Genomic DNA, 144,179 nt, shown 5'->3' with positions numbered 1-144,179 from the left:
GCGGGGAGAATGAATTTCACACTCCCGGTTCTACCCCCTTCCCGGTCTAAGTCAAACTCAGTGAGGGATTGGGGAGAGGGGAGGGAAGAGAGCAGAGAGCGCACACGCCATCCTGGGTGGGTCCGCTAGAGTCTTCCCTGAGTTTACAGGAGGACCATTAAAGGGCCAAGGAATACATGTAAATAAACAACTTGGAAGATTTATGGGAAAGACTTCAATTTTATAGGACCGTCTTATAAAGCTATAAGAGCTTTAAGTCTATAAGAGCTCCGCTGGCTCAGTTATAACTAGATTAATGGGAAGCTAAAATTAATGGACTTGTGCGCTGCACGTTTAATTTTTGAGTCTTCAACAAGGCAGACAACAACGCAGCTAGGGTGTGTCTGGGAGCCGTGAAGTGCCTTCTGGAAAGGTGTGGACCCCCCAGGCCCATCAACAACCCGCTGGTTCCAAGTGATGGACACGGGGCCAATTGTTATCAAATAAAGAAAAGAAATGCGTTTTAATTTTCTAAACCTTTAAACTTTCACCTTACTCACGACCTTAAGCCAGTGGTGGGTTGTGGGAGAGAGTGTAAGTTTTGTAGCTGCTCTGGTGAGTTCCAGGCAGAGAGACTGGGCAATGACTCCATCTCTGGGGACACTTGTGATCCCTTTGCAAGTCAAAGCCTAAGAGCTCTTGCCTGTACTTCTTTTCTTACTGCCTTTATAATCTTTTGTACGGTGGTGATGGTTTCAGCTTCTAACCATTCCTTCGCAGCATCCTCCCTCTTTTCTTTCTCCACATTTATGGTGTCTCTAGATCTGGAATTTTGCTTGCACAGGTCACTGACTTCTTACTAGAAGCTGGTGGGACAGTCATGGCAGTGGTCCAGAGTTTACCTGTGGATAATCGGTTAGTTTTCTGTTGCCCCAGGGCTGCTATTCTCTGGCTGTAGGAAACTTGTCATAGGGTATGAAAATTACAACTCTAGGTAAGCCCAGTGCTAACCAGACCCACATTCTGTAAAGCAAATGAAAAGGAAATCCAATGTTAACACAACTGGCCAAGAGACTAAAGCACTTTCACACAATTTCTTTTAAGCCATATAGATCACACACACTTTCGTAATAAAATTTCCTGTGGGATTTCTATTTTAGGTTTGTGGGGTTGTTTGTTTGTTTGTTTGTTTGCATTCTTTCTTTTTTTTTTTAAATTGCTTACAGTTCTAGCCATGAAAACCCTCCTCCCTTTGAATTAATAAATAATACTAGAACTAAAAAGCCTCACATAAAACTGGCTGCACCATCTCTTCTGTTTTTCTCTATAGGCAAATCCAAGTGGAAAAGACTGATCTGAAAAATGGAAAATTTATAAAAGGAATACTATTAATTACTTGAGCACCAACTATATGTTAAGCATTCTTATGTAATCTGAGCCCAAGATGTACCATTCCTGAATGATGCACCCATTGCTGTTTCTGCTTTTTATGGTTACGTTAGTCAATGATGGTATAGGAAAGGACAGATAGAGCCTGTGATGCACCCCCCTCCAAAGAGGCAGTACAAATTGTAGAATATTTTGAATGACGTTGCTTTCCTAGCCTCCAGGAAGATATCCCTCACCTTAGGATAAAAATACAGATTGAGATGTCTGGTCCCTGAAGCATATGGGACTAAGCCAAAGTCCAATAACTCAAGTGAGAAGAGCTGGCTGCTTCTAGGCAACCTCAGAACCCAAGATAAGAAACAGCTTCCTAAGCTTTGTACAACTCTCTTGGCCAAGGGAGTTTTTTCATCATGTATTTGCAGAGGCCCTTACTGATGAAGTGAGCAAGAGATATCATTGTGAAATGGACCACTTAACCCCTCCAAGAATCCATGTCTCCAAGTGTAGGAGCCAACACCCAGTTTTGCAGTATGTACCAACACCACCTGGGAACACCTAGTTCATCCACCACCCATTTTAGCGTCTTTGACTTGGAATCAGAATCTTTTAGTCACCCAGGAAGTAAATATAACACTCCTTTTTCTTTTAAGGGTAAAATAAACAATAAGATGCAGTTAATATGAACTTTTATTACAAATAAGGTTGGACTAGCATCCATTTGAAAATTTAAAAGTAAAAAAAAAAGCACCTCCTACTGGAAACAAAAGTGTTCATTTTTTTTCTGATAAGCAAAATTTATTGTATTTCTGTTGTAACAAAAACACTGTATGTACTTCAGGGGGAACAAAAAGAGAAATTTTTTGCTATATCTCTTTTCTGTTTGTAGAATGAAACAATATCCATGTTTAAGAAACTGAAGATGAGAACACAACAAAAACACAACAATCTTTTTATTTATGTAAATAAGATTAACACTGGACAATAAACCAATTTCTACCCAATACCATAACAGCTTGTCTATAAAGAACAGAAAAATTCAGATAGTATTCTACCTTACCTAGGGTCAAGCGGTTTTTTTTTTTTTCAAACCACCCATTCACAGAGGTATAGATTCACAGATAAATAATCCCAAACTACTTGCTCATCATATTTACACATTCCCATTAAATTAAGCATAAATAAATATATACAAACTTAACATGGACACCCTCCAGAGTGCTCTTGACTGGGTGGTAAAAAGAACATTAGTGAATTAGAGACCAACTCAAAGGAGAATCAATTTTGGCATTTAAAGAAGAAATAGCATTCATTCTGTGTTTTTCTTTTTCTTTTCTTTTTTTCTCTTCTTAAAGAAACCAAACAAATTTCAATACTTCTCTTTCCTTTCACCAATAATTTAATACACATCAGTAAAGGAGGGGTAGCTTGAGAGGCAGTATCAGATGGTTTGAGGTTATTTCCTTTCCACATAATCTATTACAAGCACAGGTTATCATGTACGGTGACAAATTTTCTAACAGTACTCTAACTGGAGATGGATCTTGTACCCATGAAGGAAGTGTGTAGATAAGCTGGGGGTTGGGGTTTTCCACTAGACCAGTTTTCATAGGATATGAAATAATTGCTTAAAAGAAAGTTGTTTCCTTGGTCAATGACAACAAAAGTCGCATCTTTGAAAGTCTATCGAGCTCTTTATAAGGGGGCGGAGAAAACTAAGGGTGAAGAGGTGGGGTAAATGAAAGAAAACGCAATATGCTTTGGGGAAAAGGGAGAAAAGAAAGTCACTTCCTAGTTGAGATGGAAGTTAAAGGTCCCTGGAGAGGGAATCCTCACTTAGAAACAAACTCCATGGGATCTAAAATACAAGGAGGCGAATGCTCCATTCGCTCAGAAGCAGTTGGAAGACTCTCCCGGGAACTCCAGCTGCCGCGGGCTTACTCTCCAGCCTTTAGTTATTTTGGTTTAGAACCCCAGCATTTAGAAAGTGGCACTCTGGACCCCGGATAAAACGTCTACAAAACTCAGGGCAGGGCGGAGAGGATAGGACTGTAACTCACCTGTTTGGTTTGAAAACAAAATTCAAAGGGTCTGGTCTTAAACGGTTTCCTTGACTTGAAAGGCAAACTCTTGTGTTAATCCTACTGTTTATTGATATGTAAGCCCAAGGAAACCAAATCTTTTAATAACTCAATTATCAGATAAATGTAAATGGCCTGGCTAAAGAAGGCATGGGAGAGGCCCCCCCCCCCCGCCACGTGAAAGAGGAATAGAGAAAAGGACAGAAACGTAGGACTCACCCCGGAGTTGGGGCATGAGGCTCAAACCAGGGCTACCTATCTGCGCTTTTGCTGACATTTGGCTAAGGGAGCCTACCTACCCAAGTATGACAGTTCTTATTTCATGCCCACACATCAGGAGAATGAGGGTGGGGACAATTTCCTTCCTGGCACAAAAGAACACGCGGAAGTTTCAAATTTCTTGAACTTTTCCGTGTTACAATGCTTCTCCGAGTAGAGCCTGGAGTGACCGCCAGTGGCAAAAGGGCTTTGTAGAGCTCTGGGACCCCTCCCCCCCACTCCAGCAGCCAGTGGGGCGCCTCCCTTTTACCTACTCTGGAACCAGCCTTTCTTGATAGCCTTAGCCCTTGGGGTGAGGCTCAGAGCAGGAAGGGCCCTTGCGGTTCGAGACCCCAGCAGCTGCTGATTCTATGTCCTCAACACCACTGGGCTCCAGAGGCCCACGTGTTCCCAGGACTTGCACAGTAAGAGCAAGGCGCATCCATCGCGTCTCTCGGTGTCACACGCGTGGGGCGCGTTGCCCTGCAAGGAAAGGAGACGATGTTTTTCAGTGTGTTTTCTGCTGGCCTTGTGCAATCAGAATTCAATTAATGCAAGCGCCCCGGCCCACGGACAAAGAGGGCTGCTTTCTAAACTGGGAAAGATGCTGTGAGTCTCTAGATCTCACTGTGTCTTTTTCCTGACCTTTGTACTCCTGTCAGCTTGTCTAGGGCTGGGTCTTGCAAACCCACAGAACTCAGCATCAGCTAGAGATGGGAGATGAGATGTTGCCTGACTTCAGTTGTTGCTTACAACCTTCGGTAACCTAAAATCCACTCTGTGACTTTCCTTTCCCTCAAATAAAACCCTCTGAACAAAGCCCTTAGAGGGCCCCTAAAACTTCACGCCACTTCCCTTGCCTTAAGGTGGGTTGGAAAAGAATGGAAAAACAGAGTCCAGGCTCCTAGGGGGAAAAGGGCTATTTGTAAATCACAGAAAACATTTGAATTTTTATCTCAATAGATTTTTGCAAAGATCCCAACTAAGTTCTTGAAAAGACACAGGAGCACCCACACCAAAAGAGTGTACCTATCTCACCAACCAAACACTCTGCTCCAAGGCCCTCATTGCTTTTTCTAAAGGTGTAGGGTTTATTGCATGGCACTGTTAAGATAGAATATGGGTTAAAAAGTTGGGCTGAGAGAAGTGAAATATGTTAAATGCATTAAAACCTATCCATTGGGAATAGTCCCAATATATACACACAGGAAGCCAACGCTGAATTACACGCTCTTACACTTTGCTTTGTAGTGTGTGTGTGTGTGTGTGTGTGTGTGTGTGTGTGTGTACCATTTCATGTCAAAACAAGGGTATATCTGAGAAGGATAACTATTTCATTCATAAAGTGTCACAGTAGTGTGTAGGCTGCCTTCCCCAATTACATCAGCAAAGCTGCTTCTTTCCCCAATAGAACAACAGTCCCCCAGGATTCCAAGGAAATGGAATTCATTTTTTCAGTGAAGACAATACTGTTAGAATATAGGTTCCCAAGATGCCTTACTCGACCCCCCCCCTTAAAATGCGTTTTGCAGTGCCCCACCCCTGCAAGAATTCCCCTGTCGAGGTGTGTTAGCAAGAAGATTCAAAGCTACTCCCCAACACTGGCCACTTCCTAAAGGATTCCTTTTGAGCTTCTTTAAAGAAGTGAACCTGCCCGAATCTGACACACAGGCTTTGACTTTCAACGGATCGGATTTCTTTTTCTCAGTACCTTCTAGATTGTGTAGGAAGCCCAAGTCTTCTTTGAAGAAGCTCATAAACCATGCGGGTAAAGCTTTGGGAAACAGAAGAGAATGAAATGGTACATACCCCTCCGAAGAAATTACATACTAATCAAAGTATTCATGGTTTCTTTTTCTTTTTTTTAAACTATACTTCTAGATGACACAAGTATAACAAATGCAATATTCTCTGTGAACAGGTGCTGGCAAGTCTGGGAACTAGTAACATGTTCTGAAAGTAACTAGGATGAATCAACTTATCGGTTTCCTCTGCCAGGGGAGCCTCGGCTCTCAAGCCTGGATCAAAAAGCTAGAGCCTCCGCCAGTCTCCCCACCCCCACCCTTGGCCTCCCTAATTAAACACACCCGGGCGGGGCGGGGGAGGGGTGGGCACAGGGGAGTTAGGAGCGCGGGGCGAGGTCTGGATACCAAAGGGGCTAACGCAACCCCAGAGTGCCAACCGCACTCCAGATCACCCAGCAGGTTCCCGGAGAGGTGTGAAGAAGGGAAAGAGGAAAGCAGCGGTGAGAAGAGTGGGGAGAAATGGAGGGCGCAGACTGCGAGAGTTTCCTTTTAAAAATTAAATTAAAAACTTTAAAGTTCGTGCGTCTCAGTCAACCAGCTCTCAAAGCATTGACACCAACGTTTCTCCAATTTTCTTCCAATAAGTTAGCGTGTTCTCATGTTTAGTCTCATGTTTATTTTCCAAAGGGGGGAATTCATAGTTTTCTTTTATTATCTGTATTACTAAACTCGAAAGAACCGAAGTGGAAAATCCGGACGGTTGTCTCCACGTGTATCTTGAAATAGACACGAGAGCCGGTTTGTTGCTCCGTTGTACGCCTCAGTTTATTTTTTTAAGTTATTTAGCCTTCTTTTTAAATTTTTTGATTGTATGTGTATTCTACCTAATATAATTCTTCCAAAGCCAATCCAATATGTTAAAGCTAAAATTATTTTTTCTGTTTTCCTTTTGTATTTAAAACATTTTCCTTCTCTTTATTTATTTTATTTTATTTTATTCATTTCCTGTGTTTCTCCTCCTTGTCGCCAGTTTTACTACCTGGGCCTTCCCCAGACGTGTGCCTGTTAGTGTTGTTGTTCAAAAACATCTTGTCCATGCCTTTGAGCGCCTCGGTGAGATAGTTCTGCAGGGCAGTGAGCGCGGCGCAAATGGCTGGGGCACCGAAGCCGTGTGTGATGAGACTGAAGTGCGTGAGGCAGCTTTGAATGCCTGGCTCCAGGATGGGGCTGGGCCGGCTGTTCCCGATCGGTGTCCGGTCCTGCGCCAGCAGATCCGTAAATTCTTTACAAAGTTGCCTGCGGAGGGGTGATGGAGGAAGACAAAAGCACCCTCAGAGTCTTGGTCACTAGCCCGGCCTCAAAAAACACACACTCACACAAGCCCAGAGGCTTTGGGTCTGAGGAGAGGGATACTAAGTTAGGCAACTCGGCTCAATTTCTTTCCCCAGGGGGCTCCCTCACGTAGCAGCTGGGAGTGAAAGAAACCTTTCACTCTCGACACCTTTCGTTTTCCACTTTCCATTCCAGGACCACCTGTATTCTGCTTTAAGAAATTTGCTAGGCATTTTAGCTTTTGATTTTGAATAGTCAGTAGTTTTTAGCTGTTACCTGACACTTTTCTTCAATCATTTTCCTTTCTTCCTGCTTGCCTTTCCAACCTTTAAATCTCTCTCTCTCTCTCTCTCTCTCTCTCTCTCTCTCTCTCTCTCTCTCTCTCTCTCTCTCTCTCACACACACACACACACACACACACACACACACACACACACACAACCTGAATGATTTAAACCCCCTAGCCACAAGCCTGTCTCTGGCATAAAAGCAGATTGCTGGAGCCTTGCATGGCCCAGAGCAAAAACCTGTTTATTCTAGGGGAGAATGCTGATTTCATTCAAAGCAAAACCCATCTAACTACAGCAATTTGGAAGAGAAATATCTCATCCCTTCTTTAAAAAAAAAAAAAAAAAAAAGTGTCCCATCCCCAATTTTTGCCTATGTGAGCTACTAAAAATCTTTGTGTAACAGTATTGTTGTCAATATAAAATGATTTCTGAATGGTTTTAAAAAAAACCTAATGGTAGATGGGTTGAAACACTGGGGAGAATAGATTTTTATTTGTTGAAGGTTTTTTATTTCCTCAAGGTGCCTACAATTTAGAGAGCTCTCCTAGCCTTAGGAACCCCGGGTGCCTAACTATGGATTGAGCTTATTTGAAAGATTTTTAATATAGGAAATGAATGGGAGGGGTTTAGCCCTGAAGGTCAAATGGGTTGGCTTTGCTGGCACTGCTGAGGCATGGCACCCCAGAGGCCACAGCCTTTCTCAGCTTGGCAGGCTACTCTTGACCACCTGCCATCATCTCCCAGCTTCTGGTTCTGTGGGATGCAGATTGAGAAAAGAACTCCTATTCAGGGTACTGGATCTAGACAGCCAAGGCACGGCTGAAAGGGCACTTAGCAGCTAACACCTGGCCTGACTCTAAGGTAAACAGGGCAGATTTCTGGTTTTGAAAGACCCTTGCGGCACCCTTCCCCTGGATCCCGCTCCATGGCCCAAGCCTAGTAATAAATCAAGTGGGAGAACTGTTTCTCCACCCACTGATATTTCCAAGGACTGTAGACAAAAATGGAGACTTTTCTTACTTCCTCTAGTCTCCATTCAGCATATATCCATAGATCTCCACAAGGGACTGGGCTCATCCAATAGGGCCTGCCTCAGTGAGGTTCGCTACACACTCCCAGGCTCTGACTCATCTCCCTTGCATCACTCCTACATGATGGGCGTGGGGATGGGTCCAGACATGAATATAGTGGGAAAGCTCCTAAGATGATTCTGATACCCTAGGCTAAAATGTAGTGGCCTTAAAAGTCATAAGGTTTCTCTCTCTCTCTCTCTCTCTCTCTCTCTCTCTCTCTCTCTCTCTCTCTCTCTCTCTCTGTGTGTGTGTGTGTGTGTGTGTGTGTAATCATCTCTTTAAGAAGAAATAATCATCCCTTTAAGAAATAAGAAAAATTGATCTTGTTATTTGCCGTAGATATGTAAGGCTTTTCTAAAAAAATTATTTTATCTTCCCTAAAGTTCCCTGCTTCATTTATAAAGTGCAACTGGTTGCTACTGGCATACAGCAATCCAATGGTAAGAGGGCAGCCTACCAACAAAAATATATCAACCTGCTAGATGGTATGGTTGGAGGAAAGTACGGTGTCAAGTGTTGATCATTAGTAAAGATGGTTAAAGGTTTTTCTTAACTTTGTCTTCATTTCCAAAGTACAAAAAAAAAAAAAAAAAAAACACGAAATTTTGTAGTGCAGAGAACAATTGCTTAAGAGTCAAGCATTTAAAATCTGCACAGCCCAAACCAGGCTCTGTAAGCAATTAAAGTTCTGGGACATTAATATTTTTTGACCCTGCGGAAAGGGGCAATCAAATTCCAATCACGTTTCAAAAACATCTGGACAAATTTGAGCAAATGATTTTTCAGCCTTCCATATATTTCTTTAAATTACGCTGTCAACGGAACAAACCGCGTCCTGGAACGCTAAATAAATGAGTGTTGCTGTTTAGGCCACCGCGCCTGCGAGAGAGAATCGTGCTGGTGCACGCAGCGCCGCCCACTGCAGACCGGAGCTGGTCATAAAACATCAACAATATGACACCGAAGCCAAAGACAGGAGTAAATCAAATAAATAGAAAACCCACTGTAAATGTTCAAATGAGCTCTAGACCTAAATTTAGCCAGAGATTTACTGTTTTCCCCTCTGGAGTTGTAGTAAATTTTACAAGTCCGAGGAAGATGGCAAACAGCAACGTTGGAAATGGAGTAATTAGAGCTGTGGGTGACATATAGACACCCTGAGCAAACACACATGGCTGTACCCCTGATGGCAAGGAAGACCAATACCAAGCCCAGACAGAAATGTTCACCTGGGGATATTGGAAGAGACATAGGGAAAATCTGCCTGACACCCCAGAACTGCAGAGGGGAACTGATACAAACCTGCATTCTCTTTGTAAGCAGAAAAGGGAACTGGGACATGCCCATAGCCCCTCAAGTCTACTTCATACCTCACCCGTTAGAAGCAGATGGCTTCTTAGCTTGCTGTTTCAGGCCAAGGTGCTTTCTGCACACCAGATAGGCTGAACCAAACCCCCTCCAGTTTCCTAAGTCAGGGAGGAAGTCCTGGGCCCGGGCCCAGGGACTTGGAAACTCACTTGGTGGCCAGCAGCATATTCTTTCTGGAGTGCAGGTCACTGGGGTCCGTGTGCTGTCTGTTCAAATACTCAGACACTGCTTTAGCGGGAAACTCTGTTTCACAAATATACCCAAAGTCCCGAGCTAAGTGAACAGCTTCCCCTGTAAGGAGAGCAGCAGAGAATCAACGCCTAGGCAAGGAACACCTGAAGCCAGGCACACAACCAGCTCAAACCTGACGCAGATACTCAACGTAAAGATGAGCTTCACAATTAAAACGAACAGGACAAAACTTATTCTACCAGGCTCTAGATAGACACTGTCCCCTCCCAAGAGGGGGGAGGAGCTCCTGCAAGTCACTCACTTTGGCTTAGAGGGAAGTGACTATAGATTCAAAAGCCACCTTATGACTGAATCTAGACATTTAGAGGAATATGCTAGCTAGACTCCTCTCTTCTACTCAAAGCACCAGTTACACCTGCTTGAAATACAATTTAAAAGCCACCATCTTCCTACAATTCCATTAGGCAAATAGTCTTATATTTATAATGAAAATGCATAAGAAATCTACATATGTAAATGGACTAATAACTATATTGATGTGTATGAAAAGAGTATTCCTATTCAACAGCAAAATAATTATTTAACCTAGACTTTTCTTGCTGTGTTCAGGTTTCTCTCTTTCAGAGATTACTCTCATCGTCCTACTTAAAAACTTTCTACTGGAGGAATCAAATCTGTAACTGCAGACATCAGGGCACACTAGGCATTCCAGACCTCACAAAGAAGAAGACCCTGCTGCATAAAGTATTATTACCTTTTTGAAACACAGCATTGGGGTTTGAGGAAAGATCAGAAACAGGAAAATATGTATGTTCGATTATGCCATAAACGCATTATTTTGAGAGAAGGTGAGTTACTTTTAATGGTATTGTAATATCAAAAGACTTCAAACATAGTGCTTACAAAGCTTCATTTTGCCAAAACCACCCACCAAATATTGCCATTTTGGTATGATTTCTAGTTCCTTCCATTCATACCACAATTTTTACCTTATGCTAAGTCTAGACTGACTATTTTCAAAATGAGGTTTGTGCTGATAAATGATTCCCTAAAAGGCAAAATGGAATGCTCACATGCTAAGAAAAGTCAACTGCTACCAAGTGGAATTCGACAGTGTGATGACTAAAAAGCCTCTGATGAGAGAATATTAGCCAAACAAAACAAACAAATAAACACACAAAACCTTTGCCTTAAGATGGCAAACTGCAAGACCAGTTATTCTTTTATCTCTTTGTGATCATCATTCAGATGACATAAAATGCTGTCCTGCAAGAGTCAGCTCCCTACAAGAGTCAAAGCACCATATCTGCTAAAATCTGGAGGAGAAACAAATGAACAAACACAGGACACACAAGGAGGATTCCAGAGAAAACTCTCTGTCATCTTCCCTGTGTACCAACCACCTGTGCTTCCAGTCTGTCTCCTTGCCTACCTGTTCATCTGCAGACATTCTTCTCCTAAACCATACAGACTATCTTCCTTACCACAGGCCACAGGTTTCATCTCAAAAACCCACACTGACAAGAAAATGACAAGTTTCTTAGTACAATTACAGCCATTTAATTCGCAACAAATTAATTTGCCTTGAAGATTCAGTTTACCTCCCCACACATTTCCCTAGCTCCCTCCACAGTTTTCTTCCAAGCCTTGATGGACTTTCTAAGATGTCAAGGCCCAAGGATGCAAGAGGCAGGACTCATGGACAGTCATGAGTTTTAAAGTAACCATTATGATTCATTATCACTATACGCTTTAAAAAAAAAAAAAACACCTTTTAAATGTTATTACATTTATTGGTGGATGAACATGTAGAGGTGGAAAGAAAACCAGGAAGGCTCCCTCCTTCCACCTTGTGGGACCTGGAAATGGATGTCAGGTGGTCAGGGTTGGAAGCAGGTGTCTTTAGAGGTAAAGTTAGGGGAGGGCAAAGAGTTTTGATAGCAGCGTACAGAAATGTTATTGTAGGAGTTCAAGCGGAGGATGCCTCAACCCCTGTGACAAGGGAAGTGATCCCTGCTTTGACTTGGAATCTGGACCTCACTACTGTTCAGAGGATGAGAACATTGCTATACCTTGTGCTCTCTTATCAGCTGCTGCTGGCACCCTCTAAGTAAAAAAGACCTTTGAACTTCTCTCCTGCCGTCCCTTGACATCGGACTCATAAGGGCACAGTAATCGCAGTGATTCCCAATTAATCATGAAACATGTAAAATGTCGACAGTTAAGCTCTGCCACTTCTCGAAATGGCCACGAGTCTTGCTTACCTTCCACCAAGGAGGTGAGTAACGTGACATTTGCTGCTTTGCGTCTGCCCGCGGGTAAATTCAAACCGATTTTTTCTAGCCTTTCTCTCAAGGATCTCCCCCCATTTTTCGATTTGGCTCTGCAATTGCAAGAATTAACATTCTGATTAACCTCAGAGTGTTCCTGAAACAAAGTTTAGACTTAGCAATCTAGAGCCCAGTGGAGCTTGAAGAGGGTTTAACTTGAGGCTGGCACTTCCCCCGCACCCCTTGCTTTCAGTTATTTGCTGATAGTTTGCTGAGGTTTGCTTAATTTCTACAACACAGAGCATTAAAAAGTTAAGTCTTTTTTTTATTGTGAGGAGTGAAAAATAATAACAGATAGGAATAATTAGGATGTAGGATAGTGGGTCCAGAAAAGGTAAATATTGCTCATCCCATGTACATGAAGAGGTTCACTCCCTGCCCTGGAGTCAGTAAGGACAGCAGAATCCAGGCAAGATTTTTAAAAAGAGGAGAAAAGAAGAGGACTAGGTTCCAAAAACAGATAGGCTTCTAAAGGAGGGTACAAAAACAAAAACAAACAAACAATAACCCTACATAATAGAGTTTTGGGGGGAGAGAGAAGATTAGCATTTATAATCAAATAATGTTTGTCATTATGATAAGAACAATACTAATACTTTTGAGCTTGTAAATACAGTAAGCTCTTTGCATTCACTATCTCAATCCATAAATTTTATACACTCATGTTCAGGAATTGAATGAAAACAACCCTACTCTGGAAACCAAGGTATGATGATGCACAGCTTTAATCCCAGCATTTGGGAGGCAGAGTCAGGCAGATCTCTGAGTTAAGGTCAGTCTGGTCTACAAAATAGTTCCAGAACCGTCAAAGCTACGCAGAGAAACTTTATCTCAAAATGTAATAGTAGTAGTAGTAGTAGTAATAGTAATAATAATGATAATAATAATAATAATAATAATAATAATAATAATAATAATAATAATAATAATATAGCCAGACTCTGAAGCTCAAAAGACTCACTTAAAAACTAAACCAAACAAGGGCAGTGGAAGATAATTCAAACTAAGAACATTCCTGGGTTACAACAACACCTAGTTTCCCTCAAGGCTCCCCATGTCCTCTGAAGGCTGGACAAAAATGAAAGGAAACTGGTTATCACGCAAGAACCCTGTTGCTGTACTATTCAACCAGCCACTTTGAGGAAAGAATGGGTGTTAATTTTAGAAAGTTTTATCTTATACAAAATCACTTAGTAAGGACAGTGCCAAGGGTCCCGATATGGGCAAAAACTTTTGCAGAGAAAAAAAAATTTAGCCATTTCTTCTTCCATTTTTACCAGGAGTCTTTCTGAGCTGTAATATTGGAGAGCAACTAGGCAGCCCCGGGAAACGACTACTGATAGTTATAAAGTAGTATTACTGTTGTGAGGTGTGATCGTGTTGAAGGGAGATCACAGACCTAGAAAAGAATTTTTCAAAATGGAAAGCACAACGTACTAGTGCATTAGTCTGTATTTGAAAACTAGTAAAATGAAGATTATACGGACAGCAAAACGGAAACTGACTTTGCTGTTTCAAATGAGCTTGTGTGGTATGCAGACTAGGTCCTGGCTTGAACTCAGGCTAATGTCCCCAGATATGCGTTCACTTAGTTGAGAGCCTTGTACAGGCAAGAAAGTGAAAGGTTCCCTTCCAATCCCGAATTATCTAGGAGGTTTGCACACGTACAGTGCGGTCTAGAAGGCCAGATAACCAGCCACAGCCATCCTGTGGAATCACTCACAGGTGCCAGCTATACTTAGACTCCGGGTTGCTAGGCAACCGAGTCAGGCTTACCCCCTCTGTCTCCACACCATCCTCCTCCACTAACAGAATGAAGCGTCTGTGTGTGTGTGTGTGTGTGTGTGTGTGTGTGTGTGTGTGTGTAGTTTTTGTTGTTGTTTGTTTTATTTTGTTTTACCTTCTGAGGACGCCGCCAAGGAGAGACGCATTGAGGCATTCAGGGGGCGAGAGCCGTCTCTGAACTTCTCCCACAGTGACTTTGTATTTTGAAGTTGAACTGAGTAGAGATAAACGGCCTGGGACTGAGCAAAATACCTCGCCGGTGTTGACTGACATTCCTCCCAAGAAGCCATCTTTATTCATCATTAGAGAAGTCACAGATTTGGGAGGGACAGGAACTAGGGAGAGATGGAGAGAAGGAGAAAAAAAAATGTTTCCATAAAGGTGACCGGGCTTCAACCCAGCTGACTGATGGTTGATAGGACAGGACGTGTCATCTGGTAAAGCCACGGGGCAGCCACCAAGTGGAAAGTGAAGGAGGAAGGGGCTAGGCCAGTGGTTTGCAGCTGGGTTGCTGTTCCCAGCGCTGTGAACCGACCCAAAAGTCACGATTCCTCTGGAAACTTACCCCAGATGGGAGGGGCTTTGAGTGTTGCTTGCGATGGCCCAGCACAAATCGGGGAAACACCAGAGTTAGCCCTTGAACCCTGGATCACGCTTTGAGTCTAAGGTAAAGCCTATTTGCTCACGTGCTTCTTGTGTGACCTTGGGCACCTCGCTGAGATCCGGACCTCAGTTTTCTTATCCGACCTCCCCAGAATAACACTGTCTCCTTGGGTACTTGAGGGTGAAGAGAACTATTACCATGCTCTGAAAGAACATGGTAATGCCAAATGATCGCTGTAGAAATTCCGTCTGTCTGACTGGGCCCAAATTTGTGGTCGTCACTAAAGATGGGATGCGCTCCCGGGGTGTGTGGGGGAGGGAAAAGCTCTGTTTCTTGCCTTATAATGAGCCCTGTTTTCCCTGGCATAAAAATAACAGCAGGATTCATTTAGAAATGTACCCAAATGCTCATCTCCAGCGAGAGCAATTCAGCAGTGACACGAATTTTGTTTACAAATTAAGGCACCGGCTGGTGATTGTTTGGAACAGTTATGATTTACAACAGGTGCCCTGATCAATCAACCAATCACTGTAATTCACATGAGCGGTGGCGTTCTTGCCTTGCCCCAGTTGTTTCATTTCAGCAAGTAATTGGTAACAAACCACACTCAAGGTATGTTTTATGCAGAAGTTAATAAGAGGTGACAGCTGGTTGCCACTGCTACCAGGGTGCACTCAGCCTCTCCAGCCTGTATTCCTGTTAATTGTGTTTTGGTGTCATCTGACAGGATGAGGCTGAGCTAGGTGGAAGACTGGAGTGAGCAGCGATCTGAAAGTCTCGCCCTTTGAACTTTTCCTATATGTTAACGTCTTCCATGGATAAATCATTAAAATATATATATTGAAATATGTATATATTGAAATATTATATATATACTTAGTGTGTGTACATATATACACACACACATATATATTAAGGGTTGGGGAGGGGAGAAACTTCCACTTTCTTTCTAACAACGTCCATGCCTCCTCCTATAAATCTACAGGGAAAGATGTACTCACTACTGCGGGATGGGCTTTAGAATTTTATGATGTACCCTCTTTTCTACAGGATAGATAAGACAGCACAGCGTTTCTCTTGCAGTTTACTCTTTACAGCACAGATTTCAGCATTCAGACTCTGTGGCTGTCGAGAGGTTTCCAAAAGTTAGGGGTTTATTAATTTGATTTCGTGTTTTACAAAACTTTGTGAAAAGAGCTTTTTCCTTAAGGGAGTGAGTGGATTTAGACACTGAAACATTCCTTTTGACCACTTCTTGATAGATAGAACAAAATTTCAGGATCTGCTGTTGATGCCCAATATCTATTCTAGTTGGAGGGATTGTAGTGGAAAACATTTTCTACATTGTCTTGTTGTGGGGTAAGGACAAGGGACAAAGGGGATTTTGATTGTCTGGACACCCATATTCTAATCAGGGACTACTTCCCATTTCAGAGTAAGGCAGCAAAATGACAAATTGCTTTCGTGAAACATGACTGATCCATGGAGTTTATAAGGATGACTTTAAACCCCTTTGGAAATGGGTGATTAGGATGGAGACATTTAATTATTTTACAAAGTATCCACATGTATTTTAATCTATTTTCTTTTTTAAAATATATTTTATTAATTTATTCATATTACATCTCAATTGTTATCCCATTCTCCCCTCCCTCCGGCTTTCCTTCTACTCCCCTCCCCTATGACTGTGACTGAGGGGGACCTCCTCCCCCTGTATATGCTCATAGGGTATCAAGTCTCTTCTTGGTAGCCTGCTATTTACTCTCATAGCATTCTTGATATTTATATTTCAGATTCATATTCAAGTCTTTATATACAACTTATCCTATCAGGCAATGTCATAGTATCAGATTGGGGAAGATTGCCCCTAAATATAGATAGCCCTTTGCAGTTTTAACAAGAGAACTATAAAATAAATTATATAAAAGTTCTAATCTTTGATACTCGGCTACATTCTCATATTTAGCATTGCCTGGAATAATTTAATAACAAGCCCAGTAAACTGACAGTTACTGCTATGTGTAGTAAGCCAGTATTTCTTAAACAGTAGTAGTTCTGGTTTTCTGATTCTCAGGTGAAAACTTAGGCCTTCAGGGAGACTTTATACCCTGTTCTTCAACTGTCCTACTGTTGCGTGCCTGACTCAGCTGGTAGGAGCCGGTTCCTTTAGGGAGATATGTTACTCCTCCCCTGGGCTGTATTTCTTTGCATATAGATATGCCAATGCATATGCCTACATATGTAGCACACTTCAATCTTAGGAAATGACTTTTCCTCCCCCCAAAACATCTCACAAGGTGAATAGAAGTGTTTTCAATTATATTTCCATTTTCTATCAAAATCACATTCTTACAATGTATCCTTCATCTTCGGGTTCTAGCACCAACTCACATTCCTTACCCCTGGCCCAGCATGGAGCCCCTAGACCAGACCCTACACATTTCTCTTCCCAGTTTTCCTTTTAGTCTATAGTTCCCTATCATCCAACCTTCCCCTTCCCCTCACACCTGCTTAGCTCAGCCGGTTAACCACGTATTTTATTCTCTTCATCTTTTCCCTTCTGCTTTCCTCCAGCTTATCAATAAACCCAGAGAGCAACAGGGCCCAGTTGATTTGTTAGTAATTATAAGCACACTGTTCCTGTTCATGGAACCTAGAGATGACTGAGATAGGTTTAAAGCGACAGCAGGAAATGCTGAGGAAATGGAGCATAGCAAGGCTCAGCACGAAGCTTTTTGGTTCTTTACATGTTTACAATTTTCTGTGCATATATTAAAAAGTGGCTTTCCTCCCTCTTCAGTTCTCAGTTGGATGGTAGTAAAGCCAACTTTTAGATTTAACATGAACACACCCAGGAAAGGGAGGGAGGGAGGGAGGGAGGGAGGGAGAGAGAGAGAGAGAGAGAGAGAGAGAGAGAGAGAGAGAGAGAGAGACTCACCCCTTTCCTTTTCCCATGAATTATTCCAATAAGGAAAAAAAAAACACAAATAGATTACTATTTCCTGGCAGTGAGTGGAGTTTTAAGAAAAAGGGAGGAAAAGTAAAGGAAATGGTATTCAGTAGTAAACTATGTAGGAATTAATGGGCCAATGTTTCATTTCCCTTTTTAAAAACAACTTCATGGTAAAGCTACAAATTTGAGAAACTGTGTTTGACAAGACTTGTGTAAAAAAGAGGAGGAGGGAGAAATGAACCTGCCTCAGACATTAAAGGGGTAAGTTGCCCTGGAAGAAACTGACAATTGTGAGAGAGCTGCATTGGCAAACAAGCAAGAGAGTTAGCACCTAAAAGGGTGAGGGAAGGCATCCTTTTAAGTCTACCTCATCTCTAAGTTTTATTCCACACATATGCATTTAGGCACTGAAATGTGTAGGAACACACAGACTGTGTGCCAATACCCAATGTTGGTGTTCTGTAATGACAGAATTTGAGAACCTCAAACTTGAATGTTTTTACTGTGTCATCTGACCTTGAGAAAGTCATTTATCTTCTCCTGTCTATGCATTTGCAGGTTCCCACACTTGGAGCAATGGAAAGGAATGTCTGACCAGTCCAGTTTTGAAATTGTATGGTTTCTGAATATCCTTAGTGGATATTTCCCTCTGTTTTTCTTTGTCTGTCTCTGTGTCTATCTCTGTGTCTATCTCTGTGTCTGTCTCTGTGTCTGTCTCTGTGTCTGTCTCTGTCTCTCTGTCTCTGTGTCTGTCTCTGTCTCTCTGTCTCTCTGTCTCTCTCTCTCTCTCTCTCTCTCTCTCTCTCTCTCTCTCTCTCTCTCTCTCTGCCTCTCTCTCTGTCTTTCTCTCTCTGGAAAGGCAAAGTTCTTGAGAGGAAACACACACCTTTATGGGACTCTGACTCAGATTCTTGGTGCAAAATTCCTTCTAGGCAAGAAGGAAGAATCTCAAAAGAACCCGCTAGAATTGAGTGTTTTTTTTTTTTTTCTCCCCTCCAAGAAAACCCACACCAAAGTGTTTGTGTGGGGAAGGGGCCAGAACTAACAGGGAAAACATGGAAGAGAATGGAAACTAACCAAACAGGATATCCCTAAGACCAATATGAAATGCCCCACAGACACAGCATTTGAACCTTGGACTCCGGCCTCAATAACCTTTCCAAGAAATTCTGACATATTTTCCGCTGTCTAATGTGTCAAACAGATTGCATATTGGTCTCTGATTGTTTCAACCCCCGTTTCTTTAAGCCTAGCTAACCCTTTTAAGTTAGGCTATAGGAAAATGGCAATGATCATTTATGTTAGCTGGGCACCCCCCCCCGCCACCCCACCCCACCCCACCCAGATTCGTAATCTTAATGGAACTGAGACTTAAGAATGATTTTTTAATGTCTCGTTGGATTTTTAGACTGTTAATGTACCGAATCCTTCTCATTATTACTTTATTGATTGCTCATTGACCAGCCCCCTTCAAATCGTATTAACCACCCTCTGCCGGTTTAGATTAGGAGAGTTTAAAAAGCACCTTTCATTACTCCCCCCTCCCCAACTCCTGCCATAGAGTTGAGACTAGGCAGCTTAATGGGAGCTCTAATGGGGCAGCTAAGAAGAGAGGGGCCACGGTCCCTGCCGATTGCATTAATAGCTCAAAGGGGGCCAATACAGAAAATTAGCCGTAAACGAGCTCTGGAGATCTTCAAATGAAAGAGCCATTTATCACGCTGGCTACCTTCACTCCACTCGTTTGCTCTCTCTACTGGGAACAACTCATTTCCTCTTAACTAAATTACTTCAGAAATGTCAGCTAAGCCTACATAGTAAACATAACAAGAGAGGGAGTCTATAATATATTGGGTGATATCAATAAGGAAGAAAAATGACCTGGGTTAAGTTTTAGGAGTGGCCACAACACAACTGGACAGATAACTCTGTTATAAACAGGTAATTAGGTTTCCTAACATAGGAGAGGAGACGTATAAATGTGGGCTAGTTGCTGGCTTTTTACTAATAAAGCATAATTTTCTAAAAAACAAAACAAAACATCTAAACGCCCATTAGAGAACAAATTAAGCAACCATGTCCCCTTCCAGTTGCTGAGATTTAGAATATTCAGTTCAGGAAACTTTTCACCTCTCTATAGAATTAAGCTCATAGAAGCATCCCTCATGGGATGCGAATATGCAAAGATGAGAGAAGACAGGCAGGGAAGGAGCTAATGAACCCATAACTTTATTTTAAGTGGTTCCTGGTGAGTTAGAAAAATAAATCAAACATTTATTCATTTTTTTTGGCCTGTGGCCTTTAAAAGATAAAAATATGATATTAGGGTCTCTTCCTTATGTAATAAAACAAACATTCCAGGTATTAAATAATGGAATTGACCTAACATTCATATTTATACTACTCACGCCAAATCAATTAATGATTAGGGGTTTACTTTAGTGTTTTAAGCTGTGCGCGTGCTTTTAAAAAGCTTTTGGGGAAATCATGTGGCAGTTGCAGAAAACAGAACAAGCAACTTTAGTCAACACTGTTTTTTATCCCTGGAAATAACCTTGTGCATAAATATTCATGTTTCTCTGGCAAACACATTGAAACTCTGCAACCAGTGCTTCCCACATCTAAGAAAACCATGAACCCCATTTTTTTAGGCAAGCTAAGTCCCAAATATTTTTATTGGCCTGACTGTTAATAACATTTCTGATTGGTCATCTGCTGGGCATGTCCCTCTGCCAGCCAATTGATGTTGCTAGGCTACCAATCCTGAGCGAAGCTGTTCTAGCTTTCCACAGAAAGGGAGGGGGGGATTAAAACAACAATGACAAAAGGCATCAAGAAAGGCTCCTCCCTCACCCCACCCCAATCAGCCAGCAATTAACCAAAAGAGAAGACTCCACAAGAGAAGCCAGTGAAAGTGAGCAGTCAGCACAGTTTGCCAGCTTAAGCACCACACCATGAGCATACCAGCCAAAGATAGTATTATCTAAAGAAGAGGGGCAGAAATCCTCAGTAACATTGTAAAACCTATTTTTAAAAAATCATTCCAAAATCAAAAGGCACCATCCACTCCCCTGTCTACCTCTCAAAGTTACATATTCATGACGTTTTAAAAGGAGAAAATTTAGCATGCTTTTAACCCCTTAGGAATCCTTATTTCACAAACTGCCTACTACTACCCCAATTTGAATCTGGATGGATTACTTTCTAAATTATCCTTTTCTTTAATTATTTCTGTGAATGTTAAGCGGCTCAAGTGAATCTCAAATGACTGAAGCTGGGGACTGTTGACTTCTCTAGCCCAAGAATAGACTATGGCAGTTAAAGCTATGTTTCCCAATACCAGTCTGCATGATAATTAAAGATTGCACTGTGCACACATTCGAACTCTTAAGTTTGTGGCATGTGACTGACATTCAGGCCTTGAAGCAGCTACTCTAATCGCCAGACATTCTCTTAGTGACTGTCAGAGAAGAGGAGAGAAAAAAAAAAAATTAAGCAGCTGCAATACGCCTGAAATGAGTTATTGTAATTACATTTTAATTAGTTTAATTAGTTAATTATTTTGCTTACAGCTGTACAAGAGACTGCAAACATTTGTTAATATCACATGCCCTTTAACAGTATGGGGTGATTCCACAGTCATAGTAAATCATGAGGGCATATGCAGGAAGATTTAGATGCATCGTAGTCTCTGCCTCAGCCTCTCAAGATGAGCATATTTAGCAAAGCATTTGGCACAATTAAAAAAAAAATAATAAAAGGAAACAACTCATAAAACACAGAGAAGAAACTGGTAACAAAATTACCACCACGGCCAAAAAAAAAAAAAAAAAAAAATCAAATCAAAAACAAGGGGTGTGGGGGGCTGGGGGAGCTGGGGGGGGAGCTATCTCCATGACACAGCCTTTACCACAGCTAAATCCAGTTATGAACAAAATAATAATAGCACATTTTTGAAACCAGTACTTCTCAGCCATTTCTACACATCATGATAGCTCAGTCATGTAAGATGCATTTAGAATGGATACCTTATGCATTATGACAAAATTGGCAATTGCCACTGCCTCTCTGATTCTCAATTCTGGTGTCTGACTGACTTTCCATTCTACTTGGTCCCATTTCCTTTTTCCCAGCATGCCCTTTTTTCCTAATCTGACACCACTGACTGATTACAACAAACATTCTTTGTGATATAAAATAATGAACTCACCCAAAGTGAGCGCTTATCATAAAGACATTGAAATCTTTGCTTACTCTTGGAAGGAACAATCCATACCTTTTTTAATGACTGACTGGTCCAATAGGTTCATGCCGCTGTTATTGGCATCTTCAACTGACTGTGAATATAAAAACATCACCATTCAAATTGACTGGATATTAAAGGATAGCGTACATAAATCATGTCATTCTAAACAGAGTTTCTATTATTTCCATTTATATTAATTCGCAAAGGGAGGTTTTATTATTATCCTTATTATCTCCAAATTGACATGGAAATGCAATTCACTAAAATGGTAAATTCTCCCAATAGAAGAAAAAGAAAACAGAACCTATGAGAGAAATCTGAGATGCAGTATTGGTTTTTGTTATTTTCTGAAACATAAATATTGCACAGACATATAAACTTTTAAATTATTTGTGCAAAGGAGTTGTGAAAAGTTGGCAACAGCTAACAGATTTTTTTCACCAATATTAGCTAAGAACAATTTCAGTTTTTCCTTCTGTCCCAGTGCATTTAACCCCAGAGCCTTTTTTTTTTTTTTAACAAATATATAGTAGTTTATATTATGGGATTTTAATTAAAGTCTGAGCATTTGGAATGGAACGCAAACAGCAATACAAAAGCCTCCAGGACCTCACACCCACTGCAATCCACACACATTCCTGTGAGCTATGAGCTTCTTGCTCCACAGTGACAGTCCCTGCAGGAACCTGTACAATGTCCACACACCTCCTCCAGCCATGCTGGTGCTGCTGCCCAGCAAGGAACACACCTGTTAGGAAGGCAGGAAGGACAGGTATTGGTGCGTGAACACACAAAGGACAGGATCCTCCCAGTCAGCACCTTGCTAATCAGAAGGAATATCCATCTTCAGTTTCATCCCAGAGAGGGGAAGTTTCAACTCAGAATTGGCAGCACTTCTGAGAGAATAGTTGTTGGAGCGAGTTCCTTGCTGTCATGACACACACGGAACTGGCTTTCTGGCTGTGCATTGCAGGGTGTCAAGAAAGCAAATTCTCTTACACCTTCCCCACTCCCAAAGAAAATATCCACAGTCTTTCTGAATCCCACAACTGCTTCTCTTCATCCGTTGGAACTTAAGTTTGAACCTATTTGTCTCCCACTCTACAAATAAGTATTAAAAGAAGGGCTTGAAAGCTAAATGTTTCCCCAGTACTTCCTACCCACTAAGGATGCATCCTTAGACAGGGTGTGTGTCCGTTACAGGAAAAGGAAAAGACTCTCACAAACAAGCAAGTCTAGCTTAAGAAATAAGAAGTTCTAACCATCAGGGTGTGTGTGCTCTGCTTATGTGTTTCTCTTTATTCGTCCTAGTCACTCTTCCGCTCTGAGAAAGCTGAGGGTGGGGTGTTTCTCCATCTGAACTGTTGAATTGTTACAGACTGCCATACACATCATAATAGAAAAGGTGTCTTAAAAATCTTTCACGAAACTTTTAAGTTTTCAGGGGACCCTGTCACATACACAGGCACGCTCACACTCAATTCACCTTTTTCTAAACTTGTGTGTCTGTGGCTATGGTTCCATCCAGGACAGAAATATTTGCCTGTGTTTGTGGAAGCAAAACCCATCACATACATACAGGACCTGGACCCATGAGCCCCCCGAACCTCACGCTCATGTTGGCGCGCAAATATGTATCTACGCCTCATCAGCAACGTGGGGTAGTTGTGGTAGTTAATGAGAAGGCTCTTGTCTGATTTTCTATCTAATTACGGCCGCCTGCTGGGTTTTTGTACAGGATATTCACGCAGCATGCTGGCGCTTAATCGTCACAGGGAGGATCGTAAAGATTTAATTAGGACTGCATGCGGAAGCGCAGAAAAACAACTCAGACTCATAATTACTAGACTTCTTTAGTTAAAAGTGATACCAGGGGTTGCTTTAAGACACAAGGGTGTGTTTGAATGGTGTGTGTGTGTGTGTGTGTGTGTGTGTGTGTGTGTGTGTGTAGGGTTCACCAAGCAGCTATATATGTTGGTACTCATGGGTGGTAGAGGTGATGAGAGGCTAGAGAGTCAAGCTGTGAAGAACAAGATGCCTACACAGCAACTAAACAAATCCACAACTAGGTGTCCCCTCGTTTTCTTTTTCTGTAACCATTTCCCCCTGAGTTTTTAACATTGCCCCCCCTCCCCAATGGGTGAAATGTAGCATACCCGGAACCCAGACAGCGATCTGCTAGTTTAATAGCCCCTGTGAGTAAATTGAAATAGAAATTGACAGGGTTTTATAGTTTCATTTAAAAAAATATTAGAAGCATTTGGTTAATTAGCTCTCCTTCTTTTCTCTCACAGGGCGGCAGCCTCATGAGTGTGCCTCTAGGTCATGTGAAATCCCCACCCCCCACCCCCAATCCTGGACCCACAGGGCCTAGGCAGCACCTCTGGCTGTCTGATCCCTGGCTTCCAGTGTCCTGTATGAACAGAGCCTAGACCTTTGAGATAGGACAAGTGACTCTGAGGTCCAGGCCAAACTACTCTGTTGTCATTTCCAGAGACCAGAAGTGTGCAATTTCCCTCTTGGGTCTGTTGCTGCATTGTGTCTGGAGACCAGAGAGCTTCCATAACTTAGGTTCTGGTTCTCTAGATTCAGAACTTGGTATTGGACCCTTCTGGGGGAGCTGATCAGTTACACTTCTGGATCCCAGGTACATTCCTTCTCCTTCCTTTCCCTGTGCCATATCAGCCCTGCCCTAACCTCAGGAGGCCTATCACTGAGGCCACACAGAGCCCAGCCTTACACAGTTGTTTCACTGTTGGGGCTGATATAGGCTGTACTCCTGGAATTCTCACACTTAGAGCTGTTGGTGAAGGTCCCACAGGCCTCACAACATTGACAGGCTATCAGCTGAGGAAGAAGAAGCAAGCAGGGTGCCCTTTCTGCCCCCACAGCCTCTGAGCAAACTGCATCAGCTCAGGCATGATGCTGGTTTTCTAAATCTTAAATGCTCAAAATCCATCAGCTTGCTTTGACTATTATATTCTTTCCCTTTGCATTTTGCTAAATACTCAAAACACCTTAGAGTTTTGACTTCAGGAAACCATTCTAAAAGCAAAGACAATTTCTGTCTATTTTTGAGAGTCATTCCAGGGCCCAGTTGCCTGAGTCCCTTGGCCTGCAGGATAGTGGTGGAGGAAGTGGGTGATGTTAATATCCCCCCTGGCAACTAGGGTGTGTAGACATAGTGGTTGATGTTAGACCCTCAGGGTAATGGGGCTGTGTTGTTGATCTACCTTCATTATTCAGTACTTTGAACCGTACTCAGAAAGGTTAATTTAAAAACTCCCTCCCCCCAGACGCATATTACTCCATTGCATTAAAAAAAAAAAAAAAACCCTCAGTCTTTCTTTTCTTATATAGTATTCTGAAATGAGCAATACCTCCAAACAGGCACAACTCAGTCAAATCAACAAAACAATCACTCTTGGTGCTGTGTGTGAAGCCAGGCATAGATCAGGTATTTTTTCCCTTTTAAAACAAGGTTCCTCCAAAACAATGAACGAGCACAGACCGCACAATGTTGTTTGACGTTGTCACCACATTTTGACTGATCTTAATTTGTTTTGTTTTGTTTTCTCTTTTTCCTAGGGAAGAGGAAGGGCTTGGCTACCTTCTCCTTTCCATTACGTTTGTTCTTTACTTCAGAGGTAAGTCTACACTGATGCATAACTAATTCAACTATGCCAATGAGATCCAAGTGTCAGTTAAATGCTTTACAACAATATTTATCTTTTCTGGAGACTCTTTAAATTTGGGTCGGTTAGGTGAAGCAGAGCTGTTCAGAATCACCCTGACAAGTATTTAGGAATCATTTCTTTGATGTTTCTTTGTTTAGTTTAACCAAATACTCTTATCCAAGTCATCCTCTATTGTGTAGGTTGCAAATGGGATACTAGATGGGTCCGGGGTGTGTTTTAAACCTTTTGTTTTGAAAAATAAACATGTGATACCTCCTCAGAGGGGAATAGTAATATTGGGGAGGAGTGACAACTGTCTGAGGAAAGGGCTGAAGGGGGAAGGTGGAGAACAGTGCTTTATAGTCAATTCAGTGGCCCTCAAAGAGACGAAATTTCCAAAAACGCTGTCTGTTCTCAAGGGCCCCAGAACTCAATTTCTTCTCTCTCTCTCTCTCTCTCTGTCTCTCTCTCTCTCTCTCTCTCTCTCTCTCTCTCTCTCCCCTCTCTCTCTCTCTCTCTCTCTCTCTCTCTCTCTCTCTCTCTCTCTCTCTCTCTCTCTCTCTCTCTCTCTCTCTCTCTCTCTCTCTCTCTGTCCCCAGCAAAAATTACGTAGCCAGGTGATGATGGCTCTAGAATTCTGCTTGGAAAAAGAACTCTGCAGCAGCTTTTGGAAATTCAAAGCAAAGGGGTCTTAAACAAACAGAGCTAACGACTCTCTCCCAGAGTGCATTGTCATTCTTAGCACAGCTTTGCAAACCAGAGAAAACACCTGGAGCCTTCTGGGGCCCGTTTGCCTTCTTGCTTAGCGCTCTATTATCTAGACAGCCAGCGCTTTGCCTACCAAGCTAGAGGGGCCGGCTCACTCTGGGGCTTCTGTTGCCAACTTCAGCACACAAAGCAATTGAGAACGCACAAGTCCAATACCTGAGTCAGAATAAAAACATTAAGCCTTGACGGCAATGGCTGTGAACTATCACGAAACTTACGTCCTCTTTCACGATTTTATTTCCAGCCGTCCTGACATTCACAAATGGATCTGTAAAAACCGCCACCTTCTAGCCGCACACTCAAACACACACTTTTGTCTTGTGCAGTCCGTCTGCTTCTAAAGATGACAACTCCCCCGCCACTAAGCAAAACCAAGCCGTCCCTCCCCCTCTCCTCCTCTCTCTCTCTCTCTCTCTCTCTCTCTCTCTCTCTCTCTCTCTCTCTCTCTCTCTCTCTCACCGGCATTCCTCTTTTTACTGTCTTTCATGTTTATTTTTGTTTGTTTGGAATTACCTGCACGTCTTCCATTCCCGGATGCCCCAGGCCGTGTAACGAGAGGCTGTCGCCCATGCCGGCGTCCAGGCCGTGATGTGCGGAATGTAGCAACACATCAGGCCGTCGGACAGAGTGGTAGTCCCTCCGTGGGTCAAGGCCAGAGAGCTGGGGCAAGGCTGCCCGGGGCTGGGGCAGGAGAGAGCCGGCTTCTGAACCCACTTCTTGTCGCTGCCGTTGCCCCCAGGGGTGCTGTTGGGGCTGATGCAGAGGGTTCAGGGAATAAGGGTCATTAACGTGGGAGTAGGGGTCTTGACTCTGGTGGTAGGGTAGCGGCTGGTAGGGAGGCGGAAAGTAGGGTGGTTGGAAGTCCGATGATGGTGTGTGGGACAGCGGCGGGGCGCTCGAGTAGGGTCCTTGGGACACAGAGCCCAGCTGAGACAGTCTCGAGCTATGGCTTGGGACGCCATCGTGCCGGTCCTGGGAGGAGAGAGAGAGAGAGAGAGAGAGAGAGAGAGAGAGAGAGAGAGAGAGAGAGAGAGAGAGAGAGAGAGAGAGAGAGGGAGAGACTTATTTGGTTCGGTTTCTGTACAACTTTACCAACATTAAGAAAGCAGCAAAGAGGCTAACCCTTAGACCCCCAAGGTGACTGACTCAGCGCCACATGGTAAAATGTCAACTGTTCCACAAGGGAGGCTTCGGGAGACTTAATAACAGCAGAAATAGGTACCTCACTCACACCCGGGCCTAAGAGCCAGCCTTTGAGAGTGCAAAGCAGGCAAAAGAAAGAGGAGAAGGAATTGTGTGTGTGAACAGAGATAGCTCAAAGCCTTAATTTAAAAAAGAAAAGAAAAGAAAAGAAGAAAAGAAAAAGTAGGACTCAAGGATGGTGTTTGATTTTCTGAGTGTTTCTTGCCCCAGTCTCTTCTAGAGATCCAAAGTACACCAAGATGAAAGTTCCTTATAGCTGTGGTGCTGCGGGTGGTTGAAAAAAAAAAAAAAAAAAAAAAAAAAAAAAAAAAAAAAAAAAAAACCAACCGAACTTCTGCCTTCACTGGCAGGTAGCTGGCAGGCCCCGGGGCAAGCAGGAGATTCCCAGAGCTGGGAGGAATCTTCCTGATCTGGGCTTCTAGCCACCCCTCCCTCCCCAAGAGGAATTAAATAACTTAGTGTTTGATTGAAACGGATCTCCTCTGAAATCACACCCTAAGCCCATGTTAAATTGAGTTGTGGTTTGCAGGAGTTATTTCTAAGCTTGCCTTCCATATCTCATGCTATTACACCCAGGGTGTTAAAATTAAAAGTTGAAGTTGGGAGGGGAGAGATACCCCCCCCCCACACACACACACGGTCTCCTCACTCCTCTCTGGAGTGTAAGGCAAGTGAAAGGAGAAGGGGGGGGGTCGAGACACCTTAAGTTTCTCCCCATCCGTTTGTGAAAATGGCAAGTGTTAAGGTCCCCCATGGTTCCTCCGGTAGAAATGGCCGCCTAAATTTCCAAACTGCATTGACAAAAAAAAGTTTTTCGGTTCAGCCTCACTCCCTCCCAGCTGACTCGTGGAGCACAGACAGGGAACAGACAATGCATAGAGAAGCAGCTGCAGCCTCGTCCAATTATGGTGCTAAATTACCAAGCCAAAGGCACTCAAAGGAAGACAGAGAGACAGAGGGGGGACACACACACACACAGAGAAACGCAGACACGGAGAGACTGTGAGAGGGGAAGGCATGCACTTCTGGTACAACAGGAATCTGAACTCACCATGGATGAATAGGTGTGGACTAACATCTGGAAAAAAAAGCCTGGTTACTGCTCAAAATCAAACAATGAATTTTCAAAAAAAAAAAAAAAAATCAAGGAGTCCAGTAGAGAAGCGAGCTGGACACAGGAGCTGAGCTTGAGGTGTCTCCAGGACAAGCCATCAAAAAAAAAAAAAAAAAAAAAAAAATCCCCCTCCAAGAAGATTGGAGGTGCCTGTCATAGACAGGCAGGACTGTTCATCTGTCTCTCACTGTCTTTTTTTTTTTTTTTTTTTTTTTGGCCTCTTCTCTTCTGCGGGTTCTTTTGGGGGCTCCAGAAACAGTCCTCTTCTACCCGAAGCTGGGCTCAGACTGCTCGGGCGCCCCTTCCTCCCTCCGCTTGCCTACACCGCCTCATAATAATTGATATTCATGACTATTAATATTACACGAGTACTTTAAAGGGAGAATGGAGGACAAATGGAGCGTGAAGCAGCAGCGAGCTCAGAGCTCCTCCACTATTGTAAATGACGTTCATTCAGTGGAGAATTACTAGATGTAATCAGACGAGGGGGCTGGCGGAGGCAGACTGGGGGAAAAGTTTAGCAGGAAAGAGGCAGCAGAACTTCAATTAACTGAGCTGGGACGCTTGCTCGCTCTCACAAGGCAGCTTCTGCGCTCTGGTTTCGGCAGTGTCGGGGAAAGCAGTGCTGGGGGGAATCCCAGAGATTGTAGGTGTTTTTGTATAGAGAGGGAGACTTTCCCAACCGGGAGGTGGTGGTTGCTCTAGGAGCTTGGTGTGCAGCTGAAAAACCAAGCTAGAAAGACAGTGCCTGGTCATCTGGAGGGGGAGAGGAAAGCAAATGGGTGGGCCATTTTGTTTGTGTTCCTCTACTGGGAGCTACACTGCCTTTTTCTAAATGCAAAAGGTCAAGTTTCTTTCTTTCTTTCTTTCTTTCTTTCTTTCTTTCTTTCTTTCTTTCTTTCTTTCTTTCTTTCTCTCTCTCTCTCTCTCTTTTTAGAAGGACCTAGGAGAGATGGGGGCTTTTGAACAAAGTGCTTACAGCCTGCATTTCCCCCCTAGATTTAAAATATATGTGATGGGTCTTCAAGCACACTAAATGTATCCTTTCCAGGCAAAGCCAGGGGCAACAGAAAATCTTTCGGGATGTTTCCGGAACCCGTTCAACTGGCCTGACTGCCATTTCGGTTAAACTTCAACCGTAGTCCAGACTGAAATAAACTCCTTCCACCAAAGCTGTGCGCGGTTGTTCCTGGCTTTGCGGCTGAAAACTTAGGCAGCCAGGAGTAATTTGTTCTCTCCCCTCCCTCCTCTCAGTCTTCTCTCCTCTCCTCCCTCTCCTACCCCTGTGTTTGCCCTTCTCTCACCCTCCCTCCTTTTCTCTCCCTCTCTACCCCCTCCTTTCTCCTCTCCCTCCCCCCTTCTCTTCTCCCTTCCCACTTTTACTCCACCCGACTCCTCAACCTCCCTCCAGTCCCACTTAGTCGTTTATTTTTCATAAGCAAAGAACTCTGATTACTTTAATCCCTCTACATATATAGCTAGAGTTACTTCCACCGCGGCCCCAACTCCGCCAGTGTCACGTTTACAATGGGTGATGTATTGTTTAGGATAGTTTAACGCCCTGGACTTGAACATAATCCCGCCTGTTAGGGGAAAAAAAAAAAAAAAAAAAAAAAAAAAAGGAGGTCGAATTGAAACGGACCCCACCAGGCAGGAAGGCGCGGCCCCCCATTACACTACGATAGCTACGATAGAGATGAAGGCAAAACCTGGAGTCACCCCAGAAAGAAGCTCTCTCTCTCTCTCTCTCTCTCTCTCTCTCTCTCTCTCTCTCTCTCTCTCTCTCCTTGACTTCCTTTTCTTCTTCTTTCCACCTTCTTTCTCACTTTCTCATTTACCTCCAAATGAACTCTTAGGGGTGGCGGACACTAGCCACAGGCTCTAGGAGCTCTTGCCACGCGCGCCCCAAGGAGAGACAGTCTACTCAGCGGACTTGGCCAGCACAGTGGCGACAAAGCTGACCACTGCCCCCAGACTCCCTTAGGTGGGCGTTGCGAATGCAGGCGGAGCTGTCACCCGGAGTCCCCTCTAAGTCTTGGGTCCCAGGTTTCTTTCCAGACCCATTCGCGTGCCTAGGCTGTCCACCTCCACCCCGTGGTCCAGCCGAATGCTGCCTGTGCCCTGTGCCGGTCTCGCGGGTCTCATTTCCTCTGCCTCCTGCTCTCCCTCCAACTTTTCCTCCTCGCTTCTCGCTTCGTCTCCCGGCTTTGTTAACTCCCTTTCGCTTTCTGTTCTTTTTCTGATCCTCTGATTTTTTTGAAACTTCAAAGCCTTTCTTCCCTCTCCCGATGTCCCCTATGAGCCTTAATTTCCTTTCCTCTCGAGCTCAACTGGGAGTCTCCCCATCTCCCCGGCTGTGGCGCAGGATCCAGCATCTGTCCCCGGCCGGGGCCGCTTCGCCTTGCCACCAACCGGCGGAGGTACCAAGCAATGCTACAGTCTCGCTCGACGCGGACTCCGGAAGCGACCGGTGGAGTCCAGGGAGGCTGAGGGCAAAGCCCAGGAGGGATTCGCTCGCCTGGGGACCGGTAACTAGGCGCACGAAGTGTGGGCAGACTTTGTTAAAAATGACCGCACGCTGGCGGCTGCGTTCTCTGCTTGGATCCACTGACCCGCAAAGATACAAAACACAAGAATACAAAAAATAATAAACCGCGCGTTCTCTTCATACTGTACTCTATTTGTGCATACACCCATCCTTTCCCCTGTCTCGCCCTAGAAGTCGACCCTCTACCTGCGTACGTTTGCTACCGATTTCAAAAATTTATTAAAAAAAAAAAAAAAAACCAACAACAAACAAATCCGAAGTCCGAGTCGGAGTGAAGCTTGAAAACCCGATTCTTTCCCTCCCGTGCTCAAAATTGAGGGAGATTGTGTTTCCCTGACTGTCTGCCTAAATTCTGTTGGCTCTGCGTTACCCACCAGAGCCTACAAGGGGGAGGAGAGAGCCGGAAAGGGAGAGAAAGAGAAAGAAAAAGAAAAAGAAAAAGAAAAAGAAAAAGAAAAAGAGGTCCTAAATTAAGCTTACTAGAGTCCATCCTTAAAAGTTCCCTTGTAGGAGAGCAAAGTCTCCTAGAGCCAGCCTGAGAAAACTTAAAGAAACCGACCGGAAATGTACGAGTAAATAGCTTAAAATATATCAGCTGGGGTGTCAAGAAGCTCCAGTTTTCTATCTACAAAGCTCTAAAATGCATCTGGGGGTGTCTGCTCACCTCATAGATGTCTTCGTACTTGACATTCTCCACGAGTTTCCAGAGCATGATGGCAGCCTGGTCTCTAGGAGGTGAGTGCATTCATGTGAGGAGCAGATGTCTGGTTTCTCAGGACTCCGCTGTCTGTAATGATCCATCTATAATTGGAAATGGGGGATACACACCAAATCCGACGACGCTCCTCTCCCATCGCAACTTATATCTGTTGTCTCAAACAATAGGCTGGAGAAGTAAGCCTCAGCAGACAGAAAAAACATTATTGCACACAGGACATAGATACAACGCGCACGCACACACACACTCACACACACATGCACACACACACACATGCACACATATATTATAAAAAATCATAAACACGAATTTACACGCAAATACTCACATTAGTTACATAAACACCTCTGGGTCACAAAATGCACAGCCTAAACGTGCATTTAAAGGAAAGATAGTTGTTTAAAACGAGTAACATAAATAGATACATTAAACCCTCTATTTTGAAAATGATGAATCATTGCAGCTACTAACTAAACTATTTTAGCAATTGATAATGAGGAACCAGGGACATCAGTCCCCCCATTTTTCTACAGTTATTTTTAAAGCAGACCATTACTGAGATTTTAAAACACAATTTTCTCTTTTTCTGTGTGTGAGTTCAGATAATATTTTTTAAAAATCATTTGAGTTTAAGAGATTTTTTTTCTGTATTGATAGCTACTCAACTTTTTAAAAGTATCATTTTAGAAACTATTTACCACAATGATTTCTGATATTTTTGTTCATTTTGCTTAACATATTTGGAAACTTGAGTATCTTGGCTCCTGCAGTCTAAATTGCTTGTTGCTTTAGGGATTTTCTGTAGATGCCTTGTGTCTTTCTGTTTGCTTGGAGTCTCCATTTTATTAAGTGCCTCCCCCCATTTGGAAACAACAAAGCACGAAATGTTAATTTAGAGACCTTTAACAGAGGTGTATGACATTTTATATTCGTGTTTGTTGTCTGTAATTTGTCATTTTTAACCTAGTAAATTTGTGAAACACCCAAATCTCTGAGAAGGTTTAAGCTTTATACTGTTGTAGGAGATAACGGGAAATGATTTAGGATAAGCATGAGTTAATTTTGTTTGGTCAGTTTGGTTTGGAATAGATTTTTCTATTGGATATGTGAATTGTGTAGTTTAGCTTGTTTTTTTTTTTTTTAATTATTATTTTGAAAGCATAAGCAACAGCAAGTGCAAAGTTAACCTAACCTCAAATGGGCGCCTTATAAGACACAGGCATTTTGAATTTCACAAGGAATTCTGTATTCACTAACTCTATCATTTCTCCACCTTCCGGTTCCCTCTGTTGTTTTCCTCCTCTCTGGGTGCGGAAGGTTCCCTGGAGTCAGTAGGGAGGCGCTGAAGAAGATCTTGGCCCCTGGGGCAGAAAATAAATGACAGGAGGGAATGAAGAGGGTTGAGGTAATTTGGGGTGGAAGTTATTAAACCTGATGAGAGTGGATCTGTAAAGGGCGGTTGTCTTTAAGCCCAGGACTCTAGGGTTCCAGCAAGGTCTGAGGCTCCGGGAGCAGTGGGCTCCGGATAGACTAGGAAGATGCGACTTCCTAAGAGGCAAGCTGAGGACTCCTACCTTGCACAACAAGAACAATTCTGCAGATCTATTATTGTTGTTGTTATTATTATCATCATCATTATTAATTAGCCGTAAGTGAAATGAAGGAAATATAGGGTGATTTAGACAGAACTAGAGAAACACATCCTTCCTTTATTTCCTGTTGGATTTATTTTCGCCTTTTCTGCCTTTCTTCCTTCATCCCACCCTTCCCTTCCTTTCCCCTTCCTTTCATCCTTCCCCTTTTATTCTTCCCAACTTTCTCCTTCTCCTTTCCTCCCCCTTTTTCCTCTGTTTTTTTTAAAAAATGAACATCTTAAACTAGGCTAGTCTTCCAGCGTCAGCAGAGATGCCTCCCACCCCGTTTGTCACCAGAGTCAGTTAGAAGACAGGAAGTCATTCTTCTTAATGTCATCCTGTGGAAGGCCTTAGCGTGGGGTCCACACCCGTTTCCTCACTAAAGTCAACCTCTTGTTGATTCTTTGAAAGATAGGTCTAATAGATTTGGAAATTAAAATTCTCCAGACACAAACTCATTAATAAAAACAGTTCTCATCTCTTTTTCAAATCTTTAACTGTTAGCTTTTAATTATCTAAAGAAAACTTCAAACAAAAATACATTTGGACAAAATGTGTTTTTTTTCTCTCTCTCTCTCAAAATGTATTTCTTTATGTTTTAAATCGCTTTTGGGCATTTCATAGATTAATCTGAAATAAACTCGAAGGTTTAATAAAACCAAATCAAACTGAAGATATAATTTTACACATGAAACTATTTAAATAGGTGATATAGTGTGTTAGCATGACTGTTTTGCAGCCTCATTTATGCAGAATTTAAAATTTTTAGTTGTGTTTTATATTATCTTAATATTAGATATTTTCAAAAGTAGGAATGCACTTGGATTTTTTTAAAATTAAGTTCTTTACAGAACATTAAAAATAAGTCCGGTTTTATTAAGAACAAAAGAAACTTAAAATATGTGCACACATACATATATAACTACCCAAAGCAATGCATAACTATAATAGAAATCCTTGTTAATTCTGTGATGAGGCATTTTGTGAAAAATGCCAGCTATTTTACCACAAACCTTTCCCAGGGAACGTTCCCTCTTTCATTGAACGGGCAACAGCGCCCTCTGTAGGAATTTTGAAGACCCAAACTCCCAATAGGCGCTCACTTTCCTTCTTTTTTCTTTTCTTTTCTTTTTTAAAAGCAATTCTCCCCATGCCCCTTTCTTGGTCCTTGAAAGCATACTGTGCCTGAGAGCATTTTGAAAATCCAATTCGTGACACATCTACTAACTTTAGAAATACTTTTAAAAGTTTAAGCGCTTCAAAAATGTATAAATTAAAAACAACGTCTGAGGGGGAAAAAAAAAAAAGGATTCGTAAGTGGAGACTTTTCTCTTTTCCACATTCTATTACATTTCACGTTAACGCCTATTCATACCTCCCAGGAAAAAAAATCTCTCTCGAATTTAGGCAAACACAGATGCATAGGTGAGACAGGATTTTGAATTTCTAAGGAAAACTGAGTAAAACAAGCATTTTCATCACTATGTTTCTGGGCACACATGCTCCGTTGAGTAGGAGTGCTCAGCCGGGATCGGCACACCCACACGTCCCCTCTTACGCACAGTTAGTGCAGTTCAGTGCTGCAGAGGTGAGTTACTAACCCCACCCCTTTTCAGACACAGATAAAGGGAACGTTGTCTAAGACACGTTAAGAACCAGGGCTGCGAAGCAAACTCACCTAGCATGGTGACCTCTGCTGGCAGTTTCTAGAATAGCTTTGTGACTTTAAAAAAATGAGTGTTAAATCTCGATATCAACTTTAGCACTCTTTTCTTTCTTTATCTTTCTTTCTTTCTTTCTTTCTTTCTTTCTTTCTTTCTTTCTTTCTTTCTTTCTTTCTTTCTTTCTTTCTTTCTTTCTTTCTTTCTTTCTTGCCAAAATCTAATCACTACGTATCTGAATCTCTTTAACTCCAACCCTTGCTCACTTTGGCACCCTTGTAGGATGCCTCCTGGACACCCTCCGCCCTGCCCCGCGAATTGCATTATCTCCTTGGGTTTCTCTTTTTCATCTTCCTGAAGTACAAAAACAATATTAAGAAAGAAAGAAAGAAAGAAAAATCTAACCTTAAAACTAGGATAATTGTGTAGAGATTAAGCCCTGACAACTCCCATTCTAGAATGAAACATATTTAACATCCCAAACCCCTATGCATTAAGCTATATCTTAGGGATGGTTGTAGTTCAATTAATGCTTATTGAAGAATAATGACGTAATTTACCTCTAGACAATGTTGCACATGATTTAATTTCTTGTTGGAGTCTCAAAACATTGAGGATGTTCTTAACCATGGTTTTCCATCGTGTGTTTGCCACACTCCCCACAGTCTCGTGGTGCTTCATTCCTTCTGAAATTAGAAACAGAGTAACTTTGAATGCTTTAAGTTTTCTAGGCTTATTTTTGCCCTGGATTTACACATAAATAAAGGTTGAAAATTAAAAACAAAAAAAGGAAAGACAGGGAGGAAGGAAGGAAGGAAGAGCCAGATGTGGTGGCACACACCTTTAATCCCAGCACACAGGAAGGAGACAGAGGCAGGCAGATGTTGGTGAGTTTGAATCCAGTCTGGTCTACATAGTGAGTTCAAGGATAATTGGAGGTGATACACAGAGAGACCCTCTCTTGAGGAGAGAGAGAGAGAGAGAGAGAGAGAGAGAGAGAGAGAGAGAGAGAGAGAGAGAGACAGACAGAGAGAGAGAGACAGAGAGAGAGAGACAGAGAGAGAGAGACAGAGAGAGAGAGAGACAGAGACAGAGAGAGAGACAGAGACAGAGAGAGAGACAGAGAGAGAGAGAAAGAGAGAGAGAGAGAGAGACAGAGAGAGATTTGCATGGGTCAGCTTGTACTATTTACCCATCCAAGGTTTATTGTTCATGAATATAAGACAGGATGATGCCTTGTCCTGCTAAGATAACATAACTCTGTACTCTTCTATCTATCATGATTCTATTAAGAAAAGTTTAATACTCATGTTTTTCTAAAGATTTATTTATTATTAAGTATACAGTGCTCTGCTTGCATATACACTTGCAGGCCAGAAGAGGGCATCAGATCACATTACAGATGGTTGTGAGCCACCCTGTGGTTGCTGGGAACTGAACTCAGGACCTTCGGAAGAGCAGTCGGTGCACTTAACCTCTGAGCTATCTCTCCAGCCCTTGGATGGTCTTTATTGCATATTTTAAAAATTAGAAATCAATTGAAAATTATCTTTGAGTGAGAGAAAATACAATTAAAACAATTCAAACACTTGCTCTACAGGGCTTTGAAATTACTTATGTTTTCTGTGATTTGGGTATAAAGATTCAAAATGGGAGGAAATATTTGTACAAGATTGTTTCTAAAAAGTTAAATTTTGTTCACAATGAGACTGAGGAAACTAGGCTTATATGATGCAACCTTTTCTCAATAAAAAAGATATAAAATGAAAACTGGGTGAAATTATCTCTAGATTGATATTTTATGGCTATACAGATAGAGGCAAACATTGTAGTTAGTCAATACTTCCTTTGTGCACTTTATGCTTGCCTTGAAGTTGAATTCCTACTACCTCAGCCTTCTGAGATCCCCAGGTGTATGCCATCAGTCCTAGCACATTTGTAAAGTTTTAAATAAATATTTCTAGAAATCATTTGTAAATTTAAAAATTAGTGTAACTAAAATTGTATACCCTCACATATGCTCAACCATGTTCATAGCAGGCTTATTCATAATAGCCAGAACCTAAAAACAGTCTAAATGTCCCTCAGTTGAAGAATGGATAAAGAAACTATGGTACATTTACACTATTGATGCTACTCAGCTATACAAAAAAAAGGAAATTCCAAAATTTGTGGACAAATGGGTGGCACTAGAAATGATCATACTGAGTGAGTTAACCCAGAAGCAGGAAGAATCACATGGTATATACTCACTTATAATTGGGCACTAGCCCAAAAGGCATGACCCATGAAAGTCTTCACTGACCAGGAGATTGGCACAGATGTGAGGACATCACACTGGGACTCTTGGTAAGAGAAATATAGGAGATGGGGAAATAGAAGGATCCAGTGGATCTTAGAAACCTACAAGAACATTGTAATGGGTGGATCAGGGCCCAGGGGTGTCTGTTCAAACTATTGCACTAACCAAGGACATTACAAGTAGTAAACATCGAACCCCTACTTGGATCTAGCCAATGACTAGGACATTTTCCACAGCTGGGTGGAGAGCAGGGACTGACTCTGACATGAACTCTGGTGCCTCATGTTTGGTGACCTCCCCTTGGTGGGGAGTCCTGGTGGCACTCAAAGAAAGAATAAGCATGCTACCAAGATGAGACTTGATAGCCTATGACCGTATAGTGGGGGAGGAGATCCCCCTCAGTCATAGACCTATGGAAGGGAATAGGGTGAAAATGGGAGGGAGGGAGGAATGAGAGAATACAAGTGATGGGATAACAATTGAGTTGTACCCTGAATAAATTAGTAAAAATATACCCCGTGTGTGTGTGGGGGGGGGGGACAAAATAAAACAAAAACATTTATACCCTCTTTGGACCTTCAAGGAACAATGGAGACTTTATTAGACATTTTAGATTTAGAATTTTCTGGTTAACTGCAGTGTCTGAAAACTGGTCAATGATATGGTTTTCAAGTATCTGTGTCTAGAGATATAGGGCCTATGGAATATAAGTGGGAGGTTGGAATAAGTGATGCAAACAAACATAGAGCTACGGTGCACAGTGCAGTAATATTTCACATAAAATGTGAGTAGGTGTCTTTCTGCCATCACTAATACATAAGGACAGGTGCTTCTGCCATCATGGATATTTTAATATTATTGCTTTAAAAGGCACTGTCTTCAAGGATAAAAACACTAAACAATTTTGTTTCAAAATGTAACCAGTAGACCAATACATATCTATGAGGGAAAATTTGCAAATGAAGACGAGGAAAGATGTAGAGCAGAAATATAACCTTTAAAGCATGGATAAACACATACAATGAATAACATCAAGGCTGAAGTATCTCATAAGTACAAGAGACATTTGGGAGAAATTAATGTTACATAGGAAGCATGCTCTAAAATTCCCATTGATGAATTTTCACTTAAAAAAACAGGATGGATGTTTATGTTCTGACTTTTATTTTTTATTGAAAATAATTTTATACAATATGTTCTGATCAAAGTTTCCCCTTCCCATTTCTTCCCACTTCCCACCCTTCCAACTCCACTCTTTTTCTCTCTCTTTCTCTCTTTAGAAAATAGACAAGTAGAAAACAAACCGAGCAGAATAAAACAAAACAAACAAAATCAAATACATGGAGAGACACACACAAACAAAACACACACACACACAAAAACCCCACAACCATAACATACAAGCAAAAGACCAGTAAGGTTAAAACAAACAAACAAACAAACAAAAGAAATATGTAATAAAAAAAATCTCCAGCAATATCTTTGAATTATTTTTTATTGTTGATCATCTACTTCCGGGTATGGGGTCTGCTTTTAAATGTGGTTGCATACCCAGTAAAACTACATTGGAGAAAACTAATTTTTCCTTTGTTAGCAGTTGTCAACTGGTCACAGGCTCTTGGTAAGGGATTGGGACTTGGGCTCACTTCCCATTTCAGCACTGGGATCCCAGCTGACTTGGATCTGTGTAGGCCCTGTGCAAGTGTCCCAGTCTCTGTGAGTTGCCATGTGTGTCCTATGAGTTCCCTGTTGTGTCTGGAAGACATTGTTTCCTTGGTGTCTTCCACCCCCTGAGCCTTTTGTGCAGTTCTTTGGACCCTGAGGGAAAAGGTTTGCTAAAAAGATCCCATGGGTCAAATTCATGCCTGACACCACTCTGGTGGCTGAGCACCCTAACCTAAATAGACCATGGACGTAGGACCTACTATTGTTTTGCTAACAGATGCGGCAATAAAATATCTGTTAATAACATTCTGCTATACGCATATATCAGTGTCTAGCTCAGCCATCATCAGAGAAGTTTCCTCTTCCTACAGGTAGGAATAAATATAGAGACCCACAGATGGACAATATGCAGAGAGCAAGAGACCTTGGACCATTCAGTATTAAATGGGATGAGTTTTATATTTTAGCATCAACAGGCTTTTCTTATCTTTCTGCATCTTTCTCACTTATGAGCTGTGTTCCCTTGGGTATGTCTTTTGACCTTTCTGGGTATCTGCTTTCTTGTATACAAGATGAGGATTTACTGGGTAGTTTCCAAGCTTCTTCCTTAGAAAATAAACGTTCATGGGTGTTTTATAAATGACACTTGGGAAAGTTTCAAATCAGGAAAGTGGATCAGAGGGGAGGACATCCTATTGAGACTTTAGGTGTGAGAAGCCTGGGAGAATGAGGAAATAGAAGGATCCAGAGGGTCCTGGAAAACTTCAGGTGGGTCTGGGCCCTATGGCACAAGCCAAGGAAAATATAGGCAGTAAACTTCAAACCCCTACCCAGACTAACCGATGGACAGGACATTCTCCACCGTTAAGTGGAGAAGGAGATCTGACTTTCATACAAATTCTGGTGCCCCATATTTGACCATGTCCCTTGGATGGGGACGCCTGGTGGCACTCAGAGGAAGGATAATAGGTCATCAAGAAGAGACTCAATACCCTATGAGCATATACAGGGGGAGGAGGTCCCCCTCAGTCACAGACACAGGGGAGGGGAATAGGGGGGGAAGTAGGAGGGAGGGAGGAATGGGAGGATACAAGGGATGGGCTAACAACTGAGATGTAATTTTAATAAATTAATAATTAAAAAGGAAAAAAACCAAAAAAATTATAAATGTAAGTGTTTCTTTTTAGGTATATGGTAGTAAAATCTCAACTCTTTGAGACCCTGGCATGGAGGAGGAGTATGGAAGATCCAGCCCCAAGATCAATTAAACAAGTCACAGCTCATGCTGGCTGCATAAGAAGTGGAGTAAGGGGAACACTCATCCATTGCTGGTGGGAGAACAAACTTGTACTGCCACTATGGAAATCAGTGTGGCAATTTCTCAGGAAGATGAGAATTAACCTACACCAAGATCCAGCCATGCAACTCTCAGGCATCTACCCAAAAGATGTTTAATTCTAACCATGGTCATTGCTGTTCTACTTATAATAATAGCCAGAAATTGGAAAAAACTTCCTATGTCCCTCAACAGAAGAATGAATAAAGCAAATGTGGTACACTTACACAATGGAGTATTTCTCAGCCGTTAAGAATGACATCATGAAATTTGCAGGTAAATCGATAAAAATAGAAAAATCCTCTTGAATGAAGTAACCAGGACATAGAAAGACAAATATGGTACATATTCACTTATATAGGGATATTAGCTGGTAAGTCAATGATAACCAAGCTACAATCTGTAGAACCACAGAAGTTAAGTGTAGAGTAAAACATTGGAGAGACACTTAGATTTCCCCAGGAAAGGGAAATAGAGTAGATAGTTATGGGTAGATAGGGGGGCTGGAATGAAAGCATCAAGTGGAAATGGAGAGGTAAGAGTGGGGTGAGGAAGAAAATATGGGGAGCTATATGTTAAATATACTAAAGTTAAGGACCATTTGAGGGGTAACATGGAAACCTAATACAGTAGAAGCTTCCTAAAATACGTACATACTTAAAGATGATCTAAATAAAATCACCAAACAATGGGGAAGACAGAGTCCCATCTGGCCATCTCTTGACACCAAATGAAGTTTCCAAACTACACAAAGACCCAAAAGCCCAGGCTAAGGGACAAAAAGTGGACAAAAATTGAATGTACACTTGGTGATATAAATGCTGTCTTCTAAATGCTGAAGATAGGAAGATAGATGGAAAATGTTTGCATTGGTCTTGCTTACTGTCACATTGCGAGCATACAGTGGAGTGGACTGCATGAATATATTGAAATCATTTTTTTGACTAAACAATTATCTTTTTATTTAAAATCAAACGCTAAGATCAAGACAGAGAGGTCTCCAAGGAGGCAAATTCAACTCACTGTGAGAAAACTAATGTAAAAAATCTAAAATTCTAGAAAAGCAGACTCGGTTTTGACAAACTCTGAGTCCTTAGAAGATGCAAGCAAACCACATGTAGTTTCCAGTGATGGAGGGGCAGCCCTGAGAAAGAAGTCTACCTACAGAACACCTGGCAGGCGGTCTTTTACTACCCTGAGGCCTTGGGATTCCACTTCGAGAGCTCAGTGTAGTTTTACAGATGAATTCATCAGATTGAGATTGGCACTGAGAGACACATGGGGAAGACCACTACGATCATAGTTGTATTTGTAAGTGTACCGGATTAGGAAATGGTACACACTCACTACATCCATGTTTCCATGCAATGCATATGTTATCTGATCTTTTTTAGTGGCAACATCATAGTAATTACACTCAACAGCTTTGGTGGTCTGTTATTCTCTGATTATTTTGCTTCTATTATTACTACTTTTTTGCATACTTAATTTCCTTGAGTATATGTTAACTTATAGAGTATCAAAAGGGGGCATTTATTTGATTGGACTAAAGATGAAGAGGCTTCAAGGTTTTCACGTGCAGCCATTCTTGAGGAACACTTGTTTCATCTCTGGAGGAAAAGGTGAATCTTTTACAGAAGATTTATCCAACAATTATGCTCCTGAATCAGACTTCTTTAGAGTTTCAATAATCTTTTTTTCAATAATCTTTTTAAAACAATAATTTATTCCGATTGTTATCCCCTCACTTGTATCTTCCTGTTTCCCTTGCCCCGATCTTCTTTGGTCCTATAGGACCAGTAAAGACACACCTAATAGAGAAGCAATTTGTGATGATTTAAATGGAAATGTCCTCCATACGCTTATAGTGAGTAGCACTATTAGGAAGTGTGGCTATGTTGGAGGTGGTGTGGCCTTGTTGGAGTAGAAGTGGCCTTGTTGGAGAAAGTTTGTCACTGGGGCGCGTGGAGGGTGGCTTTGAGGTTTCAGAAGCTCAGGGCAGGCCCAGTGGCTCACTGTCTCTGCTGCCTGCTGATTTGGACGTAGAACTCAGCTCTTCTCCAGTGCCATGGCTGCCTGTAAGCTGCCATGTTTCCCACCATGATAATAATGGACTAAACCTCTGTCCCTGTAAACCAGCCCCAATGAAATGTTTTCCTTAATAAGCACTGACATGGTCACAGTGTCTCTTCACAGCAATAGAAACCCTAACTAAGAATCTTTTCTGGGTCTTCTTTCACTGTAGAGGGATGTAAATATTTCTTACACAACTTTCAGTAATATCTATAAAGAAACCATGAAGAATGTTGTTTTCCTCTTGTGTTGAAATATTTTGCTAATCTTATCATCATGGCATAAACAAGAAGTCTAAGACACTGTAGGGCCCAACTAAGAAGAGGTAGCTTTTCCTGTCTTCTTTCTGCAATTTTTGAGACTCTTTGAGGCTGGAAATAAAAAAATGAAGCCTTCAGGAAGCAAGCTATCATAGAGCAAAATGATGACATTTCGTACAGTGTGAATTGGGTCTTACTTCTAGCTTCTGGTGCCCAATTGAGATCAACTCTTCAAATAAGTATTTCTCAAGTGCTTACTTTTTCATTTTGCCATGAATGATACATCATGGAAAGACAAATTAGAGAAAAATTGCTCAAAATATCCCCAAGTATCAGAATACAGCATTCATATGTTCATATTTGTGGGCATTCATCCTGCCATTCTCTACATGCTTTCTTGACATAACTCCCAGAAGTGTGTGTGTGTGTGTGTGTGTGTGTGTGTGTGTGTGTGTGTGTGTGTGTGTGGTGTGTTTGTGTGTGTGTTGGAGTGGTGTGTGTATGTGTGTGCATACTGGAGGTGTGTGTATGTGTGTTGGAGGTGTGTGTGTGTGTTGGAGGTGTGAGTGTGCTGGTGCCACCACCAGTGTGCTAGAGTGTGGTTGCCAGAAAACAATTTTAGAGTCCTGCTCTATCACTTTCAGCCATATTCCCTTGAGGCAGAGTCTCCCACTGAACCTGCTAGGCTGGGACTCACTGTTTCTGTCTCCATCACATACTGTGCTAGAGTTTCAGGTGCAAGCAGTCATTCTCACCTTTTATGTGGATGCTGAGGATTTTAAGTCAGGTCCTCCTGTTTGCTCAGCATACACTATTACCTAGTGAGCCATCACACCAAAACTGAGATGTTCTTTAATTTGATTATTTTCTCTTGGGGAATCTTTGGTTTTCTTGTTTGTTTGTTTGTTTGTTTATTTTTCAATACATACTTTAACCAGGACTTCCTGAGTGATTAAAAACAAAAAGAGTATAAGTGGTAAATGATATGAAGCATCTTACAGTGAGAAGAATGTTTGCTTTACAGGACATTATTGCACTTTTTGTTATGAGCCTAGCTTTAAATGTAGTTTTCTCTCTAACCTTTAAGTGGCATTCTGTGTGGGGCTTAGATATTTTAACTCTGAAAATTTGTCTTTTTTTTCCCTTCACTTATGACTTGCTGTTTTGTTTTATTTTTATTTGTGTGGTTGGTTGGTTTTTCTCATAGACAGGGTTTCTCTTTGTAGCCTTGGCTGTCCTGGACTCACTTTGTAGACCAGGCTGGCCTCAAATTCACAGAGATCTGCCTGCCTCTGCCTCCCATACTGCTGGGATTACAGGCATGTACCACTGCACCTGGCTTAAATTGCTGTTTTCTTTAATAACAATTCACATTACTAATTAGTAAGTTACTAATTTATTAGGCATTCACTAGTGCAACATTATAATTTATTTGTCATTTTATTAGGAAATTGTCAAGAACTACGCATTTGTCCCTGCAGCATTTCATTTACTCTAGGTTAAGCTCAAGCACTGCAAATTCTGCATCTTCAAGCAGATTCGTATAAGTCTGCTATTCATATCTTCCATGAAGTCTTACCTTGATTGTGTTTAAGTCTTGACGTACGCTTTTACTACTTATGCTTTGACTCACCTCTCTGAGCCAATAGTTCTTGTATCAACCTGTTTTCATATGCCATTTTTTCTTGTGTGTTGTGTCATTGTAGACACAGGAATCAATTGAATGACAGGCCCACCTTTGTTTTTCATGTGTGTTTGTGTCTCTGTAGACACAGATGAGAGGCCCACCTTACCTTACCTTGATGTTATCTTAACTAATTGCATATATAACTACTCTATTTTCAAGTATGGTCATATTCTGAGGTATGGAAATTATGACTTCAAGACACCTATTTGGAAGAATACAATATAAATCATAGCAATAACTAATCACTATTGGATGACTAACTCATGAAACATGGTGCAGATGTGAACATCAGGTTGAAAAAAAAAGAGGGAATAAAGAGGCAATGGACTGAGTCAGACAAAAAACACTATTTCAGGGCAGATGTATTTGAACACCTGATCACCAGCCGGTGGCACTGTTTTGGGAGGCTGGAGAACGGTTAGGACAAGTAGTTTTGTTGGAGGTGGTGGGTCGTTGGGCTTTGACTTTCACTACAGCTCCATTTCTTATTTTATTTCTGCTCCTTGATTTGTAGGCACAGCATGACCAGTCACTTTATTCTCCTGTCCCCAAGCAGTTCATATCACAAAGTGCTGAATCCCCATGTACTGTTTGTTTAAAAAAAATTTCCCTTTAAGTTGCTTTTTTGCCAGGCGTTTGGTCGTAGCAACAGTAAAGTAAGCAGTGGAGTGGTGCATGCACAGCTTCAGGGCCACAGCCCTTGCCACCTTCTTAGCTTTGGGATATTGGTCTAAAGAAAGCAAAACACATTGGATTTCAAACTGATGAGAAGGCCAAGAATTGCCCGGATTCAAATGTGCAGTTATTTTAGCATCTTGGATGCTGAATTCCTTCCTTCCTTCTTTCCTCCTTGAAATAACTTGTGTGTTAACACACTCCAATACCACCAGCTTACATTTGAGAATACATACATTTGGTCCCATGTGAGATGGTTATATTGTGGCACTTTAATTAAAGCAGCAGTGTGCGAATTGAAATGGGCAGAATGATGTGAAGACCTGCTGTCACCAGCTCTGTCTTTTATTCCTTGTTCACTGTCTTTAAAAACATTTTTGTATTATTTTTGAGAATTTCATACACTGTACTACATTTATATCGTTACTACCTCTGCTCTTAAACCCTGCATCTCATCTCATGTTTCCCCTATTCCCTGTCAACTTCATGACATCTTTCTTCTTCTTCTTCTTCTTCTTCTTCTTCTTCTTCTTCTTCTTCTTCTTCTTCTTCTTCTTCTCCTCCTCCTCCTCCTCCTCCTCCTCCTCCTCCTCCTCCTTCTTCTTCTTCTTCTTCTTTCCTCCCTCCCCTCTCTCTCTACACACACACACACACACACACACAGAGAACCTGCTACATCCATTTAGATCTACTCATATGAATATATGTGTTGAGTGCTGATAGGAATGGATAACCTAACAAGATAACCGTCCCTGGTGAAGATTGATTCTCAGTCTCTTAGCGGCCACTAATAGTCTATACCTCTTCCTGTAGGCATGGAGCTTTGTAATATTTTTCCCAGCCACATTGGCATGCTAACTGATGTTATCATATTTACTTTCTTTATAAGAAATTAGACCACCTTCTTTATGTATTCGAGAGTGACTTTGAACCTTCGGTTTGTCTGTCTGCACTTCTGGAGTGCTGGGATTCTAAGGCATGTTTGACCACTTCCGGTTTGTGTGGTACCACGGATCAATCCGAATACATCCCCAGTTAATCAACCTGCTTCAATAAATACGGATGAAAACACTTTCAAAGGAGAGCATTTACTTCTTTGTGGCATAAAACTTCATAGGTCAGCATTGCAGGGATTGGGTGATGACTCTGTCCCACGGGGTGTTAAAATGCCTGGTTATGCCAGATAGTCATCACTCTGCCCCCACGTTGTCCAGGATTGAAGCTGCATCTCTAGCTATCACCGCCACATTCAGGCAACAGGACAGGAAAGGTGGATGATGAAAGAAAGACATATAAGGTATGCCAATGTACTTTAAGCCAGGTTTCATCACTGTATTTAGCTTCTCCAATTAATAATATAATTTCATTCTTATAATTTTGAGAAATTGAGAAAATGAAAAAATTTTCATTTTTACTTTTTGTGCACATTTGTGTTTAGTCTGTATGTATGTCTGTGTGAGGGTTTAGGATCCCCTGGAACTGGAGTTACAGGCAGTTAATAAGCTGTCATGTGGGTGCTGGAAATTGAACCGGGGTCCTCTGGAAGAGAAGCCAGTGCTTTTAACCTCTGAGCCATCTCTCCAGCCCCCAAAGGAATATTTCTTGAAGTCATGTGATAAGCTCTTTTACTTCCAACTTCTAACACTGAAAAGCTGTGTCACACGTTGGGACAAGAATGATTTTCCAGTCTCATCAATATTTTGATGTTAAGCACAGACTCATCTGCTCTTAAGACCTCTTTATTGTGATTACATTATTAATTGGAGAAGCTAAATATAGGCACAAAGTCTAGTTGCACATGGTAATACCAGATCTAGTCTTAAACAGGATAAGAGAAAATGCCAGAACTCATTAGAGTGTGTTTACAGAATGGCTGTGCAACCAAGACACATCCCAAGGCATATCCAGGGAACCTGGAGCTGAAGTCTGAAGGCAAGGAATAGAAGGCCAAGCATTCTGGAAATAGTAAATTAGAAGGCTTAGTTTCTGGACTCTGGCTCTTCCTTGCCACAAAGCTCTAGGTAGCTGGAAAGCAGAGATCTTCACAGCCACCCCAGCAGTCTTTGGAGCTCTTGCTTCTGCCCACATGTGATTCTCTCTCCTTTCATGTTGAGTTCTGCGCTCCCTCTCTTTGCGATCAGGTGAGATCTGTTGGAGTATCTGTGAATCCTACAACCTACTCCACTGGTGCCCAGGTCACCTGCGTTGGGCCTCCCCCGCAAGAGTGCTCTCTTGCTCAGGAACTGCTACAGCCCACTGTGTCCTAGCAACTGTTTCTAGGAATCTTATTCAGAGATTGCTTCTAGAAGAAAATAGATTTAAAAGTGAAAAGAAACAGAGGAATCACAGGAGAGGCAGAGGGTAAAGTTGGGTGTTAGGTGATAAGAGTACTAAAAACACCTTTCAGGCTGCAACAGGGAGATCACTATACAGCTATTACAATGTGTGTTTGACTAATGAATGCTTCCCCATAGTTATATTTAGCTGCAAAACTCTAAAAAATAATTAAAGGATTCAAGGTGAAACTGAATGTAATTTGACTTGAGCACAAAACTTTGAAGCCTTTAAATGCAGACTTTGGATCTTTGTGAATGTTGAAATAAATGTGACTTCCCCTTCCAGTGTTACTCCAAGGAGTGAGCCTATACCACTGATGTATACCTAGCAAATATTTTTCTTCTGCCCACCAAGGGTCTCATTCACTGTGCAGTTAAAACCTCAAAAATGTAGCAAACAGCATTGGTTATTTTTTTCTGGTTGCTTTGGCTCATTGAGTGGGAGGCAGTTGGCCGCTTCCCATGATAAGGAAGCAGAGAGAGGTGAATGACACTGCTCAATTGTCTTTTCTCTTTTACTTTCACCTGAGACCCCAGCTCATAGAATGAATCTTCAGTCCTCAGACACAGAGAGGCCCAGAAATGTGACTTCTCTGTGATTATGAATCCAATTACGTCTATAGTCCATCTCTCTCTCTCTCTCTCTCTCTCTCTCTCTCTCTCTCTCTCTCTCTCTTTCTCTCTCTCTATTTATCTATCTATTTTTATTAGATTTATTTTTAAAAATTTATTCATTTTACATCCCGATGATAGCTCCTGTGCCATCTCCTCCTGGTCCCAACCTCCTTCCCTCTTGTCCCCATCCGTTCCCCTAGTCCTCAGAAACTGAGAGTTCTCTTCCCTTGCCAACTGGCCCCAGCTTATCAAGTTTCATCAGGACTGCCTGTATCCTTTTCCTCTGGGGCCTGGCAAGGCCACAACGCCAGGGGGAAGAGATTGAAAGGCAGGCAACAGGGTCCATGGCCAAAGAAGCTCCTGCTCCCCTTACTAGGGGACCTATATGGAGACTGACCTGCCTACTGGCTACATCTGAGCTGGGAGCCTAGGTCCTGCCAATGCATGGTCCTTGGCTGATGCTTCAGTTTCCACAAGCCCCCTGGACCCAGATTATTTATATTATAGACGTTTGGAAATGCATACTAGAAGAATTAACTTTCTGACTGACAAAGTCAAATATTTTGTCTTGTACATGTAAGTTAATAATTCAGCATAGAGATGATGAAAATCCAGCAATAGCATCATTTTAGATTTAACATTAAAGTGGTATTTTAGAGGAATCAACATAAAACTGTAATAATTACCTTTAGGGGAATACACATAAGTGAATGAATGTATGAAAGGCCTGGCTCTTCCCATCCTCTCTCTCAGAAGTTGGTCTGAGGCATCCTACAGCAAGTGTTGTACAAACTGAATTACATGCCCCAGCCCTTGCTATGCTGTTCAGTCTGACATTGAACTCGTGAGCCTATTGCTTTTGCCTCTAGAGCAGCTGGCAATCCACATGTTCACCACTAACAGGTGTGGCTAACATCTTCAAATAGAGAAAAAGAGTGCTATGTTAAGAGACTATCTTAGGTTTGAGCAGTAAGGGAGGGACATTACCAACTGTGTTATCTGGGGGAACCTACTGGTTCAATCTATATGGTGAGAGCCTACATTTAAAAAAATATTTTTTGTGTTTCTTTTTTAACATATATCTTTATATTATTACACATGAATATGATAAACTACATACAGCAGGAAGAACCAGGAGACAGTCATGAGTTATATGAATGTTACATTCATAGTGATTTGGCTATTTGTATTTGTCAAGCTTGAAGTAAACATCTTTCCTACTTTGTGGGGTCTAAACTTCCGATTGAAAATCAATATCTATCATATCTAATCTCTATTAACTTAAATCATCTATCTTGATCTAAAAAGATCTTATCCCCTAACCAACTAAACTTTATTGAAAGACTAAACTATCTGGTCTTCAACCCCATCAGAGACTTGAGAAGGAATAAAACTTAAATGCCTTAGTGAACCGGAAGCACAGGTTAGCAGCTTCCAAACTGAAAAAAAATGGCTAAGACAGTTTACTGCCTGAACAGTCACCCAACACTCTGTATAACATTGGAGCATCATCTTCAGCCTTCCAGCCCGTTACCTCTGCCAGACATATTTGATAGGCAGGAACTATTGAGGACTTTGCTTACCCTGTCTTGGCAGAGTTAGGCTGTTGACTCTGCCTGCATCTAAGCTGACCATTTTTAGGCACAATTCTGTCTGTGGCAGGAATGAGGACATTTTGCCCAGTGGCTTGTTTGCCACATATGAAGCCAACTCCATTACTCACAAAGAAGGTTATTTTTAATTCATTGGTATAAAACTTTGTACACTGATGCAAATCATGGTCATGTCACATAATGGTCTAATTTTATCACAAGGATATATATCCAAGGTCTAACAGATAGATAAGATTCAATAGATACATAAGGTAAAATAGTTAAATATAGTCTTCAAAAGCCTCAGAGACCTACAGAATATGACATTTAAAGATGTTTTCATTATTCTAAAGATTCTTTGACAACAAGACAAGTTAACTCCTAGCAACATCCAGCCTACCTCAAAGATGATCAACACTTATGTTTTTTAAAGGAAAAAGAAAAAGACTAAGCACAGTGTTTTTGTCTTTCTGAACTTCAAATGGTCATAGAGTTCTATAAATTATGACTTATAAATGTGTGGTTTCTGGAAGTATGTTCAGTGAGAGTATACAAAGGAAAGAGTCATTGCCTCTTTGTTTTCCTTCATTTCTGTTTTCTACATGGTGGGTATCTGCTCCCTGTAACAATTAAACACTGTACTAACCCTCAAGTCTCTGATGGGAAGCTAAAGGACAGATTCTAAAGGATAGGCACCATTGATGATTGGTGTCACCACACCAACTCTTGAATATCTTTGGATTTATTTTATATAATAGAGATAATTTTTTTTTCTCATGTAAAACATTGATGTTTGAGATTTTAGTAGAGATTTCCTAAACAAGGGATAATATTACCCTGAGAGCTGAGGTAACATAGTTTCCCCAGAAGTTTACTATTTTATTATGAATCTAGTCTTTCAACTTTGGCACTCTTGATGCCAGTTACATGATAGACATAGGTATCCTGAGAGAGGAAAGTTGAATTAATAGTGTTGTTTCAGCCAGGTAGTGGTGGTGCAGGCACTTAGAGGCCAGCTTGGTCTACAGAACGAGTTCCAGGACAGCCAAAGCTACATGGAGAAACTCTGTCTTGAGAAAACCAAATCCAAATAAAACTGTGAGAGTGTTACTTCCTTTTTGTACTCTCCTAGATAGGAACTGACAGACGATTCAGATGATGTGAAGTTTATTCTGGCACATAGCGGTATGTAGAGTTCTCTTCTTTCTTCCAAGACATAACCAATTAACTAGGCCTGACAAGGTAAGGCTGCTAAGTTTTTGAAGGTAAGCAATGACAACACATGTTCATTCTGAAGAGAAATGTATAGTAAAAATTGGCATCACATACTCACTCAGTGCTAACCCTGTCAGCAGTTCTGCTCCCAGCTGTTTCATCAAACACATGTCTGGAAGTCTGTTTTTCCATGTGCATTACTTATCTGATACTTTTTGCCATTCTTATTAAACAATTCTCATCATTGTGTCATTTTTCTCGATTTCCATCTCTAGGTGTTTCTTGCTCTGTCATGTTTTTTCTCTTGCAGTAGTGGAGATTAGACATTCCAGGACTGAGCTACATTCCAACCTTATTTAGTTATTCACTTATATATTTGTTTAACTCTTCATCTCTATTTACTTCATGTGTGCTTGTGTGTCAGTATGTGCACCATGTGCATGCAGTACCTATAGAGGGCAGAAGAGGGTGTTGGATCCACTAGAACGAGTAGTTGTGAGCCACCTGATGTAGGTGAGTGGAAGCCAACAAAGGCCCTCTGCAAGAGCAGTGGATATTATTAACTGCTTAACCATCTCTTCAGTCTTTGTTATTACCCTGAAGATTGCCCATAAGGCCTTGTGCTTACTAGGCAAACACACTAAGCTGTATCCTTAACCCTTTACTCATTCTCTTTTGAGACAAGACTGTTTTTCCTTGCCTTCTGTAGCCCAAGCATGCCTTCAGTTGGATTGCCTTGCCTCAGGAGGTGGGTTTTTAGGACTGAACAACCCTAATCTTGGCAATACTTCTCCACTGATTGTCCCCTGGTTCGCTAAGAACTGCTCATTGGTTTCTCTGACTGTAGTGAACGATTCTTGCTTAGGAGCCAGTCATCGCTGCATGTTTCTCAACCCAGCCATCTCCTGAATGATTAACTCATTTCTGGGGCTTATCCCTCAATATATACCTCAAATTGTGTCTTAACTTTATTTGGGGGTATAGCAATTTCTAAGTCCATGCTATTTTATCGAACTTCAAAACATTCAAATTAGGTAGATGAAAGCACACAAAATTTGCAAAATGGACTCCTATTCTATACAGCCAACACAGATGAAACAGGAGTAGAGAACAGGTTGGAAAATGAAGAGTAGAATCTGAGGCATGCTTCCTACATCTTCCCCTTGCTTGGTAGTACAAGTTAGAATGGCTGCTTAGTGTGGGCATTTTAAATTAGAAAACAAATATCCATCTATGCTCAGTCGTGGAATGTCTAATCTCTACTACTGCAAGAGAAAAAACATGACAGAGTGTAAGAAACACCTAGAGATGGGAATGATATCTGTGCACCATGTGCATGCCTTATTTCTGAAGAGGCCAGAAGAGCGCATCAGAGCCCTTGGTACTGGAGCTACCAAGTGGGTGCTGGAAACTGAATCCAGGTCCTCTGGAAGAGTAGCCAATATTCTTAACTACTGACCCATCTTTCCAGCCACTTTGAACATATGTTTTTGTTTTTTAATTTAATTGCTAATTAATTTTCAATTAATAGCTGTTGAGTAAGTGAATGAGAGTTTTTGGCACTGTAAAATAGTTTTGAACCTAGACAACTACTTATTGCTGCTGATTAAAGAAGTTATATGTAATACATTTTGTATAACATATATGCATTGTATAAGTATATATAATTTTCTCATTCCTTCAAAGTTTCAGGAGGAATTACAATGGGAAACTCATAAAAAGGTGCTTCTGGTGTTGGAGAGGGGACTCAGAAGTTAAGAGCTCATGTTGCTCTTGCAGACCATCTGAGCTGGATCTTCAACATCCATGTCTGACAGCTCAGAGTCTCTTTTAACTCCAGCTCTAGAGGATCTGATGCCCTGTTCCATGGGCATCTATACTCACAGCACACACCCATACACATACATATGAAATTAAACATAAAATAAAATCTTTAAAATATTTTTGCAACATGTAAAAATGTATAAATAAATAAATAAGCATTTAATTTATTTAAAGCATTATTTTGTCTTCAGTCAATGTACACAGTAAGAGTTTTCACTATGGTATTTTCTTTTTTTTTTTTTTTTTTTTTTTTTTTCCTTTTTCTTTCTTTCTTTTTTTCCAAGCAAACTGATTCACTTAGCTTGTATTGGATGGAACCAATTCTACACACACTTATTTACACCATTTGCTGTGATCAGATTTTTAAATGTCTTCCTTAGGAAAAGTCATATGACAAAGAACATCTCAGGGTAAAGAATGGAAAACTCTGAGAATTTTCATGCAAGCTTTTTCCTTGTTGATCATCCTCCCCCTTCCTTCTTTCTTACCCACCTGATTGTCTGTTTTCTCTTTCCAGTGGTCCCCTTCTATTTTCATGTCCCGTGCATTGTATTACTCACTTTATTTTCCTTCCCCTCCTTGCTTAAGACCTTTTTCCTCCCCCCATCTCATGGTTTCCTTTCTAGTTTCATTCTCTACACCCCTTACACACATACATGAACATTTAAAAACTGCATTCCAGTGAGGGCATGCAGTTGCTATGTCTTTGTGGGTTACCTTACTTAATGAAATACTTTCCAGATCTATTCATTTTTCTGCAGGTTTATGGTTGAATAATATTCTGTCATATATATTATACATATACATATATACCATTTGTTTTATATATATGTATATATCTCACATTTTCATTATCTATTGATCTGCTGATGGATCACTAGGTTGGTTCTGTTTCTTTCATAATTTTAATACTGCAATAAAAATGTGGCTATGCATGGATTTCTATGATAGGATGCAGAGGGGTTTTTTGGGGGTGAGGGTAGAGGGCATATGCCCAACAGTGGTGTAGCTGTGTCATATAATAGTTCAATTTTTGACTTTTAACAGAAACATCTTTGCTGATTTCCACAGTGGTTGTACCAGTTTACAGTCCCACCATCAGTAAAGAGTGTTCTTTTTTCCCCAGTCCTTACCAGCATTTGTGGTCATTTGTTTTTGTGATAATAGTCACTCTGCCTGGATGATTTCTTCATGTTCTTAGTAGTCAGAGTGATGATTCAAGAAGTTAGTTAATGAAGTTGCTATTTTTCTTATACAATAATGCTTAATACACTAAAAAACTTCATTTTAAAAGGAGGACTAATTATCTTGAGAAATAAAGAATTTTTTAAATAATGTAACTCTACATTTTCATCCGGACATGGCTGCGTTAAAAAATTATCAGAGTTTGAGGACAGATTCTTTGACCTTTGAGTGTTCTGTAATCACTTTCCCCATATTAATAATTCATCATGATTGGCAAGTTGTGAAACTCCTATCTGGAGATGTTTATAGGGATAAGAATTCAATGTTCTTAAGACAACAAATTAAGATATCCAATGTAGGTTGGCAAGCACCATGACATCTGACCCAAACTGGTAATCCCCTCAAAATTTCCAGGTGAGAGTCACAAAGCCCTATTGCATCAGAGTTCACAATGAGGCATACAGTTCAGTGAACTGCCTTACAACAAATGTGCAGAGGACTGTTTCCCACACACAGGGTGCAGCGTTGGACACAATGTGAAGCACTGGACTTATAAGAACTGGCTGGAGGCCAGTTCTACAGAGCTAGTTCCAGGACTGCCAGGGCTACACAAAAAAGCACTGCCTCAAAAAAACTCCACCACCACCACCACTACCACCACCACCACCAACAACACAACCACCACCACCACCACCGACAACAACAAGAGTGGCTGGAGAAAAGCAATTGACCCTGTAAAAGGACTATGTCAAGTGGCTGAGACAGACAGGATGTGCAAATGCTTTAAACAGGAAGGGGCATTATGGACAGGCCAGTCTAATGGAGGCAGTTCCTCAATGCTCAACTGATTCCCTCTCCCTTCCCAGTAATGATTACATTTGTGCCAAGTTGAGAGAAAGTACTCGGCACCGAGAGGGGTGAGTAAGGAGAGAGAGAGAGGTGGCTGCAGGGGTGGGGTGGGTAGAGGGGCTGGGGCGGGAGAGAGAGCATTGGATGAGGGAATGGGAAGAGAAAAAAGCAGTTAAAATAGACAAGAAAGTCAAGGAAGCAAAGCAGACAAGTGCAGACCTGGAAACGCAGGCTTTCAAATTGGGAAATACTTCAATAGCAAATATTACTGTAGCACAAATTCTCGTCTTTACCTCCATAAACTCTAATGTAGTTAATATGCTAAAGAAGAAATGGTTGCCCGGGGAACTGGAAATTGAATCTAGGTAAATTTTATACTATTGAAGCTACATCCTAGGCACTGTCTGTCTGTCTGTCTAGCAACCAAAATATTCTTCTGCATCATTTTTTATCTTAGGTGGTATGTGCCAGAGATCGTACTATCTATCGGTTGAATTGTATTGAGTGAAGCCGTCTCTTCCACTTTAGCAATCAGCGTGAAAAGCGTACATTCACCGAATCTTCCAGCAGAGGGCAGTATAATACACACTGTAGCTTAATCAGACATTGAGAACTGGTGTAGCTCTTTGGAAGCAACTGGCTATTTCCAGATATGTTTGAAGGCAGTAACTTGAGAGTTTCTTGTGGAGGCAAAAAGTTTAAGGAAAAAGACTAGCTACATTTATTCTAGTTATGAATCAGGACAGAAATTATTTTCAATTATCACCTTTTTTCCTTTTGCAGAAAACTGATACTTTGTGTGACACATCCTATAACTTTTAATTGCCTTTTGCAAGTAAATACTGTATGTTCTTCACTCCTTTGTGGAATGGGCTTCAGGGAATACACCCATCCCCCTAAACTTATCAGCTTATTTTGCGAGGTAAATTTGTACCTTCTCATTATTAAAAATTGCAGTAGTACACAACCATTCATCTTACCCTTACTAGTTCATTTATTTGGGATTGAGTGACTGTTGAAAATGAAAATCAAAGGATTATCCTTATGGGTGAAATTCTTTCTCCAAACTCTAATGCCACGATAGTATTTTCTAAAACGTGTTTGCTGCTCATGCAAACCTAAAAACATTCACGATGTACAGAATTTTCTCTTAGCATTTCACCTTTGGTCCCTTCACCTGTTTGGTTACAGTCATTCTCAGTCCATCAGATATTCACCACCTCTCTACCCATAAATACTCAAGCTGGTCCTGCTCCTCTTCCCAGGGCTTGCCTCCCTCACTAATTTTTAATTCAGAAGATGGGAGTAGAGGAAGTAAAAGAGTCCCTATGTCCCTCTCGGTCACAAGCCCTGAGAGAATGCCAGCCTTGTAGTTGGGCAAGAAGGGACGAGGGCCCCAGGCAGTGGGGAGACTTCAGATATTTATGTCAAATAACCAAGATGCCTCTCAGCCATGGCGAGACTGAAACTGGAATTGGAGGAAGCAGTGAATGGAAGAACAATGGACGAAGAGAGATGATAGGAAATGTTTACTGAGCAAAGCTTGCAAAGACAGCCCTTTGGGTAGCTCTCCCGTGTGAGCCTTCAAGCAGTATCACATCCATTGCTGCTATTTTTTGTCTAAGAGGTGAGCATGTGTTGCGTCTATGGTCTCTTTAACTGCAGTGTCTCGGAAGAACTCTCGTTGCTAGTGTCTGGCTGTCTAGTTCACTGTAACACACTCCACCAATATGCCCTTGAAGTTTTAGGCTCTTGCAAGAACTGTAAAAATAGGAAAGACAATTCTCTGTTCTCATGATTTTTCATTCTGCTAGGACTCAAAAGTGAACGGAGAACCACTATAAAGAATTGCATTGCTGGGCATGACGGCAACTTTATTATTTGGCTAATATCTATTAATATTCTAATCCATGTTCCACTATCATACAAATAGAAAAATCACTAAAATGTAAAAAAATAAATAATAATTTCAGGGAGAGAGAGTTAAAAGAGAAGATGGCTATTGCAAGGATGGAAATACAGAGGCTTGTGGGAAGGGCCAATAAGAGCAAAATATATGTGAAAATATCGTAATGAAACCCATTAATTTGTGCACCAACTTTAGAAAGACAAAACAAACAATTTTAGAGAGTGAGCATTGCTGCGGAATATGTCAGCAGAACAGCAGCACTTAGAAGTGAAGACTGTGTTCAGCCACAGGTCAGTCTCGATGTAAGCTGTACTTGTGGAGTGATGAGATGTATCCAGGGATCCCTCTTAAGGGATCCTAACATGGTATGGGCTGGCGTTCATTAGGCCATGCTCAGAAATGTCTAACCTAGCTTAGTCTTCCGATTACTATGCTTTCCCGAACCTATGTTCACAGCAAAAAGCAACAGGGAAGCCTCCTTTTCCTTGTGCTTGGCCTGGAAATGACTTGTACCATAAAGCAGACAGCCTTTCCTTATGATTTAGGCTCACCACATGACAAGGCCACATGTACATCTTTTGTTCCCCGGCCACTGTTTCATAAATGATTAATAACCTGTTTTTACATACAGGCTACTCTGAATAGAAATTCTAATTGGACCACATTTCTGCAGGGCCTTGGGTTTGGACCCATTCTCTCCTTGAGTCAGGAGCCTCCTCCCCATGCCAGGAGCCCCTCTTCTCATCTTTCCCTGATGTAGTTAAGTAACTCAGGTTAGTTTTTTATTAACACATTTGGTGTCTCATATGACTCCTTTTTTTTTTTTTTTTTTTTTTTAACCACTGGAAAGATATGTTATAAATCTCATCGATACAGAAAACAAATCAGTTTAGGTATGCTCAGTACACTTGGCTGTGTTTCCACATATTCTTTTTATTTATTTATTTATTTTTTTTTTCATCTTTTTTTTTTTTACATACTCTTTAAATACAATCAGAAGGCTAAGTTTAGTTTCTAAGGAATCTACAGAAGAAACATGAAGTAGCGAATGCCTGTAACTTACTGGCTTTTTAAAAAAAATCTATGATAAATACGTGGCCTTTCAATGAGTGTGGAAGCCGTGGCTTCATGGCTCCGCGCTGCTCTTTGGCAGTATTGTCTTCACTGAGGTCACATCAGCTTTGCTTTTTAAATATGAGGATCATAGTTTCCATGGTCAAGTGTCTAAGGATCAAGGTGAAGTCTGGGGACTGAACAGTCCCACATTGTCTACTTAGTCTCCCCAAAACATCTTTCTAATAATGTCTTAAGATGTTTATTTCCTAGTTCCCCCAACAACTCACTACCTTTCAAATATGTATGAGGGTAGGAGAAAAAGAAATGGCACAAGTGTGCCAAAATGTGAAAGGTTAAGAGGCTTCCAGATGTGGCAAATATATTAGACTTTATCACTTCTGGATTCTAATGCTTTCTGTGGTTATCAACACATATAGGATGCTCAGGTAGGGCCTTAGAACTCTGACCCCTTCTGTAGTCTCATCTCTACTTCTGTTCCTAGCTCCCTTACTTGCTTCTGGCTCACCGAGGGCTCTATACACATGAAGCTTTCCAGCTTCTGTGGAGATCTCATGATACTCCTCCAGTGGCATTGCTTCCTCATCCCTGGGCTGGCTGACTCCTACTCGTCCTTCAGTTCCTTGTTCCATCCATCAGAAGAGTTTGTCCTTGTCCTCCAATGCGGTTGTTTCTCATGCTTCAGCAGTCACCTCCCTGGATGGCTGGAAGCTTGTTCTACAAAAGCCCATCTCTTCCATCTTAAAATCCCAGGTATGTCCCCGGTGGTGGGCTATATGGGTAGGAGAATGAATGAATAAGGCCTTCACTGAATTGCTTCCTGTGGAATGTGGCTAAGTACATGTTAATATGGAAATGCGTAATAAAGTCACTGCAATGAAAAAGGCAGCATGAAATAGCAACTTACTTGCAGCCTAGTATTTATTTATTCAAAGTTTAGCCAAATGAGGGACAGTGTCCCTAAAGTCTTCACTGGTGAGTTTCAGTTAGGTACTGTAACTGTGGAGTGGGCCAAGCCAGTAGAGAATGAAAAAAACATTTATTATTGGTCTTACAAAAATGGGTCTTTTGTCACTAAACTACTTTGATGTGGTGTCATTTGTCTCAGATACTGTCTTTTTGTTTAATTAAAAGAATATATGTTTATGGGTGTTTAGCCTGCATCTATGTCTGTATATCTTGTGTGTTCAGTGCCCAATGATGCCATAAGAGGACACCTGATACTCTGGAACTGGAGTTACAGACTGTTCTGATGCTGGGAATTGAACCTTGCTTATCTAGGAAGAGAGGCCAGTATTCTTAACTGCTGAGCCCCTTAACTGTCTCTCTAGCCTCAAAAGGCAGCCTCTTTGTTAATTTACTGCAAGGTGTGAAGATACAGGGACATAGATTGTTTTCCACTGGACAACTGAAACAGAACATTTAGTTGCCATAGTTGGAGGAGTGCTACAGTCAGTCATCATTCAGTGGAAGCTGAAGATCTTACATAGTACACTGAGTGTACTGTTCAGCCCTACATAGCAGAATTATTATGTCAAGGTACCAGTGGCACTGTGGCTGAGAAATGCTACTATAATGAAAGGATGTTAGGCTCAAGGACAGATATGTCAGAAATAGTTGCATTTTGGAGCAAATATTTTGGGTTATCCTTAAGACAATATGGCAGGGCTGGAGAGATGGCTCAGCGGTTAAGAGCACTGACTGCTCTTCCAGAGATCGTGAATTCAATTCCCAGCAACCACATGGTGGCTCACAACCATCTATGATATAATCTGATGCCCTCTTCTGGCCTGCCGGTATACATGCAGACTGAGCATTGTATACAGAATATTAAATCTTAAAAAATAAAGACAATATAGCAAATCAAATAAATTATCAAAGTTTGCAATGGTTCTTGGCAATCTCAGAGTCATATTTGTAGCAGGGTCACCTATAACAAATACAGTCTATGATTTTTTTATTTATGGTTTCATTTTGTAACTCACCATCAACTGGCATTTGTATTTTTCAGCTATTTCTAGTTTATGATATTTTGTTCTTTTATAACTTCCTAAAAAGTGTTCTGAAATCTTAAACATCTGAGGGTCCAAATAAATATGTAAATGTATAAAATGAAACATTTCTAATTTAAGAGCTAGGGCTTACTCAAAAAAATAAGCATATAATGAAAATTCCTTGTTAGGTGTGGTGGTACATGTTTGTAACCTAGCATTTGGGAGACAGAGTCAGGGTTTAAGACTCCAAGGCCTACTCAACTATTAAAAACAAGAAAATCCTGAAATTTGTGGGTAAATTAATGGAACTAGAAATGACCATCCTGAGTGAGTTAATCCAGACCCAGAAAGATTCACATGCTATATACTCACTTATAATTGGACACTAGCCCAAAAGGGGTGTCCCATGAAAGCCTTCACTTACCAGAAGATTCGGATAGATGTGGGGAGTTCCTACTGGAACTCTAGGTAAGAAAAGTATGCGAGAATGGGGAAATAGAAGGATCCACAGGGTCCTAGACACCTACAAGAAGAACATCATGATGGATGGATCTGGACCCAGGGATGTCTACTCAAACTGCTATACCAATCAAGGAAAATACATGCAGTAAACATCTCACCCCTAGTCAAGTCTAGCCAATGGACAGGACATTCTCTATAGTTGTGTGGAGAGTGGGAACTGACTCTGACATGAACTCTGGTGCCCCATATTTGACCACTTCCTCTTGGTGGAGAGGGCTGGTGGCACTTAGAGAAAGAAAAGCAGGCTACAAGGAGGAGACTTGATAGGCTGTGACCATATGGTGTGGGAGGAGGTCCCCTCTGATACAGACCTAGGGGAGGAGAATAGGGTGAAAGAGGGAGGGAGAGAGTACTGGGAGGATACAAGTGAGGGGATAACAATTGAGATGTAATCTGAATAAATTAGTTAAATAATTAAAAAAAAGAGTCCGAGGACAACAACCTAAAAGCACAAAAGGAGTTTCAATAGCTAGTCAGACTGGACTCAGAATATGAAATTAACTTCAGTTTTTTTCTTTTTACTTATTCTTCTCTCATGTGATACATCCCTAAAAACAAGTCAAATGAAACAAAAGATTGAAAATGTAATGTTTTAGTGCTAAACATCTTCAGAACTTCTACTACATGTGTCACAGTAAACAGACTGCATTGAGTTATCAATAAACATAAATAAGTGTAATCTATTTCCATTTTAATAATGGCAAGAGGATTTCTAACCTTAGGTTTTTGTTTTATTATGTATGCTGTGTTCTGCATGCAGGCCAGAAGAGGGCACCAGATCTCATTATAGATGCTTGTGAGCTACCATGTGTTTGCTGGGAATTGAACTCAGGACCTTTAGAAGATCAACCAGTGCTGTTAACCTCCGAGCTTTTTCCCCAGCCGTGGCAAGAGGAGTTTTTTTTCAAAGCTTCTAGATTTAAGAAAGTCATTATTGGGCTGGAAAGATGGTTTGGTAGATAAGAGCACTTGTTGCTCACTGGGCACATGCTGAGAAGACAGTCAGAGGCAAGAGATACTAGATTTCCTCTTCAAAAGCACTAAAGATATTTATACAGAGATCTTGTCACTAAAACAAACAAACAAACAAACAAACAAATATATCTAAAACCCTCTAAAGATATTCAATATTAACAATTATAACACTTTCAAACATGTTAAGATCTAGCATCATCTGGGACCCTTATTATATATGAAATGCTACTATTATCTTAGAATATTCATTTAACACCTAAGACAACACAATGATATAAATATCATATTTTCATTTCGCTACTGTAGAACTGAAAATCATATAAAAGGAGAGATAGCCTAATGATGATAAGGATATCTTTATTAAATGACATGACAAAGACCACATGGTAGTATGAGAGGATAAAGGAAGATTGGCGTGTGAAAGGAGACAAAGAGGATGGATGTCTATGGTAGTAGGCATAATTCTAAAGATGAGTTGTCAAGATTTCCCATCCTATTCTCTGGGATTGAGACTACACTGTGATATTACATTCAATATTATGTCACACTGCACAATAAAAGAATTTTACAGATGCAGTTGGTACTTTTAATGAGTTGATTTCCTGTTGACTGAAAGAGAGATCATCAAAGTGAGTACAATCTAACCATATAATCCCATTAAAAGCAGAGCCATGTCTTGGTTCAATGCACTGCTTTTGGCTTTGAAGGTGAAAGTCTCCAAGACCAGAGTTAGCATCTGGGAGCTTCTGCAGATGCCTGCTGCCGGTCAGCAAGAACACAGGTACCTTATTTCTACAGCTCAAGGATGTACATTTTCCCTTGAATTGGAAGTAGACTTTCCTGGGAGTCTCCAGAAAAAAGCAAGACTTTTTGATAATTACTAGCCTTACAAATATGTAAGCAGAGAATCCAGTCCATTTTTTAAACACAGGGTTTCACTGTCTATCCTTGGCTAGACAGAAACTTGTTGTGTAGACCAGGCTGGACTCAAAGAGCTCAGACCCACAGAGCTCTGCCTGTGTCTACCTCCAGAGTACTAGGATTAAAAGTGTGCATCACCACACCCTGTCCTCCAATAAATATTTGCTGGACTTGTAACCTATAAAAATGTGCAATCTTAACTTGATGCTGGTTTATGCCACGAAGCTTGCAACACAGCATGAAGCAATTTAAAATAAAGGTCGAGTTATTTATATTATTTTGGATATATGCCCTTTGTCGGAGGTAGGGTTGGTGAGGATCTTTTCCCAGTCTGTAGGCTGTTGTTTTGTTCTGTTGACAGAGTCCTTTGCCTTACAGAAGCAGTTTCATGAGATTCCATTTATTAATTGTTGATCTTAGAGTCTGAGCTCTTGGTATGCTGTTCAGGAAGTTGTCTCTGGCACCAATGAGTTCAAGTCTCTTCTCCACTTTTTCTCCTAACAGATTTAGTGTGTCTGGTTTTATGTTGAGGTCTTTGATCCACTTGGACTTGAGTTTTGTGCGGGGAGATAAATATGGATCTATTTTCATTTTTCTACATGTAGACATCCAGTTAGACCAGCACCACTTATTGAAGATACTATCTTTTTTCCATTGTATGGATTTGGCTTTTTTGTTGACAAGCAAATGTCCACAGGCGACTGGATTTATTTCTGGGTCTATGATTCTATTATATTGATCAACCAGTCTATTTTTATACCAGTACAATGCCATTTTTATTACTGTTGTTCTATAGTACAGCTTGAGATCGGGGATGGAGATTCCTCCAGAAGATATTTTGTTGTACAGGATTTTGTTGTACAGGTTTTTGGCTATTTTGGGTTTTTTGTTTTTCCCATATGAAGTTGAGAATTGATCTTTCAAGGTCTGTTAAAATTTGTGCAGATATTTTGCTAGGAATTGCATTAAATCTGGAGATTGCTTTTGGTAAGATGGTCATTTTTACTATGTTAATTCGCCTGATCCATGAGCATGGGAGATCTTTCCATTAGAAATTAAACACCACCAAACCACATAACCCAATTAAAGATGGGGTTCTCTGAGGGGGACTTCCTCCCCCTTTATATGCTCATAGGGTATCAAGTCTCTTCTTGGTAGCCTGCTATCCTTCCTCTGAGTGCCCAGGTCTCCCCATCCAGGGGACGTGGTCAAATATGAGGCACCAGAGTATGTGTGAAAGTCATACCCCACTCTCCACTCAACTGTGGAAAATGTCCTGACCATTGGCTAGATCTCAACAGAGGAATATGACATGGTTGAGAAACACTTAAAGAAATGTTCAATGTCCTTGGTGATCAGGGAAATGCAAATCAAAGTGACTTTGAGATTACATATTACATCTATCAGAATGGCTAAAAAACAAACAAACAAACAACAACAACAACAACAACAACAACAAAAACCAACCAAACAAGCACAAAAACCCCTCAATCAACAGCACATGCTGTCAAGGATGTGGAGAAAAGGGAACATTCCTTTATTGCTGGTGGGAGTGTAAATTTATACAAACACTTTGGAAATCAATCTGGTGTTTCCCCCGAAAACTGGGAATAGCGTTACCTCAAGACCCAGCTATACCACTCCTGGGCATATACCCAAAAGATGCTCCACCATACAACAAGGACACTTGTTCAACTATTTTCATAGTATCTTTATTCAAAATAGCCAGAATCTGGAAACAACCTAAATGTCCCTCAACAAAAGAATAGATTAAGAAACTGTGGTACATTTACACAATGGAATACTATTTAGCTATTAAAAACAAGGAAATCTTGAAAATTTCAGGCAAAGGGATGGAACTAAAAACAATCGTCCTGAGTGAGGTAATCCAGACCCAGAAATAGAAGTATGCCATATGCTCACTTATAAGTGGATATTCACCCAACATAGACGTTTTCTGAGAGACTCCCCCCATTGGGGGATCTGGACAGATACTAGAAGCTGAGCTGGCCTCTGGGCAGAACACTGAGAGTTGTAGAGAAGAGTTGGGGGAATGGAAGGACCAGGAAGAGTCAGGAGCTTCACAGGGAGACCATCAAAGCTGGTGGATCTGGACACATGGAGGAGGGTCTGCATAAACTAATGTACCAACCAAGCACAATACATGCAGAGAATCTAGACCCCCTGCTCAGATGTAGCTAATGCACAGCTGACTCTCCAAGGGTGGAGGGGGAGGAGGGGCACTGCAACTGATCCTCTGACATGTACTCTGGTGCCCATGATTTGATCACTTCCCTTTGGCAGGATGGCCTTGTGGGCACACACAGGAAAGCGATGCATGCTATCCTGATGAGACCTAAAATGTTGTGGCCAGACAGTGAAGTAGGAGCCTCCACCTCTCCCCCCTGCCTGCCCCAATCCAGCAGAGATCTAGGGGAAAGGGAATAGGGCAGAAGAGGGAGGGAGGGCGGGGATGGGAAGATAAAAATGAGGGGATAACAATTGGGATGTAATGTATGAATAAATTATAATAAATAAAAGTTTTAAAAGTTATAATAAAAATGAGTTGACTGGGTGCAAAGAAGGAGCTGGAAGGTGAGAAGGACTACAAAGTACATAGTGGTCTAGGCTAAGAGACTTATACTATAAAGTTATAGAAATTTTAAAAAGCCTTGTATGGCTTGAGCATAGAGTGTGTCCATGCATTTGCATATGGGGAGTACATAGCACAGAAGAAGCAGGCATGCAAAAAGTCTAGAGGAAATTGTGAGAGAGAGCAAATGCCAAGACCAAAGCACACTGGAAATCATGTAGAAGCGATGGACTTTATCACAAGCGTGTAGCCATGAAGAGTATTATAGGATGGGCAAATCAAATTTCCTTTTCAGAATGATGCCCTCCAGTATGCAGAATAAAATAAAAAAGTGAACAGTTGGAGAAAGGAAACCTGTTAGGAGGCTAATGTAGTCATGAATTGCAGGCATCTTCAACTGACAGGTTGAACTACCTCCTCACACAGTAGGATCTAAACATTAACTTATCAGAGTATTAAGGTACTAATTTTTCATCATGTAGAGATTAATTATAGGATAAAATAGAGTGAGAAAGACATTTAAAATGGCTAACAGGTTTCTACTCTGGGCAATGAAATGAAGGTACATTTAGCCGAGACAGAAGAAAATTCAAGAGGAGGAACTGGTGAGAGACTGGATGGGTAGAAAAATAGATTCTAATGTGTTCAGAGTTTGATGCTGTAAACGGATGGTACGGATTTCAAATGTAGGACATACAATAATCTAGAACTCATTGGCATTGTGTTAAGCTAAGCTAAACTACAGTGAAAAAAATCCCTGCTCTTTCCACAATAAACTTCAATGGTTTAACATAATAGAATTTAAGGTCACCGTAAGGTGTAATTTCCCTCCACGTGGCCATCCAGAGAACCAGTTCATATTCAAGCTACCTCTAAGACAGTAGGCTTTAAAAAAAAAAAACATGCAATGATTTCATAATATCTGGAAATAATTTTTGTTGTCACAGGTGGCATAGATATTAATGGCACCTATTGCATCCAAGCAAGGAAAGTATGACACACCTCATAATTTAAAAGGAGCTTCCACAATAAAGAACTACTAGGGTCAAAATACCAGTTGTGCAATGGCTGAAAGTCCTTGTCCCTGTACTGGACATCAGTCACTTCACGCTGAAGAGGTAACAATTCCTGTAAGGTCGTTATTTCATCAAAATTGAAATATTCCCTTGTGGACCAAGTAGGGAGACTCACAAGGTGCAGAAAGCTGATGTAACTTCCCAAATCGATAAGGTCTGTCCTCAGTGTTATAGAAGCAGGAACAATTACCTGGGAGGGGTGAGTTTCTACTTAGCCAAGTTGCTGCAAGTTTACAGGGACCCCAGGGATGTATATTTTTAACAGTTAATGCCCATTCTAAGGGAAGCTTTTAAATGATGCAGCTACCTTTGAGTCACCCATGTTGCTGTAGGCAAACCCTTGATGCATGACTCGGTAAGACACCCCATAAACTCCACAAACTTAGTGAACCAACTGACTCACTAAGCTATACATGGATGAAATCAGTTTTTATGTTCTGTAGTCTTATGTCTTATGCAGTTGCCTTATGTGTGGTTGAATAGACATCTCCTCAGGTCTCCCTAGGAATATATGCAACAGAACCTATTTTGGGCCATTTGTTCACATATTGTAAACATCTCTTTTCATGAACTCCTTTCATGTTGTACAGCAGTAGATGTGATAGAGACCTTACAACCTGTGAAATCTTTTATAGAAAGAATTTTCACACTGACATATGGGGATATAGCCAGTGCAAAGGCAAAATAATTACAGTAGATGGCTATCAATCTCTAACATGAAAACATGATTGAATTATAATAAGAGATAATATCATTTAGAGAAAATGTGCCTGTCGTGAGATGAAAAAGAATCAAGTATTTAGGCCTATACTAACTTAACTGACAGCAATAACACTGGGCTTGAAACAGTAAACATATTTTTGTCATACCCCAGTACCCTTTTCCAAGTAGCTCTTGATAAGAAAGATGTAATTAAGGATACACAGTATTAAAGAGAAGAATATTTGAAAACTCAGAAACCAGATGGCAATAATTATGTTGCACATATTTATTTTTTAAAAATTTCTTCTCCCTTTACTGTAAAGATATTTAATTACTTCAAATTCCTTGAAGTGTATTAATATTTTTGAGCCGGTTATTGTGCAAATAGGTGTGGTTGAAATAGTAGGCATAAATAGCTGTCTGTCAATTTGGATATATAAGAAATGTCAATTTATTTTCTATGACATAATTTTTTTAAAATGATTTATTTTATGTATATGAGTACTCTAGCTTATATACACTTGCAAACAGAAAAGAGCATCAGAGTACATTGTAGATGGTTGTGAGTAACTATGTCGTTGCTGGTAATTGAACTCAGGATCTCTGGAAAAGCAGACTTAAGTATACTCTTAACTGCTGAGCCATCTCTCCAGCCCTGCTGATGTACTTTTTCCCTTTAAAATACATATTTTTTTTGTAATTTTTTAATTTGTTTAATCACTTTATAGCCTGGTTGTAGCACCATTCCTCTTTCCCTCCCAGTTCCAACCTCCTTTCCTCTACCCCATTCCATTTCCCTTATTCCTCAGAAAAGGGGAGCCCCCCCTTTCCCATTCCCCACAGCTCATCCAGTCTCATCAGGACCGAGCATCTCCTCTTCCCTTGCAGCCTGAAAGGCAGTCCCACCAGGGGGACATGATCAAAAAGCAACAGAGTCATGTCAGAGACAGCCCCTGCTCCCATTACTAGAAGACCCACATGACGTCTAAGATGCTCATCAGCTACATATGTGTAGGGATCCTAGATCCAGTCCATGCATGGTCCTTGGTTGGGGCTTCAGTTTCAGCAAGCCTCTCTGGTCCCTGGTTAGTTGGCTCTGTTGGTCTTCTTATGGAGCTACTGTCATCCCTAGTTCTTTTTCTCCTCCCCACCCTCCCACCGCTCACTTTTCCATAAGACTCCCTATGCATTATCCAATGTTTGTCTGTGAGTCTCAGTATTGGTTTCAAAATGCTACTGGGTGGAGCCTCTCAGAGGCTCTGCTAGGCTCCTGGCTGCAAGTAAAACAGAGAATTGTTAATAGTTTCAGGGGTTGGCTCCCTCCCATGGGTGCTTTTTGGATTGCGCCAGGCAATGGACATTCCCTCAATCTCTGTTCCATATGCTCTATCTTTATACCTGCACATCTTGTAGGCAGGCCAAACTTAAGAGATGAAGTTTTTGTGGGTGAGTTGGTGTTCCCCTGCCTCTACTAGTCTTGATAGTTATTGTAAGTCTTCTTCATTGTCTGTGGCCCCTGCTAGTAGGAATCTCTGCTAGAGTCTCCTTCATATCTTCCCAGGAGTTTACCCTGACTTAGATCTCCAACTTGTCACAGAGATGCCCCACCCACAGTTTCTCTTTTCTCTACAGGCCTCTGTCTTCCCACCCCTGATCTTCCAAGGTCTGAATTTCACCCTCACATCACTTTGCACACCCTCTCTTACCTTGTTCCCTCTGTTCGATAGCTACCTCTGTCTAACGTATTTCCCCTTATGAGAGAGATTTAAGCTTCTTCTCTTGGATTCATTTTGTTATTTATCTTCTTTGAGTCTATGTATTATAGTATGTTAATCTTGTACTATATGGCTAAAATCCACTTATAAGTGAGTACAAACCATGTGTGTCTTTCTGGGATTGTGTAACCTCACTCAGGATGACATTTTCTAGTTCCATATATTTGCTTGGAGATTTTATGATCTCTTTGTTTTTAATAGCTAAGTAGTATTACATTGTGTAAATGTACCACAGTTTCTTTATCTGTTTTTCTGTTGAGGGTCATTTGGCTTGTTCACAGATTCTGGTTATTACAAATAAAACTGCTACGAACACAGCATGTGAATTTATGTATGGGTTTTCATGTTGATTCCACTGATAAACATTTTGTTTTCGTTTTGTGCACCTTGACCCCTCCCTTAGGGGTAAGGAGCTCCCCCTCTCACAAGCTGCAAAATGGGAGCTCACTCCTAGTATGTGGCACCATACCAAAGTTGCAGTGATAGCTAGCTGTTTAAATTTCCCTTTTCCCTCTTTCCCAAACCACTCGGCGATTTTCTGGGTTTCTGTGTGTGTGTGTGTGTGTGTGTGTGTGTGTGTGTGTGTGTATTTCTGTGTCTCCATTTGTGTACAGTATAACAGTCTTTAATGATAAACTTGAAAACCATAAGTTCCTGAAAGCCTAAGATTTTATTGTTTGGGGTTCAAGAGATTAAATTCAATTCGGAGATGGCAGGCAAGCATCCTAACATTGAACCATATCTCAGCTCTTTAGGGTGGGGAGGCATTTCAGTTTTGAAACTAAAAACTTGTATAGACATTTACCTCTCATTGCCTACATTCTTTGTGGCTGGGTCACACTTCCTTTCTGAGATAGTATGGCCAAAATCTTTGTCACTGCCAAATAGAGGAAACTGATAGGGATAGCCCCAAATAGAAAGTGAATCTTCTGACTTTTGCACAGCATCCTTCTGCATGTGCTTTAAGCTCTCCCACAGCCAGCATTTCTCTTTTGTCCTGAACTTCAGACCACCGCTCCCCATATCAACCCTCCTCCTTGGTTTTGCTCCCTGGTCCCAGCTCCTCTACTTTAGATGCTAGTCAGCTTCGTACTGTAGGATTCTATGTTCATTTGTGCCATGGGAATTTCCATGTTTTAAAGACTGGTATCAGTCATATGAACTGGGATAAAATTTTATTTTCCTTTGTATTACTAGTCTTTAGGAAATAATTGGGCATAGAAGAAGTTCCATAGATGAACAAGAAACTGATATCTGAGTAAAGTTCAGTTGTCCAAATCTGAAGTAGTAAAAACAACTTTCACATAGCACTAGTCTTTTCTTGTTCAGAGATAAGCAATTCTGATAGTAATTATGTGAGTAGGTAACTATTATTATCTTCATTTTACAAAGGGAAGGGGCAAAGGCACAGAAAAGTCCAACCATTCATTCAAGGTCACACAACACCAACGAATGAATCATTGTTTGATCCCAGACAGTTTGCCTCCAGAGTGGTGCCATCAGCCATTAGGCCTTGCTGTCTCTTCCATTGGCTTGCCACTTGAAGCTCACCCATCTAACATGCTTTCAAAAAAAAAAGCACCAAAGGAAGAAAATATGAGAAAATGGATTCTATTTTTCATTCCTTATTATGAAGGATAATTTATTGACTCACTTATTTTAAAGGCATCAGATGGCAAAATGTCAGTTCTTATCACTGTCACCATTAGAATAAGATGCTAACAGCTCCTCTTAGTCAAGCCCAGCCTCATGTGTTACATACCCCTCCATAAAGAGTAAGCAGAGAACTGCAAGGCCAAGGAGGAAGTGTTCTTAGTGATAAGGAATCTACCACGAAGACTGAGGAAGAGGGGGTCAGGTCAATGTCTTTCCTTGGCCTGCTCTTTCCAGAGAAGAGAGTAATCCAGAGTTTTTGTTTAGTTTTCTGGAGCCATCAAACTTATGTACCATGATAATTCTAATGAAAGAGCCATGGCAGTGGCAACTAAACAGCTGTAAAGCAAGCATGTTTTAACTATTCCCACCAAGTTTAAAGGTTTGTTGTTGTTCTTGTTAGTTTTGGTTGTTTGTTTTATTTTTGATTTTTTCAAGGGTTTCCCTGTGTAACTTCGGCTGTCCTGGACTTGCTTCATAGACCAGGCTCTCTCCTTGAACTCATAGAGATCTGCCTGCCTCTGCCTCCCCGAGGGCTGGATTACAGGTATGCGACACCACACCTGTATTAGGTTTGTACAATTGTTTTTGTCTGAGGAATAGATAATCTGAACAGGCTCACTTAGCACTTATAGCGTGGAAAAACTTATTATTGTTAACAATCTTCCTTCGCTATAAACTATGATAATATTCTAACTTGATTTTTATTATAATTTTGATATCTAAATAGATTTCCATATATTCCATATCCAATAAAATTTAACCACAAATTACCACTGAAGCAAGCTCAATCGAAACATTGAGCATAGAAAGAAAACATAAAATATTAGAAGGTCCTTTGGCCCATTTGGACAAGGAACAAACACACATTCGTTTACTCTTTTATTAAAAGTGGTGAGTACCTATTATATACAAGGCAAAATCTGGTATTAACAACATGTATTATAATATGATACTAAATGATGGTTCTAAACAAGACCAGTCCATCAACTCATTTATTTTCTAATGGCTGGTTAAGTGAAATGATGGGTGTTATCCATTAAGGCTCTTAAAACACCCACAACTCTGGTAAATAATATGCACTGTAGTTATAGTTACACTTTGCTTCAAGGCTAATAAGTAATAACACCCCATGTGAGTTGTTTAGAATCGAAACTAGTTACAATTAAGGATGAAGAAGTAGCCAGGTCTAGTGTTCCTTCAGACTATTGGTGAACATTTGACATGGTTATAACTACACCAAGTACCTAGCAGTATGCATCTCAAATTCCTGCATTAAATACAAATGTATCATTAATAATAAATGTAATAAAGAACAACTAATGTGGAAATTTCGTTGAGGAAATAATAGTCCACATTACCTAGATGAGACTTTCCTACCACTTACGAAACTCAAATATTTATCATTTTTGTTTGTGTGCATATTTTACAATATGGGAAACTTGCAACATGGCATCACTTAATTTCTGATGATATTTTGAACTGTGGAAGAATGTTGGCTTTGCTTTATTTTATTTAGGAAATTAAAGCCATAGATAATGGTAAAATTTGACAAATGGAACTAAACACAGGAAGTAATAATTCTTTACTTTTATTTTTTATTTTAAGCTCCTCTACTGTATTACTATAATATCCCATTGTTATGGAATTTCTCAGACATGTCTCCTGTTGAATAAACTTAATCTAAAAACTTTAGGTTTTCAGTGGTTATGGTTCTTCTCTGTACAAGACTCAAGATAATGGTTTTAAGAATTATTGACAGGTAAAAATAATTTCTTTGATTCATACATGAAAATTCCAGATACTTCCTCTCATTAGCTATAATGCTAATGTTTTCCATAAAGTTATAATATGGCAGAGATCTTTAAAATAATTGAAATATATTAGAGAGAGGATAGAGAGGATAATATTTTCATGCTAAACTGAGTGTTGAGTATCCACACATGAAAATAATTCCTTTATTACATAATGAGCTATGTTTTTATTTGCCTATATAGAAGTTTCATTGTTGACAGTAGAAAAGCTCGTACAATGTGGTGGCAACTAACTTTATGGACATGTACAGGCTTATGTAGATCAAGCATTTTTTTCTATCAGCCCTGCCCTTTGTAATCAGAAACTTCTTGTTTGTGGTGTCTTAACTGAAAGGCAAGGAGGCTATAAAAACAAGCTATTGAAAAGAAGAAGAAGAAGAAGAAGAAGAAGAAGAAGAAGAAGAAGAAGAAGAAGAAGAAGAAGAAGAAGAAAAGAGAACATCTTAAAAGCAAAGATCTTGTCTGATTATTCTGTTTGCTTTCTTTATTAAACTTAACTTGGGTGCTTTTGTGCCTCTAAAAGTTTAGAACATATGGAACAGGTAGAAATAGCACAGAAGCAGAAAAAACATGGCTCTTACTTTAACCACATAACCACTGCCACCGGTACTCCGGAGGGGCCCCATGTCTTACAGGAAGGACTTCTCCAAAATACTATTGTTCCTATTCTCATAATTTCAGGCAAAACAATGACATTGCATTTGACAGCCCAGCAGTGGCAAAGCATTCCTCTCCTGTATCCATATACCCCATCTGCTAAATTCAGTCTTTCTTTGAACTGTGAGGTTGGCATGGAAACATTCATCTCTCATCCCTACAGTGTCGTAGAAGTCTTCTGAATCTCTTCTTAGAAAGAGGTAAGGGGTCCTAAGAGCAAGGGAATGGTAGGTAGAAGGGAGACAGTTTCTGGAATTTTTAAACACCACCAAGGCACGGGTCATTCAACTATCTAGGGTGACCAAATATTTAGAATTACAGTCAGCTCACAGAAGTTTGTGGCTGCCCTTGCCAGTTCCCCAAACATGTACTAGTGGGTCATTTCAGTTTGGCCTATTTAATGGAAAGAGGCACTCTTGAGTGACGGGGAGTTAAGTCAAGGATGACTGGAGCTGCCGCCATTGGTGGCAGACGCCAGTTTGGTCATGCTCTCTGATCCCTACCTATACAGCTGGATAAGAAAGTGCATCAATTACATGTGAAAAAGCATGTGCTGCCTCTCCAAAGTCCAGGAGTGCTTGAAAACAGTGGTGTATATAATTCAGAACAATCAACTACGTGCACAGAAGGAGTTTATCATAACATAAAATTAAGAAGTGACAACTTCATCACACAGTTACACTGCTGTTTTCCTTGTTTCCATTTTTTTTTTTGATTTGTTATTTTTGTTTCTTTTTTTTCTCATTTCCACTTTTGACTTTATTTATGGAGGGCTTGGGGAGCGTAAAGAGTTGGTCCGCAGATTAGTCACCCTCAATGATATATATATATTAGAAAAAAAATATGAGCAGCAAGACTCTCCGGAAATAGATTCTGTTTGACGTAGCTAGTCTGTCTTTTCTGTTTTGCCCTCTTTCACAGCAGCCTCTGAAGCTTTCCGCAGTGGAGCTTTCTCCGAGTTGGCATGTCCTTGGCCGGAGTCTGCTGCACCACCATTTTTGTGAGTAGTGTGTTTTTCCAAGTAGTTTAGCATCTCACTGAGGACTGTTTGGAAAGTGCTTAGAGCTGCACATATTGCTGGTGTCCCAAAGCCATGAGTGATCAAACTGTAAATGAGAAGAAGTAGGAAAAAATACGTTAATCATTTGAAATAGAAAAAAATCCCTTTATTTAAACCAGAACATTACATTGAACACTTTCTGTTTATTATGAAAAAACACTGTTCAGTTATTCCCATTGTCCATAATAAGCTTATGATCTATTGAGACAAAGGCTCACTGTTGACAGACTTTATGCTGTCTGAGTATTACGCAAGTCTGAGTAACACGCAAGCTGGTTTTTCATCTCATTAAGAAGTAGCTAAGAAGCTGGGTGTGGTGGCACACAGGCCTTTAATCACAGCACTCGGGAGGCAGAGGCAGGCAGATCATTGTGAGTTCGAGGCCAGCCTGGTCTACAGTGTGACCAAGGCTACACAGAGAAACCCTGTCTTGAAAAACAAAAACAACAAGAACAACAAAAAAAAAGTAGCTCAAAAATGCATCTCTGTATAAATAAGGATCATCTTGCTTTTGAAAGAATGCCATGTGTACATGTGTAGGCATAAATCACCCTTGAGGAAGACAACTCATGATAGTGAGAGAAACTCGTGGAGATGAGGAAGAGGATTGGCAGAAGTCGGGTATAAGGAGTGGACGTGATTCACGTTTGTTAATTCATATGTTAACTTGGTATATGCTGTACCTATGCTATAACATACAAAGCAACACATATATCTATGATATTGTTACAATAAAGATGGGCCATTTTGTATAGCTGAAACGACTCATAAGAGATTCAGGGTGGGTTGAGTGTGCCTGATAGCTGGTTCCTCTGACTTCATTGTTTCTCTCATAGCAATAATGCCTTTCTAGGTATATAACCATCTGCTGGTGGGTTGCATTGATAGCTTCCTTTTCTGTCCTGTTTTGGATAAAAGACCAACCTGTTCAAAGCAGAATACAAGTTAGATATAGGTAATTTCATTGTTTATATAGACTCTGAGTAGTCTCCATTTCTTCTTGAAGGATCTTTACACCACACAGGTGAAGATGCTGCCTTAATGCAAGAGACAAAAGGAGGTGAAAAGAATCTGTTTACGTCTAGGCTCCTAGATATTGAGAAATATTTTATTGTGTGTAAGCTGTTGTCTCTGTTTTGGAAGATAACTGGTAAAAAGTAACAAGTATGCATGGTAAATGCTGCTTTAAACCCAGTATAAGCAGGATTTCCAATTATGGAGATATATCTCATTGAACAAATATATAACTGTAGATTAACAGTCACATTAAGAGGAAAACCACCTACATTGTCCATTCTGTCAAATTTCCCAAGGCTTGACTCTCACAATAATTAAGAAGTCATACATGGCACATGTTATGCCTATCTTATAACATATAGTACCACATTGAGTGCATGTATGTTCTATATCCTATAAGTAAAGCTAATAACCATGTAAAAATATAAGCTATTAAAATTATGATGCCAATAGTAAGTCTTTCATTAGATACTTCCATTTTAGTACGTTATCCGATTTTGGTTACCATTCTTAAGAGATATAACCTTTATCATAAAAAATAATGAGATGTTAAAATAATGCAAACAAGAAATCCAAGTTATCCTATTGACACACCTTAGTGAGAGTATTAATAGGATTGGCCTTATTGGATATCAGTGATATCAGTCCATGAAAGGGTGAGGGCAATGTGCTAGCTAATGTGCTCTGTCAGTTACAGGTATGGATAGCTGGGATACATTCATAAACAAGAGTAAATTTTTGGATGTCTTCATTCTGGTCTAGATATTTCCAGCATCTTCAGACTAGCCCATGTAGTTTATCCCATCCCAGAGCTGATAATTTCATTAGGTAACTCATAATTTAGTCACTAATAATAGTTAAGACTTTAAGGTATTGTTTGCTTCAAAACTGATAGAACAACATACAACCACAGTTCAACCACAAACGTGTTTTCACTGTATTCGCTTATGTTGAATACCAGGAAGGCTTTTTAATTCCATTTCTGCCATGAGACAACTGCAGGCAAATCACGCAATGTGAGATACAACAAGAACTATGGCTGATAAATGGAGCTGTGTAGAGTTATAGGAGAATTAATTATGGTGGCACTCACAAAAGAGGTCCTGTTGGGCTAACCGAAAATAAAATATAAACATTCTGTGTTTACTAGAGTTGAATTTACAGTGTTAAGTTTCACTGTGGGTAAACAGTAAACGTAGCAGCCACTGTCTGAACTGTGCACATGCTACTGGCTTGATTCTCTGTTCCCTGTGTTACCTCACATAGCCTACTTGTAACATTAGTGAGTAGACATGCCTATTTCCCTTTTCTAGGTAAACCAAGGCTTAGAGGATGTGATTAAATGATTTGACTGAGAAGCCAGGTATTCTGTATTGGGTTTTTCTCAGCCTGAAGGTGAAATAAAGCTGCAATGTTTTCATTTTATTGGCTACGTGTATATCTGTGCACCATGTTCCTGCAGTACCTACAGAGGCCGGAGCAGGGCATTGGATCCCTTGGAAGTCAAGTTCCAGAGAGTTTGCTGCAGCCCTGTGAGTTCTAGAGATTGAATCCAGGTCCCTTCCACAAGAAATAACTGCTTTTATCCTCTAAGACATCTCTCCAGTTCCAAATCCCTTTCCCGATAGTGATTGTTGCTCGGTTATCTCTCTCTTTTTTTTCTGAAATAATTTTGCTTTGTTTGTTGTGCTGTTTGGCATGGAAAACTAATTCTTCCTTGTATTCTGTCTAAGAACAGAACTTAATAGTATCAAGTAGAGTCAGGAGTACTTGATAGACTAAAACAGGAGGACTGACTATACATAGTGAATTACTGTCTCCCACAGATACAAATCATATGCAAGCTGGGTAGAAATGAATAAATATTATAATGATCCATATTCTAGTAGGAGTTGTCATCAGACTAAAAGAGATCCTGCAAGCCAGTAGAATTTCCTGGGGATGAGCTTTTTGTGCCCAGAATATGTACCTGGCATTAGCTGTCTGTGAGGTCATCTTTGCGCTCAGTTGAGAATCACATTTTCAAAATCTTCACATTATTTCTAGCCTTAGACATTTAGGGATTTGAGAAAATTACTTGAACTTATAAGAGAACAAAGATCTATTTAAAATACCTGTGTTTTCCCCAAGTCTAAGCTTCACTTTTGGTATTCTTTGTAGGGGTTTCCTTCATTATCAAGAACTTGAGGAACTTGATGTGAGCTGAAGCACTCATAGCTTTATGAACAAGTCCAATGTAAACTCACAATTTTTCACAAAAGCAATGTACTTTAACTGTCTCTTTTCAACATGAAAATCAATATGTGAATTTCATTGATAGCTTAATTTAATATGATCTGTGCATTGGAAAAATGCATGCACACTTCATGAGACAATGCCAGCTGCAAGGGACAGGTGCTTTTCTAGAAGTTTCTAATAACAATTGTGTATTCAGATAATTAAAGTGAAACCAGGTCAGTTTAAAGTTTCTCATGACATTATATGTCATTACAGAATGATGGAGAAAGACACTGATCCCGCCATGTTACTCTGTTGATCCTACTCATCCCAGCATACAATGAGTCGGGTATCCTTCACAGAGGCACAGCAGTGTAAACTATAGAAACAAAGAAAAATGTAATGCTCTAAGGAGGAATCTCAGTTCTAGAATGACTACGATCATATATGTTGACATTTTGAATATGACACCAGAAGCAACTAAAGAGCAACTAAAGCAAAAGTAAGTTGAGCTGTAGCAAACAGCCTTTGGCACAGCCAAGGAAACAGGAAAATGGAAAGGTTTACCATGCCATGGTAGAAACTATTACCAAATCATGAATTTGATGTGGCATTAATATCCAAAACATGTATGAAATCCATACAGCTCAATCATGACATGCAAGAAGCCATATTACAAAAGGCAAAGGGTCAAAAAACAAGTATTTTCCCCAAAGATAACAGGACAGTGGTGGATAGATTTGTGAAAAGATGATTAACTCCATTAATGGTGATGGAGACAGCATCAATGGTTAAGAGAACTTGTTGCTCTTTAGAGCATCTGAGAGTGGATTGTACCATCCATTCTAAGTAGCACACAACCTTTGATGACATCAGTTCCTGGGGACCCAATGTATTTTTCTGGCTTCTCTGGGTACCTGCATACATGTGCACACATACACACACACACACACACACACACACACACACACACACACACACACAAATAAAATAAAAGTAGAGAAAACCCTTTAAAGCCATAATTAATCATCAGAGGTATGAATATTAAACTGTCAAAAAATATTACCACACATCAGCTAGCCTGCAGAAGCCAGAAGTGTTTGACCCTTGGACCTGGAGTTATAGGAGGTTTTAAGCCACCCAACATGGGTGTGAGTGTTGCGAACTGAACTCTGCTCTTCTGCAAAAGCAGTGTGAGCTTTAAACTGCTGAGCCATCTCTCAAGCCCTTAGGTATGGATAATTTAATTAACAGAAGGTTAAATGCTTCTTGGTTTCATTTGGGATTCTCTGGTCTCTGGAGTAATAGTAGTCAGTTTAACACTATGTTCTAACAACAAGGATGAACAGCAACACAGAAATAGATACAGTACTGGGGGCAGACAACACAAGCGGATGACGGATTAAATAGTAATTAAGATACTTCATTTTCTTTTCAAAGAGCTTAATCTTTAAAAGAGGCAATAATATAATTAATGGTGTTCAGTCTTAGTGTTAGACTAGGAAATCTTATTCTGGATAAAGAGTTGCAGGTAGCTAGCTGGTGATGGTGCATACCTTTAATCCTGGCACTTGAGAAGCAGCGGCAGGTAGATCTCTGTGAATTTGAGGCCAGCCAAGTCTACAATTTCTGTCTTATAGCTTCAGGGCAGTGAGACCACAAAGTGAGACCCTTTGTTGAAAACCCCAAACAAAAATTATTATTACAGGAATTTTATTATAAAACTTTTTCATGTAAATTAATAACCCATATTTTCTGAAACATATCCCTTCTTAACTGTTAATTCGAGAATATTTCTTTTCTTTCTTTCTCTCTTCGTTTTTGGTGTGTGTGTGTGTGTGTGTGTGTGTGTGTGTGTGTTTGTTTGAGACAAGGTTTCTCTGTGTAAAAACTCTGGATGTCTGGGAACTTACTCTGTAGACCAGGTTGGCTTGGAATTCACAGAGATCCATCTGCTTCTCCCTCCCTAGTGCTGGGAGTAAAGGCATGTGCCACCATAGCTAGTTTGTACCTTTCTATCTTCATGATATCTCAAAGCCCTTCTATTTCCTTTTCTCCACAACACATGCCTGCAATCAATCCCTCCCTTCCTTCTTTCCTTTTTTGTTTTTGTTTTGTTGTTGTTATTGTTGTTTGTTTTTTTGTTTTTTTGTTTTTTTTGAGACAGAGTTTCTCTGTGTAGGCCTGGATGTCCTAGAACTTACTCTGTAAGATAAGCTGACTTGACCTCACAGAGATTTGCCTGCTTCTTGTGGCATGTGCCGCCATGCCCAGAAGAAATTCCTATAAATCTGTGTTTTAAGTTTTAAGTTTGTTTCATGTGTGTGTTTGCCTATATGTATGTCTGGGCACCACTTTCATGCCTAATGCCCACAAAGGCCAGAACAGAGTCTCAGACCTCCAGAAGTGGAGTTATAGATGGTTGTGAGCTGCCATGTGGGTGCTGGGAGTCTAATCCAAGTCCTCTGAGAGAACAGCCAGGGCTCTTAACCACTAAGCCATCCTCTCTAGCCTCATTATTATAATAATGATTTTGTTAAATCAGTGAATTTACGAGTCAGATTTTATATGAAATAGTACTTGCTTTTGTAGGAAACATTTGTGTAACTACTCCAGTCACTCACAAGCTTTTCTCATACTCACTTTCTCAATTGCTACCATCCTCTCCTGGCAAATTGATGCTCTAATTTCTGTTGCTATAGTTTTTCCTTTTCCTCTGAAAGCCATGTAAATTGCACCATGGCATCCATGGACCTCCGTGGCTGGCTGCATTCTCCCACCTAACCACTCTGAGGCTCATCTATGTTGTTCGATTTCCCAGTAGATTTTTTTTTTTTATCATTGAAAAGTATTCCATTGAGTGGATTTGTCATATTTTCCATTGCAGTCTACTCAACTCAAGTTTTCTTAGCTATGTTATTTTAAAAACACATAAAAATGCAAATTCTAACATATGAGAGATCCAGTTTCTGATCAGCATTGCCAGATACATGATTAGTTAAAATGTAGACATAACAGCTGAAGTGTGTCTTAGTTTCATGGGCAGGTTGAAATGTGGTAACTGTACTTCCTTTAAAACTGTAACAAGTGCAGTGTTGATTCAATTTACCATGTGACTTTCAAAACACATGTGACAAAAATCTCTCAAAATGCTATATCATGAACTGGTCAGAAAAGCAATCACAACGACAGTAAAGTGGGGTACATTTTGTAGCTAATTGGACAGTGATGTCCAATGTGAGTTCAATTGCTAGGCTTGACTAAGCCACAGTGAAGTGTTTCAAGGCTCTCATTAACCCCAACCCTCTCGACCTATTAATTAGTAGTGAGACTGAAAGCATTTTGGAGTTTTCACTTAGAAGTTGGTAATAAAATAGAGAAAAGGGTTCATATAATTAAAGTTCTCAAATGTCTTAATGTGGTAGAAAGTCTAATTGGTGGGCAAAAGTCAATTTTTATGAAATTTAAGAAAGATTAAGGAAATCATGTCTACTTAAGTAAAAAAGCAAATGAGCGGTGCAGGATACTAAGAGAGGGGTCTGACTCAAGAGTAGTTCATACAAGGAAAGATTTAAAAATATCTGGAAATTTAGTCTCCAGATCAAGAGTTCAAATTAGAAGTTTGGACAGCTCTGACACAGTGTACTTGCTAGCATATACAAGGCTCTGAGTTCAATCTCAGAAAAACAAGAAAACAGAAAGAATTATTGTCTGGTGGGACTAGCAGCTCCATCTACCCAGAAGCAGATTCTCAATCATTTTCTCTCTAATGGGATACAGACCATTTGCTTTCATTTTCCTATTACTAATTTCACAGTGAGGAGGAGAAAAGCCCTGACAGCCAACAGAGAGCTATGCAGTTCCCTGCTAAGAAAACACGGACAGTCGTAGTTTATGGTACCTGATCTTAAGGAAATTGTAACATATTTAACAGCCATCATCTTAATTTCATTCATTGTTTTAAAAACTCCTAGTTTGCTAGACTTTGCAATAAATATTCTCCAGAGCGTCATTCTGCAGCCTAACAAACCTCTTCCTGTTGAATCAACCAAGGAAAGTGGGACTTTGCTGGACTCACACGTAAAGCTCCATTTCTACTTTGCCCTGAGGATTGATTAAGCTACCCCCAACCTCAGTTTCCACATTTCAGAGATTGGAAGGACAAGAGAGAATAACATAAGTATGGGGTGGATTGCACATGTTCTGCCCATGGATATGACATATTTTTGTTCTTTACAAATTTTTACCTGGAGCCAGGGGTGTAGACTAGTGTATCAATCAATCAGTCAGTCAACCATTCAATCATTAATCAGTCAAGTAGTTATTTACATGCCATCATCGACTTGGTGAATGGGATTGACCTGATTAAGTTCTGATAGAATCTGTAACATTTTTTAGTTAGTAATTTATATTTTCAGACATTTTACTATTTATCATGGCTGGCCTTGAACTCACAAAGCTCCTCCTGCCTCCGCCTCCCCAGTGTAAGGATTAAAACCCAGCATACCTCTAGTAGGACCTTTATCATTTTCAAGGGAAATGTATTGAAACATTGTAATCATTATCAGTTGTCTTATTTAGTTTTTGGTACTGGGGCTATTTAAGGCCCAGAGTCCCTTCAGCGTCATTATATAACTAAAGCTGACCTAGAACTCTGGATTTTCCTGACCCTACTTATCAAGTTCTGGAATTACAGCAATGTGCCACTGTTTCTAATAATGAAGAAACTGAGACTCAGAAACAAAAGAAAAGACAGACCTTTGTGTGGAACAGAAAGGTTTGAGACAATAAATTATAGCTTTGCTAATAGGATGATAGTTACAATCCAGATTATGGCAGACACTGCCTGCATTTACAAAGTACTTGGCATTAATTCAAAAGATCTAGCAAGAAACTGCTATATAATAATTTTTTTTTGATTTTCTTCATACTTTGTGTATTGATTAGTTTTTTCTTTTCAACTTGGCACAAGTTAAACTCATCTGGGAAGAAAAAATTTAATCAAGAAAAGGCCCCCATCCCTTTGCCTGTAGGCAAGTCTGTAGGGCATTTTCTTGATTGACTGTTGATGTATGTTGGAGGGCCCAGTCTATGTGGGTGGTGTACCTCTTTGACTGGTTGTCCTGGGTACTATAAAAACTCAGATGCTGAGACTCATAGCCAAGCATTAGGTGGAACTCTGGGAGTCGTGGAAGAGTAGGAAAGGGGAGGGGGGACAAGAACCCCACAAGATGACCAACAGAGTCAACTAACCTAGACTCATAGGGGCTTACAGAGATGGAAGCACCAAATAAAGAGCATGCATGGCCTGGAACTAATCTCCCTACACATATGTAACCAATGGGCAGATTGATCTTCATGTGGGTCCTCTAGTAAGTTGAATAGGTGCTATCTAATGACATGGACTTGCCTGGCCACAATGGATGAGGATGAGCTCAGTCCTGATGCAACTTTGATATGCTAGGGTGGGTTGTTGATGTTTGGGGGGGTCTCCCCTTTTACAAAAAGAAGGTAGAAGGGATAGCACAAAGAGGGTGGGAGGGAAAGAACAGGAGGAGAGGAGGGAGGGGGGCTATAATTGGCATGTAAAATGAATATGTAAAGTAAAAATAATTTAAAAAAAAAAGAACAACCATAACAACAATAAAAATAAAATAAAAACCAAGCTGAGCTAGCTACCGAGAGACAGCTGGAAAACAGCATTGCTCCATAGTCTCTGTTTCAGTTCCTGCCTTTGGGTCCCTTCTCTAACTTCATGCCTTGGTTTCCCTTCATGATAAACTGTAACCTGTAAGCCCTTCCCACAAAACTTGCTTTTTGTTCATGATATTTTATCACATCCATAGAAAAGTGACTAAGACATTGTATAATTCTCAGTTAAACAGTTTTTTTTTTTTAAACTTGTGCTCAAAGCCTTACCCATATTTATTTTTGAACTATCAAAACCATCAGTGCTTAGTCAAACTGCGCACAAATCTGGGTAACAGGGTGGACATATATCAGAAGAACTGAAGCTAATTTATTTTTCTGAATCTTAGTAAGTATCGATCACATTCTGCTAGTTTATGCTAGGTAAATGTTACCAAGCTATTTCTTCATTGGCCTAACTGCCCTTCACAAATACTTGATCTGTGCCTGGATTGTCTAGGCATCCTTGAAATGTCCTCTGACCCATTTTTGTCTTGAAAAAAGTTGGGTCTGGTACCCAGAACTTTACACATGCTGAGCAAATATTAATTTAGAATGTATTGAAAATAAAGCAAAAGTTACTCTACTATTTTCTGCTGGAGACTGGGTCACAGAGTTGTGGCTACCAACCACAGATGGCTTTTTCCAGCTTTAATTTTTTTCAGGGTGCAAAATTGCTGAAAATAATCAATACTGCTAGCCTACACACAAGAAGTCTGAACCAAGAGATAAAAGGCAATCCTCATTTTGATAGATTACAGCTAATTTACTTTTATATAAAATTTTAACTTTTTCTTTTTGGCTGCACTGGGCATTGAACTGAAACCATTGCAATGCCAACCAAGCACATAGCTGACCAGAAGCTATATCCTCACCTCCAAATTTCTATTTAGACAATGTTTGAATGCGCAGTTCTTGTGCCCCACATTCTATGGGTTGTATGAGAAGATTGATGTAAGGTGTGGGTTGTTATTACTACGGTTTTGTTACATTATCTTGCATCATTCTTGAGTGTTTTCTTTCACACCTTTTGCCACCTATTGCTGCACTCATGTGCTTCTTGTGTTGACCTCAATTCTTCTCTTCTGCTTCTGGGAGACATACAAGGGCCAAGACACCAGCTTTCTATTTTCCCTCCTACTTTCTCACTGAAGAACAAGATTGAAATATAGTCTGGGTCTCTGTGAGTGTTTTTGCCTTTACAGCATTAGCGAAGTTCACCAGAAAAGCACATTTTTGCTGTCATGGGGACAACAACGAGCACGTGTGTCTAGGGAGTAGACTCCAGGAGACACCTGCAAAGGGTTCTGGGTCTTCTCTGCAAACTGTTAGCATTGCTTAGGACCATGTAGATGAGGTATCTCCTAACAACTTTTAAGTACAGACTAGGGCAAGAGAGCCTTACCCTGAGGAAAGAACTGGGGGCGTATTTTTGCTATAATTGGAAGGATATGTGCATTTCATAGCCTGAAAATGGAAACAGAAGAAAAGGAAAAGCTGCTGCTGCTGTTTATTTCCCCCATACATTATCTTATCTTATGGCCTCAAGTGCTTTTTAAATAGAATTTAATTAAGGTGCATAATGAAAGTATTTGACTCCCTGGGGGCCGGTGCTGAGGAGCCACCCAAATCTGCTCATTAGAGTAGCCTTGGAAGCACTCACAAATATTCCATGATTTCCTAAGCTCTTCTCCCTACCCCCAACCACAAACACATAGAAAAAATTGCCTCACCAGCTTATTTCACTTTGCGGATCTTACCCTGGAGATCCTGACTTAATTGCTTTAGGATGAGATCCAAAGGATCGGTATTTAAAAAACTATTCCCATACAGCTGAGATGCAGGCAGGGAAGTGGGCATATCTCCCTGGGGCCAGAGTAGACTCTGATATATCTGCCTGGCTGTCTCCTGCACTTCCTCAACTGCAGCTGCAAAGCTTCAATTCCAGAGGACATTGGTATAATGAGATACAAGAAGTTTCTGTGGCTGAGCTTTATGAACATGGAGCTAGGCAACAGTTCACCTCCAGAACGGTTCAGGGAGCCAACGATTGGTTATTGTACATTGCAACCATTCAGTACGGCACAGCAGTCAAATGTCCATCAGCCAAATCATTCAGCCAGGAAACTCTTTCAAGGGCCTTCCTATGAGAACGGCAGTCTGAAATTTCAGTTTGGAGGCATGAGGCGCTAACATCCTTGGTAGGACAAGTTGGGAGATGAATGTCTCTCTGTCGCTATAAGGCCACACTTCGGTGATCATCTCAGCCTCTTTGAGATCCCAGAGGGACATGGTCTTTGTGATCCAAGTTTATTTTAATCTAATTTATTAATAAAGTTGACTAAGAATAAAAAAAAAAAAAACATTGTGTGCATAACGAGAGATGCAAGTCAGTCCAGTCTCATCATGTTCTGAAGGTGATAACACTTTGACATCTGCATGAACTTTATGTTTTGGAAAAATGTTCTGGAGGCTGAAAAAATTAGCAATTTCCTGCAATTTATCAGCCTAGAGGGCATCATATTTTCATTCTGGAGAAGAGGTGAGATAACTTTAAACTTAGAATACGAGCCTTTAAAAAGTGAATGTTACTGAATTCCTAACTCTTTTAAAACAACCACATTGATGCATATTGCATGGTGCATGCAGGAGGGGGTTTGTGGAGGCCATAGGGGGACTTCCAGTGTCCCCCCTATATTCCGTTTTGCCTTATTTCTTTAAGACAGGACCTCTCACAGAACTAGAAGGTCTTCATTTCAGTTAAGCTGTCTGGCCAGTGAGTTTCCAGGATCCATCTGTTTCCACACCACAGGACTGTGATCACAGGCACATGTACCATGTCTTCCCAGCTTTATATGTGGGTGATGGGGATTTGAACAGAGATCTTCATACTTGCCCAGCAGGAACTCTTACTCACTGAGCCATTTCCTCACCCCTCTAAAGATTCTTCAGCAAATACGTCACCTGGTCCAGACTTTTTTGCTTGATAAAAATTCAGTCTCTTGAATTTTCTGTAGCCATGAACTTTCTTCTAAAACCAGGTTTTGCAAGAATGCTGTTAGGTAGGCTTAGCTGGAGTCCCCTGACCCTGATGTTTCCCCCTAGCAACCTTGCCTCCCGTGCTGCGCTTGCAATAAATTACCACTGGTCCATGCCATGTTTAGGCAAAGACCCACTAACTGCTGCAGAGACATCTTGGCTCTGGTTCTGCCACACTTTACCTGTAAGAGCTGGCCAGTGTTTGGTTAAGTGTCATACAGCTTTTATGGAACAATAAATACTGACAATAAATTTACTCTCTTAATTTCCTACTCAACTCTAAGGAAATGTAAACCATTTAATGTAGATTAATTAAAGAAGGACATCAGGACTGTTTATGTTTAAATTTACATTTGTGCTAGTAAACCCTTTACAAGGGATGCTTCTTTCAATTATAACACAAGTGCAGTCCTTACAGGCTTCTTTCTTTTTGCATTTGGATGGGACCCTTGTTTTAGGAGTTTAAAGTTAAATGGCAACCTTATACATAAGTTGACTAGGGAAACAAGATTCTTTCTTCACGTTTCAGACTGATGATTCCTGGTATTCTTTCAAAAGTATTGCAGAGACAAGAAGAACATTTCCTCCCACACAATTAATTAAATAATTATATGTGTGCACAAATGCTTAAGTGCACACGCCACAGCACCCGTGTGGAAGTCAGTAGACAGTTTTGTGAAGCCAGTGTCTCCTTCCAGCATGTAGACTCTGGGGATGGGACTCAGCTCTTCAGGCTCGGTGACACGTCCTTTTCCCCACTGAGGCCCCTCGAAGGTCCAAGAACTCTTTAATGAACGCTTGAGAATTTTGTCTCTTACGTGCTAAGGTTAGCTGTAGACTTTATGATGTTTTGGTTTTAGATTAAAGATTTAATCCAAATCGTAATGTCTCTTACTAAAAACAATGCGTTAGCAAGTTGAGTGAAACAAACTGTGTTGTTACTGATTATCTTCCCAGCCATGATCCTATCACAAGATAGTAAGAAAACAAACAAAACAGCAATAGTGAACTGCATACTAATGGCTCTTAGGATGAGAGTAAATATGCTCACACTAGGTGTGGAACTGTTTTCTGGATATGTAGACATGGACAGGATGTCTAGAGCACCCTAATGCAGTTACCTGGAATGCCTGCCACATGCAGAACACCAAATGAGAGTGAATCACATGAGGAGAGGAAGCTGAGGACATGAGAGTTGGCTGCCTTTAGAAACTGGAAACGCTGGAGAGTGGGGACTGACTTTCACACGAACTCAGGTGCACCATATTTGACCACGTCCCCTTGATGGGAGACCTAGTGGCACTCAGAGGAAGGATTACAGGCTACCAAGAAGAGACTTGATACCCTATGAGCATATACAGGGGGAGGAGGTCGCCCCCATTCACAGTCATAAGGGAAGGGAGTAGGGGGTTAGTGGGACAGAGGGAGGAATGGGAGGATATAAGGGATGGGATAACAATTGAGATGTAATATGAATGAATTAATAAAAAAAGATATTAAAAAATAGAATAAATGTAGGGGTAAGTGTTATGGCTAGGGTAGTTTTAGGGTCCACGTTAAAGTTAGACCAAGTATGATAGGGTATTAGGGTAGTGCTAGGGTTTTGAATAGGTTAGTTCTGGTTTGGAGTCAAGCTTAGATTTTAAGTTAGAGTTAAGGTTATGTTACCATTAGTGTTAAATTAAGGTCCAACTTAGGAAGAGGTGCAATGTTAGGATTAGGGTTTATGTTAAATTTAGGGTTATCAGTAAGAGTGGCCAAGATTAAGAAAACAATTGACCACAAATGCTGGTGAGCATGCAGTAGATGTATCACATGACACATCTACCATTCCTTGCCATACATAAAATAACTCCAAATATGCTTGTTTATGCGTATTTACTGGTGCTCTATTTATAGTATTTAGGGATTAGAAGTGACCAAGCTGTTTATCAACTGATGAATGGACAGTGAAAATATGATACATATATGTTATTGGATGTTATTCAGCATAAAGAAACATAAAATCATGATTTGATGTCAGGAGCCATAGGACCTTGCCTGACCTGCCCCAGTGGCTGAGAGGCCCTGCTGGCTAAAAGCCACAGCTGTCTGCATACTTGAGATAATTATTCTGCCTGGCAACCACAAAGATCCAGCATGACCTTGAGAAAGAGAACATTCGGTGTATCAAGACTTCTGTATAATCGCCCCACTCCACACCTGCTGTCCTTGGGCCTGGCCCAGAAAATTTTGTAACTTTCCACTGCATTCCTTCCCACCCCCCACCCTTTCAAAAGCTTACTATATATAAAACTAGACTTGAATGGAATTAGAAACTATAAACCCACAAAGACAAATGTAATGTGTTCTCTGTTATTTGTAGATTCTAGCTCAAAATCTTCATATGTAAATAACCTGGAAGCACCACAGAAATCAGGAAAGTAGAAAGAAAATGTGTTTGAGGATCTAGACATGAGCATAGTAGGACACAAGTTTTATGAAAGTAGAAATCAGTAAACCGTGTGGAGCTTTAACTGAGGAAGGATAAGGGGGAAATACATAAGGATAACAAGGGAGAAGGGATAAACAACACTAAGGATTTTTGAAAAATTAATACAGAAACACTTTGTTTACTTAAAATACATATATGTGTGTGTACAAATAAAAAAAAAAGAAACTGGAAACACGATGAAATGGACTGCATGAAGCCCTCGAGGAGACAGATGTTAGAGAGAGAATCCTATCAATGTGAGGAAGACATTTCTAACAGGCTTGTTAGAGATAGAAGCACTGCCCGTCATTACGAGGTTTCAAGACTGCAAGAGGTGACAGCTTCCCAGTGATGCTAGGGAAGAGACATGAATGTGGAAGAACGGTCAGAAATGTAGGGAAGGGGGCCTCCCAACACTGGGAACCAACCAGAAAATGGCAGTCATCAGCAAGTGTGCTTATATATTTCCTAGTTCCGAAGAGTAACAGGAGTGGTACAACAGTCCATTTCTAAAGACTGGGAGATGTTGGTTGACTTATACTGGAGAGTTAAGCAGGTCTATCACTTCCATTCTCCAGCCTGTGGCCCTGGAGTGAAGCTGGGCAAGAAATATCTAAGACCCAAGTGAAATTTGGTCATAATAACATTACTATGGGTTAGGGACAACACATAGAAAGATGAAAGCCTTTTTTCGTTTGCCTCAGGTAATTATCAATATTGTGTGTGCTCTTTGTCTTTCTATGTTTTTGTTTTGATTGATTTTCTTTTTGAGGCAGTGTCTTGTTACATTGCCCTGGCTCACCTGGTACTCTCTATATAGCCTAGACTGGCCTCGAACACATGGCTACCCTTCCACTTCAGCCTCTCAAGAGCTGGCATTATAGCCTAGAGCCATTGCATCACTGTTTACATGTATTATTAATTTACAAGTTCCTAAAGAATGTGTTGACCCTTCATCTTTACATTATTATCCATTGGCACAGTGAGACAAAAGAGAAAGCTAACATTTTAGTCTTCCGAGGTTTGTGCTGAACAAGAATCATTCTCGGTTTTTTTTTTTTTTTTTTTTTTGACAGGTTGTCCTCTCTGAGTTGAGCGTTAATGGTATTCTACCTTCTCATTTTTATGGACACATGTGCTCCTGTGACCTCATACTCAAGGGGATTATGAGAATACGAGACACAGAGAATGGACACATTGTTACAATATCTTTGAGTCTCCAAGAAGGACTTGTTAAGAGCTCAGGAAACTACGGCTGTGGTACTGACTTGAGTTGTCTGCCCTCTCTTCGAAGCCTTATACCATCTTGCACTAATTGACATCACCAGGTCTGGAAATAGTGAAATCATGGGAGCAGTCTGAAGATTTCAATCAAATCCTTTCCTCCTTCTGCTGGTGTTGTGGTGTCTGCTGTGTTCTCTATGACAATCCTCACTGCAGATGGTACTCAGAAAGTGATAAATGATGAATAATCCTGTCTCCTGTCATTTTCGTAGAAACAAGCATCTCCCCAGGCTGTGGCTCCAAAGAGCGGTCACTGCTATCGTCACAGCTTTCCAGAGCACAGTGAGATGTCCTCTGCAGTAAAAACTAGAGAAAGTTATCTATCTGTACTTTACAGGGCCGGATCACTCGCCATCTTTGTCTAGACACATTCAGTCTGCTGAAAGTAAGTCACGACTCAAGGTACCGAGTCCATAATCCTATGAAGTCTAATGTCAAGTGCTCACCACTGTGAAGACTTTGATTAAACAAAAGAGTAACACAGATGGATGCTACTAACTAGAGAATCCTCCATGCCTATCCAATCATGTTCTTCCCTCCTTTCTGAGACAGTAGTCAGCAAAAATCGGAAAGACTCTGCCTCTGCCAATTGCCTGCATGAACTGCAATGCAGGCTAGAGATTTCTTTTTCTTTCTCTTGTGCCTGTTTCCATTTCAATTACTTGCCACGGTCAGCAAAAAGCAACAAAAGAGACACGCTCTTGTCCAATGAATTTTTACCCAGATTATTAGTAAAATCATACATGAAGAACCTTTTCAATATATTACTGTCCAGAACACAACTTCACACAATCTTTTACTGCCTCTTCTGAAAAATGTATTTGTGGGCCAGAAATGTGGTTTGGCAGGTAAAGCTCTTTCTGCTAAGCCTGATTTCCATCCTGAGGAGCCAAATGATAGAAGGAGAGAAATGATTGCAGCAAGCTGTCCTCTGACCTCTATACATGTGATTGCATGCACACATACACGTGTACATGCATAATAAATAAAATATAACATAAAGATTTTAAAAATGCATCAGAATCATATTTCATTCAATGGATGAAAAAGGTGTTGAAATCCTAGGAACATCTTATGACTATGTTTCTCAAACCTAGCTATCAGAATTTGAAAATAATACAAATCCCAGAGTCCCATTTTTTTTTTTTTTACACATTGACTCTAATCTTTGAGGTTTTAAAAAGAGCTTCAGTTTCCTGGTAAGTGAAGGCTTTTGTGGGACATGCCCCTTGGGCTAGTATGCAGATATAAGTGAGTATATACCATTTGACTCTTTCTGCTTCTGGGTTAACTCATTCATCATGATCATTTCTAGCTCAATCCATTTATCCACAAATTTTGGGAATTCCTTGTTTTTAATAGCTGAGTAGTATTCCATAGTGTATATGTACCACAGTTTCTTTATCCACTCTTCTACTGAGGACACTTAGGCTGTTTCCATGTTCTGGCTATTATGAATAAGGCTGCTATGAACATGGTTGAGCAAATTTTCTTGTTGTGTGCTGCCTCACATTTGACCATGTGCCCTGGAGGGGGAGACCTGGTGGCACTCAGAGGAAGGACAGCAAGTAGCCAAGAAGAGACTTGATACCCTATGAGAATATATAGGGGGACGTAATCCCCCTCAGGAACAGTCATAGGGGAGGGGAATAATGGGAAAATGGGGGGGGGGGAATGGGAGGATACAAGGGATGGGATAAACATTGAGATGTAACAAGAATAAATTAATAAAAATTAAAAAAAAAAAGAGCTTCAATGGTAATTTTGCTATGAGGGTACATTTAATGACCACAACTTATAAACTATATAGTCTTCTCAAGGCTGGTCAGTGAGCCAACACTTGCTAACCTCTTGTTAAAATATGGTATTGTTGCCTCTGAAAATACATGCAAAGTGAAACAGTGCATAAATTTAAATCCTACTGAAGCTGCCTCAGGAGCCTTCAATCTGGGTTGTAGCTGCAAATGACAGCTGTGTTTAAGATGATATAATTTTGACATGGGAAAGAACGAAGCTGCATACTTTAAATTATTTATAGAAATTAGTACAGAATGGATGAAGATCTAAATATAAGATCTAAAACTGTAAACCTCTCAGAAGAAAACATAGGAGGAAACTTCAAGACATTGGATTTAGCAAGTATTCTCTGATGTAATGCAGAGAGCACAGACCATCATTGTAACAATCTGCAAATTAATCTATGCCAAATTTTAAATATTTTGATTCAAAGACACACATTCAACAGAAAGAAAAGATGACCTTTGGACTATAAGAATTCGAAAACTTTGTGTCTAATATTTAACATAAAGGGTTAATATAAAAATAAACAGTGAAGTACTATCGCTTAGCAGAGACTCAATAACCCAATGAGAAATTTGAGACTATTGAAAACATGTCCCTGATAAACAGATAACAATCTTTAAAAAATGTTCAAAATCATTGGTCATTAGGCATTTGTAAATTAAATGTACAGTGAAAGGTGGTAGCTACTATTCTTTTTTTTTTTTTTTTTAAGTCAACAGAAATTGTGGGAGAGGATGTGGAGAAATGAAAATCTTCGGGCAAGGTAATGAATACAGTAGTTGTGTGATTTACACTTATGTTGGAATATTCTGTGGACTTAAAGGGAAAGGAATTGTGACATATGTGGCAACACTGATGTGCCTGCAGTAAAACAGTCTTTAAAAACATCTATTGTGTAGTTTGCAATCAAAGCCATAGAAGTAGAATATAGAGCAGTGTGTTCCAAGGGCCAGGGAGCCAGGGAAGACGGGGCTGCTAAGTGGATATAATGTAATGTATCCATTTTGCAAACTACAAATTCTAGATGCTTGTTTAAACAGCAATGTAAATACGTTTAACTCAAGCTGGAGTCTACTGAAAAAGGAGAAGGTGGTGCATTTTATATTTTTAGTGCAATTTAGGAAACATAGAGTTTAGGAATTTTTCTAAAAACTGAATTTTAACCCCAGTGACTTCCAAAATCCTAAGAAAGTAGAGGACTTTGTACAGATAAATGATCTGGATTGTGAAAAGAAACCACAATAATATAGTAAATGTTTAAAATGCAGAATAAACAAGAAATCATAATTTAGATATTCAAAATCCTTAAGTATAAATAATAAAATTTGGAGATAATTATAAAATCACTATTAACTTACTATTAACTTACTATATTTATTAGTCACTCTTAAAACTGTTATTGTACATTCATTACAATTAAGTATGGAGTTTGGAACATTTAAACATATAGTTTTATGTTTCAAATTGTGAGTGAAAATCTATAGCCACATATCTTGAGAGTTTTGAATCTCAGGCATACTCTTTTTTTTTTTTTCTTTTCCCCTGAGAGTAGAGGCAATCAGTTACCCTCTTTAGTTCTTCCGAGACAGGGTTTCTCTGTGTAGTCTTGATTGTCCTGGAACTATGGAGGGGAGGCTGGCCTTTACCTCAGAGGCTGGCTTGCCTCTTTCTCTGGAGACCTGGAATTAGAGGTGTGTTCCACCACAGACTGGCAATGCAGCTCTTTAGTTTGCTGGTAAACACCATCTCATTACCATATTCTATGGAGGGAGGTAAAAAAAAAATGCAATGTCTATAGGAGAGCTGCTCACTTCTTATTTTAAAAATCAAAGTTTTCTCTAAAGAAGTTTCTGGGCTCATGGGCAAAGAGTGTTTGCTTGCTGTAGAAGGATGAAGATCGAAGTTTGACTCCCAGCAGTCACATAAAATAATAGATGTGTCTGGGCTGATGTCACTCCCACGCAGCACTGTGAGGATTGCTTTGGCTTGATAGGCAGACATCTAGCCCCAAAGGAGCAGACTGAAGGTTCAGTGAGAGACCCAATCTCAAGGGAATGAGGTAGGATGTGATAAAGTAAGAGGCTAGACATCCTCCTCTGGGGAGCCCTCATGCACACTTGCATATATTGCATGTAAACCCCCTACCCCCAAATCTTGTGGCCTTAAGTTTGCAGCTTGCAAAGGTATCAACAAATTAGCAAGCCAGTCTTCCTGTGATGAATGTGCAGTCTTTCTGCATATTGGTTACTCACAGAAGCGGATATTCAGCTTAAAGCCCATTGGTATGGGCCAGAAGAAAGAGGTCACTGTCAGATGAAGACATCAGCATGCCCAATTGGAAATAAACTCCTCCTCTTTATCGTGTAGGGTCCTGATTCTCGGTGTCTTCAAAGTAAAAATCCTTGCAAATTTGTAACTTTACCAATTTTGTTAGATCCCAGTTTGGGTTTAACTAAAAACCTACTAACTTCTGAATCTACCATCTGTATAAGTCCCAAGTCCTTTTAATGTATACATAAACAAAATGATGGAGAAAATCTGGTATCATTCATGCCCTTTAAACTTGCATCACTGGTAGAGACAAGCAGACATCACTTACTAAGTGTTAAACTTATATCCTTGCCATGTTTCAGCTCATTACTACACATAGTACAGACCTGCTATAGAATCCAAGCAAAGGCTTGAACGTTACCCTACACAACCCGCCTCACACATAAAGGGACCTGGGTTTGAAAATGTCTCTCTTGATTCTAAAATCTTGTGCTCTGAAATATCTAGGCATTTTTTTTCCTTCTAGTTTTATTGCACTTGCCCCTAATACTTCCATTGAGAAACGGGTAAATTGGGCAATATGTATACTATGTCTGGTACAATTTTGAAATATAAATTTTAAGTAGAATCTGAAAAGATTATGTTTATTGAATCTTGAGTAGACTTGTAACATATTAAGATACAATATGGTGTTTGAAATGCTCTGTTTTTGCAGACAAAATTATTTAAGCATTTACTATGTAGCTAATAGTGTATCAGCCTTATAATATTGTTTTTGAACTTTTTTGTCTTGTTCTGTCCTGTTTTTATTATTATTATTATTATTATTATTATTATTATTATTATTATTATTACTGATTGTATTGTAATGATAGAAAAAGAAAGGTGTGGATTGGGAAGAGCCAAGGGAAGTTGTGGGAGGGAAACCATAATTAAAATGCATTGTAAAGAAAAAAAACCTATTTTCAATTTTAAAAAAAGGTAAAAGAAATTTTAAAAAATTTCAAGATTCATAGGTTGACTGCACTGGGCTTTTTGTTTTAAATCTAATAAATTGTTCTCAATCTAAGCTGTATATTGTTATCTGCTATACATTATCTAATTTTAAGTATCCTGTAGTAGCATCCCCAACAGAGTAGAACAGTCACCATCTTAGCATACAAGTATATATCTAACTGGAACTAGGATAGCACTAAGGAAGCCTGGAAGGCTGGGTGTGGCTTAGCCACTTAGAATCTGAGCAGACCGAAGAGCTGTCTTACCTGAAATGTGTTAAGTGCCTCTGGATGTCAAGGTCTAGAATGGGGGTGGGTCTGGAGGATCCCAGTGGTGATCTATCTTGGCTTAGGAGGTCTTGGAATTCCTTACAGATTTGTCTACAACAAAAGGCACAAGATTGACATTGAACTCTTGAAATGGGCTTTTAGTCTCATGTGATCTTATCTAGCAAAGTCTGTCCCTCCCCCCCCTTTAAAGGAGACCAATAGGACAGCAGGATCAGACAGCGGTCTCAAGTTCCATCTGCAGTGACTTTGCTCCTGAGGACCAGAAGATCATCATAACACACTCCCAGAGCACAGCGGCTCCCAGACAGAAACGCAACCCATGCTCATTTTAAAAGTGAATCTTTACATGTTAGACTCAGGATAAAAGAAAATTCATATGAGAGAAATGTAACTAGTAATTGTCTTGAAAAAGATTACAAACCTGTTGTAATTTTTTTAGTACATCACATCGACAAACAGTTTTAACTAATATTATAGGATTACATCATTCACAGCCATAAGTTAAGTCAACGTGGAAGAAAAATATCTCCCAATATTGCAATATAATTTCCTTTTTGACTACTTTCATGCCTCAGTGTTTGAAGTAGATGATCTCTTCCTCCAAAATTAGCCCACCAGTCTTGTAAAAATTGGTATGCTCTCGCCTATGTAAGCTAGTCCTTTGCATGCCCTTCGCTGCCCCTCTTCTTGTCTTTTATGGCTATAAATTCTAGCCTTTGTTTAATCAAACACATTGTATCATGTGTATTATGAATAATAGTTAAGCCCTTGCAATCCATAAATCCAAATGGCATAACTGTAAAGAAAGTAGTATTTTAAAATCTGTGTGTGTGTGTGTGTGTGTGTGTTTGTGTGCATGTGTGCACGTGATTTTGGCCTGCATACCCCAGGCCAGGTGGCCCACTAGTTCCTGGGATCATCCTCTGTGTGCCTCCTATCTCACTATAGGCACAATGGGATTACAGGCCCAAACCTGGCTTATAGGTGACTTCTGGGAATTCAAATTCAGCTCTTTATGCTTACAGTACAAGTAATGTTTATCCACTGAGCCATTTTTCCCAGAATAGAAAACATGTTTTTAGAAGATCTGTAATACAAAAATTATATATAATACCATGAATGAATGCAGCAGCTATATTATGAAGTAAATAAGCATGAACGTATTTCTTAAAAGAATTCTTCATATATGGAAATAATACCTGATACTTGAGGGACAGTACAATTTTTTTTTGTATGTTTAGCTGCTTTCACAATCAGCCATTGTAATACAGTGGTTTGGCTTTGCTTCTCATTCTGAGCAAGTACAGAAAGGTCAAATTGAACACCAGGGCAATAACAGTTCTGCTTCAAAACATTTGTTCCACTGACAATTATTTAGAAAAAAAAACCCTGAAAAGTGAGTTGGCTAAGTGGCTCAGCAAGTAACATTGAGACTGAGATGTTGGTTTCCTTTCCTGGATCCACATGGAAGAGGATGGGAATCAATTCCTTGCAAGGTGTCTTCTGCCCTCTACTTGCATGCCCTGGCGCCCACACACACACACACACACACACATTCTTGCTCAACTATGCTCATTGAGGCTTTATTCATAAAAGCCAGAAACTTTAAACAACGTAGGTGTCCCTGAACTAAAGAATGGATAAAGAAAATGCAGTATTTTTACACAATGGACCATTACTCAGCTGTTAAATAAAAAAACAAACAAACAAACAAAAAACAACATCATGAAATTTTCAGGCGAATGGATAGAATTAGAAAAAAAAAATCATCCTGAGTGAGGTAACCCAGACCCAGAATGAGAAACATGGTATGTACTCAGTTATAAGTAGATATTAGCCATTAGGTAAATAATAGTCAAGCCACAATCCACAGACCCAAAGAGGTTTTGTTTGTTTATTTGTTTTTTTTCATTTTGGTTTTTTAAGACAGGAGTTCTCTGTGTAACAGCCCTGGCTGTCCTAGACTCAGAGCAGCCTGGCCTCCAACTCATAGAGATCCTCCTGCCTCTGCCTCCCAGGTACTGGAAAGTGCTGGGATTAAACACATGCCTGCCTCCCCAAAGAGCTTAAGTAAGGAGAGGAGAGTTTTAGGGAGGAAGAATGTACCTTTCTGGGAAGGAGAAAGAAAATAGATTGTGCGTGTCGGTGGCCTGAGGTGGGTAGGGATATGTATAGGAGGGCAAAGGGTGGTGTTAATGGTGGTGGTGATGGAGTGAGAGTACAGGAATTCAGGGACCTTGTTGGGGCAGGGCAGTGTGGAAATCTAATGCAGTGGAAACTTCCTGAACTCTATAAAGGTGACTCTAGTGTGGACTCCCAGTAACTAAGGATACAAAGTCTGAACTGGCCATCTTTTGTAGCTAGGCAAGGCCTCCAGTGATTGACCAGTGTTGCATTAGATCAAGTTATTGGCTGAGGGAATCCTGTGGAGGTCCCAAAAAAACTCAGGTTAACACTAGAACAGAGGGTTGTTGCCTGCAAACTGACAACAGGGCCCCATTGCTGAGGACAACATCCCAACAGCTCATTGAATACAGTGAGGTAGAGCAGGTACCTTCATCCCTATGTTATGGTCTCTTTGGTGCTGGAAGGTACTCTGCAGGCTAAGGAAAGAGAAACCTGAACGCCAACCCAGCCATGAAACCTTTGACCTACCATCTGTCCTGCCTACAAGACATGCTAGGGCAATGACGGTGCAGAACTTGTGAGAGTGGCCAACCAATGTCTGGTTTAACTTTGAGGCTCATATAATGAATGGGAGCCCATGCCTAGCATAGCATGGATTGCCGGGAACCGGATAATGGATAGCCCAGAGACCTAGGTTAGATATCCGGTCTAGTCTGCATCAGAGATGCTTCCTCTTGCAGCATAGTGGAGAGAGTGCCGAGCCCCACCACCAGACATTATTTGGAGAGAGAGCGTCTGAATTGAATCCCTCCCCTTACAGCTCAGGGAACACCATGAAAGAAGGGGAGAAATGATTGTAGAAGTCCAAGGTAAAGAAGGACACAGGAGAACAAGACTCCATGAATCAGCTAAACACAGCTGTCATGGCCTCACAAACACTGATGCAAGCACTGGGCCTGCATGAGTCTGAGTCAGGTCCTCTGCGAACGTTATGGCTGCTAGCTCAGTGTTTTTGTAGACTCCTAAGTGTGGGAGTGGGTGTGTCTTTGACTCTGTGTGTGTGTGTGTGTGTGTGTATGACTGACTCTTTTGTCTGCTCTTGGGACTCTTCTCCTTCTATTGGATTGTCTTATTCAGCCTTGTGTTGCATCCTATATTGTTATATTTGGTTGTTGTTTCTTGGAGGCCTGCTCCTTTAGAAGGAAATGGAGGGATCTAGAGGCGAGAAGAGGTGGAAGCAGCTGGGAGGAGTAGAAATTGTGGTCAGATGTATCGTCTGAGCAAAGAATCTATTAAAAAAAAAGATAATAAAAATTTAAAGTGACAAAAGATTCTAAAGTATGTTGACTTCTGACGGAGTTTCTGTGGTGATTTCTTGTTGCTTGAAGGTTAGATTTTATGGAATTTAGCGAGATGTCACATGTGACCTTTTTTCTGTGGACACTGAGACTCAAGTTCTTTGTTAAGAGTTTGCCTTATTCCTTCTTATGGAACTCTTCTCTCTGAAGGGAAACTGGATAGCTTTCAGGGTACTAGTTGAGTTCTCATAGTTGGATGCAAATTCACTTGCATATTTGTGGTGCCCCATCTGCAGGATTCCATGTTACGCAAGAGCGATACATTGATACATCTGTTTTAGACTTCTAACTAAAAAAAAAAAAATAAATAAATATAGCCTTATGTCCCAGATTTTTGGACAAATGATATGAATTCTGGTGCAGTAGTACATCATTACTTTTTTTCCACAACGACTAAATTGATTTCAAATCAAGTCTTAATTTTTTTTCTCCAAATAAAATACATTTTAAGCAACTAAACACTGATCATTATTTGGATCATTGAACAAATTAATTTACAGTTTTACAGACTCACCTCATTCTTATTCAAACAACACTGCAAGTTATGATCTAATTGGAAAAGCAAAGCTCGGCAAGCTTGAACTCTCACTAGGCAATTCAGCACAGGACATCGCGCTCTAGCTTTCAATTGGATTTTATAATCTTGTGATGTAATTCCCTGACACAGGAGAGTTTATGTGGTTTAATACAGACAATGCTGCAGGATTCAGTGGTAACTGCCACCCCCTCCACAGGATAGTTAGAGAATTGTTATTCTGACAACTTTTCATTCTTATTTAAATTCTTGTTTCTGAAGCTGAGATATGAAAGACTCTTTTTGTCTCCAAACAAAATGTCACATTAGAAGTTATATAACAGAGATGATCAGTGACTCACCACATTCTAACTTTATCACTTACGTCATTGTCCTTAAGGAGGTAAAAAGTTTTAGCGGATTTCTGGATTTAAAGTTTTGTGTTTCTACCGACGATTGCTATTACAGTAAAAATGTTTAATTAAGATTACTAGCTATTCTGACTTACCTTATCATGGATGAATGTCAAGCATATTTATTTCTAACTCATTGAAGAGGCTTTTTTGTGTTTTTATCAACCAAATAAACAAGTATCATGTCTGATTCAAAATGTATGTAGCTTCTATCTTATTACCTAAACAACTTTCCTAATTATACCAAAGTATTTGGTTAATTACCAAATACTGGAAACAAGGAGGGTTTAGAAGAGTAACTGCACATAACTTTTTTTTTTCTGTAATGGTATGTTTTACAAAATATGCTTAAATACAGTGAAATCTATTATTCATCAAAGTAGGAAAGAATCATACAGATCAATTTGGCTATGCAAATCAATGATTGGAAATGTCACTGAAAATCTCTCTTTCTCTCTGTCTCTATCCCTCTCTCTGTATATATGTGTGTGTGTGCACATATGCGTGTGTGCATGCGTGCGTGTGTGTGCATGTGTGTATGTGTGTGTTTGTGTGTTTGTGCTATAACACACAAGTGGAAGCTGGATGGTAGCTTGCAGACCTTGGGATTGAAATCAGGTTTGTGGGCCTTGGTACTAAGTGCTTTTATTCACTAATGAGCCCTCTAGTTGGCCTAAATTTCTGCATTTTCTAGTAAGAATTTTCTAAATAACCCATTTCTAATCATGTAAACTTTGATGTCTTGGTGCAGATGTTAGAGTCCTGGGTGAATCTATTTACAGGCTGGAATGTGAATTCCCTTGTTTTTAAAGAGCTCATGCTCTCTAGACTGTTTGTCAAGCAAAGAAAACAGGAAAACTGGGATGAAGGTCCTCAGAGGCTTCTCCACAGTACTTACTTGGTTGCTAAGATCATCTTTTTTCGTGCTGTCTGTTCTTTCTGTTCCATATGTTGTCTGGCAAGGTGTTCTCCTACTGCCTTGGCGGGAAACTCTGTTTCACATGTGTATCCAAAATCCCGAGCCAGGTGCAAAGCCTCACCTGTTGGCAGAAAATACAGGTCACTGTCTTCTCAATATCCTACCTTACAGGGGAAATGCTGTGAATTTTCTCCAGCTCTCACACATGGCTGTGGTCAGATAAATCATTTTGTTTCTATCCAGTTTAAACAACACATGGTAAAAAGTTGAGGGGAGTGTCATCTGTGAGGAAGGCTGATTAAAGCAGAGAAACAGAGAGCTTTCTAGCCAAAGCTTTGGAAAACTGAGAAGAAAAGGATCAAGCCTGTAACTCAAGAGTTTTGATTTTTTTTTCTTTGAATGTCTCATGCCATTACAAAAGAATGACTTCCAAGATTCTACTCATAAGTCACCAATGAAAAAGCTCCTTGGCAACATATGTATATATATTCATATAATATAATATTAATATATTGCATAAGTATATTAATATATATCATATATTCATATATACACAAAACAATATATATTTGTTGCTGCTTAGCACAATGTCTATAATATATAAATAAGACATTCTGATGACTTTTCCACAAGACTAATCAAAATACCCAGCAACGGACTCAAAAGACGTTGAAAGCTATCATTTTATAGATGAAATAGTTACATCAATTTTACACTGCAGTGTTAAATAGTTTATTATGTGACTATAATACTATCACTATCAGGCCTTCTAGAAGGCTCCAATATACTGTTGTGCTTTAGACAATGTAGAACACAGCAAAATCATAAACAACTTCTGTTTGTCCACAAAATCTTGAGGGCAGGTAAAATTTTAATAAGAGGGATAAAATGTCTTACTAAGACAGTAATATTTATTGAAGAAAATCAGTCTGGAATAAAACAGTAAATTTTAAAAAATTAGTTAAAAATAGTCTTACCTGAAAGGTAAGCTTTATTTAAAAGTCTAACTTTAATAGTAAGAATACAGGTTAATGGGAAGCACTTCTTGCCTACCATGTAGAAGGCATGAGGTTTAATGCCCAGAAACATGCATGTTCATTTGAGCAAGTGCATGCACACACACAAATAAAAAATATATAAATATATGTGCAAATATATGCATCAAACTTTACCACATATGTACTAAGTGTCAACTTTGTTCAGGGCAACTTCTTTAATTTTTTGTTTTATTTTTATTATGTGCATAGGTATATCTGTGTGAGAGTTTTGGACTTTGTAGAACTGGAGTTATAGACAATTGTGAGCTTCCAGGTGCTAGGAATTAAACCTGGATCCTCTGGAAGAGCAGCCAGTGCTCTTAACCACTGAGCCATCTCTCCAGCCTGTGTTCAAGGCACTCGTAAGCAGGTGTAATAGAGAAGACAAAGTAGAGCTCAGAATACTGGTGTCTCTGGGCTGGTGAGTAGCTGAGTTATTAGAGTGCTTATCTAGCATGCGTGAGGCCCTGGGTTTGACAGTCAGCTCAACATAAAATCAGGAAGCTACAGAGCAAATTAGAGGCCAGATGGGCTTACATGAGACCCTATCTAAAGACTAGGGGTAGAGAGAGTGGCAAGATAACACTGTGGATAAAATTCTTGTCACATAAACTTGAACACTGATTTCAATCCCTGAATCCAACATAAAGGTGGAAGGAGGAACAGATTTTACACGATTGTCCTCTGAGTTCTATGTAGCATGTATTCACATGCACACACGTGCACACATGTGCACACACACACACACACAAACACATTGAGACAATCATAGGAACACTAGAAGTCATAATAACAAGAAGAAATTAAATGCTACAATAGCAGTTTATAATTTTGTTGCATCTTTATAAGCACTGTATACAATACCTACCCATGCGTATTGGTGTTATAGAGATGAAGTGTGGTACTACAAATATCAAATGATTGTCATTGCATTTTACAGAAGTTAAGAGAAGGTGGGGGTCATGCGGTGGGGGGACACCGAATAGTTACGTAGTTAGTCAAACTTTTTCATGAAGAAGTAAAAGAAAAGAATCAGGCTTGATGACAATATCATGTGACCTTTGTTTAAAAACCGGCCAAAGTAACACTGTAAGAAGGTAAGGAACTGAACTTGCCGTGTGCTCACAGAACAGCAGGCTAGTTGATGGATGAACACCAGGAGTGGAAAAAAAGGGGTGGGGGGAGATTACGAAGAGAGACACTCACAGATATAAAGGGATGTACACAAGCATCATAGTGATGATCAATAAAATATCCTTAATGAACTTCCATTTATTATAAAATACACCTTTTAGTTTGAGAAAACTAACAAAGTTAAGAGCTATAAATTTCAAGAAGTTTAGGGGTGCAGAAAGCTGAGAAACTAATATCCAGGAAGTAGTCTACCAGCCCCCTACAAAGTACTCTAAACTTTTCTTACAAGTAAAAATTCTAGTCAATTTTTTTCTTGGACACATTTTTAAAACTCTAACAGAAAAATGGAATGAATTTTACTATAAGAAACCTATATGTTGGTGTTGGAGAGATGGCTCAGAGGTTAAGAGCACTGCCTGTTCTTCCAGAGGTCCTGAGTTCAATTCCCAACAACCACGTGGTGGCTCACAACCATCTGTAATGATATCCTGTGCCCTCTTCTGGTGTGCAGGTGTACATGTAGGCAGAATACTATAAACATAATAAATAAATATATCTTTAAAAACCCATATGTCCATTCTTCACACTCTAAGTGTACACAATCACATATGTATTCATTATAAGACACATCTATCTATCCTATTTTCAGAGTAAATTATAAATTTCATGTATCTCTCAAAAGTATCAGTCTGTATATCACTAAGTGGGGTTCTATATTTAGTCTCCTCAAACTCCCCCAAAGTATGGTAAATAAGAGAAACAAGACTAGGGACACTTTAACCATGATTCATTGGTATGATGTGTATGTATGTTGGGTGTGAGAGAGGGAAGGAAGAGAGAGACTGTTATCAAGTCAGGCTTGTGCACATGCTAAGCAAGCATTTGTATGACTGAGCTATACCTTTACCCTTATTTGTATGCTTTATGTTTGCTGGCTGGGTTTCAGCAGATTGAGCACTGGGGAGAGTGTGCTGCTCCCACAAAAAACGCAAGTTTGTGTCCCAGCATCCACATAGGATGGTTCACAACTGCCCCATAACTCCAGCTCTGGGAAATCTCACAGCTGTTTCCAGTTTCCTCAGACATTAGTACCCATGTGTGTCTTTGCATACAGACATACACAGTGAAAGCTAAGATAAATCTTGTAATAAAACTGTTTTAAAGGCCAGGCATAGTAACGCATGCCTTTAATTCCAGCACTTGGCAGGAAGAGATGGGTGGATCTCTTTAAGTTTGAGGCCAGCCTGGTCTACAAAGAGAGTGCCAGGACACCCAGGGCTACTCAGGGAAAACCTGTCTCAGAAAAACAAATAAACAACAAAAAGATTATTTGGGGGAGGAGAGTTGTTTTTGTCAATTTCAGAAAAGAGCATTTGAACAGTGAGGTAAACTGCTATGTGTGATCCACAGATGTAGTTGGGAACCTGCATGGAATTTTCAATGTCCGATACACTACAAATGAGCAATGCTGAGACATGTGTAGAGATTTTTAGTTGTGTAATAGAAAACATAAAGTCTTCCTCCATTTAAAACAGAGATGCTATGACTAAACACAAAGGATCTTTGTACTCGCTATTTAATGAAAGCCCTTGTTTTGCGTGATGCTATAATGAACAGCAAGCATTTTTAAAATGTTGATTAACAACAGGTCATCACCCCAACTGATTCAAGAAGAAGACGCATGCATTTTTGGAAGAAATAAAATAGAGATTTTTTTTAAAGACATAGAAATACCACACAGAGTGCTTGTTTTAACTAGAAAAAAAATGTCAAAGTGAATTACATGTGAAATTTTACACATGAAGATAAAAATGTCCATGCTGAACCCATCAAATAATGCCATTGCACCTTACCCCCAAGATAAACTTTAGCTCTTAAAAATCAAAGGGGGTTTTAAACAAGCACAATGGCAGTGTGGGCAGTGCCACCTTCCTGCTCTATACAGCAAGCCAAGTTTGCATATGTCAAGATTATCGTCACATTCACATAGAACCGGACATTTAAGTACCATTTAAGACAGACTGTTGCATAGACCAGTGGTTCTCAGCCTTCCTGATGCTACAACCCTTTGATATAGTTCCTCATGTTGTGGTGGCCCCCAATCGTAAAAGTACTTCTGTTGCTGCTTCATGAATGTAATGTTGCTACTAAGAAGAATCACGGTATAGATATCTGTGATTCTGGATGGTCTTGGGCGAAGAACCACTGACATAGATAAATAGTGCAAACAGGAGGACAGCATCAGGCCTCTTGGGTTTTGTGCTGAAACCTGATTCTTGATGATTTCTCCCATTTTTATGTGAAGCTCTCACTCACTGTGTGGTAGTTTTAAGAAATGAGCTGAGGAGAGCAGCTGCTATTTCCCTTTACACTGACAGCCGGATTCTTCCCTCCCCTCAGCACTGTCTGCTGCTTCCTAAGGCTTGCATTGTACCATTGTTACAGGATGTGTAGTGATGTTACATCAAAGAAGTGGAGAGTGAAGCCATTCTAATATGTAGCTAAAATGTGCCTGTCATGGCACAAAAGCTTCCTGTGTGAAAAAAAAAAAAAAATCCAAGTAGGAACGAATAATGGATCCATCGATCAAAACACACTGTATTAAAAAAATGAAACATATAAAGTGGAATTCTTTTATAGCAGATACCTTAGAGTCAACAGGCTTAAGAAAAATAAATTTTAGGGTGAGAAAAGTATATGGATAAGCCTCTATGAGTTTGGATCGCTTTGTGCAAACAAAGATCTTTGAGCTTCTCTGACTCTGGCCAATGGGGAGATACCTGTGCCAGAAAGAGCATCCTAGGAAGGACCAAGAATATTGCCCTTCCTGTCTTCATGAGTGGCTACTTCATTCTTTCTTTTCCAAAGGATGAAATAAGGTGCTGTAGTTCTGAGACGGTTTAAACTTGCTGTTTATTTCAACTTACTGTGCCACTTGGACATTGACCCTTTAAGCACAAGCAGCATTCTAGCTGTGAAATTTTCTTTTTTTTTTTTTTTTTTCATATCAAGAACTTCTCAGTTTAGAAGTCCATACTGATGAGATTCATGCCTGCAAAGGCTTTAGGGTGTATGTACGAACTGATAACCTGTGCCCATCTTTAAAATGGGAAATCACAGAGGGATGACTCAGTGTTCCAGGAGGTGACTTGTTATATGATGCTCTTAAAAAAACACCTGCAAATGAATTCCAAAGCACAAGAGGAACAGCAGCCTGCCACTTGCTTGCCAGGTCTCTGGAATTTAGTTTTGCACACATCACAGCACACACAGGTAACAGTATGGGAGAAAACATTACGGAAAAAACTTAACTGGAAAGTCTTTTCTGTTGAAAAGTCAATGGACCGTTGAATTGAGACTTGAGTTTCAAAAGAAATGGATCTAAGCTTAGTATTTTTAAAGATTTATTTTCATTCACTCTGTGTGTGTGTGTGTGTGTGTGTGTGTGTGTGTGTGTGTGTGTGTGTGTGATGTGTTTCTGGGTAACAGGAGGTGAGACAAAGGCATGGGCTTTCTTGCAGCTGGAGTTATGGGCGGGTTTGGAACTGAGCTCTTGTCTTCTGAGTACTTTTTATTGCATACCCACCTCTCCAGCCCCTGTATTTACTTTTAATTTAGAAAGACATACACTTGGTTTTCCAAACTTGTGTATAGTTGTGAGGATTATTTCTTTAAAATACTTGCATCTTAGGAAAAATGTACTTCTTATAACTAACTCTTCAACAGTGGTCTGTTTGAAATGATACTTTTGCCTTGCAATTCCTGAGAAAATTTTACCAGCTGTAACTGTAAAAATATTACCTCAGCATTAGATTTTCATTTGCCATTGCAACATCTAATGTGTTTAAGTAAATGCAACAAGTCATGTATTTTTAAATACTGGTCACATATCTATGATTTCAGTCTCATTTTCACGTATGGAGAAAAAGCAGATTATTTCAAGGAGTACCTATTAGTCAATTTAACAAACTTCAAACCTATATATTAGTAAGCTCCTTTCTCTTCTGAAGAGATTCGACCTAAGACCTTGTGCATGCTAAAAAGGTATTCGAACACTGAATTCCATTTTCAGTCTTCCTCATTTTTTCTTTTAGAGATAGGGTCTTACTGAATTGCCCAAGCTGGCCTTGAATTGATTCTGTAGCCAAGGCAGGTCCTCAGCTTTGTCACCCTCCTGCCTCAGACTCTTAAGTAGCTGTGATCAGAGGTCTGCACTGCATGGCTCTAAATTAAATTTTCTTATAATATGAAATTACAAATAAATCCTAGGCCTGAAGCACCAAGTTAGCATGTCTGCTATGTGCTCAAGCATTTTCTGAAAGGAATGCAGTCTACAACACTCCTTCACTGTATCTTTGGCATGGCTACATGTCTCATAGTTTGGAAATTTCCCCAGATAAATGATGATTATTTCCAAATATCTATATTATGTGTCCCAAAGCAATGGTTTTGTTCTCCCCTTCAATGCCCTGTAATTATCAGAACATCTGATCTGAGACAATCAGTCACTCAAATATTTTATTGATTAATCATAATAGTCTTTTGGAGCACTCCATCAACAAATATAGCACACACACACACACACACACACACACACACACACACACAGGAAAGATTAACTACATACTACAAACTCGTGTGAACAGGATTCTATCATCATGTCAGCGGAGTCATTTATTAAAACAAGGTACATTTGAAGACATACTTCCTGAACCTTTGCTATACTTCTACCTCATGTTTTGCTTTTTTAAAAAAAAATCCCACTGGATTTCGCCATCATTAGCTAATCTTTGGTATTAAGGCCTGAGCTTTTTGTAAAAGCTCCTGAAGTACTGCTCTTCTTCAGCTGTGGTTGAAGATCCCTCTCCTAAGAGGAAAACAAAGCCTTCTGCAGATGCACTGTGCATATTCTCCAATCTAAGGCGTCTACGGGTTAAATCAGGGGAAGGCTATCCATGTATGAGCTCTGTCTGGCTATATGGTATTAAAAGACTGACATAATTGGCTGATATGGATTTTAGAAAGAAGAAAGGAAATGTGGTAATAGGAATAAAAATAGCATGATTCAAGAAACAAAGGCATTGTTCTACTCAAAAAGTATACTCAGGTTAAGAAGTGTAGTGGAAGATGTAGCTTGCTTTTCAAGTTAGTAAGGAAGGGAAGAATTATCAATAAAAGGTGTTGGGACAACTGGGTGGCCATCTGGAAAGAAATAAAGTTGGATCTATACCATATATCCAACAACAAAACAAATTCCAGATGGATCAAAGATTTAAGTATAAAAAGTGAAACCACAAAGTAATTTAAAAACCTAGGATGATTTTTTTGTGTGATTTTTGAAACTAAAGGGACTTTTCAAGGTACTAAATCAAAACTGAAATGTCAAAACTATAAGAAAAATATGATTACATCACCAGGTATGCCAAATGCCTTAACATGGTTAGAAAGAAAAGGAATATATATATATATATATATATATATATATATATGTTACAAGACAATAAAAACTTTTAATATAAGATCTAAGCAAGCAAAAAAAAAAAAAAAAAAAAAAAAAAAAAAAAAAAAAAAAGGCCCTGTAATAGTAAATAAATGAAATCCAGGGGATAAAAAGGTTGCAACATTCAACTTTGCTATAATTTAAAAATGCTAAAAGTTACCTTATAAACACGAAGCCAGTGTATAAAAAGTAAAGCTCATGAAAATCTAAGCATGTGTTGAGCCTAAATTGTAAGAGAGATTTTCTTTAATGTATCAAATTAGCAAACATTAAAAATTTGAGAGCACATCATTTATGTAGAAGTTCAGAGAGGCATTGCCATGCAAATTTCTTATCGACATTGTGACATGACATTTATAACAGAAGCTGAGAACAATCTGCCAATAGTCAACCAAAACTGCAGATGAACTGTCCTTTGACCCTGAAACACTGTTCCTAAGAATTTATCATAAGTGTTCGTGGGTCTCTGTATAAGCAAGCAAGCAAGAGGCTATTCACTGTAGCACTGTTAAGCGCTCAAAATGAAAAATGAAAGCCAGGTGTGGTGGTGCACACTTTTAATCTCTGCCCAGGGAGGCAGAGGCAGAGGCAGGCAGATTGTTGTGAGTTCAAGGCCAGCCTGGTTTACAAAGTGAGTCCAGGGCAGCCAAGGCCACAAACCCCTGTCCCAAAACCAACCAACCAACCAAACAAAAAACAAACATGCTTTAGAGACATTGAGTAGAAGACTCATTAAGTTGAAGTGTGTGTGTGTTTGCACCTAAATACCTAAGTACTACCCGTTTAATCTTTCTAATTTTTACTTGTATGTAAAAACAGTTAATGAAATAGACACTATGGATTTGGAAGACACCAAGGAGGAGTATATGGAAAGGCTTAGAAGGAGTAAAGGAAAAAGGGTGAGAATGACGCAATTATATTATAAACTCAAAAATAAAAGAAATAATTAAAAATTAAAAGAAACTGTAATGTGTTTACTCAATTTAATGTCATCAATGTTTGAAAGAACCAACAACGCATACATATTAGACAAAGAATGACATTAAGACAAAATACAAAAATGTAAAGTGAAAACTCATGTCATAGAATACTATAATTTTTTTAAAAAATGAAATAAACACATACATACTTATATCCTTGGAATGAAAAACAGGAACAAAATGTGTTTGTTTTCTTTGTGAAAGGAAGTAGTCCCTTGGAAATACAGTACATATCCCTCCACACCATTTAGATTTTATATCACTCTCATGTGCTGTCTGTTTAAATATATATTTATTATGGAGCAAAATTACTCCTTATCCTGTTCTTAGAAATATTTCATCTTGAGCTCAAAGATTTTTGTGTAGTAAAGATAATTTTAAGGTTTTGATATTTCAACATAATCTATGATTAAAGACCCATAAATTTTGATAAATGGAAAGAATAGAAAAAAAGCAGAAATTAAGCGTTTGAACAGCCTATCAGTTGAGCCATTGTCTATGAAAAACAGAATTTTTTTGAGACAGGATTTTTCTGCACAGCCCTGGCTGTCCTGGAACGCACTCTGTAGACCAGGCTGGCTTCAAACTCACAGAGATCCGCCTGCCTCTGCTTCCCATGTGCTGGCATTAAAGGCATGAGCTACCATGGTCTGGGTGAGAAACAGGAAATTTTAAAAGAGGAAAGAAAGAAACTAGAAAACATTATAAAATGTGAATTTTTCAGTAAGCCTTGGTATTTTCACATTTTGCATGAGTAGGAAGAGAAGTACAAGGGCCTTAAGCATGTGTTCCAACACACATGAAATTGTGTAGCATCTTGCTTCTCCTCCTCTGTAAGCAAATACCTCCCCTCACCACAAAACAGATAAAATGGTAAAATGAAGAGGAGTAAGAAAGAGGAATTAGAGAAGTAAGAAAATAGTTTAAGGAAATAATTTCCAAGTGGTATCGGTGTGTCTATGGCATCTTACAAGACAGGCAAGTTCACTGGGACCAATTAATGAATGCTCCCCCCAAAAAGTCCTGAGATATTACATAGCTATATTTAACTGTTACCTAACTATCAGTTATTAAAGCAGAATATCCTTTTTAGGAACGCTTTTGGGCTAAGAAGAAGTCTATCTGCAATTCTCACCGGCCTGGAAAAAAAAAAAAAAAAAAAGAGAAAGAAAGAAAAGAAAAAAAGAAACCAAAAGAGACCTTACAATGAGTGACTAACATAAGTTCGGTTATAATTAAATATATTGAGGTCAAGTCCACTGTTCACTTTGAAATGCAAAACTCTGTCCCCAAAGACATTGAGTGCCAGATTCTCTACATGCAAAAAGGAAAACTGGGGTCCCCTACTCACTGGTTCTTCCTGGTGGTCATGTAACTAAACCAAGCCTCAATCAGAGCTATCATGGCCTCCCTGTTCCCATCACATACAGTTGTAGAATGATGGTGTCCACCTTTTGTCACAGGGTGGGACTAATGAGGGAAGTTTGAAAGGCCCATAAAGAGTCCGTCTGTCCAGAGGATGGTCGCTCTTTTAGGGACACACATACATGCAGTGATCATTCAAGGCTAGGCTTTTAGCCTCATTTATCAAAATAAGGCCCCATTGTGAAGAGTGCCATGTGAAGATGCCCATGAGAAGGCTACTCTTAAGCCCCTTACATGTATGATCAGTGCTGAGCATGGGTTGGACGAATGTAACCACCGACACACAGGCACAATGACTCCAGAGGGATTTTGCTCTCTTTAAGTCACAAGGAGTGGGCAAGAGTTCTCTCTAAAAGACAACATCATAAACTAGAACACAGAGACTTCACTTGCCAGCTCTCCTGCCTGCAGGAAAGCATTCATTTTCTGCTGTGTAAGCCATGTCTCCCTCATTATTGGAAATGCAGTCACATAGGCTCAGGGTCAGAAACAGAGTAGACAGTATATCAATGACAAGATTATTTCTATCAGCCTGGGCAATGCCTTAGTTGGTAACGGGATTGCTGTGAGAGAGGAAAGAACTGAGTTTGGATACCCAGAACAGAAAGAAGGGCATATTGTGCAGCACATGTCTGTAATCCCAGTACTCTGATGGCAAGAAGGGAGGTGGAAGTAAGAGAACATCTGGAAGTTCATTGACCAGGATGCAAACATGGTGGAAAGTGAGGTCCACTTTATTTTGGAGAATAATATGGGTTATTCTTCAAACTCTGCATACATACATACATACATACATACATAGGCACATACATGCATGGACATATACATTCATACATATAGACATACACAACCACACACATACACACTTTTTAAATTTTTAACTTAAAGATACAGTTCTATCCATTCTCAACTTCATATGGAGAAACAAAAAGCTCAGAATAGCAAAAACAATCCTATACAATAAAAGATCCTCTGGAGGAATCTCCATACCTGATCTCAAGCTGTACTATAGAGCAACAGTAATTAAAACAACATGGTACTGGCACAGCAATAGGCTAGTGGATCAAGGGAATCGAACTGAAGACCCAGAGATGAATCCACACACATTTGGTCACTTGATTTTTGACAAAGAAGCCAAAACGACAGCATCTTCAACAAATGGTGCTGGTCTAACTGGATGTCTACATGTAGGAAAATGCAATTAGACCCCTATTTGTCACCATGCACAAAACTCAAGTCCAAGTGGATTAAAGACCTCGACCTAAAACCAGAGACATTAATCCAGTTAGAGGAAAAAATGGGGATGAGTCTGGAACACATAGGCACAGGAGACAACTTCCTGAACAGAACACCAACAGCCCAGCCCTTAACGTCAACAATTAATAAATGGGACCTTATGAGGTTGAGCAGCTTCTGTAAGGCAGGTGACACTGTCAAGAGAACAAAGCGACAGCCTACAGACTGGGAAAAGATCTTCACAAACCCTTCATCTGACAAAGGTCTAATATCCAAAATATATAAAGAACTCAAGAAATTAAACACCACTAAACCAAATAACCCAATAGAGAAATGGGGCTCAGAACTAAACAGAGAATTCTCAACAGAGGAATATCAAATGGCTGAGAAACATTTAAAGAAATGCTCGACCTCCTTAGTCATCAGAGAAACGCAAATCAAAACGACACTGAGATTCCATCTTACACCCATCAGAATGGCTAAGATCAATAACTCAACTGACACCACATGCTGGCGAGGATGTGGAGAGAGAGGAACACTCCTTCATTGCTGGTGGGAATGCAAACTAGTACAATCACTTTGGAAATCTATCTGGCGCTTTCTCAGAAAAATGGGAATAGGGCTTCCTCAACACCCAGCTATTCCACTCCTTGGAATATACCTAGAAGATGCACTACCACGCAACAGGGACATATGCTCAACCATGTTCATAGCTGCCTTATTCATAATAGCCAGAACATGGAAACAGCGTACGTGTCCCTCAGTAGAAGAATGGATAAAGAAACTGTGGTACATTTACACAGTGGAATACTACTCAGCTATTAAAAACAAGGAATTCCCAAAATTTGTGGACAAATGGATTGAACTAGAAATTATCATGAGTGAGTTCACCCAGAAGCAAAAAGAGTTAAATGGTGTATACTCACTTATATCGAGACACTAGTCCAAGGGGTACATCCCCATGGAAAACTTTACCTACCAGGAAAGTGGGTCAGAAGGGAGGACATCCTATGGAGACTTTAGGTGTGAGAAGCCTGGGAGAATGAGGAAATAGAAGGATCCAGAGGGTCCTGGAAAACTACAGGCGGGTCTGGACCCTGGGGTCCTCCTCAAACTATGGCACCAGCCAAGGAAAATATAGGCAGTAAACTTCGAACCCCTACCCAGACAAGCCGATGGACAGGACATTCTCCACTGTTAAGTGGAGAAGGAGATCTGACTTTCACACAAACTCTGGCGTCCCGTATTTGACCATGTCTCTTGGATGGGGACGCCTGGTGGCACTCAGAGGAAGGATAATAGGTCACCAAGAAGAGACTCGATACCCTATGATCATATACAGGGGAAGGAGGTCCCCCTCAGTCACAGACATAGGAGAGGAGAATGGGGGGGTAAGCGGGAGGGAGGGAGGAATGGGAGGATACAAGGGATGGGCTAACAACTGAGATGTAATATGAATAAATTAATAAAAAAAAGATACGGTTTTATTATGCTTTGAGTAGAAGAGTTTTGTTAACTTTGCCAGTAACTTTTAAATAATGCCGTTGATTGCTACAAATTAGAAGAACAAGTCAACATTAATGCCATTCTCACCTGGAGGAATTAAGTGGCAGAAGATTTATCAAGCTTTTACAAGCTTATAGTTAGTGATAGGCAAAAGAGAGGTGGAAATGCCTACATAGAGTTCACAGGGATGACAGGGCCAGTATACAAGGTAAAAATAGACTGCAGCTCTAGCCTGTTCTGTAATTCAAGTTAAGGACCAAGTTTGTGCAGGGCGAGGTCATGCATGCCTTTAATCCCAGCACTCAGGAGGCAGAGAAAGGCAGCTCGAGTTTGAGGCCAGCCTGCTATGCAAAAGCGGATCCAGGATAGCCAGGGCTATACAGGGAAACCCTGTCTTGACCCCCCCCCCCAAATCAAGTTTGTGGCAGCTCGCCATGACCCAAAATCAAATCAACACCGACAGTAAACTTTTGGTTTGCAAAGCTGAGGAGCTGGACACTTATCCCTGTGGTTTCCAACTGTATAATCGTATACAGAGCAGTTAGTCTCTTGGCTCCAGTTGTCTTGCTTGGGCTGCTCCTCGTGCTCAGGGCTTGCAGGTACTGCAGTGAGTCTTCACGACAAGCTCATGAGTAAGATGCTGTGACTGACTGATGTTTCTTCCTAAGAACACTTATGGTAACTGATGTGCCTCCCTGTAGGAGGTGATAGGTAAGGTCACACAGGCTTATCCATCCCAGGAGCCACGTCTTTAACTCTTTCTGAGGCTTACTTAGATGAACAAAAACTACAGTGGAATAATTAATTATCTTGAAGTGCTTCTGTGCCACCCTGGTGTGAGGTGCTTAAGCGATGTTAATGCCATTAATTTTACAAAACCCCATATCATACGGTGTTGGATAAATATGGTGTTAGACTACCAAAACACTGTCTTTTTGAGAGTATATTCTGAGTATAGAAATTTTATTATATTAAGCATTTTTACTTTGTGTGAGAGGGGTAGGGGTGCACGAGCTGCAGCATCTCTCTGAAAGCCAGGATATCAAATTTAGGTCATGATCAAATTTGATGGCAGGCCCCTCTACCTGCTCAGCCATGTTACCAACCTTGGTCACTTGGCTCTTTTCTTCATATATTCTTGAGTTATACTCATGAAACCTCTGCTCAGAAAGAGTGAGAAACAATGGTTTTTAGCACAGCCTGAGCTTACCCCTATTCTCAGGCATGACCAAGTAGAAGATTTTCACAAGTTTAGCAGCGATGACTAGCAGAAGGACTGAGATGGTGGGTTCTCTTCCTTTACTCTGATTTTCAGACTCTATTAACCAGACTCTTAGGACCTAGAGATGTGCACCATTCCAGGCAGAAAAGAACTCTGGCTTCTTGGTCCCTGATGAGACTGTGACAGGAAGGAGACTGACTAATGAGGAGTATGTCACTGTGGCCAGGAAAAGGAGAGCTGCTGAACACCCAGGGGCAACATCAGGCATAAGAGCTAGAATTCCCCTAGTTATCACAGATGCTGCAGTCTTTGTTTATAAGTGGGGAAAATGGAGCTGAGTCAGGGTTAACTAACCGTTCCAACGTCAATACTAGTTTTCAAAATGATATATTCTTAGAAGGCCAAAGACTGACTGCTAAGGGTTAACAGATTTTGCAGGTGGAACACTGCTTCCCATTAAAAGTAGGAAACATAGAATAGGTCTGGAAATTTACAGAATTGAAGCTGAAGAAGTCCGCAACAGTAACAGGGGGTTCCATTTAACAGAGACTGAAAGGGAGTCATGTACAGTCTTTGGAAATGAAACATTTCTTTTGCTGATCTTCCACACTGTGTTGAGAGGTGGGAGGACAGAAAGATGAGGAGGAGGGGGAGGAGGAGGAGGAAAAGGTAAAAATGAGAATTTGGCCTCCTTCCCCACAGCTATTTTAGGCATTTATACCAAACAGCTTAAATGAGCAGTGTATTGGAACCCCTGAGGTTGCCTGACAAAGCTATGTGAGGTTTTGCAGAAGTAGCAAGACTGATCCATAAAGCGTTCCAGTCTGGTGAACAGAACATCTCTCCCAGGCTAAATGCTGATGACTGTAGGAAACTGCAGGTAAGAAAAAGGTGATGGACAGCAGTGACTAAATCACGGACTCCTTCTGTACATTTGGACAGCTAGCTCTGAAAAGTCTGCAGTAGACTGAACTTCAGGGGGCAAAGCTTCTGAAGTTCCCAGTACACAGGTAATGAGCACAGAGTAAGAGGGTCAGAATACAACAGTAATATTGTGCCTAAGTGCTTTGAATGTTTTCTAGAGCTAGAAGACATGCCCACTAGATAAAAAAGCTTTAAATCATTATAAGTTCCAGAAGATAATTTCTTTGTTATACTCCAAAAACTGAAGGGGACAAATGAAATTTTATAGCAGCATGAATAAGAAGTAGAAATGAAGACAAAAGGTTCATCACAGAGATGCTAAAAGATGTATTTTAATCCCTAGGCATGTATTTAAAGCTACATAGATACAGAGGTATGGGTGAAATGGAACAAGATGTTTGAATAACTATGAACACATCTCAACTGCTGGCTGGCTGTAAGAGTTCCAGGCATAAACAGCGCATGGCGATGCACGCCTGTAACCCCAGCACTTGGGGAGACAGAGGCAGGAGGATCTCTGTGAATTCAAAGCTAGCGTGGTCTAAAAAATGAGTGCAGGAGAGCCAAGGCTACACGGAGAAACTCTATCTCGAAAAACAAAAACAAAACCACCAACAGAAAGACTTCCTGGCATAATCTTAAGAGATATTTTAAAGAATCCAAGTGGCTAGGTAACGAAGATGTATGCATGGGTAACAGAAAATCCCGGCGATAAAGGAAAGATATGACTAAACAATGCGAAGAAATATCATAATCTTTTCCACAAAATTAAAAGTTGAGAAGAAAGCTGACAGAGGGCCTGAAGAGGTGGATTAACAGTTGAGAGAACTGGCTGTTGTGCAGACCTCAAGTTTGATTCTTAGCACTCTTGATGGTGACATATGACTGTCTGTACCTCCAGTCTCAGGGAACGCAATGCCTCTCTATAATCTCACCAGGTGCCAAATGCACACACAGTACATAGGTAAACATTCAGGAAATGCACTCATATACAGTAAATAAAATAAATCTTGTTAGTAAACGGCAAAGCAAATAGACAATTTTAAGGTAAGAAAAGAGCTTGAGAATTCTGGCTGGAAAATGAATTACTCTTAACTCTATCAGTTATGTGATTCTTAAATCTGTGCTATTACATCTAAGTGTTTTCTCCTTTGAAAAACAACAACCAAGCCCTGTGGTGGGGTACATGCCTTTATTCCCGACACTCAGGAGGCAGGGGTAGGCAGATCTCTGAGTTTGAGGCCAGCCTGGTCTACAGTGCAAGTCAGAAGAGCTAGGGCTACATAGAGAATGCCTATATTAATTAATTAATTAATTAATTAAGAAAAACATTTTTACTTAAAATGAGCAAGGAGATATCTCCATTTTAGTCAGTAATTACTTCATCTCTTTTTGTTCATTTTTTTGTTTTTGTTTTTGTTTAACCTTGCTCTACTCTTGCCAGAACATATATGTGTATAATAAGCAACATGTCTCTAAGATAGATCAGCTTACAGCAGCAGCAAACACAAAGCAAAAATCAGAACATAGTATAGGCCAACTATCCTTTACCCACAATGCTCAGCCCCAGAGTGTTTTGTATTTTGAAGCTCCTTTCCAGATTTAAAAATATTTGCATGGAATTACTAGCTGAACATCTATAACGTGAAATTCCAAACACAAACTAATTCAGAATCCCCAAACTTATAAGTACCATGTTAGAATTTAAAACGCCTGGATTTTGACCACTTCAGAGTTCAGATTCATGGTCAGCGATGACCACCCTCTAAGAGTAAGTTTGATTACGTTGAAATGTTTGCTGCCGAAATCTTATTTGTATGGTTGTTGTTGCTACTGTTAGGGCAGGAGGCAAAGGTAAGTGTAATGAAGCTGAGCTTGCTGATGGATACTTATAATCCTATCATCCAGGATGTTGAAGCAGGCAAATTAATGTGAGTTTCAGGCTAATGTTTCTTAAATAGTGAGACCTTGTTTCCTTGTCTCAAAACACCGAAACAAAGCAAACCAAAACCAACTAACCAAACAAAAACAAAGAATCAACAAAGCTATTTTTGCTAAGACAAATATTAAGAATACAGCCAATATACTTTTCTTTCAGTTTTCTTTGTTTGTTTTGTTAAAAAGTATTTTGCTCTGTAACCAAAGGTACACTGGAGTTTATTATGTAGCCCAAACTGGGTTCCTACTAGTCTCCCCTATGCTAAATTACTGTTGTGTGTCCAATATCTTGCTAAGATCACAGAAATTCCTAATGTTACACGAATATATGCTCTACACCACAACATTGGAAAAATCAATGTGATAAGTTATGCTTTTCACTCACCACAGCATTAAGTACACAAGCCAAGGGAGGCAGCAAATGTCTCACAGGTATGTTCTTAAAACACTTGGCAAGAAAAGTAAGGCCTCCACCACTTATATTTAAAACAATAGTATTCTGGGCTTTTGAAGAACTTTTCTTCTGGTATGGTATCCAAAACCTCACAAAGCTGCTCCTTAGAAAACAACTTCATGAAAATGTGCTGCTTAGTCCTTTCAGAAGAAGAAAAGAAAAAAAAAATGAGAGGAAACGGAACTCTTAGCAGTGCGTTTCCACCTCCTTGTATGTACAACTTCTCAATCTCAAACTCTGTCTGACTCAGTTTACCCCCTCAGAGGCATGAACAGCAATATGCTTTAAGAATGTCTACAAGCTTCTGGGTGTGGTGACCCAAACCTTTAATCCCCACTTTTGGGAGTCAGATGCAGGAAGTTCTCTATGAATTCCAGGTGAGCTAGAGCTACATAGTGAGACCCTGTCAACGTGTCTATGGTTGATGCAATGTGCCTTCAGGCCCAGTAACATGATCAACCTCACAAAGTTGTTTACCTGTAGATGTTGTGCTCAGTTACAGTGGATACTCTAAGCTAATGATAAGCTGAGAAGACCATGGCCAGATCTTTGCTGCTGCTATCTGAGGAGTACTTGGAGAAGGACCAGGCATCTCCCATTGCTGTCTTCCTTCTTCCTATGATCAGCAAGATCAGTAAGTCCATTGGCAGCCCATGAATTAGCTATATTTTCTACCAAGACAAAGTTAATCCTTCTCAAAAAAATAATTATGAAATTCTCTCACAACCATTAAATATCACCATTAACAGAACTACAGTAAAATCAACCAAGGCTCAGAGTAGGACCGAAGCCAGTGTTTCATTATTTCCTAGAGGATCATGAATGTCATACCTTCCACTAAAGAAGTGAGGAGGGTGACATTGGCCGCTTTCCGTCTTCCCGCTGGCAGGTTTAGGCCAAGCCTATCCAGTTTCTCTCTCAGGCAGCGACCACCATTCTTGGATTTTGCTCTGTCCAAAATCACATAAAAATTTAGTTTGGGTATATAACATGTAGAAGAGATTATGAGGCTTGACCTCATGGGGGACACCACAGTGGATAGAAGATAAAAAGACAGAGGACCCGTGAATGATGTTGGCACAGTTATCAGAGACGCAGTGGCAGGACTGGACTCCAGCTTACCTCCTTAGAATGCCTCCCAGGAGTGAAGCATTGAGGCACTCAGGTGGTGAGAGACGCCGCTTTACCTCTGCAATGGTCACCTTGTATTTGGAAGTAGAACTGAGAAGGGACAAGCGACCAGGAACTGAGCAAAACAAGTCTGTGGGGTTGACCACACAGGTGCCACCTTGGGAGGGAAAAATGTATATATTAGTAATAGTTAAAGAGTACAGCATTGTGAACGTCCGGTGTATGCACGGCAACAGCTGTGTTTATCTACCACTTATTTTAGGCTAGTCAGAAAATATCCCTCCCAGTACCAATTAGGATTTAGGTAGAAAATGAATCTCTGTGTACCATTGGAATTCCAGACAAAATTAGTGCATTCTAGAAAAAGCATAAGCTTCCCCTACAGTGTTAATTTGTACATTTTTAAATCAAGGAACACATTAATGCCCCCCGCAAATCAAGAGTAAATCTCAGAAAAGAAGTTGCTACTTGTTCATAATTCCATGCTACTGCGCTCATATACGGGATGGATAGACACTTTTGTGCATGCTTTTCTGTTTTCAAACTGTTTGCAAATTACCTTCTTCCTTTCCTCAACCATTCCACCAGCTAAAGTCAGTAATCTCTATGTACACTAAAAAAAAAAAAATCACGTGCCCATTGCCAGAAATTTCCAATCTATGTAAGTGACAATACAGTCAGATCTGTGCATCATACTTCAATCTGCATTGTCAGCATTGATAGGTAAACACAGTGTAAGAAAGACCCAATGTTAGCTTGTGTTAAATATGACTCATATTATTGGTACAATGATTGCTAAATCATTACATCATTACTATTAAGGTCCAGGGCAATAGTAACCGTTAAGGATAGGATCACCAAAGCAGTTTTACCATGATGGAGTTCCTGGAGCAGGAGATTTTTTTTTTATCTCCAAGTTCTACAGAGCTTCTTGAGCCTTACACTCCTGCAGAAGCAACACATTCCATTCTCTAGCCTAAGGCAGCTCCTACCGAAGAAAACAGACCTCAAGACTCACAGGTGAGCATCATTGGCCATAGCTTCTTAATCCCATTTGCTAACTCACTGCAAAGTCCCCGGCAAAATCCCACCCTGCTAGATGATGGGCCTATGATCTTAGGAGATAAGGCTTCCTTTGTATGCTCTAAGACCTCTGAGGGCATTCAAACTCTATCACCCTTTGGCTTAATTGAAAGCAAGTTGTTCCCAGGGCATCCTTTGGGTAGGCTACCGAGTCATCTGTGAACTCTGAAGGTCTTGAGTGGTTTCAATCCTCCATCTAGGTAGGATTTCTGGTTTATGCTTAAAATAGGCATGTATTAGGTAGGTTAACAGGCTGCACATTATGAATATCCTTTATGCACACACAAATTGCCTCAAGGATTTATTTTGTATTCAGGATTATATATCAACCTAAGCTCTTTTATTTTTTTGTGTCACGGAATCTTTAAAGGGAATTTCTGTTGCTTTGATACGTGGTATCGTTGGAGCCTTGGGGAACTCTCTTATTCTGGCTAAAGACTGGGCAGCTTGTAGAGTTTACATCAACTCAGGGAACCTGATCTCTTTCTTCCCAGTGGGTTATTTTTCAGGAGCACAGAGATAAGATAAAGTCATGATAACCAGGGTTTTGCATTGGTAAGGAAGATAGTGACATGACAGAACCTAAGGGAAAGGAGACTACCTACAGTGATGATGAGAACTCCAGAAATGGACCTTGCCAAGCCATCGCAACACAGTAGCTATTCTGTGTTCCCCAAATGAGGCTCTCACGGTGCATCTGAGGCCCCTCAGCTCTTACAGATGTCGGGTAATACTCATTTGCTCTTCAGCGTTCCAGTTGGGGATGACTTCAGTGACAGAGTCAGAAAGGTCATGTAGAACTTCTAAAGAGTTCTCTCCTTTCCATACACAAGCAATGTACATAGAGAAAATAATACATAGAGAAGCAATATTTCTATGGAGGCCAGTGCTCATAAATTAGGAGAGACCTATTTCTTGTGAATCTGTAGATTCTAATGAGTAACTATGTAAAGCAGCCAAGAATTATCTCAAGATCACTCGTCTAAGACCTGGGTCTTGTTGTTGCTGCTGCTTATTTGTTTCCTTTTTTTTTTTTTTTTTTAATAAAAGATACAATTCTTGCAAAATAACAGGAAAAAAAATCCCCAAATCCCATAGTTAGGACCACACCTGACACAGAATGACATGGGTTTAGACTGTCCTTCAAACTCTGATAGATTCTGAATAGCCTGAAGAAGACCAGAGCAGCACTTCTCTTGGTTAGTCTGGGGAATCTGTCTTGCTGCCTTCAGACCAAGGGTTGGTGAAACAAAACAAAACAACAACCACCCAAAAAAAAAAAAAAAAAAAAAAAAAAAAAAAAAAAAAAACACTGATAACCAGTAAGAACCAGCATGGAGAGCAATTTTTTCTTTTTTAATCTGTCTATTCAAAAAACGGAAGGTGTTCACACCCATTCTACTCCTTTCTTCCCTCTAGCTGGTTAGGTGTTACAGGAAGTGGACAGATGCATACTCAGCAGGCTGAATAATGGTATCAATACCAACTCTGTGCTGAGCAGCTACCACATCAGAAGACGCTGGATACTCATTTTACCGAGTTTGCACCGCAACTTAATGGAAAGCCAACCGGTAAAAATCTCTTCTCACCTCAGGCATGTAGAGCAGTGAACAGCAGGGGTTGTCTCCGGGAAGTTTCTGAGGCTCCACCCACCCTCAAGAACACTCCCAGCTGTGCCAAGAGGCCCCATAGTGCCTCGCAGGTGTGATCAATACTTCCTGGCCTGTTTCAGTTCCCTAGACCCCAGCGTGCCAGTTCTCAAAGCCACCACCCTACTCCACCAAACGTTGGTGTTGACATAATTAGACTAAATCTTAAGAGTGAAATATGTTCTGTTCGCCTTACAGCCAAACAGATGTTTACAATTCAAATGAAAGAAATACAAACGGTAGGGACTTTTTCCTCCCCTTCTTCATCTCCAGTGATCGCTCTTTTTTTTTCCTTGACACATTAAAAATGTGTAAGCAGTTACAAGAGTTTCCTGTGCCTGTTTGTTTTGCGGTTTCATTTCCTCGAGGTGCGATAGATGGAGTAGGATCTTTCTGGGCTGTTGCTGTCACCACCCTTTAGCCTTTCTCCGTTTACCAGCTCTCTGCCCTGGCTCACGGGAGTCCCCTCCCCCTATGACAGCAGATATTAATTGTAGTCAAACGCAAAGAGGGGTGGGGGAGGCTTAGTTTCCATCACCCAGGCCTTTGATGGTGTGTCAGCAGCGAATTGTGCTGTTTGGAAGGAGGGACGGGCTATTACAGGTGTTGCTACAGCCGGTAGCTGCTGCTTCCTCCCCGAGACAGCCAGCGCTACTGCCCAGCAGAACAAAAGAAAGGGAATAGGGTATGCTATAGCTAGCTGCTGCCTCACAGTGTGTCTTGGTGTGTGCTCAGGGATTAATTCTAAATCCCCAAAGCATGAGGAACTTTGGATCATGGTGTGGTGATTTTCCAGAGTATAAAAATAAAATAAAATAAAAAGCAACGCACCTCCTTCCTCGTGAAAAAGAGCTGTCCAACAGATTATGCTTCTAGATGCTTTGGTCCACGCTTTTTGGGGGGTCAAAGAAAAGAGATTGAATTTCAAGTCTCAAGTATGTGCATTTTAGCGTTTATGGTGGCACATGAAGTTTCCAGTGTACCTCCCGCTCTATTTTCATCAAGCAAGGGTGGAAGAACCAGCCAGACGAGTTTGAGACAGCTTAAATACAAGAGGTGCTTACTGATGGGATGCTGACAAAGGAAAGGAGATGATATTAAGCTACCTATGCATTTTCTGTTTTGCTCCTTCCGGAAGCTGTAGAAGGAGCTACGACTCTGTGATTCCAAGGTCCAACCAAGGCCCAGGAGTGGAGAGTCCTAGAAAACTAAAGCAAGGCATATATATGTCCTTGCGAGGAAGAGCACAAGAAAACAAGAAGTGTCAGTTCTGTCCTATCCATTATTGGTAGACAGGGAGGGAGGTTGAAGCTAAACCTGCATTTGTAGAAACACTTATTTTGAAAAAGAATTAAATCAGATTGGACAATGTTTGCGCAGAAGTATGAACGCAGCCTTGGCTAGCCAGTCACCTCCGCGATCTGATACACTCCAGCTCCCTTAAAACGTGCAGAGTTCAAGTCATATTAATTCCCCCCAAATGTTTTGATTCAAAGTAGTTTGTATTTTGTGTAGCCAAGGGCAATCGGGAAAGCGCTCCTGACTGCAAGTGGCCGGTGGGTTCCCTCTCCGAGTGGCCCAGAGGCTACAGCGGTATTTAAGCTTCGGAAATTAGCCTGGGGCTGCAAGGCAAGATGATCACAAAGCGAAACAAGGGCGCTGCCCCTCTACACTTTTTTCATCCCCCCACCTCCTCCTCCTCCTTCTTCTCTCTCTCTCTCTCTCTCTCTCTCTCTCTCTCTCTCTCTCTCTCTCTCCAGTTTGCCATGATTTCACAAAAGAGATCAGGGCCAAAATGTCCCTTTCCACACCCACACAAGAAGTCTGAGTCTTCTCATCTTCAACACCACGTGTGTGGAGGCTAGAACCCCTTTATCCAAGTGAACCCCATGTCGTGATTCTATGCTGGATCCACTTATGATTAGTTTCATTATCGTGGTCGTCATCAACATTTTGTTTTTAAATACTCAGAGATAAATAAAAAGGATTCAGTGTCTGACAAAGAGGAGGAGCCATGAGGAGGCCTCAGAAGAGTCACCAGGAAAAAAGGAGTGGGCTTTTCCTTCCTTCCTCCCTTTCTTCCTTCTTTCCTTCTTTCCTTCCTTCCTTCCTTCCTTCCTTCCTTCCTTCCTTCCTTCCTTCCTTTCTTTCTTGTAATGATTAAAAACCTAGGCGGCTCCTGTAAATAGAAGGCTCGTTTCTTCGAGAGAGATGCCTTTTGAAACCTACTGTCTGAATATTCAACGAAGGCAAAGCTCCACTCTGTACGAACAACATTAATATGATCTCTGCAGAATTTGTTACTCAGAAATATTAACATATCAAAGCCAACGCCCGAGGCGAAAGAAGCTATCGATACACGAATGCAGGGTAAAGTAAAGATTATTGGTTCTGATGGTCGGAGTGGCGGAGCTGCGGGCAAAATCGCGCACACCATTAACCGGGAGTGAGCGCGCAGGGAGCTGGGCCTCCGAGGCGGCTGCAAATATTTTATCTAGGTGGTAATTACCTCACTGCTGCCTCCCTGGTCTGTCCATGTTATCTTTTGGCCATCAGGACTTCGTTTACAAGGGGAAAAATGTAACTGACACTTAACAACGTGAGTCAGAGAAATGACATTTTGTTCTTTACAATTTAGGGACTGATGACTCGCTATCCCTCCACCCTTCTGTAAACCAGACTAGCTTTTTTCTACCAACCTCAGGTAGGATCACTAGGCAGGTATTTTTATCTTAAGGCAGACCTTGAGAGGGAGCATCTTGGGGAGTGGAATATATTTTTCCTAATTTTGTAAATGCTGGATACTATCAAGACTGTAAATATATCCAAGAACTTAATAAAAGAGAGAAAATGGGAACAAAAAGACTTGTGCTTCAAGAGAGACCGTTCTGTAAAGTGTAGATTGGAAAAAGAAACAGACATTTCCACAATAGGAGTGATGGGACGGGAAAAGGTAGCTTAACAATTTAATGTTCTATTTTTGATGAATCTGAGATGACCCAAGTTAATGATATTAGGAGTTCTGTGGTATATGCAACATGCCAATGAAGAAAAGGGGTTATCTAAGTATTTTGACATTAGGGGAATAGCCAGGGCTGGCAAAATATAAAGTCCTTGCTGTTCATTTGGAAATTATGAACACTAATAGCTGCAGAGTCAAGCACCAGCCTCCCCGCCCCCCTTCTCTCCAGAGCCCAGACTGCTCCTGTCCTGTAAGATGTGTGGAAAGACAGAGAAATACTCAGGTGTGGATCTGAATTACTCAGAGGTGGGGGCTACAGACTTTGTTGATGTGATGAGTAACTCTGAAGTCCCAGTTTTTTCCCCTTGGGAACCACATTTTTCTGCTCCACAGTCAACTCTTGGTTTAAAATAACAATACTAAGAGAAGGATTTTAAAAGGTGAAACAATAGGTGCTGAATTGTACAAGAACAAGCAAACATCACCCAAGGAAATTCACTTCTGTAGTTGTGATAAGGCAAGAGTGCATTTCTATCTTTCAGGCACCTCAAAGCTTAGCTCCTGTTGGATGGTCAGGTGAAAGGGAGGTGTTTCCTTACTCTCCCTTGGAACTTTATTGATTTCAGGACGTCTACAGTTTCAGCGCTCAGCATGGAATTCCTCCTGTTGTCAGCTACGCTACAGTCATTTGGATGCAACAGTCAAATGTTGGGAGAGGTACTTTAGTAAGTGCGAAACAGAACGCACAAACCGCGGCAGAAAGCTGGGCTCTGGTTGCAACCGGCTTTCTTCCCTAATTAGTGGCGCTGTCCTTCAGCACCACCATGCCTGTGCGCCCTGAGCGCATGGCCTCACCTTTAGTGTTTTTCCTTCCCAAGAGACCTCATTCAGAAAGACTTACCTAGTCCCCCTTTCACGGTCTTTATTTTACTTGTCCAAAAGTTATGGGTAGTTAAGTTTAATGTTCAGAAACTTCTCTCTCTCTCTCATACTATTTTAATACTGCTGAATACCAGCCTGGCTGGAAAGCTTAATGTTATTACCTTTAAATACCTATAAGGAGTGATATGCATATGCTAAAAAATAACTTTGAAATCTCTAAAGTGTGAAACAATAGATTCGAGTAATTCTTCTAAATTTGACATAACTTGCAAGCCCACACATTTGGAGCAGCCAAGTTCCAAATATCCTTTGTTTTCTCTCTTAGTGTTTCAAGTGGATACTGGGTCATGAAATCTGCATTTAAATACAAAATAGCCCATCGTTTTCGAAGAGTATATTACACACACACACACACACACACACACACACACACACACACACACACACATCATCCCACTAACTTTGAAAGAAAAGACAGACTAAGGGACGGTTATTTGGTACCATCAGAAGTTTAGCGGTTTGGTTACTAGAGACAACTGTGGCCCTGAAGCAGGAATTAGTCTTGGTGAATAGGCTACGTCTTATTAATTCGTATGAAGTTGGGATAACAGCTGGTCCCTCTTGCCTCATGTGTTCCTCGGGTTACTGGGCATGCTAGGAAAATAAACTTCAGAGGCTCTGGGTACAGTTAAGCAGGGAAGCCAGCAAAATCTGCACTGCCTTGAGGCCCTGTGAATGTCATAGTTCAAAACCTTTTGTCAAAATGGAACATCTGAGATGCAGCCCCCTTCAGTGCCTCAGCTGAATGCAACAGCTCTCTTCTCTCGCCTCACCCCCCTTTCCAATGCCAGGGGTAAGTCTGGATTCAGATGTTTTCCTCAACAGATGGGAACAAGAAAGCTTTACCCAGTACACTTAACACTACCTCCTCCTCCCACCCTCCTTTAAAGAAAGAAATGTTATGGACGCTTCAAAAAAAAATAAGGCAGCTACAATATTGGTGACTCATTAGCCTCCTGGAAAGCCTCAATGATATAGCCTTTCACAGAATCCCTCAAGGCCCATAGCTAACACCATCACCCCAAACACTCAGGCTGTGGCTGGCACATTAGGTCTAAAAGAAACCAGAAATCCTGCTCCAGGACGTGGTATTGGTGAAGGGAAAGAAGTGTGAAACTTTTTTTTAATCCCAGTAATTGTGTCCCTAACTTTGATTCTGTCGTCATTCTATGAGGAGTAGCAAGTAGCTCCTAGAAGTCTTGGGGCTCATCCAGTACTAAGGTGTCAATAAAAGGAAAGGAGGTTTTTTAAATGTAGATTTTCCTGTATGGACCTGGAATAATTGACTAACATAATTCTTCTCTTAATCAGCAGACAAAGAACCTGATGTTTACAACTCTCCCCAGATCTTCAAAACAAAGAAACAGATTAGGAAGGAATGTTTGGGGTCAAAGTGTTCCTACTCACCTCTTCTTATCACTCCCCCTTGGCCATTGAGAACAATTCCACACTGGGCTTCCACAGACCCCTTCACAAAAGAAAAAGAAATACAAGTATTCAGATATGAAAGGCACAACCATGTGGGTTAAGTATTTCAAACTACCGTATCCATGACCCCCATCTCATGAGACCATTGAAAGCACCACTGAGCTGGGACAAGCTTAATGGCAAACAGAATTTTAAGCAAAATATTTAAGGGAAAAAACCCTACAATCTAAGAGTTCTATTCATCTTAAGGTATGCATTTTATACCCCTCCCCAATATAACACTTCAGAGAGCTTAATATTTTCCTTTGGGCATAAGAGGCTGTGAAGCCCTTTGAGTCCCAGAGAAGGAACACAGCATATACACAGGCAGGGCACATTCACTGCTTTCTGGGTGGGGTTCTGGGTTTCTTTGGAGGGTCAGAGGATGTATTTCACATGGAGGAATTGGAACATCTTATAAGGATTCTGGTTTTCCCCAAAGCAGGAACACTGTATAATCCTATCCAAAATGGGCCTCATAGAGGAAACACCTTCAGGTTCACTACCTATAGGTCCTCAAGCTCCTAAGGTGCTGAGTGAGCATTTGAGCTGGAAAACTGGAAAGGGTTTGCTGGTTCTTTATTAAGAAAAATAAAATTTCTCTCTGTGTCGGTCTTTCCCCCCCCACTTCAGAATCAAAACGTGTTAAAAGCTCATTTTCCTTTACAAACAAACGAGGTATTGGACGTGAAAGAGGCCTTGAAGGGTGTTAACCTACCCAACAGCCCGTGAAGAGTTAAGTAAATGCGGAGAGAGTCGGTGCATAATAAAAACCCACTTTACAAAACAACCTTTACAGCCCTGGCTCCCTTTTGCCTCCCCATTTTCACCATATTGAGGCAGGCCTGTAAGACCCCCCTTTTCAACCTACTCACCAGCTCGTTCTTATTTTAAATGTTCTGCCTTAAAGTGATTATCAAATCAATATGAAAAAAAAAACTTGAAGACTGAGCATAAATTAAAGCGGTGATGGGAAAAGGTGTGACAGTTTCCTTTGTTGGCCATAGCAAATCTTTTTAGGAGACTCAAAGATGGAACTGAAGCCACAAGACCGTTTGCATCTGTTAGGCAGACTTAGACCGCCCTCCAAACCATTGGACTTTCACTTAAAATTCTGTGCAGGGAAAAGTATATTTACATTTGTTGCATTTGAAATGAGGCATATGCTGATGAATGTTTTAAAAAGGAAGAAATAAAAGGAGAGAGACAGGTTTTCCCCACACACTCCCTCCTCACTTCTTGTTTTAAATGTAGCTATGGTTTTTTTTTCTCTTTTCTCATTCTGCCAAGTACGTCTACAAGAGTAGAATAACTTTATAGATTTATAAAAATGTCTTAGTATTCACACATATTACAATACATGCACTTATGTACACATATAGAAGTCTTTATGACCGTGTATGCATACATCGCACACCGTACTCTTTCATCTAATATTTTAGTGTTTCCTTCCTCAGTATGAGTAATACTATTTCAACGTGAGTAATAAAAATGAAAGAAATAATAAATATATAAGAAATAGGTAGGAATAAAGACTTTAAAGATATCTAATGTGTTAAAGGTAAAGAACACCAAGCTCTCCAAGGAAGCCGACTAGTTTCCTCTCACTCTTTGGCGCACTGTTAAGATGTTTATTAGAAGAAACATATCTTGGTCTCCACTTAACAAACCTTTCCCCCTTCATAAGTAAAACATGTTGTTTGGTCAGATGACATTGCATAAAGACCAGTTGAATGGCACTAAGTCGAAAATTGGATAAACTACGGTGTCCTTTTGCACAGGATTCTGCCTTTGTTTGGTGCTTGCAAATGTCCTAATCCTCTCTTTTGAAAAATGCCCAGCTTTGTGCCTAGCACAGAAAAAAAATTTGTACAGATACAAAAAAATCAGCAGCAGACGTGGCTATTAAAAAGAGTAAATAGGTTTTAGTTGAGCTAAGCATTGAATGGCAGATTTCGCCCCCTCCTGAGACCGAAGGGGATCCTTGTGAAAAATATAAAAAGTGCCCCTAAGCGAATAAAATTATTTTGTGAACATAAGTGTAGAAAGTCAAGGTTTAAGGAGTGAAATCTTTTTTTCTTGTGCATGAATCTTGTGGTTCTGGCTCTTTGTTGTAACTATAAGAGATTTCACTTTAATTTAAAATTAATCTCTTGCTCAGGGGTACAGCAGGGGGAAAGATATTCTGTGCGCAACAAGAGGGGCTCTTCGGTCTCCAAGTTGTGCTCTTGGAATAGCTTCCCACTCCAGTGCAGAGCGTGGAGATGGCAGGTTTTGTGCAGGCAGAAAAAGGAAGGACTCACCATGGGCAGAGATGCACTTTCCCCTAGAAGGAAGTTCAAGTGTGACTCTTGGCTTTTGTGGGTTTATTGATTTGAAATGTACCTAAGACAATGGAATCACTTAATTAGAAATTCGGTTGTTGGCAGTGAACGTGGAAAACGTTTAAAGAAAGTAGGAGACTTGATTAAGTGATGGTCTGTGAAGGGTCTCACTTTGTTTCTACCCTCTCTCCTTCCTTCCTTCTCTTCCCTTTCTCCTTCCCCCTTTTTATCTCTTTGTCTTGCTTCCATTATTTACTCATTTTTGACAGTATAATGAGTTGCATCTTATGTAAGATGGGATGATCTGAAGAGAAAGAATAAAGAGTCACGGCATCCTGCTGGGCTAAGGGCTCGGGTATGCTCAGGCAGAGAGAAACACACCTATACCCGGCGACTTGCGTTGTGCAGATTATTTAATTGAGCCTTTTATTTGTGGTTCCTTACTTGACACAGCCGTCTAATATGTTTGGGAAACTTTTGGTCAAGCTTGCCCCGACAATTTCCTGAGAACAAACAACGTCTCTCCCCTCCTCATCACGATAGATATTTCCCCCTATAGGTTCTGTTTAGGCCAGCTGGAAATCTCAGAGTGGACCCTGCAAATTATGGAAACTGAGGATACAATTGATTGGTTGTCAGCTTTTAGGAGTCTTGCTCTGAGACCCTCTATTCAAACCCAGCTCCATTGACCCCCACAAACCTATTCTCTCAGGGACAGAAATGTAGATTCACAAAAGATGTCTGATGAGTAGCCCCAGGTAGGGGCTGCAGCTATTGATTCAATGAGAGGAACTAAGTGGGCACAGTCCTCCTGTAATTTGATGACTTTCCCTAAATTGGGTGTGAATGTGTGTGTGTGTGTGTGTGTGTGTGTGTGTGAGAGAGAGAGAGAGAGAGAGAGAGAGAGAGAGATGAGGAGAGAGGAGGAGAGAGAGAGAGAGAGCGAGAGAGAGAGAGAGAGAGAGAGAGAGAGAGAGAGAGAGAGAGAGAGAGAGAGAGAGACTTACAACCGGAGCATTAACGGGAGAGCGGGAGGGGCAGAGCAAGGGGAGGGAGGGCGCAGACAAATCCGCTGCACGCTTATTTACCTGCAAGTCGTCGGCTCCCGCGGCGGCCAGCCCCAGGCTGGGCCCTGGCAGGAGTCTTTGATCTGGGTGCATTCCATACTGTGAGCCATGGCTCATGAGGGACAGGTCGTGGCGGCGGTAGGCATCGAGGCAGCCCAGCTCCCGCCTCTGCTCGTCCAGGCAGGAGGACTTGAGAGCCCGCGCATTGTGCAGGTTAATAAAGTCGGTGGGCTCCCCGTGGTGAATCTGCTGGTAGTACTGTTGTGAGTGGTGGAGCGAGTTCAGAGAGTAGGCGTCGGGAGTGACCGCCGGGTGGCTGTGCTGGAACTCGTAATGGAAGGACTGGTGGTGGAGCGGGGTGTACTGGTGGTTAGTGGAGAAGTAGGGGGTCGCAAATTCGGTGCCGGTGGTGGAGTAAGTTAAAGGAGAGGAGGAGGAATAGGCAACCGTGGAATTGGCTACGGACTCCAGACAGCCAAGCTGCATCAAGCGGTAGCTGTTTGATCCGTCGTGACGTATCTGGAAGGAAGAGGGGGAAAGGGGAGAGCAGAAAAACTTGAGGTTTGTCATTTTGCAACCAAGGCGCCACTCGCCCAGAGTCGGGACTTTTCCCTGGCTCTCTCTCCTAGAAGGAGAGAGCGCGAGCTGAGCTCCCGAGAGCTGCCGGGCTCAGTGAGCGCTTTCACCAAGCTGACTTCGCTGCCAGTTGAACTGGGGGTGGGCGGCCTCGTCTTCACAGTGGAGAAAACGGGGTGGGGGGAAATCCCCCACCCTATATAGGTGCGGGCGACATCACACATGCACACACAGTCACACACAGACAAACAGTCAGACAGACAGACACACACAGACACACAGACAAACATGTACACGCACACTCGCGCGCGCGTGCACACACACACACACACACACACACACACACACACACACACACACACACACACACACACACTCACACCTTTCCCTTCCCAACTTTTGCCTGGAGCCAGGTGTTGAAGTCAGGTTTGCAGGTGACTGGGGGCTTCAGGAATTAGCAGAGTCCAGAAACAGAGACCGCCAAGAAACACCTCGCTGCTCCAGCCGGACCCAAGCACCAAAATGCCGCCTGGCCATGCTGAGGTGTTCAGCCTGGGCTGCTCAAAAAATACCATCGTCCACATCTATAAATGTATATATATACACATATATATTAAAATTCCAGTTTGTGCAAATTGTTCAACTTGTTTGCTTCCGTAAGCCACTTGTGTCCCATTCTTTGAATAAACCCCTTTCAAAAGGAGTGTTTTCTTCCCCATCCCCCACGTCCACCCTACCACTCCACTTCAGTCCTTTTTATTTGCTTTTCGGAGAATCCTTTCTGTGTCTCTAGATTTCTCCTCATTCACCCCCTTATTGTTAGGATTATGTTTCTCTCTCATTACGGCAAATGGCGCTTAACGTGGAGGAGAGTTGCCCTCCCTGGCGACAGATGTCATAACGAACTTTCTCCCCTTCCCTTCCTTAACTTCTCCCGAAAGCCAGATTATAATTAAACTTAACGGTCCAATATAGATTAGAGGCAGGGGAAGCTGCCACCACCGCCGCCACCACCACAGCCGCCACACACTCACACACTCACACACACTCACACACTCACGCGCGCGCGCTCACAAAAAAAAAAAAAAAAAAAGTAATAATACCTCCGCATCGTGGACTAGTCCGGGAAAGGTAGTTGACATGTTGGGTTTCTCCAAAAGCTTACGATGCAATTTCCCCCTCCAAAAAAAGAATCAGGAAAAAAAAATCCAAAACTTCTTGTATTTTCCAATTTTTTTTAAAGGAAAAAAATGTTCTGTAGAAAGAGATCTAAATTGCAATGGTTTTGCCCGGATCAGATAGCTCCTTGCCTCGTACCCACTTAAAAACCTGTAGGAACAAAATTTTCCCTCTGCACAAAAGCAGCTCCCTGGAACAGATTTTGTACTTGCTGAGAATTTCTTTGGCTGATGTCGTAGGTCCCTTGGTAATATAGAAGTTTTGAAAATTAAGCATCAGCACTGAGAACTGGGAGGACAATAGGCAGAAGAGATTTATCCCATGAGACAAGGAATAAATATTGTATCTTCGCCTAATAAGGAACTGGAGGTTCTTTCAACATTTTTATCCATTTTCCACAACCTTTATCGTACTTTCCTATACCGACTGAGGTGGGGACTCATCTCTGCTGAGAGCATTTGCACATTTTTATTGTGAAGATAGAAATCTACCCCCAACATGTGCATGTTACAGACAGAAATATATATTAATTAAACCTTTCTTTTACATGACTGAGCATTTGCTCCCATTGGTTAGACTCCCTGGATCCTGAAAGCCGATTTTTCCAACAGGCATTGGAATCAGTCTTACCCAGTTGGGGTGTCTGCCTTCTTCCCAGTAAAAACGATACTGTTGTTCTCATATTTACATTGAATTTGGGTTCTTTCTCCCTTTTGAAAGGCAACACCAGGTGGTGGCTAACATTTTTTCAGCAGTTTTTAAGATAAATAACCGTGATGGACAGTCCTAAGTTTCTGTCGCAAAGAAGTAGGACAACTGGAAAAATGCAAAAGAATAAAGATGCGTGAGGACACTGAACACTTAAGTCTCTCACTCCTTCATCTAGCCTGTGTTCCTCCTCGCTCACGGTTTCCATTTTTTGCTTCCTTGTAAGCAGTGATCTTTGTTTTGCTTTTTATTTGTTTGTTTTCTTTCTTTCCTTTCCTTTCTTTTTCTTTTTCTTTTTCTTTTTGAAGGTAGAGACTGTGGAGCATTCAACAGTGGAAGCTGGTACTTTAGCTGGTACTAAGTAACCCCTAAATACTTAGACATTACATTTTACAAAGAGGGCACTGGAGGAAGACAACACACACACACACACACACACACACACACACACACATCTATTTTCATGGCAGATTTCTCAACTTTTCAACAGTTTTAGAATTTTACTTCATTCATTATCTAGTGTTTTGAAGGTGTGTGTGTGTGTGTGTGTGTGTGTGTGTGTGTGTGTGTGTTTGTGTGTGTGTGTATCATGGCTACAAGCTCAAAAGATGGAGGCTTTGCAAGGTTTTATTAGCAAACTTGCCTATACAAGGAAAAAAAAAAAAACCTTGCCGCCTGGCCCCAATGGCTCATCTCAGAGATAGACAGGGTAATTCAGTCTTAATTGCTATTTCATTGGGTTAGCTTTTAAGTGTTTAAGCTGAGAAGGTGTCTTAATAACAAGCCACAGGCAAACAGACATGTGGCTTTTTTTTTCCTGGTTGGGGGTTTGGGAGGGTTTATTAGGGCATGCTCTTGCAGGGTAGCTGGGGCTGTCACTCAGAGCTTTTGGCTCTCTATACAAATGGACAAAAGCACATGACAAGAATTAAAATGCATTGTCAGAAATGGAGATCAGAGATGCCTCACTTCCACACAGGATCAGCAGCCAATATTTGCTCCCCACGTCAAGGTAGACTTATCTCTACCCTACCAGCCTCCACCATCGTGTAATTTTACAATGTAGTCTAATGAAGTCAGAGACATTTCAGTTGAGGCCAATGAAGATGAAAAGGAAGAATATAGGATTTGATCTTTAAGTAGGAGGAGAAAAGGAGCACTCTTGGTGCTTACAGACTGTGCCCCAAAAGGCTTGCACTAGAGTCTTTGTTCCTATCTCTGAGCCCAGCTCTCATAGCTTATCCACTGTGGACATCAATAATATGATCAACCGTGGTAGCCCATGGGATCTGGACCCTGATTCTCTGACCTTATCTCAGAAATCTTGCCTTTGAGAAAGTTCAACTCCATTCCCAGTAGAAGAATATGGAGAACCTTCTAGCTATCTTGTGAGTGAGGAGACACTTTTCCCTGGTGCATAATGTCTACTTCATAAGGAGTCTGCAGTCACACAGAGAAGGACAGTACCTTCTCAGAGAAGCAAAACCCATCTGTCTCCATCCTTCTCAACTGTCAGGAATGTCTGTCTTCAGTTAAGGTGAAGGGCTCTTTCGTTTTAGCTTACATTCAAGGAGAGGGTGCACCCAGGAGGCTCAGGACACCTGGCTGCCTTGGCTTGCTGTGGAGTACCTTTGATCCACATATTCATTCCCATCTCCAGAAACAGCCATAAACAGCCCCTCTCTTCAAATGGAGTCTTGTGATGTTCTTGGTAATGGAGCTTAGAGCCTCCACAGTAGGATGCCTTCTAGCTGCTTCTTCTGTTCTGAATACGTCATGACATTCCTGGATTGCTGGCAGTTGTATCTCTCCATTGCTTTCCCAATCCTCATGTCACTTCTCTGAGGGACTTTACCCAGATATAGGATATGCAGGGGTTCTTTATGCTAGCTGATGAACACTCTTGCCTTAGGAGGAAACTAAAGATCATAGAGCAAGAGCAACATTTGAATACATCCAAGGGAGATAAAACACGAAGGATGTCTATGCTTTTTTGTTATAGGATCTACTCTCTCAAGCTCCATTAGAACATGGTGCCCCCATCTCCAACTCTTTACATCTGAGACAAAGGGAAACTTCAGCTGGTCAACTGCTTCCTCCCACCTATATCTACTGTAAATACAAAAAAAAAAAAAAAAAAAAAGCTGTCTCATCCTGATCGGATGGTTGGGGAAATCATCTGTGCCATATGCACTAAATGGTCAGTATTACCTTCCATCTGCTCTGGGGTTGCTCAGTGTGCCCCCTTAATAAATAAATCCATAGAGGCAGGTGTGTTTGATGCCTTCTGTGTGTTACATGCAGCCTCTGGATTTGTTTCTGCCAGACATTTCCCCCTCCTGTCCCCCCCCCCACTCTTCCAATTAATAGTCTTAAGCAATTAATAAGTGACATCTTGCTTGACCCAAAGACTAGGCTTTTCAGCAAAGTTAATTCCTCTTTTTCTGTTTTCTCCTATTCTAGGGGAGTGATTGACTACACATTCTCCAGGGGGTGTTGTAATTGAATTAACTGGCCACAGCATGCTGGATTTATGGTGACAGGCTGCCTGGGGCCCCTTCGGAAGGGGAAACTGGTGGTGTGCGCCCTGGTCTCAACTAGAGGCCTGGCTAGTGTATACCTACTCAAAATAACTCACAGGAGCATGAGGCAACCTTGCTAGCTGGAACTTCCAGAGTAGGAGATGTCTCTGCTAACAGCCATGCTTTTCTTCCTCTTCTACATCACAGAAGGGATTGCCCTACAAAAAAAATCACTCGAGGAATCTTCCAAGGAGGTTTTTTGTTTTGTTGCTATTGTTTGTTTGCTCAATGTCATCATAGCCCTGGTTAAGATTCAGAGCTGGAAGAATAGTATAGGAAGTTGCGTTTCCTTTTCCTGAGTTTCTAGGTGGCTACCATGCAGTTTGTCTCACTTTGGGTCTATTCTCAAGTGTTTTCACTGAAAGGATATGTAACTCCTGTAAGTTTGAGATTGGCAAACAGTTAGCAGCCAGTCATCTCAGGTCTTCTCCCTAACCTTAATAAGTATTTCTTCAACTTTTTCCTTCCTCTTCCACTTCCTGCTCCACCCACCCCCCTTTTTCTACTTGGGGCTTCCTCTTACCAATTTGCTTGGGTTGCATTAAAATAATTGCAATTATTTAACAGATTTTCTGTGTGTGTGTGTGTGTGTGTGTGTGTGTGTGTGTTTCTTGAAATCAAACTCAGGCTTTATACTAGGTAGATTGTCTCTCTTTTTTTTAAAATTAATTTATTCTTGTTACATCTCAATGTTTATCCCATCCCTTGTATCCTCCCATTCCCCCCCCCCATTTTCCCATTATTCCCCTCCCCTATGACTGTTCCTGAGGGGGATTACCTCCCCCTGTATATTCTCATAGGGTATCAAGTCTCTTCTTGGCAACCTGCTGTCCTTCCTCTGAGTGCCACCAGGTCTCCCCCTCCAGGGGACATGGTCAAATGTGAGGCACCAGAGTATGTGAGAAAACGGTTCAAGCTCTGAAGGTAGATTGTCTCCTACAGAGCCACAACGCTAGCTTCTATTTAGCCATTCCTTTCCCCCCTCTCCCCAGCACCGATTTAGACACATTTACCAATAGGAATTAATAAATGTATCTTCCTTTTTTCTCACTTAATCCCCTTCTCTCTCCATTTGACCACTCTCCCTCCCTATTCTGTCCTTTCTCTCTTCCTTCATTTTTGGAGAAAAGCAGAGAGAAGATTGACCCATTCACGTCATGCCTTAACGTTGTCTAAGAATGGAATTCAGTGTTTTCCGCCCTACCGGCGTATGCAGCTCTACAACCTGGGCATGAACTTATACAATAAGAGAAAATTTCCATTGCTGCTATGGAGTCCCTCGCTGCTAAGTTGTTCTTGTTCAGGGCAACAGTAGAATACTGAACACTCCAAAGGGTAGATGATGCTTGTCACACAGAGCAGCAGAGCACTCAATGATAGAGATGTCCGTTACACAAGTACTAACAAGGAGTATATGTTTGAAAGCTACTGCCCTTCAGTTCTGGTGCTCTTAGAGAACAGACCAGCTGAAAGACTTCAATGCCCTATCTTGGGCTTGTTCTTACTGTGTCTGCCCATAGGCACCCTTCCAATTTCTGCTAAGAGCCCCAGTCCTTTGAGGAACTCTTCTTGAATAGATTCTACTCAGGGCTTTGGCACTCTAAGGGGCTCCTCTCTCTCTCTCTCATCCTCTCCTCATCTCCTCTCTCTCTCCTCTCTCTCTCTCTCTCTCTCTCTCTCTCTCTCTCTCTCTCTCTCTCTCCCTCCCTCCTTCTCTCCCTCTCTCTCCCTCTTCCTCTCCCTCCCCATCACCTCTCTCTCTTACCCTAACTTTCAATCACTCAGCAGTTTCATGACCTGGAACCTCTCTTGGTCCATGGGCTTACAAGGATGCTTTCTTTGGGTTTTTTTGCTTCCCTTATCACAGTTGCAGTGGGCTTGAGCAGAGCATTCGTTCAATGGGTGAACAGACAAACCAGATGGACTTCAGACACCTAGTGTCTGAACCGCTTGCTGGATTCCCTTTTCCACCACTGGAAAGTTGGAAAAAGAAAGTGCTCCAGAAAGTTCAGAAAGTGTTCTAAATGACTCATTTACATGGACCTCTGTCTCTTGACTCATTTACGGGGATCTCCATCTCTTGACTCATTTATATAGACCTCTGTTTCTTCCTGGTCCCTTCATCCTATCCCACCTCTTTTTAGAAATTTCCATGCTTCTCTTTCTTTCTTCTTCTTCTTCTTTTTAAATTCCCAGCGACTCTTGACTCTTTTCCTCTCTCCTTACCTCACCAGTTTCGCAGTTGCAGAGGAGAAAAGGCAGGGCATTTTTTTTTTTAAAGAGATGGCTTTTACAGAATGTAGGGAAATTGACATTTCTGTCAGCCTCTCGAGTCATTTCAGTTTAAAGACTGTCACTGATTTTTAAAATTTCCCTTTCCTTCCCTTTTCTTTTCTCTCTCCTCCTGCCCGACCCTACCCCCGCCCTGTGAGCTGTTTGTCAAAAGCCTAGCACGGATCTGTATTCTGTTTCAGCCTCACAGCCAACAGGCAACAAGGATTCCATAATCGTACAGAGAAAATGCATTTGCAAGCAATTAAAAAGCCTTGCGAACATATTAGTGGAAAATGAAATAGGAAGACTCTTGTCGTCTGAAGTCTTTTCTTTGATAACAGTGAAACTTGGAGCTGAGGCCCTTGTCTGAGTGACTTCTCCCTTCTCTCCAACAGCCAGGGCTACCCCTCAGTCTCTGAGACCCTCTGAGAGTCTCTCCGGAGCTGTCTGGCCTGCCCATCACCTCCTGAGCTCGCACCCGCAGGCAGCAGGGCGCGGTCCCCTAGGGCGCGATGCCCCGCAGGCCTCCCGGCTGGCTGCCCTCATTTAGGCAGAAAGCCAGTTCTTTCCGCTCAATGCCTTGTTTTTTCCATGAGAAATGTACTCCTTTGGGCCAAGAAATGCCTGCGTTCCAACAGAGGTTGCACTGTACTCCACTATCTTATGAGGTTTTGAAAGTCTGTTTGACAGCCTTATGGTTGACTGTATCACCTCTGATTACCAAGTAAGTTAAAAAGTTTTATGTTAAGCTGGAAAAAATATATATATTGGCTCATTTGATCCCAAGGACAAGTCTTCGCCGCCCTGGTAGAGATATTGCTGTAATTTTTATCACTTTTTTTTTTTTTTTTTTTTTTTTTTTTTTTTTTTTTTTTAGACGAAAGAGTAAGAAAATTGACGGTACTGGTAAATTTTATTCAGAGCTTCACGTCGTAAGCCCAGTTGTCAGCGTTTTACAAGCATTATACACACACACACACACACACACACACACACATATATATATTATCTTCACAACAAACATATTTAAGTACAGAACAACCAGAAGGTGATAAAGAAACCCTGCCCGCTTCCACCTCACCCTACCCCTTCAGCTAGGCAAGCTCCGAAAACTGAGAGGGAAAAGGATTTGCATAATCATCCAGGAATCTCAGGACTTCGAACTTGAAAGATTGCAACTCTGCCTCTAGAGACTGACCCTTCTCCGACTTAAACTTTTCCAACACTAAACTGTTTTTCTTGTTTTCTTCTCCATTCCTTTCCAAACGCTTATGAGAAAACTCGCCAAGTGCTGCCCGCACTTCCTTTGCAGCAAAGGGCAGGCCATTGTGGAGACTGACGCTGGAAGCCTGGTGGACTCTGAGTCCAACTGAGCCCTCATTTTCCCCATGATTGGTTCTTACCTTTTTGCTTTTGGGTGTAGGCGCTTCCGTCTTCCAACATCCGGGTGGGTTCATTAGCAGTCAGAGGCTTCAGCTGATCTTCCAAGTCTGCCTGGGTTGCTGCAGGAACCTGAGGAGCAAGCTCTAGGTGACCAGCAGCTTTTGGGAGTGCCCTTAGTATCTGCTTTGCACCCTGAGAATGGTGAGGCTCTTGAACCCCCACAGCTGCCTAGAAACCAGGGGTTCAAGTAGGAAGGCTGCAGGAGAACTCCTGTACTCACCGGGGCCAGAGACCCGTTGCTAAGATTAAGTCTATGAGAAATAACATTTTTTTTAACTTGCAAAATGGAAGTAAACAAAATAAAACAAAACAACAACCCAAACTCCAAAAGTGTAATAACTCTCTTCCGGTTGTTGAGAAACTTGAGGTGGATATTCTTAGTGGTAGAAGGAGGGCTCAACAATGAGAGGTCTTGAGGTCCTGTCTTCAATACCAATGTGTAGTCTCAGCACTCGGGAGGCAGAGGCAGGAGGGTCGCTGTGAGTTCGAGGCCAGCCTGGTCTACAAAACGAGTCCAGCACAGCAAGGCTAACACAGGGAGACCCTGTCTTGAAAAACCAAAATAATAATAATAATAATAGTAATAATAATAATAATAATAATAATAATAATAATAATAATAATGAAGATGATGATGATGATGATGATGATAATAATAATAATAAAATCAGTACCAGTGTGTATGGGGAAGCATCTCCCTCCCTCCCTCCCTCCCTCTCTCTCTCTCTCTCTCTCTCTCTCTCTCTCTGTGTGTGTATGTGTGTGCACATGTGTCTGAGTGTGTATCTGCATGTGTTGTGTGTGCATGTGTGTCTCTGTGTGTGCTTTTGTTTGTGCTTGTGTATGTGCCTGTGTTTGTGCTTGTGTATGTGCCTGTGTTCGTGCTTGTGTGTTTGTGTATCTATGTGTGTGTGCCCATGTTTGTGTCTGTGTGCATGTATTTGTTCTTGTGTGTGTGTATAACTTGTGTGTGCATATCTGCAATTGTATTTGTATCTGTGTGCCTTTGTATGTGTGTGTGCTTGTGTGTCTGCTTGTGCCTGTATGTCTGTGTGTGCATGTGTGTGTGCACATGTATGGGGGTGGCATTAGATCAGTATGGATGATGAGGATGATTTAGAACTTGAATGAACTTTGGTTGTTATCCTAAGATGAGAGTTATAAAGAAGCTACTCAAAGAACTTTGCCTCACTACTGGTTTCTGTGCAGGATCTCAGACAAATGGCACCAAAAATACATCAGGAAGAGTCTTCAGAGAAGAATCTTACACTATCCAGATACAGGGCAGCACACTCAAGCCTTACTTTGGAGGTGGAAGTCTGCTATCTGCATCCACTCAACCCCAGGCGGGATCTATAGAATGGGAGCTTCCTCATCCTGACTCTCCTTTATGCCTTTTCTTTTGTGGCAAATTAGAACTTTCTCTTTTCCTCTGCACTTTAACTTTTTGCTCATAATATTTTTCAATGCCCTTTTCTTGTTTCCCTATCCACTTTCCCCTTCCTCCTTACCTCTACCTTCCTCTTCTCCTTCCTTCCAGACTTCCTTCTCTCCTTCCTCTGTCTCTGTCTGTCTTTTGCTTCTCATCCTTTCCTTATCCCTCACTTGCCCTAAGCATCTTATTCACTCCCATTTTCAGTTCACACCTTGCAAGGCACACTCTGCTGTTCCCCTAGGACCCCGTCTGGTTCTGACACCAGCTCTGCTCTGCTAACCTCTGAAGATGTCCACTTCACTTGTGCCTCAGTATCCTGGGCACTGTCTCCAAGACAATGGGTAGGGGTGAAGAGTCACTTCTCTGTCTCCAGTGCTTCATGCTCTAGCCATTCCAGTTCATAGATCCTCTCCTAACTTGCAACCAATCCCTGCACATTTGTCTAGTGCTGCAGATTGCTAGTCCTTGCCTCTTCTCCCTTCTAGTAGCCTTGGGGAGCTTTGAGGCAGCCAAGGCCTCCAGTTACTTCTTTTTTCCTTAAAGAGCTTTGTCTGCTTCTTCTGTCAATTACTCCAGTAGCCTCTCAGAGGTCCCTTTTATTTTTCCATTGACCTTTCCTTCCTTATGTACTGGAACAATGCCTTATTATTTTATTTATCTTAATCTCTGGTGCAATCGCCCTTTTATACTTCAACTTGGCTGTGTTAGTGTTTTCTGCCTTTACACTCTCTTGACTTCATTATGTAATCTTGCCGAATCTCTGTGCTCTGTGCATGCTGTTTAGACCTCACGTTTGTCTTTTACTTACCCTTGAATAGTTTTTGTTTTGAAACTCCTGGCCCATGCATGTTTACCTTATTTCTTTGTTTCTTGCTATCTTTTTTCCTGACTTTCATACTCACAGAAACTGTCCAGAAATCTGCACAGGTTCGGCTTCCTTACATATCTTGTCTAGTAGGATATTTCATTTAAGAGAAATTTCCTGTTCTGATAGACAGTATTTTATAAAGTTCTTTTCTCTGAAGTCAGTTCTGGCTGTAGTCGCTGTGATAATTAAACAGTGCGGTGGGTGGGGGTGGGAGACTAAGGGATGGGGGCTGGATTCCTCTCTCTTGATTTCTGTTTGTACAAGTAGAAGAAGGCAAAGCACTCTCTGACTCTGTCACTGACGAGCTGTGTGATTTCAGACACATGGTTTAATCACTCACTCTTTGCCTTCTAGCCAGGCTGTATTAAATGGAGATGGAGACAGCATTCTAGAGGAAACTTTTTCCCATTTCTTACGTGCTTTACCATTCCTTAGGAGCTGGAGGTCAAGGGTGTAGCATGGTGACAGAGCTTTTGCTTAGCACAGGCAAGAGCCAGCATTAGAGCCACATCCATACAATTATTGATATGTTTTACTTCTGTAACTTGTCTTCATTCTAATAGATAAAGTCTCTGCAGCATCATTGGGCGGGGTCACTTTTTGGCTATAATGCACCTTCTCCAACATTCAACTGTGATCTGTCTACCTTTAGATATTTCCGTGTCAGAGGAAAGAGTCTTAAGACGAAGAGTCTCAACTCAGAAGGTGATGTCTTTATTCTAACACCTTTCTCTATTCTTATATATGGCTTGAAGGGACTAGCATTGCTTTTCTACATGCTTTGTCTGTTAGTGCTCTCTTACAGTGATTAGAATTACAAACCCAGAAACAGTCAACTGTTATTTCTACCATTGTACCATTCTCTCTGTAGGTATTTTTCCTTTTCATCTTAATCACCTACACATTTTTTTCTCTTTTTGTCTTCAGATATAGAGCCATTCCTAAGAAATTACTATGAGGAGCAGATGACAGTATGCTCTGGAGAATGCTATAATATCTGTATCCAGCACATCCTAGACACCTGGCACAGATAGACCTTCCATGGAAAGGCCACTTTAAAAGGTTATCAGAAAAACATACATGGTACGTCCTCAGTTATAAGTGGATTTTAGCCATATAGTACAGGATTAACATACAATGCACAGAACCAAAGAAGATAAGTAACAAGGAGGATGTGAGGGAGGATGCTTAGATCTCACTCAGAAGGGGAAATAGAACAGACAGAGGTAGTGGTTGAAGAGGGGGAACAACGTAGGAGAGGAAACACAAAGAAATATCAGGGTGGAGATCAGACATGGGGATCGGGGCAGGAGGACAAGCCTGTAGAGAAAAAGAATCTGTGGGTGGGGGCGTCTCTGTGACAATCCAGAGACTTAAGTCAGGGTAGGCTCCTGGGAGAATAGGAGGATGACTCCAGCATATACTCCTGGTAGCAAGGCACATAGATGCTGAAAATGACTCCCCCTAACTAGATAAGACTCCTAGTAGAGGGAGGGGGAATACCAACCCACCATAGAAACTTTGACCCCAAATTTATCCTGCCTACAAGATGTGCAGGGATAAAGATAGAGCAGACAGTGCAGAGATTGAGGGACCATCCAACCAATACCTGGCCTAACCCAAGACACACCTCATGGGAGAGAGCTAACCTCTGACACTATTAATGATACTCTGCTATGCTCACAGACAGAAACCTGGAAGAGTTGTCCATTGAGAGGCTCCACCCAACAGCGCTTTGAAATAGATGCTGAGACTCACAGCCAAACATTGGGCTAGGAAGTCTTGTGGAAAAGTGGATGGAAGGAGAAAAGGACCTGGAGGAGGCAAGAGCTTCATAAGAAGACCAACAGAGCTAATTTAACTAGGCCCCAGAGGGGCTTGCTGAGACTGAAGCACCAACCAAGGATCAAGCATACAGTGGACCTAGGCCCCCTACACAAATATAGCCAATGGGCAGCTCAGGCTTCATATGGGTCCTCTGGTAAAGGGAGCAGGGGCTGTCTCTGACATGGGCCTGCCTTGCCAGGTCTCAGGGGAAGAGGATATATTCATTCCTGATGAGACTTGATGAGCTCTCCAGTTTCTGAGGAGTAGGGGAAGGGGGATGGGGAGAGGTTGGGGGAAAGGGAGGCGGGGGGGAGAGGCTACAATCAGGATGTAAAGTGAATAAACAAAGAAAAAGCAGTTCCACAAATGGACAGCCCAGGCTTGTGCTTTCTTGCCTTCACATGTAAAAAAAAAAAAAAAAAAAAAAAAAAAAAAAAAAAAAAAAAAGAGTCACCTCTTGAGACCTCTTTTTCTGAGAAATTAGAAACTAAATCCATCTTTGGACCTTTTCTCTACTGTTAGATACTGGCAACACTTATAGACTGTGATGAATTAAATATGTACAATATATTAGAAATACCTATAATGAATGCTGACATTCTGATAAATAATAGAGTGTAAAGTTCTTTGTATGATTGAACACTAACTACTTCACATATATTCATATGCAAGCAGTTGGAGAGAACAGGTTCTTTTCCTAGTTAAATGGGTAGAAACAGTCTTTCTGGGTGTGTTCCAATCTGAATGCTAAGAACTCTATGATGACAAAGCTGCGTAAATATATGTATACTGCCCTGACACATGCAAATGTGGCTTAGAGGAGAAAGGCCTTTTATTACTAACCGGAATTCACTGGTATTGACAGAGGAGGCACTGTGCAATATTAGAAATACATCACTGTCATGCATTTTTAGACTACAAGGTCAAATGAAACGCAGATCCAGTTGACAGCAAATTTCAAAACATTGACAGAGGGGAGGACATCCTACTGGGACTCTAGATGAGAGAAGCATGGGAGAATAGCAAAGTAGAAGGATCCAGAGGGTCCTGGAAACCTACAAGTAGAACATTATGATAGGCAGATTTGAGCCCAGGGGTCCCGCTCAAACTAAGGCACCAGCCAAGGATAATACAGGCGGTAAACTTTAAACCCCTTCCCAGATCTAGCCAATGGTCAGAACATTCTCCACAGTTGAGTGGAGAGTGGGATATGACTTTCTCACATACTCTGGTGCCTCACATTTGACCATGTCCCCTGGAGGGGGGGACCCGGTGGCACTCAGAGAAAGGACAGCAGGTTACCAAAAAGAGACTTGGTACCCTATGAGCAGATACAGGGGGAGGTAATCCCCCTCAGAAACAGTCATAGGAGAGGGGAATAAGGGGAAAATGGGAGGGAGGGAAGAATGGGAGGATACAAGGGATGGGATAACCATTGAGATGTAACAAGAATAAATTAATAATAAAAAAATAAAAAAGAACACTGAGATGTAAAATTTATGTATCTTGGGATATATTCATTTATCTCATGGCTGAAAAAACAATGACTTCAAATTACTCAGGCTCTGAAATAAGGATTTCAAACGGTTCATTCCAATTCTCCATGCTTTTCA

General features: G+C 40.8%; 2 protein-coding genes across 6 annotated transcripts; both read right to left on the bottom strand.

Annotated features, from left to right (window-relative positions):
* Window positions 1-3,695: 3,695 nt before the first annotated feature.
* On the bottom strand, window positions 3,696-31,865 carry Tfap2b (transcription factor AP-2 beta). Of its 4 annotated transcripts, XM_051152950.1 has the most exons (9): window positions 31,597-31,864; window positions 26,581-27,039; window positions 21,653-21,713; window positions 13,935-14,154; window positions 11,969-12,087; window positions 9,662-9,803; window positions 6,489-6,745; window positions 5,416-5,478; window positions 3,696-4,187 (listed from the first exon to the last, which is right to left on the bottom strand). In XM_051152950.1, the coding sequence occupies exons 1-9, from the start codon at window positions 31,675-31,677 to the stop codon at window positions 4,165-4,167; spliced, it is 1,425 nt and encodes a 474-aa protein (XP_051008907.1). In that variant the 5' UTR covers window positions 31,678-31,864; the 3' UTR covers window positions 3,696-4,164. The 4 variants fall into 4 exon arrangements, with proteins under 4 accessions (XP_051008907.1, XP_051008905.1, XP_051008906.1 ...); XM_051152948.1 differs by lacking the exon at window positions 3,696-4,187 and having other exon boundaries at window positions 4,561-5,478; window positions 31,597-31,865; XM_051152949.1 differs by lacking the exons at window positions 3,696-4,187; window positions 31,597-31,864 and adding an exon at window positions 28,322-28,421 and having other exon boundaries at window positions 4,561-5,478.
* Window positions 31,866-72,955: 41,090 nt separating this feature from the next.
* On the bottom strand, window positions 72,956-131,928 carry Tfap2d (transcription factor AP-2 delta). Of its 2 annotated transcripts, XM_051152583.1 has the most exons (8): window positions 131,354-131,928; window positions 129,696-130,193; window positions 126,224-126,284; window positions 118,172-118,337; window positions 117,881-117,999; window positions 99,673-99,814; window positions 94,339-94,452; window positions 72,956-73,330 (listed from the first exon to the last, which is right to left on the bottom strand). In XM_051152583.1, exons 1-8 carry the CDS (start codon window positions 131,390-131,392, stop codon window positions 73,111-73,113), a joined length of 1,359 nt encoding a protein of 452 aa, XP_051008540.1. In that variant the 5' UTR covers window positions 131,393-131,928; the 3' UTR covers window positions 72,956-73,110. The 2 variants fall into 2 exon arrangements, with proteins under 2 accessions (XP_051008540.1, XP_051008539.1); XM_051152582.1 differs by lacking the exon at window positions 131,354-131,928 and having other exon boundaries at window positions 129,696-130,309.
* Between the last annotated feature and the right edge of the window lie 12,251 nt (window positions 131,929-144,179).

Source organism: Acomys russatus, chromosome 11 (assembly GCF_903995435.1).
Source record: "Acomys russatus chromosome 11, mAcoRus1.1, whole genome shotgun sequence".
Classification (NCBI taxonomy): Eukaryota; Metazoa; Chordata; class Mammalia; order Rodentia; family Muridae; genus Acomys; species Acomys russatus.
This window is presented reverse-complemented; position numbering and strand designations above follow the sequence as displayed.

What these genes read in the sequence shown, in the direction of transcription:
- Tfap2b (XM_051152948.1), bottom strand. Translation starts at nt 31,677, where the DNA reads ATGCACTCACCTCCTAGAGACCAGGCTGCCATCATGCTCTGGAAACTC. An exon ending in AATATGCTGCTGGCCACCAA is followed by an intron (nt 6,746 to 9,661) that starts GTGAGTTTCCAA and finishes ACCCCTCCGCAG; the next exon opens with GCAACTTTGTAAAGAATTTA. An exon ending in CACGTCTGGGGAAGGCCCAG is followed by an intron (nt 5,479 to 6,488) that starts GTAGTAAAACTG and finishes TGTTTCCCAAAG; the next exon opens with CTTTACCCGCATGGTTTATG.
- Tfap2d (XM_051152582.1), bottom strand. Translation starts at nt 130,244, where the DNA reads ATGACAAACCTCAAGTTTTTCTGCTCTCCCCTTTCCCCCTCTTCCTTC. An exon ending in CGGGAGCCGACGACTTGCAG is followed by an intron (nt 126,285 to 129,695) that starts GTAAATAAGCGT and finishes TCTTTTGTGAAG; the next exon opens with GGGTCTGTGGAAGCCCAGTG. An exon ending in AGGGGGAGTGATAAGAAGAG is followed by an intron (nt 118,338 to 126,223) that starts GTGAGTAGGAAC and finishes TTCCCTCCCAAG; the next exon opens with GTGGCACCTGTGTGGTCAAC.